Below are 144,179 nucleotides of genomic sequence, written 5' to 3'. Positions count from 1 at the left end.
CTTGGACTTGAAACTTGAGGTGCAGGTTAAAAGAGAAAGATGGAATGGTTGATGGAAGACGGAGAAAATTGAGAGTTGACTAATAATGTAGAACGGGTGAGATGCTGATCATCCGAACATGGAGTTTAGACAGATAGACATACTTATACATACAGACAAAACGAGAGAAGGGAGACAAACAAGAGATGTAGAAAGAGGGGGATGAAAGCACTCTTGATAAAGGTCACGATCACGTGACAGGGCAATGTAGAGGGTTTGCTAGGGGGGCTCGACAGTACACAAACCATGAGCACGAAACACTACTCATGTCAAGCACAAGTACATGCGCCTAAGTTCATTCCATTCAACGCCCGGTGGACCTAGTTAGCATCCTCCTCCACATTTGATCTGCAGAATACCGATGGAAAATCGCTTCCCCACCGATCAATAACTCATCTCGAGTTAATGTACTTCAAGGTGAAAAAATACATCAGGTTAGAGACTTGGTACATGGTAGATGAAATGAAGGCATACCATAAAAGCGCAATCATCCCTCAGGTGTAAAATGCATGATGACAGTTTGAGCGACGCACACGCGCGTAATTTGCCTCTCATCGAGATACCAATATAAACGCGATGGGAATTGATTAAACACATGGATACTTGATAATATGCATTGGGACTTTGTCTGGTAGATTAATAGATGTTTGTTCCTCGTCATGCTTCCTGATGAAATGATCCATCCATTGATTAAAACAGGCATCCCCCAAAGAAAGTTTAGTACCAACATATTTGTTTATAAAGTTCATGCACTGTTATTCCACTTGCCGTTTTGTTTTTGTGTTGGTATTATGAACTTCACCGTGAGTCTATTCTAGCGGGAACAAAATGACAGGGGCAATCGATCATCACCTCTTCCTCTTTATTCAATGATTCGACGAACAATTACAAGTCATGATCATGGTGATGTTATTACCTTTCCAATAACTACACCCCACACAATGTACCTCGCTCCACACGGTTAATGATCCTTCCCAATTTCCGGGCTACTTTAACTTATTGTCCCCGGGTAATTAATTGTCCCGACTATAATCATTGTCAACTAAAACTGCACCATATAGGAATACGATTCTTTTTTTAGAGAGAGAGCTCATGTCACGCTGTCTGCTACCACGTTTTAAGGTTACTCTGTTCATATTCCCGCCAAATCTCTTTTTATGTGTTCGCCCATGCACATGAAGTAAACAAAGTCATCCACCATGTATTACTCTGGTTGCCATGGCCGTTGATTGTTTAACAGCGTCGTCATGGAGGCCTTGTCAACCGGGAATTCCGAGGGGGTCAAAGGGCAGGCACACACGAAGAGCAAGAGCGCCAAGTTTGAGAACTTACAAAAAGCGACCATAAACACGTGAACGTGTTTTGGTGGTAGCTTGTCGTCTGCTCTTGAATTCACAGCTTAGTTCACGTACACAAAATGTACAATATAAGTACTGGCCCGACTATTGTTTTTAGCTAACACTTCTGCTACCACCTAGACATAAATTATGAAACAATCATCTCCGGGAGAAAATATCACCGTCAGAATTGATTTGCTTTATTAGCGTCATAAGGAGCAAGTTCACATGATATAGTAATCGCATTTCTGCCCTAAGGTTAGAAACTTTATTTTGCAAGACTCGGCAAACGTCAAGACCGAAACAATTTTTGGTCGAATTCAATTAATTGAATAGCTCTTTATGCTTCTTAATAGTGTAAACGCTTCAGGTCAATAACTGGATGAGTGGGTTGAATATGATTGAGTTGAGGACAGAGGCTCAAAGGCATAACACCGGGAAGTTTTAATCTTTTGTCTGCAGGGGATTACTTTACTTATCCTGAATATAAATTAAGTTCCATAGGTTTTCTATTTCCTCTTCATCAAAAGACATTCTGCCTACGGTAACAATGTATCAGCAGTTCAATGCAAAAGCGAGATAATGATGAAATGGAGAAGAAAAAATATGGATGTCTATTAATATACACAATGTACAAGGACATGCAAATGTCTACATTTTCAACTTCCAAAATCTATAAAGTTTTATCCTATTTGATAAATGTGAATCCAATGCCAGGTGATCACTCATCACCGAGAGAATTTGTTGTGGTTGTTGAAATGTCGTAGTTAAGTGTAGACGCGTCGTGGTCGACACTTGCATAGGGTTGCGAATGTCGTGGGTTCGAACCTCGTTAAGTTACGGCCAGGAACGTGCTGTGGCATTCATGTACAAGAATGTGCCACTTTCGACCCAGGTGTGGCGAGTGGGTATCCGGAGGGATTTTTTCCTTGAATGCACTGTGCTGGATAATGGTTGCCGGTGCTTAAAGCCGGGAAAATGATTCCCAGAGCCTTGTATTATTAAGTATATGCATTACACAAGTTATTATGTTCTTTGGAACACATTGTACTTGATTTTTTTAAAGTAACTTCTCTATAGTTCAAAATAATAGTCCTTAAAATAATAAAGAAATAATTATTTCGTCTTCTTCAACAGTTTGAATGTTTTCTGTACGACTGAACGTACAGAAAACGTGTCATTATATTAATTTGACTACATATATATATATATATATATATATATATATATATATAGCATAATGATTATGATGAAGGAAGATATTATCTCCTCCTAAATATGTATGGGATGTGTAAAAGATATCAATGTGGATTCAATATCAAACATTTCGATTTCGACTCGATCATCCTATTACACGTGTAATTCTAACCCATTTTGTCCTTTCAGTGTTGGATAAAATCACAATTTGAAGACAAAATTGAGATGAAATAATCAAAGTTGATGAGTGTTTAATCTTTTTTCCCAACAATATTGCGTATGTTCTCACTTTTACTCATGAATACCACATGAGAGGTGGAATATAGTTCGTTTAATGTGACGTGACTCGTGAGCCAACGCGATCAATTTATTGTCGACTGAGGAGTATCATGAAAGTCACATTATTATCGCACTGTGTTATTAAATTTTAATTGCGTCGGTATACCAAGATTAGCTGAAAGCCTCGTTACGCCAGCAGATCGGTTCTTTTCAAGTGAAAGGTTATCAGTAATGGGCTCATCAAAGTTGCAGTTCATTTTTTATTGGACGGTATTGCATCAATACAAAATTGTCACTACAGCCAAATGCAAACTGAAGATAATTATGTTTATTTGAAGAATAATTGAAACTTCCGTACTTCAAATTTAGAAGGGAAATTCAGCAGATCCCACGAATTTGTGAAAATAAATGAATTAATGAAATTCTGTTACAGTAATTGTGGCTCATTGTCAGCGCATGGCGATACAAAACAAGAGTTTTTTGTGTGTGTCTGTTGCAACATTGCAAGTAATAATAATAATAATCAATTATAGGCATTTATCTAAAAAGTTCTATTCCGAGGCGCATTAATTATTACTCCGGCTTCACCCTAGCTGCCATTACAGCGCTCTAGCATTTCAAGGAATTAATTCCTGCCAGGTACCCATCGAGTAATCATTTAACGGTTTAGTGGAGAATGTTAATATAATTGAAAAATTAAATATCGATCCAGCCAGTCTCATGATGTTGTGCCGTTATTTGTTGCAGCATTTTGAAGTTCAGAGCAGACGGTGATAATTAATAAGAACCAAGGCTTACCTAATGAAGTTGTGCTTGTGTTTGTTGTAGCTTCCCAGAGCGATGAGAACTCCCTGGCCCAGCGAATAGGAGAAGAAGATCTGCGTAGCGGCATCCATCCATACCTAACAAAAATACAAGGTGCATTCAAATTAGAATTAATTATTGTATACTGATGAATACATTTGAAAAATTATTCATGAAATTGTATCATGGAACATAAAATGATCATGAAGTTGATCGCAAAGACATTCGAGAAATCAACTCGAGGGCAATTCCGAAGGTATATGCCATAAGCCTCGGTCACAAATGCCATTACGAATTGCTACGAACGCCGTACGAACGATTTTCAGACAATGGAAATTCGGGAAGACAATGGAAAAACAGGGAGATTCGTACGGAATTATCGTTCGTACGAATTTTTGTGACCGTAGCATTAGGTTGATTTTTCGAAATTCTTTCTGATCGTGTTCATGTATCTAATATAAGTGAAGCATTCATAAAATCTAGAAAATGAATACAGTGACTCAGTAACTAAATAATGTTTATGCCAATAGTTACATTTTCCTCACACACCTCTAATAAATTCTTTAAACAAAATAATTAATTCCAACGGAGCGGATGTACTTATTATTTTCGCTAAACAGGGTTATTTTTTAAATCTAGGAAAGAGGAAGGATGATTGCACAAAGACTCTTTGCTTTCGTTTGTGTGACTCTCATCGTAATACACTGCCATATCTATTATCTAGACCCATGAAATAGTTTGCTTTGCCCAAGATTGTTTATTTGTCTGAAACTCGGATCGCGAGACCAAAACTGATGCGCGCCGGTAAAACCATTCAATTCCAATCAAATACGTCACATAAATATACGGGGCTAATTCAGATGCACGACCTTAATATTACGTTGAAAGAAAAGGAATGCGATGAAAAGGGCCAAGTTTAATATCATCATTCGGAAGTGAAAAGATGGAGGGGAGAGCTAGGCGCCACCGCTTGGTGACCCCTTGGTTTATATGCACATCTAGGTAATTCCATCAATCCGTACTTTATTTCAGAATGACAAAAACATAACAGCAATGGGATTTAAAGCGACCTTTCATCGGTATGCAGTTTGCAGGTTTCAGGTTTTGTTACAATTCAAATATTCTATTAGCATGATTATGGTTTGGAAGGCAGAAACATAGCTGTTCTGCAAAACACGGGAAACACGGTGTAGAGCTAGCTAGAGCTTATCTTTTCATATTTCATCTTTTTAACAACTCGTTCTTTTCCCGCTCTTATTGAGACAATAGGGGGATGATCTTCGACATCAGATGCGTGAAGATGATCAAGTAATAGGGACATATTCTTCATTTATCGTCGAGAATAGGGAATTATAAACAACTTAATTACTGGTGCAATAGTGCAAAGATGGCGACTTATCATCGTGTCATCTCCTTGCAACGTCCTTTTCACCTTCTCACGTACCGTCCTCCACACCCTTTTATCTCTTTCTCACTCTAAACTCTCAAGTTTTACACTCATATTAAAAAAGACCGACGAGTGACAAAATGTTCAAGATGATAGATTTTCTATGAGAGTGGGGGGGGGGGGGGAGCTGATCCATGCCCAGAGGCGCTACACCTTATATGCTTTGAATAACTCTTAAACATGACAACACCACCTATAGGAATCAATAAATGTATTGTCCACAGAAAAGCTATGTAATCCTCGATCCCACTTCCAGAGCATACAGCTTCTCTGTAGTGAAGCGATACAAGTTTGATAATACAGATGCTCATTATTATATTCATCTTTTTTTCTTCTTCAGTATATGACCTTTATATTATTGGCGGGGTATACATGTTGAATGAGCATACAGATTGACCTCTCTAACAATTTAGGCCAAGATACTCAAAACGGCCTCTGCATGTATTCGGAAGTTCGATATGATCCCAAAAGGGGTCCCAAGAAATTTCTCATGTACTACTCAAGACATATCATTCGTCAGCCATCATGCCATTAAAATGAAAGATAAAAAATAAATACTAAATAATAAACACAAAATTAATATCATCATCATTAAGTCAACCTAAATTTCATTAAAATGTTGTATATTTTCACTGCCGGAGACTCATATAACGTCAACAACAAAAATCTACCAGCGATTCGACTTGGTTTAACAGATTTGTGTAGGGTTTCCTAGTTATATTCTCTTTTAGCTTAGAAATAGTTAAGGGCGTCAATCTGAGGATGTGGGGGCGCCCCTGGAATTGCTACACTAGTATCCAAGTCTTGGCACAGACTTGCTACATTATAACGCATTGGTACCAAACGTATTTCATAATAGATGGAAGGAAAACTAGATGATTCGTCATCCTGGGAAAAGTAGATTGGTATGCATGAACATGGACAGGTTGGAGTGTGCTTCAACGCGAACGGTGAATGCTCGAAAAACGTTTGATGTTGACTCTGAATATTGAATACCAATTATCTACGACGTGTGACGCATGAAACGTCATGTAACGTTTCCATAATATCCGACCGACATCACCAATGTGAAAAAGAATGCATGCGCATCGTTTGAAACACATATTTTTGCTGCAGCATCAGTAATTGCTTCATGGAATATAGAACAAGAGTAAAATCGTACATCTATTTGCACTGAAAAGCTACAATTTGCAACTGAAATAAACGAGCAATGATAACGCATTGCCCCATAATATATCATACTTATAAAATATAAAAAATGAAAAAATAATAGAATTCAGAGATTTACTGTAGCCATGTCCTTTTCTTATCATTCACATTTGTAGCAAGTTCAAGTTCATTATGATCTCGAAGTGGTTTTCGAAATATAGGCCTATGTCGCGATTATTATGCGTGGAAATTGTATATGACCTTTGACTTTGACACCAAAAATCGCAGAAAAAAACTGAAATAATCCAATCAATAAAATCTTTAGATATTTACAGAGGTGAGTGGTACTACCACATAGAAAATATCAATGAATAAAGACATACTAGACTTAAAGCTTCCACTCTTGCACTCATCATAGTAAATCGCACGAATGGACAGAAAACCGAAATCGGAAAATATAAACGGAAACTAAAGAAATAGACCGCGAAAATTCGGGCAATGGATAGGGTAAATTTTAGAGAAGGTTCGATGAACTTCAATACTAAAAATAAACGCCAGAATCAGGAAAAGACTGGGAGAAATCATGAAGAAGCTGGGTCGGTCGTAGTAGCTTTTAGCCGACCTCTCGCTGGGTCGAGCAAGATGGTCGACCGCTGTGCAGAGTGGCACGAATGGGACGGGTTCTTGTCAAAATGCTATTAAAATCCACTCCATCATCACTCAATGGGATGCGGTACACGTCATCAATTTGCAATCGGACAAAACAACAAAGAAGAAGTAGAAGAAGAAAAAAACATCCTCGAATGAGGAGAGAATAGCTTGAGGGATAAGGATGGAGAGATCTCATTTGGAGGTTGACATGACAAACTGCGGGTGGCTAGCTTGCCTCACATGTCTTGAAACAATATTGCGTTCATTTTCATGTGGATTTGAGGCGTCGATGCGAGGACTATGTCTTGAGTAGAGAACACAAACTTGCTTCACGATATCATGCTCGAGTTATTTCTATGGGAGAAGACTATTGAGCTTCCATCGACATCCTCCTTCCCCTTCCCTTTTTATGTATATACCCTGTATGATACTGTTGAAACGATTTCGTTAAAATTATTATCACAATATGTTCATCAACTCTAGACCATGACGCACATATCGTTACAGAATCACGATGCATGAAAGCATGATGGGAATTGTAGGTGCAACATCATTTTCAACTCATTTCAATATCGAATGTCCATCAAAATTCGAACATTGGCCATCCTACTACCGTGTCGAAGCCACCGGTGTCATCATTTTCGAACACGCAGACAAATACTTATCTAAATTCCACACATTAATGTAGATCTAGAATCGGTAGACACGAGATGCTGAATGGATGTGACAAAGCAGGCATTATGGATCATAATTTGAAACGGTTCATCAGCGGAGGGAAGAGGTTTTGGTCGAGCTCTCTCCCCGGCTCAGTTACAGTTCGTCGAACGGACGGTTTTAGATAGAGACATCTGCCTCGAAATAACATTATACTGGAGCAATTGCACAGCACTTAACCTTCAGAATGGAGATTATGTCTTCTTCTTAATCAATAACAAAGAGATTCGCGCCGTACTTTACCACTGAATAAGCAAACACGGTTTGCCTGCCTCTCACCACATGTTTTCCATTCTTGCAGGAAATTGAAATGTACTATTTTTGTTATGCTGCCCTGAAAGCCTTTCCTTTTCATTCTAAAGTAGGAACCAGAGGTCTTTCTCTCTCTCTACTCTCTCTATCCACCCATCCCTTACTCGCTCTTATACCTTCCATATCTGCAAATCTCTGCACTTCTCCCTCTCTCTCCCGTCTCCATCTTCATCTCCCAACTGGTAAAAGATGGAATAACGTTTGATTATGAGATAAAATTGACATGTTGTACTTAAAGGTAAAGACCAGTTATGGTCATGCGATTGCATTGTGAAAGAAACGTTGTGGAATCGATCAGAAAAGGTTGATCATCTAGCATCTAGCATCTGCAAGGTTCTGGAATCATCAAAATGATAAGAAATTTGGCCCATTCTTCGTAAAGTTACAAGCACTATACCCAGAAAGATGTATATGGGACTACCCTATATCTCTCACAGACGGTGAGAGAAATAAATTTACCAAATATATGAATTAGTAGGCGGTTTCCCGGCAAATTTTTTATCATCAAAAAAATATTCTTTCACATGATTGGTAATGAGAGCTTCCATTTCATTTTTTGAAATTGGGGCGTTTCCAATACTGGTCTTTACCTTTAAATCATTCAATAGGCCTCTATAAAGAAAGAGAGAATGTGAGAGAGAGAGGGGTGTGTGTGTGTGAGAGAGATATAAATAGATAGATAGAGAGAGAGAGAGAGAGAGAGAGAGAGAGGGAGAAAGCGTGAATGTGATGTGTTCATTTGGAGTACTTGTCATGTAAGTTTGGCACGTTGTCGGAAAACGATGTCAAATTAGCTTCCGAAAACCTGCCAATATTTCCTGCCACCATACGCTAATAATCACTGTGGAACATATAACATAATAAAATAGAGATGAGCTTGCAACAGAGCATCATGAAACAACAATCATATTTGATATCAACTACACCAGTCAGTAGACCTTGCATGTTAGCGAGTAAGCGAGTAGGAAATGAAAGGGCAGCCCCATGCCTCACATTTTAAGCGGACTGGAACCCTATTAAAAATTGTCATAACTATTATTGGTGAAAAATCCATGTGCTCTTCTTTCATTAAATTTGAAGGACATTTACCCTACCAGCTCGTTTTCACGACAAAGTCCAAATTGATGCCATATATTCGACACAAGCCTATATGTTTAATGTAACTTACACCTTGTGTTATACCCTTTTTTTCTTCTGATGGAAAAAGTAGGAGAAAATAATTGTTACTTTCAAAAGAACCCTTTGCTTGAATTAATGTCATTTGTAATGATTCCCTAACTCAGTTCACTTTGTCTGTCATCACATTAAAAATTTAAGTTTGTTAGTCTTACTACAAAATTGCTACAGTCCATGCTTTGAGCCCATGCTTTGTCTCCGAGATTAGGGTGTTTCACAGTCCAATATTACCTCGTGCATATTCTATGAATAGCGCTTCAGTTTGTGTGATTATAATCTTCCTATTCAACATGTATATATTCTGAACAATTTTCCGCATCGCCACCAATGGAAATTAAATTAGTATACATAGAATAGCGATCTATCTATCCAGGTATCTTCTGTCAGTTCGGAGGTTGATTGCAACATTAATTTTGTTCACACATTTTTGTACTCTGCCATTCTAGTACACTCTTTCAGACGTTGCAGTGTCATTCCATTCCACGTTTTAATGTTCCCCTCCCAGTTCGTTCTTAGTTTTCATCTTGGTTTGCTACCATACATCGTTGAATCGGTAGCCCTTTTTGATAAACTTATTTGTTTCCGTAAAAATTGAAGCACTCCTTCGTCAACCGCCCCGATAAAATATTATGGCGGAGCATATTAGAGCACAAACTTGGCTGCAATTACAAGCCGTTTTAAAACTAAGGGATTGGGATTCCGGCGGAAATGAATTCGAAATAATAATGATGATAATAATAACAGAGATAAAACGGTCAATTCAAGGTTAAGGATGATTTGAAAGGGATGCTCTTTGAAATACAGGAGTAACAAAAGGAGTCAGTTTGGGAAACCAATTACAACAACAAACTCGTGAGAAAGGATTACATTTTCCAATGTTCAAGCCACTTGTGTGCAGCAAATATTGTTGAGCCTGTTTACACGTGCAATTACGTCTGCAAAAAGATGGGAGAGCTAGAGACGATGTGCAGACACTCGCCCCCTGACAATGTCACTTCTTGTCAGATATATTCTTTACATGTGTAAAAACCCTCTATTTGACGAAAAAAAAATAGGATGCTGAAGCTTTGCTCATCCTCTTCCTAGCGGCGTAATGTAAGGGTAATCAAAAGAAGCAGGTCCCAAGTGGTACTTATACACTGATCGCAGTAGGCGGCACTTCGACATGACAATAAGCCCAGAAAAAAATCATATCTTGGGGGATGGAGTAGGATACCGGAGCGCTCTATCTGTAGAGGAATATAGCGAAGACACAACACGATGGGGGAATGGGCTATTTATTCTAGAGCGTGTGTACACACCATTGCAACTCTCCCGTTACCGCGAGGGGCAAATTGAAGCATATGGAAATAGGAGAAAGGGGCAAAGAGCTCCGATGACGGGTTAAAGACGTGGAAGACTCGGGTGATGTATATCGAGGCTTGTTTGGCATCATTTGGGATGAGTTTAGGTCTAGATAAAGTCATAGTATCAGTGTCATCTCTCTATATCTCTCTCTCTGCCTTGGACGCCATTGAGTGCTGCATATTAACACAAGTACATGTAGTATAGCCAGGGAGGTGGGAGGTGGGGGAAACAAGCCTCCCTGATTCATACTGATTCTACTTTTTCTACAGCGACAGACACCGTTATGAAAAAAGAGTAACATTTACCTTTTGATAATATAGTCATAGAATAACTGCAGTGCAATATCCATGATAAATAATAAAATGAAAATAAAAAGCTGCTCTGTATTGAATTACACACCACATAAAGAAATAAAAACGCCTCAATACTCTCTATCAAGAACTGAACAAAATGGACTTATTCAATCGGGTGACAAATTTGCAGCCGCTGCGGCTCTGATAATAGAATATACTGGATTACTGCAAAATTTACCTTATAAAGGCATATTCATAACGAAAGAGGCAGGGGGTAAAAAATGAGTCCCCCTTCGCACACGCATTATGTACTTCAGGATAATTCAATTTAAACATTATTTCCCAAATTTACCGAGATAGTAGCGTAATGAAATCATCGCTCCGATGAAGCGGGATGAGGTTTAGCAGCACTGTCGGAACCCCCCCCCCCCCCCGACCCAAGACCATCGCAACCGTATGGTATGGCTACCACACACCACCACCATCGCGGTGATATTCCATTTTCCATTTTGTATGTATTGCATATCATTAACATTTCTCATATAGCCGGGAACCTGGGACTCACATTACTCATAAGCATCACTCTCCTGGACTCTGGAAGAGAAGTGGTAGAGGAAGCCTAATGAGTCTGCGGTTGTCGTTATGCTGTAAGAGCGATGTCGACCAGGGGTCACAACAAGATCTAGGTTGCCCCCTATAATTGGCTAATATAGGAAAGACCGATCGTGGGATGATAGGGCTTTGGTAGAAAAAATCCTTTAAGTCATTTGCAGATAGACTGCACGAGCACAGGACTGCAGATCACTAAATAATTAGGTCCGATATGACAGCTAAAGAAATGTATTAACAAGGGTACGCCTGGCGGTCTATTACTAACATGACTTGACATACCCTTTAATCAAATATCTAAAAGTTATATGACGATTACTAGGTTAGTTTGTGTCCACGTTTGAACGTATTATTTTTTATCTATACAACTTGCATGAAATCAATAACCGGCTGTTATAATTGCGCGTGTAAATCATTAAAAAAAAAAATCGTAAAATATTGCCCGTATGCAAATCCCTATCATGATACTAAAACTAAACAGGTACGACATGTATCACGTATACTGTTTCTGATAAAATAAAAACCGCCATGCTTTCATCTGCTACACGTTGTAACATGTATAATTATGATCTAACCAGAAGTCTGGGGGTCACGTGACTGAAAGTACAGGCATGCGTGTCAACATGCTACTCGTCATCACGTCCACTAATTGTTTTAACATCTTACTCTGATAGGAACGCTTGGCACGTAACTATTATCACAATTTTCTTTATTTTATTTGTCCTTTCTTTAATATTTCTACTTTGTAAACTCTAAATGAAAGTGAGGTGCAAGGCTAAGCCTTTCAACTATGGGGACTTTTGTATATGAGTTAATGGCGCCGTACCGGGTACGCCATTAGTTACCATTAGTTGTGTGGTGGGGATCGGGAAACGGGGAAGTGCGATATATTCACCATTATTTTCCTCAGTTATGTATATAAAAGACATATAATGGCACCATAATGGTGAACTTATAATCGGCTATTTGCATGTGCAAGGGGCTTATGCTTTCAAAAATGGAGAACCATCGACCTCCCCCCCCCCCCCCCCCCCCCCCTCAAAACAAAAAATGATATTTAAGAAGATGCGTTCAGACAAATGCATTTAGGTGATATTCAGATATTTTCGTCTCGATCGATAGACCGACAGTGAAATCACTTTTCGCGATATCAGTATTGAAATCAAGGATGCCAGGGGGCGAAATGAATGGCCATGTTCAATCCCATATGACAAGGCCGGGGTCGCATCAAAATGGCGGCATCAAGCATCTCTTGCATGCCTCGGGCGGACCTTAGCCTTACCAGCTCAAAGGAGCTATGAAAAATGCATTAAACATAATACCTGGACACCCCTAGGCGATGGGGATAATTGTCTGACATTCATCCCCAATTGCTCTACGTCTTACGTTACACGGTGTCCATCTCCGGAGAAGTGGTAGTGACCGACCCTTTCACAGCAGTACAATGAAACAAGAAGGTCCTTGCAAAGGATCCTCATAGTACATGCCAATGGGTTCAACTCAATGACACACAAGTGCAGTTCAATCATCCTTTCATTTCGTCTCTTGTAAAATGATACATGATCGGACTCTTTGTGTGCTCCGATAACACACATATCCTACTATCTGAATGATGACGGGTCTTCCTTCTGCGCGTGGAGAATGGGGATGCTGAACGAGAAACAAAACTACTCGGACCAAACGTGGAATGAGAGTAAGAAATGACTCGAAGTTGTTATCTCGATTTAGCATGTATTTCTAAAACCCCAATCAACATTTTTCTTCCTTTATCTACCGTTAACTTCTCAATAGTCCGGTTCTTGTCTGTCTGATTATCTCTTGTCTCTCCCTTTCTCATTTTCTTTCTCTCTTTATCTCTCCCTCAATATCTCTCTCAGCCCTTTCTCCACTCATCCTCATTTCGATGTCAAGCACTTTTAGCTTGCTTCCTATCGGTCATTTCTTGTATTTGTCAAAACATTTACACAAGGGAGCCCTTCAATTAGAGATTTCACTTTCAAGACTTCCCATTAGTCATTATCTCTGATAATCAGTCAAAACATCATTAAAATCGACCGATGAGCTCTTATCCGAGGACTAAATTTGGCATCTCAGTGACCACGGCAGGAAAACAAATATATAGGCCATATCAATATCCGGCAACGCCATCAAACCTTATGATTTTAAAATATTAAAAAACATCTGGTTTAAAAAGCCCGTGCCCTGACACTGGTAAAATCAAGAACACGTGGATAACAAATTAGCAAACATATCACATGATATTGTGAAATGTATCTAAATGTAATGGGAATGCACAAACATAGTGGGGGATGCCTATATACAATGGACGGTTACGGTAAATGATCAAAGAGACATGTTTTGTATGGAATTCTATCTCTTTAGAAAGTTGAAATGAAAAGAAATTAAAACAATTAACATCAAGTTATTTTTTGTAATACGACATTCACTCACTTATTATGAAACACACAGACGAAAACGAACCTCCCCTACCATTTCAATTTCATGACGTAACGAATACAATTAAAAAAAAATTGGGTGTGTCTTCTTAAGGCCCGGTCACACAGGAAGGACGCATGGGGAACGCACGGCCAGCGCATTGGAAATTTGCAATTTGGGCCAGTGCGTTGTCGTTCGCTAGGCGTGCGTCATCATTCGTTCCTCGTTCGTCGAGCGCGCTGGACCAACGCTGGACCAGCGCTATGCATGCGTCGTCATTCGCTGTGTGCGTCGGGATTTTTTGAGCATGCTCAAAAACGTGCGCCGAGCTCGACGCATGAATATACACGCCAAAGGCACGCCAGACATGCGCCGGAGCGCGCTAGACCAGCGCCAGACATGCGTGGAGCGCGCTAGACCAGCGCCAGACAAACGCGGAGCACACGCCCTGTATACGCACAGCGCGCTAGCTACACGCCGTGCATTTTGTGTCAGCTCGCTAGCTTTTCCAAAATTATGACAAAAGTTAGGCACACGTTCTTTTCCAATTTCCAATGCGCTGGCCGTGCGTCGTAGAACGCGGTGCATGCGTGGACCATTCGTCCAGCGCGCTAGCAACACGCTGTGCATTCGTGGAAGTTGTTTTCATGTGCGCTCTGTGTGCGCCCTGTGTGCGCCCTGTGTGCGCCCTGTGTGCGCCCTGTATACGCCCTGTATGCGTCCAGCGCGCTATGCATTTGGTGTCAGCTAGCTGTATAGCTTCGACAAAAGTTGGGCGCACGACAACGCACTGGCCAAAATTGCAAATTTTCCATGCGCCGGCCGTGCGTCCCCCATGCGTCCCCTCTGTGTGACCGGGCCTTTACCTGGCTGTCATTCAATCTTGAGATGTCCGGCTTGAGATAGTAGACGATTCCATCCATGGCGCCCTCCAGAGTGACCGCTCGGATCAAGAGGATGGTCATCAGGATGTACGGGAAAGGGGCCGTGAAGTACACCACCTGGTCAAATGAGAGGAACAAAACGTACAACCCCACCCCAAAAAGTTAGAATTCTGCCCGAACTAACATAGCCTACGCTAAAGAACACACTTTATTGAATACTTCTAAGGCATCCATATGTTTTTATAGATTTACTTTTTAGAGGATGCAATCTAAACTGACTTGCCGACCTAGCAAACACCGACATTAGAAAGATAAGTTTACTCACCCAAGCATTGTTATGCCATCTACATTTTGTGAAAGAAAAGAAACGTACACGTAGAAAGCAATTTTGGAAAATACAAAGTAATTAAGAACTATCACGTGTAATTATCAAATATAGATAAGTTTTAAGACAGAACATAATTATGCTTACAAATTGTCTGTTTTAAAGGCACAATTGAAATGTCAAGAGATAGTATCTCAATACCTGAAGCCAAAATTTGATAATTTGAATTTGTATTTTAAATGTCAAAGTAATGAGCACGTGGTTTAGAAGCTTGCTCATATGGAAAGCTGAAAGTGAGGTTATTTATGAGACCTATACGTGGAGCTATAAATTTACTTCACCTAGTTTTTAAGATGATTACAATTTTCCGAAACACAAAAGCAGGTTATTCTCGGATTAAATAGGTATGATAACAATGGATCCATCTAGCTGATATGATATATGAATGATCCATACGGCCTATTTAGACTTAGATAAGCGCACTTAATGGATGGGTTGTTTGTGAGTTTCCTGAATTTTTACAGGTGAATACAACATTCTGACCCATAGAAATACCTCTTATTCATGAATAAAATATGTTGATGATCGATCTACCTTGGTCTACACAAATGTACAAAAACATATGTTATATAAAATATGGACTTCAAACGTACATTAATATGTTACAAAATTATCATCGAAATAATCTGTATTTGAAATGTCATTTCAAATTTACAAAACAGAATTCTAAATTAACAAAGTTTTACAAACGATCGATAAACAATTCTGAAGTTCATATTTTATATAACATATTTCCATATCTTCTGCACGTGCAATCAAAGATTTGCTGGGTAGGATGATCTGCTAAACAAATCAACGATTTACATGGCTTTCGCTTTATTGCAACACAATATTTGGCAAATTTGGTAAAATGTACTAAAGGAATGTTACATGATAACAGCAGATGGCTGGTAAAAATTGTAACTACCCCGACACTTTTAGCATTCATAATACGAACAGGATTCTCAAGCTCATTTTCCAAGGAAGCCAAAAACCTTTCTCAGACCAGTATGGAAGATCGTTCATCACAAAGGTTTAAACAAGCGAATACATTTCATTCTAACAACATTCTTTGACGTAATTTCAGATACAAATGACATGTTGTGACATTGAATATGAGCAGGTTGAAATCACATTACTGCTCAAAACTTTCCATAATGTATGTATACCTTCGAACATACACACACACGCGCACACACACACACCCACACATCGCACGTGCATACGCACACACACCCAAACACTATACGGAACGCGTTCCAGCACCCACACGCTTTCATCCAATCAATCGTTCAGAGACAAAATGGCGTTGACATCGGGTGGTTACAGATGCCAAGTTGAATGGGTAGGAGTAGGGTGAGAAGGGCTACTTTGACGGAAGAAGAGTCAAAGCTATGATGAATTAACTGACACTCAAAGAGATGGAATGAATAAAATAAAAAAAGCAACAACATGTGACTGATGCTGAAAGAGAGAGGATATAATGGGTAGATAATAGGTTCTAAACGCTATACACATTTTCATTATTAATTTGTTTTGAGATCTATTTAGAGATATTTATATAAGCTTCACAAAGCGTCACTGCAATGCAGATGTTAATTGTGATGTTCTTCCGGTTCGTCTTCTGTAGCTTTCTTAAATCGTAGTCTGTAATTGTTGGATCGACTCGACGTGGTATGTGCATCAGAACAAAATAGCGTTTTTCTTCTCGGTTGAGGTTGGTTCAGCATCTCAGTCGTATTAGTGAAGTTGAATCTTAGAGTCAATGATCAGATCTTTCGCGACAATGTCCAGTTTACAAAAGTTGTTTTAAATCCCCAACACTACCCTTGATCCGCTGTTGCCTCAAACCATCAGATCCCTTATTACGTGTGGTGATAGAATGATTCATTTCGGGATAAGACGGCTTAAGGCAAAACAGACCCCTTTCGTGTTAGTTTGAGTAAAAACCACAAACGGAAGAAATGCTATTGTAACCATTGCAAGTTCTAGTTTTTGGTTAATTGGAGAAAAGATTCGATTAAAAAAAAATCGTCCAGGAATGATTATTTCCAGACCAGAGACAAGCTTAACCCAGACAATCCCTGAAAAGGTTGAGGTAATAGAATACGTGATTGCTTGGGTCAAGCAACTCTGTCATGGAGTGAATTTTTTGGTTCTTTTCTCCTTCTACATGCAACAAAAATCAATTAGCCTTGCATTGGTTGCTTTAGGATATAGAGGAGGGGGAAGTTGATTACACACAAGCTTAGTGTCAATTTTGAAATGATCTTGAGCCGTAAAGAAAAAACAAGACCAATAAACTTCTTATAAATATATGTACGACAAAACAGCCACAGTGCTTAACCCAAACAATCCCTGAGTCGGTAAAACCATATTTCATACGTGATTGTTCGGGTTAAGGCACCACACCTCACACAATTCTCTACTCGACCACCGCCCATGCAAGCAAGCCTCAACTGTCAAGCAAAAATAAACCCCGTCATGAAAGTTTTTATTACAAAATCCCTCCCCTTTTCGCCCCGTCCATCTTTGCAACAGTTCTTAATTCTCCTTCCCGTACCCCCTTACCTCCCTCCCCTGGACCCCAAATCTGTATAAAAAGAGAAAATGAATGGCAAATCCGTTGAATACAGATTTGCTTTTGTTTTGGCTTCGTATCCATCTTCGAACGTCCTTGTTTCGGCTTGCATTTTCCTCATCCACCAAGCTTGCACATCGCCACTTTTACCTTTCCTGACGTCTTGACACCTTTACAAATGCAGAGATAGCAGAGAAACCAGGCGAAGAACATGCAGAGCAAAAGCTGCCAGTTGATGCCGCCGAGTTGTTCAATACCATCCGATAAATGAATCTGGAGGATCTTGCGGCTAGATATGGGGTTAATTTCAATCGAGATGGTTGTTTTCTAAAGTATTTAATCAATTGTTCACTTATAGCTACTCTTTTGTTGGGGGGGTATTTCACTCACACACTCAGATACACACCTAAGTCCACAATCTTATCATTACTACTACACCGGTGCCTTGTCTACCTTGGGGGAATAGTGAGACGAACGTTTATGGTTCAGTTATTATCAGGTCGAATTTATTCACTAGAAAGTCACCTTCTAATTTGCAGAGTTGTTTACTTTCTGCATAAGATAGGCGATAGGACTTACCAACCTACCACCTATGGCTGAGCGGGAGAGGGTCTGAAAGGTATTCCTTTAAAACGACCCTACTCGTTTCATGTTTGTTAAAACTATGAGAGATTGATTGTGGCTAGCGAGTAATTCTAACCACCGGGACAAAACAAACATAATCAAAGAAAGTAAATAAAGTAATAAATAAATAAATAAGAGAAGCATAAATAACCCTACATCAACATTAACACGATTCTCTGTCTCCCACAACCTCACATCCTTCTGGTGGAGAAAGTAATGGGGCTAGCACAGGAACTTGGTAACTTACTCCCAGAATTCAACGGTCGATGAGATTGTCGTTCCATTACAAGGGTCGGTGAGGTTCCAAGACGGCGTCCCGGTGGGGTCATACGACATCTCAGTCGAAGTCATTGCCGTGGTTGTTTCGTTCACGTCCAGACTACTTGCGCCGGTGGCGAGGCAGCACGGGGTGTTCCACTCGTTGTCGCAATGTGAGTAGGGAAGCTTGGATGTAAAGGACATGAACATGTAGTAGAGAGCCCACGCCATGATCACGATGTAGTAGGTGTCCAAGAAGAACTGGATGAACATCCCAGCACCACCCAAACCTGAAGGACATATTATTACAGCGGGTTTAGACGTGTTAACCAGCTTAGGACAATGGTGCTTAAACAATTTTAAAAATAAAATTATTAAAATTAACTCTACAATTCAACTGCAGAATGAAGAGGGAAAAAAGCCTTAAAAGGAAGAAAAGCTATATAACAAATAAATTTGCACCCAGAAAAAGAAGACCGAGTTTATTAATGGCATGTTTATCGCCCCCCCCCCCCCTAAAAAAAGGATAATCTCAATTTAGGAATCACTGATTGAGAAAATAAAATTATAATTGTGATAGGTTTCGTGACCCTTTTAGGCTATCAAACGAGATATTAGGTGATTTATTGCACCCAGGCAACAGATAATTCGAACCCAGATCATTCCTAACAACTTACAGATTTTTTGACTTTTCTTAATGACATACATACTTCGATTCAAAATGAGATAAACCCCTGTTAAGTCTCCTACGACATCTGGTTATCTCTGTCATTCGATCAGGCCGAATCAACATCATACTCTCTATACGCAATTAATGTCCAGTGCTGAACAATAAGAGGTAACATAGTGTTGACTAACCCTTGAAGATTGGGCAGATATCCCATGCTGTCACTGCAGCCTGGTTGGTCCACTGGCCCAGGCCGATCTCAAGGATCAGTTGCGGAATCCCACCAAGAATCAGACAGATGAAGTAGGGGATCAGGAACGCACCTGCATGGTCAAAAGTGATAATAGTGACACTCTCTTAGAGTTTGGTTCGATTGCTTTTGTTTGATTAATCACATGTCTGCAGAGAGACACTTTTGAGGATTCAGTTAATAATAGGGTGCATAATGATGGAAGCTATGAAGTTAATACATAATTAGATAGACCTGAACTTTGGAACAGACTACCTTTAAATGTAAAAAAAATGTCAAACTGTTAAACAATTCAAAACTTGTCTTAAGACACATATATTCAAAATTGCTTTTGAGGATTAACTTACTCTGTTCACATTGATGTGTATTTCATATGTATTGTAATTTGCAGGTTTATTTGCACTTTTTTGTTATGTTTAATATGTAACTGTGTATCAGTCAATTTTGCTTTATAAGCAACGTTTTTATTATTATTATGATCAATTAATAAATTACTCAGTATTAATCTATTTCAGAAACATGCCCATACTACAATGGATTATACTACTTATCGTAGTAATAACTCGAAAATTTAACTAAGGTTTTAATTGAGCAATGTTAAATTTAGCTTGTCCGTAATGTAATCTCCTACACGTTCACAGTGCAAACATAAAAGAGAATATCTATATTCATAGAGGTACGATTTGTACAATAAAAGTTCATAAATCCACAAGAGTACACACTGCTTGAACTATGAGTGACATCATATACTTTTTTTACTGTCTTTTTATCAGTTTCCTTCCACTACTTGTGAGAATACGGCTATTAAAAGTTCGTTTAATGACAATAATATCCCCTGTAGAAATATATTTATATGGTTGTATGTCCCATTATTTAGTTATGACTTTTAAAATTTAATATAGATCCTCACGCCTGCCCTTAAAACATAATGTGTGCTGAGCTAACTAATTGATCATAAAGCAGTAAGCTTTGAAAGGCAAGAGTGGAACGGCATATGGAACGGCATATACTTCTTATTAACTTTAGACAAAACTTTTGCAAACTTTGAAACTTAAAGGTTTACCATTTAGAAAAGAAATTGAATGCAGTTGTCGTCAACATCAACATCGTATAGTAAAGTGAGTTACAATTAGATGAATATTGAGGTTGTCAATCATTATGTGGCATGATGTTTAGTACTTGGTTTAGTTTCTTATGATTGCTATACCAATTCAAAATGTTATTTTAAATGGAGCCTTAACGTTACATTAAAAAAAAGCGCGAAACACACTGCTCCACATGTTTTGACCAAATAAAAACCCCAGTAATATCTCGCCAAAAGACCAATCGAGCCAACACAATCCTCTATCTAGATGTACAGTACGACCCAGAAAAAACGAAACTGAGAATTATCGATGTTTTATCATAACTTAATCAAAATTATAATTAATAAATGACTCGGACACATATTTGTAAAGCTTAGATCCTCCTCTTTCATTTGATGCGACTCATATGATGCATATTTCACGCATGAGTGATTAAAAGCAATTTGAATGAAAGAAACTAAAAAGAAATTTGGCGGGCGGGCGGTATCTGAATTTCGAAGAAAAATTCACTTTTCTAAAAAGTTCAGTTTCTTACCTTTCATATGACACCTCAATCAGGCAAGATGAGCAAGGAATAACAAAGTTCAGTTTGTTAAAATCATGCTTGCATTTCCATAAGTGGATTTTAAAAGTTCGTTTTCACTGGCTGCCTGCCGTAGCAACAAGCAGAATTGAAAAAAAGACTTAACTCCGTTTCATTGACAATCAGCCATACATGAAGTCTTTCGTCTATGTCTGATCGTCAACGAAACGGAGTTAAGTTTTTTGTCAATTCCGTTTGTTGCTACGACAGGCACCCAGTGAAAACGAATTCGTTTAATCAAATTAAGGAAATGCAAGCATCACTTTAAACAAACAGAACTTTCTTATTCCTGGCTCATTTTTCCTCATATGAGTTGCATCACATGAAATGGATCTAAGCTTTACAAATATGTGTCATTTAATAATTATAATTGTGATTAAGTTATGATAAAACATCGATAATTCTCGGTTTCGTTTTTTCTGGGTCGCACTGTATAATGGGACTTCATCATTGAACTGGGCCACCGGTATCAAGGGTCACCTAACTCCTGTATGGACTTACTATTCAGGTTTGCATTACCCTGGTCGGTATCGTCCATTTATAAGGTTATACTATGAGTATATACTATAAAGCGGTGAGTTTGTACAATTTATTTTCCTGTCATGTGAATATATTTTCGGAAACGGAAATGCCTCATGGAAACAAGAAATCGATCACCGGTGGGTAAATGGTAATTGCATTTCAACAGTTAAGATAATTCCTGATAAGTAATCCATTTTATATCATTCACATAAAGGTAGATGCACTTTTTTTTACCCTGTCTTTGATATTTCCCCCTCTTCTTTCTCATTATTAGCATCACCTCATCATTTGTCTTATATTGACTTTTAATTGTATAATTTTTTTAAATATTATTGGGGGTAGTCCTCGGCCTTTTACATTAAATTGCTGATTTTCTTTTCTTTTTAAATCATACATTGCTCCATAATGAAGTCGTTTTTATATATGCTGTACACGTCTATTATTGTATTGTATATATGTATTATATTTTATGTATTTTCCTATGTCTGGCATTTGTGGAGAAATAAATTGAATTGAGAGGCTTGTCAAACTTGGTCACCCGCAACCATCTCCCTCAAAGATGAAAATGTAGTTTATAGGACAAGTCATAGCTATTCGCCAATTAGGTCCGAAATATGGAGACCTACTGTGATCGAAGAAAAAACTTAAATCTCTGGATATAAGAAGGAAAGACTTTTACTGATTTCCTGATTTATTGCATTGTACGAACACGACAAGAGTTCTACGGTGAACGATCCATCTTATACCCCGGTCATTTCGCCAAGCCGACTCCGCACCCACTCCAAACCGATCCATTTACGCCATTCATTCAAGATTAATTTATTGTCATGTAAAATAAATACATAATATTTGGCTTCGGACATTTTGCAGGTGCATATACATGTACATAAATTCATGGTAAAGTTATTGTTCGTTCGGTCCGGTGTGATTTAAGTATTATCAAGGTTAAAAGTGAAATAATGAACAGGCCTGTAACGAGGTAATTCAGGTCAATCACAGATCACTCGGCATTAGCCAATTAACGTGTTAGGTAATTTTACAGTTTAGTTTAATCCCAAAAATTGATTGCAGTGTGACAAAACTTTGAAAATATCACAAAACTTATCTTCCTTTCCCACCTTTGGAAACTTAGATTTTTCTGCCAACGAATCTGCTGCTTGACCGGTACGTTGGAAAACAAATTTGTCTTCAGGTATACGTTTGTATTGACACAGTATAAGTAAGTATACATTAGTAAATATGTCATAACTTCAAGGATTGTGATATACGGAGTTTAAACGAGGGACGTTATATAGCCCATGACACCCATATCGATGTGTTTTGTTTGATCGGTAGATAATGTAAGAGGTATAAGATAAGACTTGTATTTGCTTGGTAACTCCCGTTTAATTGTTCATACAACAGAAGTATCTTACTATCTGTTATATGTATATTATATTGTGTATTTATTTCCGTCAATCTGAAAACAATAAAATTAATATACATTTACAATCATAAAGACAAACTAAAAACAGAAAGACGGTGGGATGACCCTACTCAGCGTTGGTAGCATTAAAACGCTGTTTTACAGAGGGGTCCCTATAATGCTAATATCTGTAACATAATTTCATACACGATCATACAAAAGCTCAAGGCTCAGATGCCGCTGCATTTCAGTCACTTTGAAGATAGGTACAAATAAGTTTGTAATGGATCATTTATGATTGAGAATTAAGCAATTAGTGTCACAATAAAAATCATTTGGTATATTCCCCATTGATGATAACTTACATTACAGTGTAAAGACACAAAATACGTAAAGAATACCTCGCTTCATGACACGCAACTAACATTTGAAGGAATTTGTTTAATTGGTGTTGTCATTGGTGCTGGTATAACGCCACATAAATATTAAAAAGGGAACTTTCAATGGCTTACGATGCCATATTACGAAATAAATGAGAGTAAATGTGCGGTTTTTTTAAAGAGGGGAATTTCAGAATTATGTTATAACATACGTGGATTATAAAGCAAGTAATAGATATTTGAGCATGTCTTGTAATTTGTTTTGAATCCTATGAATTTGATCAACTGTGTGTTGTTACGATCTTTAAATTAGTAAAATGATTAAATTGCACTAAATAAATAAAACGTTACCACTGTTCTACCAAGAAGAAAAAAAAGACAATTAAATAATTGTTTTATTGCAAATGATGGAAATGCTTCTGCGATTATTTAAAACAAAAGAAGCAAAGTCGAAGAGAACATTAACAAAGGACAGGAGACAATGACCTTACACCCGACATTATAGATGATAAAAATAATGCATCATTGAGGCAAGGACTGAAAATGTAACCTCAGCTTCACCGCCTTTGAGTCATGTTACAATTACCTCAAATGAAGAGGTGTTGAATGTTCTTTGATTGCTGTAAAATGTTCATAGCCCACTTATAACATGATAATCATTCATGTAAACGATTCCATGGTCTTCGATGAAACGAGGGCACTTGGAATCTTCTTTATTGCACAATTACTTGGTCTACTTTCAGTCCAATCAGAAATGGCTAGTTTTGCACACTTACACTTTCCATTTGCGAAAGTAGCTTATCATGTTCACGATTTTGGACAAAGGAAAGTACAGTACTAAATCATAAACTGTGACATCCGATATTATGGAGCACTTATTCTTTGATTAAAGATGAAATGATGTTGTTATTGTTGTTGTTGTTATTATTAATATAAATTATTGATACATTTAAACTGAGAAAAGACAGAATGAGAAATATATATGGTATATCTTTACAAGCTACTTCATGGTTCCTACCTCCTCCATTCTTGTAGCAAAGATAAGGGAAACGCCAAACGTTCCCGAGTCCAACAGATGCTCCAATCAAAGCAAGCAGAAAGTCAAGTTGACTGGTCCAGGTCCCGCGGCTCTTCTGTTTACTCTTGTTTTCGCTCTCCTTTTCCAGCTTCTTGTTCAGTAGTTCCTTCTCGTCCAGTCCATTGGCCACTGGAGCCGTTGCCGCTGAGTCGTGGTTCCTGTCTGCCATTCCAGAAGCTGCAAAAGTAACATCAAGAAGTGGTTTAGAAAATACGCAATGCCAACTCTAAAAATACAGATTGGCGAATCCATAAATTTGAAATTAGTCAGGCCTTCTATGCAGTCTTATTGAGTGGTATAAATGGATTCGAGCCTCGGCACGGCACTAATGTCCCCTGGCAGAATATTGTCTACATTTGCCACTCTCCATCCAAATGTTAAATGGGTAAGTGGCACCAAGGAATTCTTCGAATGATGTAGGCACCTAAAATTGGTAGTCTATATAGCAAGAGCCTGGAATAGGCCTAATATTGAAGCGCCACGGGCACATTGCGTGGTGAAAATGAGCGCGTAGCATGAATCATACACTTTTTTTTTTAAAACATGAATGTTGGATCTAATTAACAAAACCTGTCAGTAATTTTGATCCGCCCGTCCCCTGGTTCACAATGTCCTACCACCTCCCCTCCTAGATAGTAAATCCCACTGCTGACACCAATTTACCTGTGATCGATATAAATATTATCTCAAGTTTAGAGCGCTTGTCGACTATCGGATTGCGAAGTCTACTTCGTACTTTTCACGACGTGGACTCAACGAAGACCTAAACATAATGCGATGCAAGGTCCATGTTTAAAGCTTATTGACTTGCGACGAGGAGATGGAGAATGAAACTTAATTTGTTTTATTCGAAATATGATTTCCGTGAAAAAATAGCATTTGTTGGGACAAACAGGTGATATTTTGATTTTGTAAGGGGACAACTATTTTGATGGACCGTGACATGAGAAAAGAAATAGAGGATTTGAGATTGGCAGTATTCGAACAGAAATCAAATATTCAGAATAAAATGGGGAGAAACGCTCCTTTGGACATGTACATGCAATATAAAAGTTCGGCGTCATGAAAGACCTGGTGAGGAAAATTCATAGCAAACAAAACGCCCCCTTCCCGTGCTTAATCAGCAATGCACGAGCTGGTTTTATGGAAGATGTTTATTTTCTTCCTCTAAAATCAATTAGGTTTTGTTATTTATTCTAAGCAGAGAATGTTTTATGAGAAAGAAATCACGTTTTTTGGTACAAATGTAGGAATGTGAGATATTTTAAATCCAAGGTTTACAAATACATTGTTGACTTTGGCCCAGCGTGTTTCCAATCTAAAAGGTCACGTCCATGTAACATGAATGTGAAAATGTCATCACATAATTTCTCATAATCATGAAAACAAGCCTCGCATTGCTTGGTGCTCGGAGGCAGTCGCGGGTGACCGTCATAATCATAACCAATCATAACACCATTAAGCACAAGCAGCCAGCTTCTCACATTGAAAAAATCTGGTTACCTAAAATATACTCAATGCTTTTTGCTTGACAAGTCTTGGGTGTGAAATAAATTGCCATCCCGTCCAAAGACACATACAGTACAACTTCCCCGAAACAGCTCAAAATTATGTTTGTTCTTTTCACTATGTATTGTGTCTAATTGTGTCACACTATTCGTCATTCAGGTCACATTTCTTGTTTTTCAATTATCTAAAATAGGCGCAAGTACTGATACAATTCCAAACTGTCAACCCAAATCTCACACAAGAGAGCAATATCTAGCAAAAGAATGCACATATCAGATTAGGTAAAGGGGTATAGAGGACCTGTGATCTCTATGAAATTTCTGGTAATAAATGAAGCCCAATGAATGCAAAGGACAAAAAGACAAAAATAAACAAAACAAAAAACACGCCCCTCCCCCCAAACAAAAATCTTTATCGTACTGCAATGCATTGTGTCGAGGAAACGTCGCACTAGTTAAGAAATAAAACATAATTTCTCAAACGAATCTATTACACATATTCCTCATAATACCCAACAAAAACTCGTTTGGAAGGTAGACTAGTTCCACAGCCACCTGCATTGATTGCTATTGTATGAGTTCTAAACGACCTTCAAAGGCCTATTAAATGATCTCTAGATACAAAGCGAACATCCCTCTGTTCTTCTGAAGTACATTGATCATAATAAATGCGAGGCTCGATGGATTGCTTCACCCCCACCGAAGGAAATGCTGTGGTGATGAATGGCCTACATTTTAAAGAGAAGGTCGGGTTCTGGTAACGATGAAAATGAGTTTTCTCATTCTATTTAGGTCAGTTTGGAAGGGTTTCATACTAGAAATGTCACCTGAAAATGATTTCTCTTCAGATGCCCTCATATTCGAAATACGACGAGAAACAAGAATTGAGAAATTAAGACCATACAGTCATGCCACATGTGTTTTTATAGTCCCATATACTTATTTCTGTGTGTAGTGTATGTGATTTTCAGCAAGGTTGAGTAAATTTTGGTTCATTCTGATCATTCCAAAAACGTCACAGTTATACATCAGATATTGCGTATTCAATATGCATTACAATTAAAGTCAACATTTCCCAATTGCTTCCAGACGATTTTTCTCACAATTATTTTTTTAGATTTTAGATTTAAACCTCCATCTCAGTCGAGACGGCAAACAAATTAAAGCTAGCAATATTTTTGTATCGCTATGCTATCGCTTTATCATACATTGTCGTGTAGTATGCAGGTCTATTGGAATAGTGTGGATAGTCTTCAACTATAATTAAATATGTATGGATATTTATCACTGCAAAATCTAGAGGTGAAAATAAATTTGGCCATCGAATCTACTGTCGTGACTTGGATTTTCAAAACTTCCTTTTAGTTAAAGATCCAAATAAACTCTTTAAAAAAAAAGAAGATTTTATATCCAGATTCCTTATTCAAAATTCAAGAAAACCTTGATAACGTACAGAAAACAAATAAGGATGAGGTCGTAGAAGATGAAATTTATGTCTCCCAAAATTATACGAAATAATAGAGGCAAACGTTTTATGTAATGGAATATGTTCGTAGAACTGGAAGGGAAGGAGAAAAAAAATCACCTTTTTTCTTCTTCACTTTTTAAATATATCCATGAAGGAAGACCACAACCGTCAGCATTTTTTCATTGTTTTAACACCTACATCGGCCAAGAAATGTACTATAATCATATGTATTAATTATATAATTATATATTCTGTGTTATGAGACATAAGAGCGTGATTTTACTTCAAGAAAGTGCTCAAGTTCTTCTGGTTCTAAACTATACACACGATATAGATATTTTATCGTACATAATTATGTGTGTGTATGACTGTGTGCGTTCGAGATTCATGCAGATATTATCCAGCTGTTTATTACTCAAGTACACACATTTCCAGGTGAAGAATTATGATAGAAATTTGACAAATGCAAACCACTTTGGCGACTCTCTGGAAATAAACACACAATTATTATTGTGAGAAATGAAAATGAGAATATATATATATTTACATACATAATAATACGATATTGTGCGTGTATGTTTGTGACTGTTTTATTGTCATTTGGGAAAGAGAAAGGGAGATCCGGGGATATATTTGATTTTCAATGAATACTCAATAAGCAATAACGATACAAGGGCGTTCAATTTCCTCTCAACGGGACACGAAACATCAGAAGAAAGACCCAGGTCCCAGTGTATATTTCTCCTTCAGTACATCCCACCCTTTGTCCGCGGTATCTAAAGCCAGTGACAACGTATTGATTTTTAAGGCACCCACAACGTTGCTCCAGGGACATTCGGGTATTTTTGGCGGGGAAAGTTTCCGAATAGAGCGTCGAAACCATCTGCGTGAATCATTGGATGGTAAATTCATTAGAAATGCCCTCCAGTTAGTGTTAGGAACGGAGAACATTCATACATAATTCCTTGCCATACCAAAGCTGCATTAGCATACCTTAACGCGTACCCTCGTCTACGTCTCTCCTTGAACTTGTTCACAGGGCTAAGGGGGACACACGGTGCATGGGGGTCACAATTGATGACCTCTTTAGTTTGTGAGTTGCTTTTCATTCATAAACTCCAGCATAAGCTCTCTCACTTTACCTCCCTCTCTCTCTCTTTCTCTCTCTCTCTTTCTCTCTATTTCGGTTTCTCTCTCTCTCTCTCTCTCTACAGAAACGATTTTCCATCGTCTCATCAATTACATACGACGGGGGTACCAAACTAGCAAACGTCGCATAATGTCCCCTCGTGACCTCATTCATTCATGAAAATTTGGCAGTGAACTCTCGGACTTGACCGATTTGCTCCTGACAAAGATCTTTAACTATTCTCCACCAAGCCAGGCCATGGGAGCGCGCCATAGTAATTCAATCACGATTTGCCCCCGCCATGTGCCCTAGTAGTGCTTTCACATACACGTGGCTCTGTGGCTCTGTCAGTGGTCGCATGGCGAAATGTTGTATTGTGAATATGCATAATGATTGCAGAGTCTGTCAAAAAAGTATTTCCTTTTCCTTTTCAATGCTGACAGGCTGACACCGTGGCGATAAAACGACTAGTGAAGTTTATGCTTACACGTTATAAATCGTCATAAGCATGGGGCACTAAACCAATCATAACACTATAACCCCATTAAAAAGCAGGGCAAAGCGATGTATATGTGAATCCTTCTGATTGTAGATGAGAAATGAGATGAGAAATGGTGAGACTATTCCAATGAGAGGTGAAATTATAAGAAACTAGGCAGATATCATAACTGACCCCCCCCCCCCCCACACTCCTAGTTTTACAGTATTCCCTGCTAGTGCTACACAATTCATTTAAGTACAAAGTTGTATTAGTTTTTGCAATCTTTCTTTATCGAAATTATGAGCATCATCAAACTGCGTTTCCTCAACTTATTAGGACCCCTAATTTTACTATAAGCCTAAATAATTATGCCCTGATGTAAACGATCAACATTACGATTGCTCGTATAATGGAGCTCCCTGTACGTACTATATTAAGTTAGCTTGTCATGGCCCGATATGGTGACAATTCCACCAACAGTGTTTAACACGTGCTTTGAATAGGCATAACATAGCTATATAATACTCAACCAATCTTTGAGATTAATAAAATCAAGAAGCGTATGCATGCGTGGCAATTACAAAAACCGAAAGTCATAATAAAAGGATGAAAAAGCATGATTATGATAATAGAACTCTCGCACGGAGTTTGTAGGGAAAAAGCAATTATAATAATTATCTAACCAAACAAACGACATTCATTTATTTCACAATACAAACAAGGAAGAAGAGCTTCAAGAACGTTATATTTTTGTTGGGGGTCCTTCGTTGAACAATATATATTTGAATGTAAAGCACGAAGTATGCGCCGCAGCTTTCAAGCACATACAGTGTTGTTATTTCCTTTTCCTTGTCGCTATAACAATATTATAATGCATCATGTGTTTTTCAAATGTGAGTTTAAATGATGGTGTTTAAATGATGGTGAAATAAATAACTTGTATTGAAATTGAACTTTAAATTCAAAAAGAGAAAAATGTGCATTCATTCTTTAACAGACACCGCCAACACGACTTTAAACCCAATGATTTTTTGCCATTCAGGGTATTTCAATTTTGAATGCAGTCTGTTGTCGGTCTAGTGTTGCATGATCTCCTCGTGACTGGGGTATTGAGTCTAAAAGCAGGGGGAGGGGCAAGTAATCAGTACCTTCATAATTATTTTCCAAAATGAGCCAAAATGTCTACTTCTCGTATTAGAAGTATGCATTAGAAGTATGCATTTTAGTCGATGGAAAGATCAATGCCGAGGTGAAAACTTGCACCAATCGATATCTTGTATTTCATGTACCCTTCACATCTCCATATCTTCTTAAAAACTAAATGCCCCCATTTAAATTATAAAAGGGGCAATGTCATGAGTCCATTTCTGGATTAATAGTAAACGTGGTAAACGTGGTATGCTTATAACGATGTGTATCAGTTGTATTTGTGAATGTTGTATTTGCAATGTATGTTTTCTGATGTAGGAACCCTTATGGAACATTGCCAAAATGTCTTTTTTTATAGCTCACTGATCCGCTAAAATCAATTGAATCACAGTTTGGAATTGTTTGTGACCCCTGACCACGCATTATGAGTAATGATAATACGTCATGCTATTGATATGATAACACATAATTATACCGCGTCAAGTACGACGCTCCTAGAAGCCATGCGTGACAATAATGCTAATCAAATTAACAAAAAAAAATTTGTCTACATGATTGTGGTCTACATTGGATTTACCGATGGATAAACCGAAGACCCGGGGATATATCAAAGAGAAATTTGTAAAGGCAAATGAAGGGCATTTTTAATCAGGACAACCATGTAGTGCCTGCCCACCTGCCAAATAGAACAGGGGAGTACATAACCAAACGTTTGACTAGTATTCGATTGCAAGATTATTCATTACATGCTGTCTTAAATTACAGGAAAAATATTCACTTCACAAAGGCAAAAAAGAAAAGTATAAATCAGAATTACTACCCCGACTTATTTCCTTTGAGGAACGGGTTTATTTGCAATGATTTTCCAGCAGAAGATTGAGATATTAACTAACTTTTTGTGCATATCAATGTACCCATTGGACGAGAAGTCACGAGATGCACTTATTATATATCGTTGTTAACTGAATTATATTACCTAATACTTCTAATGCTGACCCCTATCCATACGTGGTGAGAGGTCCATCCAACAAATACTTTAGTATTATACGCCGACAATTAAATAACATGTAATATTAATACTCACATCATTGCAGACAGGATATCAAAGATCCAAATGGAAAGCCAAATCTTTAAAATACTACCTTCGTGGCTATACGTTCCACTGGCTTCTATTTCTCCTACTACCATGACTATACGAGCTAGGCTAGCTATCGCTATTTTTGCTGACAGTATTTTTAACTTTAAAAATTGGGTCTATATTCTCTTTCTGTATTTTCCCTCCCCTCAAAATCCTTTTTTTCTACTTTATTCCACCGATCAACGTACAGGGTTCTATGTTTGGTGTTCAATCACATGGGATGCTCAAAAACACACAAAATGCAGTCTTTCACCCAATGTGTGATACCGAGTATCCTCTATACAGACGTCATACAAACGGTTTTGAATGGAAATTGTACGACTTAACCAGTTTTCATAAGAATTGAAATGACCCATATCATGTGAAAGTTCAAAGTGGACCATACTTATGTCCTTACCGTTGCTGTACTTGACCTTCCAAGGCTGTTCCGAGATAATCAAGTCGGGTATGGACAGTCGGCTGTATGCAAGGAGGCCGTTACTGCCAATAGTTCTTACCGCCTTCTTGCAATGCGGGCAGCAGCTGACGGATCATTCGTGACACAAAACGAGTCCGAGGTCATGGCGGGTCATGGTTTAAACTACCGGTAGTAACTTGACATTGATAATTAGCAACACAGGAGAGGTGAAGGAAACCTTAGTACTGGTTGATGGTGAAGTATAATTCATAATTAACTTTCCAGATTTTAATCGTGGCTAGGTCAAAAATCGTTAATGTCCGGTCTCTTCTCTTTGTGAGAGGTCGTTAAAAAAAAAAAGTTTGTTCTGCAGTGTACCTGAACAACAATCGAAAATATTGGTTTAATTAAGAGGATAGGCAAGAACAAGTTATTTCACATACGTTATCAATGTTTGATTGTCATATAAAATTGTGAAAATAAATCGACATTAAGATATCATCGTATTTCATGTTTGTCTTATTCAAGCTCAAGTATGGCTATCACAGTATCCGTGCAGTCAAGTCATCATATAAACTGAGACGTGGTCGCCTGGTCGGTAACGATTGGATAAAAGAGCTTGGTTATAGTCACTCATAATAATGTACTTTATTGATTACGACGATATAGGTGTATTGGGCATTATTCTCTTCTTATTTCTGCAGGTAATCTTCCACACGTATTTATTGTGGAGTATTGATTTCTTCATTTGCTTAGTCTGAATAGGGTCGCTGCATAAACACCATCAAAAGCATCATACATACTATAATCGATTTTTTTTTTCTAGACAAAAGTAGATAAAAATAAAAGGAACATTCAGTTATAATCTAGATCAATAATATAACGAAAGTATCTATTATTTTAGATTCAACGAACCCCTGTATAAGATTTGCAAAATGTACACTCGAAATAACAAACGAAACCCACGCTTTGCAATGGCACGTGGAGTAGTGATAGTATTAGTAGTAGTAGTAGTAGTAGTAGTAGTAGTAGAAGTAGTAGAAGTAGTAGTAGAAGTAGTATTAGTAGTAGAAGTAGTAGTAGTAGTAGTAGTAGTAGTAGTAGCGGTAGTGGTAGTGGTAGTGGTAGTGGTAGTGGTGGTAGTAGTATTAATAGTAATAGTAGTAGTAGTAGTAGTAGTAGTAGTAGTAGTAGTAGTAGTAGTAGTAGTAGTAGTGGTAGTAGTAGTAGTACAAGGATGAGGAAGACGACGAGGGGAGGAAGAGAAGGAGGACCAGGAGTACATGGTATGATAATTGTGCTAGTAATATATCCATTTTATATGTTGAAATATAGTAGGAATAGGACTTAATGCATAATTAAATCGTCTTTAGGTACACTTTTAACACATTATATATACTACACAAATAAAATGGTGAAACTCACAATCTTGTCATGAGATCAGGGCGATTTGTTTTAATTGTTATTAAATTAACCAGAATGTACTTTTCATTTTGGTTCCTATCATTTTCTCATTTATCACAACATTCCCAAACATGATAACACTTGTCACCATCCTACATCAAGCGTGTCGCCCCCTCACACGACTCTATAGCTCCGAAATTGACTGATGGAAAAACATCAGACAATGTGTAAACTACCCTGAAATAATAGAAGTCTAATCATCCTGCGAGTTTTTAAACGCCTATCGCATCCTCGCCTCCCACCATCCCTCCTCCATACTAACCAACCATCGACGCCTTCCAATCGTAATTCGTCCTCGCTTTCGTCTGAAACTAATGATTTCTCTCCAGGCATAACAACAACACAGAGCACCTTTAGGGAGGAGGTGTCTTTATTGGAATGACCGGCTGACACCTAGGGTAGTCTAATCTAGAAAAACTTAATAAGTTGAATAGAATTGGATTAACATGATTCGATTAGGTCGGCACGGTGGAGGGGAAAGAGAACGAAAGAGCTAGGGTGAGTTCACTGACAGATACATGGGACAAATTTGTCTCGGGCACTCGCCCAAAAAGTTGTATCTATAGCGAATTTCCATTCATACTCCCTTCAATCATAGGCCTACAAGAAAGGACAAAGACAATGAAGGCTCGACTTGGTCATACTTTATGGCAGAACTAGTATAATAGTATGGTATAACGCAGTATTTTGTATCTACACTTGTCCAATATAAAGATTATGCAGTCATGGTATCATTATCTATGATTATCATTGATTATCGTTTTTATTTTGTTTCACTTTCTAGTGTTTACTGTGTTGGGTTTTTTGTTTTTTGTTGGTTACTGCTGTTCAAAACAATCTTTAGCTCATTAATTTTATTCTATAAAGCATGTTTGACTAAATAATGAAATAAACAGATAAATTTCAAATTTCCCTTCCTATTTTACTGAAACCCTACTAAATAAACAAGGACATGCTTAAGTTTGTGGAAGAACTAGAAATTAATTTCTGTCTAACGAATGGAGAATTTCCAGAAGGAAAACAATTCCAAACTTCAAGGGAAAGTCCACCCTGATCCGATGCCGGTTTAAACAGAAGCAGAACTTTGTGAAACATATCTGTGAACGTGTGAGCAAAAATCCGAAAAAAAATAAGGAAGTTGTAAATGTTTGAAGTTTTAATCAATCAAACACAATTTGACAACACTGTGACGTATCTTGCGATCTTACGAACCATACCGCAATATAAATGATAACGAGAATATTCTGTTTTTCAAATTTTGACATACATGACCCTTTGCATATTTCATGAATAATATTGCAAATTCATCAATATACAATACACCTATAGACATAAGTGGGTTATAAACAGATGCAGCTATTCATCATGAATTATACAATAGAGATCCATCATTTTGCATGAAGGTCGGAACAATAGACATTGAAAAAGGACACAATTCTAAAATTTATTCATGCCGTCCTTGAGCATATGGCGTGTACATTTTCTCATAACACGCATCGTCCTTGACACTTTAAATTATTATGATATCATGAGAAATCTAAAAATATATAATTTTGTATGAAGATAAAAAAATCCTTCGTCAGCAAATAAGAAAATGGACGTTTATGAACTTTTTGTAAAGAGAAAATTGGAGAAGACCTCGCAAGATAGAAATTATAACGATAATATTCTGTTTTTCAAATTCTGACATTTACATGACCCTTTGCATATTTCATGAATAATATTGCAAATTCATCAATATACAATACACCTATAGACATAAGTGGGTTATAAACAGATGCAGCTATTCATCATGACCTATACAATAGAGATCCATCATTTTGCATGAAGGTCGGGACAATAGACATTGAAAAAGAACATAATTCTGAAATTAATTCATGCCGTCCTTGAGCATATGGCGTGTACATTTTCTCATAACACGCATCGTCCTTGAGACTTTACATTGTTATGATACCATGAGAAATCTAAAAATATATAATTCATCATTGGTATAAATGTCAAAACTAATTCCTAAGCTTACGTTAGGCCTTTGATCAAACGAAATGAATCAACACCAGACGGAATACAGTTAAACTGATGACGAGGCAGTCCGTGATCCCATGAATTGCATCTGTCTCATTGCGAATGATTACAAAAATACCCGTCCTGCATGCTGTCAGATCAGAGTTGAGTGTTAGGTAATGTGTGAATGGTTCACACCATCCACCAATTGCCCGTCATCTATCGACTAAACCATCCTGGTATTTTGAGATATCAGACAACATCCCATCACCACACCTCCAAACTCTCTCTCAAACCTCTCTCTCCCTATTCTCTCTATAGTAAAGTAATATGAATGGGGCTCACATCATTGCATTTTTTAATGTGATACTGCTATTTTACACTCTCTCATGTCAAGATTTGTGGTGTATTGTATGTTTTTCACCCCTTCCCCTCCCCCCCCCCCCTCTCTCTCTCTCTCTCTCTCTCCATCTTTCTTATCCAACACCACGCTGCTGTATACAGGCGGTAAAACTTTAGATAATCCAATTAAATGGAAAGTTCAGTCAGTCACAGAATGTCTTTGTACGTTTATACACAATGTTTAGGGTTTATCTATGTGATCTAAGGTAGACGTAAAATGCGTGGAAAGTATGTCAAGTGCCGTCCCGAGAAAGCTAGGACTTACCACGTGACTCACCCGTGCATTCATCTCTCTCTCCCTCTCTCACTCTATTCTCTCTCTCTCTCTCTCTCTCTCTCTCTCTCTCTCACTCTCCCCTCTCTCTCTCTAATATTACCACCGTTTTGGGGTCTCTCTCTCTCTCTCTCTCTCTCTCTTTATCTCCCCTCCTTCCCCAACTCATCTCTCTCTCTCTCTCTCTCTCTCTCTTTCTTTCTTTCTCTCCTTTTCCCTTCTCCCCATCTCTCTCTCCCCCCCCCTCTCTCTCTCTCTCTCTCTCTGAGCAGGGTCACATGCCCTCAGCTCCTGCATCCTCTAAACAGAACCATATCTCAAAACGTTAACGATAAAATTATCATCTTTATCACAAGTGTACAACATCAGGTATACATAGTTACGTACATTCGTTAACGCATATGAATTGAACACTGACGGGACACTATTAACAAATACTGTTCTATTACTCTGAATTACTGTTCTCTCCTGTTGTTTTAATTATCTAAATCTAGGCCTACATTACCTAAAAATTGGATGAATGGATGTCATTCAATAATATTCATTGAACTGTTTGTTGTTCTCTTCACTCAGATAAATTATTTATACGCTTCATTGGGAATATAAAGAAGCAATGGAATCGTGAATGCAAAGGAGATGCCGTGTATTGCATGATTTGAACACATGCTTACATTATTCATTATTCCATTCGAAAGGGGCGGGAAAGCGACTGCCGTGGCTGTCTTCATAAACGGGACAAATGCTAATCCCAAAATATATTGATTAGCTGATCCATTAACCTCATTCTAATCCACCGAAATGGTCCAGACCCCAAATCAATAACAATTGTTCTCAGGCAAAGTGACCCTCGGTTCTTTGCACGAAGGTTGGATACATACACAAGTCAATAATTTATTGGCATAAGACCTCACAAGACAATAACAACACATGACAACAATGCTTCAAGTATTCTCTCGGCGTGAGAGAACAAAAGAGACAATAATTACCCAGAAATCCTTCATCCGCAAATGTTTTGGTTTTTTAAACTGATTTCTGAACGACGCAATGAACCAACCCCAAGTTTCACTGCACGTTTACTAATCTCGCGTAAATGGAAGTTCGACAGTGATGTTAACCTGTAATAGGCCTATTATTTCAAAATTCTCCGACAACTTTCCAACTATTTCTATACCTGGGCCCCGGCTTATAAATGGTTGATATTAATTGCAACTTATTTGCGATTTAAGGCAATCGCAGCTATGTACATAAGACATATGAGACAGCAAACATGCGATAAATTATTGGAGGATTTGCGATTGAAGACGGGGCCCTGATGTTTCAAAAACGCTATTAATTATGCCGGAACAAGTTGATGTTTGGATTTCAGTCTCGAACAGAATTATCCAACTTTCACGTCCAATAGCAAGTTTCTTTCTCTCTCTCTCTCCCCCCCCCCCCCCCTCTCTCTCTCTCTTTCTCTCTTGTTTTCTTCTTTGATCTGGTTACATTCTGGTAACGTCATTACCATGTCATTAATTCTTTCTACAATACTACTAGTACTTATATTATTGATTCGATGGCTTTTCTTAGGCCTCCTCCGTCGTTGAAGATGTCATGGTAATAGCATTTCTGGTGTTAACATGAGGGGAAAATTATTAGAAGTAATCCGTTCGATTTATGTTTTTTTTTAGTAGACTGTGATAATGGATGGGAACATTTTGTGCTTCGTTTATTTATTTGTTTTGGGTTGTTTCTTCATCTTCTGTTTTTTCTTCTTCAGAACACCTTTCTTCTTCACTGCAGGGTTTCCTTACAATATTTCATATTGAATTTGGGCTACAGGGTTCGAATTGACAACATTTCCACTTGAATGTGTTCCAAAGTACCTTGTTTCTTTTTTATCTAATACTCTTCATAGACATATCATCCATTAATTTCACATATCATTCACAGACAGCACACTCATTAAACAGATTTTTATATATAATACATAGCGTATAAACACTTAGTCACATAATAAACGAATTAAAATAATAATAAATATGATTGAACTTAATACAGGTCAGAGTTTACTCACAAAGAAAATCGTTGCCAGACTAATGTCTCAATGCGAAGTCGAAAGTAAAGGTGCACGTTATTATAATGTCATATAATTCTTTGTCAAATACCTATAGTTTTTATTAGTTTAAAGATCTTTTTTGTTTGTAATGAGCTTCGAGAACCCTTCCTGGGCTGAACAGTGCACTATATTAAATGGATATAAACAGCCTCGACAATAATTCATGAATGCTAAATAACCTCGTTATATCAGTCATATACATCAACATAAACTTGTTTCATTCGATAATATCATAATCTAATCAAGGTTTAATATTACAACATGGGCAGGCCTGTGTGGTGCCACTGCACTACAGAATAATGTTAACGCAAACTTCTAAAAAAATATTTTCTCTCACACACTTTCTCTCTTTCTCTCTCTTCTCCTGTTTAATGTCCATTGTTCCCGTTGAAACCCACCATATTATTATTATTATTATCATATCATACTATAGCCACTCGGTCGCCTTAGACTGCCTATCGTTTCAAACCACCACATTGTCTGCAATCTGAATTACAACAACCTTCAACGTACGATAGACAAACGAGCATATATTATCTCTGTGTACATACATACCTCAACAACGAGATGAACAAATCTTCCTCCGAGCAAGAAAAACGTCTTGTGAAACCTTATCCAATTCGATCACGAACAGCTCATTAATTTTAGGAAACAATCATCTATTTCTCGACGCCGAGGGTCCAAGGTATGAGATGGCGAACAAACACAGGTCAATGCGGATCGCTCACGAGATGAATGATAACCGTAGTGCGAAACTGGGAGGCAGACACCGACTTATAAAAGGCAAAATATCATTGTTCGCCAGCTCAGTTAGCGCGGTGCGCCGCTGCAAAATATTTGAGAGAGAAAACAAGAGCGAGTGGAGAGAGACTACTATGAAGCGCCATCACCGACGTTTGTTCTTATAGTTTCTTTTTTCTTGAAGTTTTTTCCTTCTTCTTTTTCTAATTCTGCTTTTTACGCACATTCCTCGTCCGCTGCCTTATTGAACGTCATCGATCTATTTCATTGCCCCTCGTCATTTTTGTTTTGTTTTGATCGGTGTACATTTTTCTTCGTTTCTTTATACTTTGCTTTCAACGAGATTCTAAAGAAAATAATTATTATAGGCTTTCTTGTAAATCATTTGTTATTGAAATTAATAATCTATTCCGCTTGCATACCCCTGTACAATCCAGTTTAATTACTTTTTGTTTGTATACATTTATTTGTATTGTGAAGTAAGATCAGCTATTTCACTTGCATACCCCTGTACGATCTTTTTAGTCAGAATATGGTGCGCTTTAGAGACACCAGTATTAAGCGCCTAATAAATATTGTGTATTATTATTAGTGTTATTATTTCAGAATCTATACAGATCACATGCCATTCGATTGAAAGTTTTTTTTTTTTAGAAATCACAACATCGGAAAGAAGAATAAATTTATCAGAACTGTGTATCGTCCCCCAAGCTGCCCCCATTTAAATTTTATTACATCAATACAATTTGTTTTATCCTCAAAAAATCTAAGAAATAAACCTTGCTTCATAATAGGGGACTTATCCTACAGGACAAGCACTGCAAAATCAATATCATCTTCCCTTGACGAGAACAGCATTTGCTAAAAAAAAATAAAAAAATATTGGAATTATATTAATCAAACCATTAAACTTTAGAACAAAGCTCACACCTTAAAAACACACCTAAAACTGTCTCTGCTAAATGAATACAAAACATTGTATGCATAATTGTCGTTCTATCCATACCCGGCCTCAAACTGCTTAAACCCCTCTTAATATTTCACCACCCAGAAGCTCTACTCCGAGATGTCGTAACTCTCAAATTCTTTTTTTCTTCTTCTTATAACTTAATTGTGAAATACATAATTTCACATTCAAATTAATTAAAATAAGTCAGAGTCATTTTGTATAAACCCCAACTTTATTCGATGAGTGATTTTACAATGCATGCATTTACCACTTCAAATGAGGATGAGTTCATTAATATCTTTCCTCCAAATAACGATCTTGAAAATTCCCTGACCAACAGAGAAGGTGCAGCCCAGTGGCGGATTCAGGGGGATTCCCCCGGGGAAAAAAACGTTTAAAAACACGTCAATTTGACCCCCCCCCCCTTGGCGCTCAAGGGGGGGGGTGCGTTTTTCAAATTTTCGAGGACCAACAACAAAAAAATGTGCTTACTACCCCCCTCCCCTCCCGAGCGAATTTTCGGCCTGCGCGATTTTCAAATTTTCGGGACAAAAAAAAAATTGGGCCCCCCCCCCTAAGAAATCCTGGATCCGCGCCTAGTGCAGCCCACTTTGTTGAATTTAATAGTATCAATCTTCGTAATCAAATGAAATTCCCGAGTTCCGGCTAGATTTTAATGCAAGAAACGTTCTTGTAGATAAAATGAAGTCAAAGTATGTATCATCCAAATCGAATATCTAAGATTGCTTCATCAAATGCCATAGATGCTCTATCTGTACTTCATCAGAATACATGTAGTCTCAATATAAACTTTAATCAATCTGATTGAGAATAAGAAGAACCTTATTATGTATGATGTTTTCTGTTGACTTAAGGCCCTTCTCATTTATTTCAACCAACTTAGTCGTTTATTAATGATTTAAATGTAATTTTTTTAGACCTAGTCCAATGACTCACTCTCTCTTTTTATCTTTCGGAGGATATTCATTAATAACAAATAATGGCAAAGATAAAACTAAAGGTGGGGTCGCTTTCAAAGTTTCAGATATTAAAATAGTTTTTGATACAAGACCCGAACTACCTCATTTAACCAAAGATATCGAATGATCATTCATTTCATTATAACACACGATTACAAGAGTATCATAATGAAATATGATAATAGCTACATTTATGTTGCGCATGTATCCATCCCAGGGGATGCTCAAGGCGTCTACACAGTAGTATTATAGGAATTTATTCATTGAATGCTTTTAGCCCAGCTACTGCCCTAAGGCAGTATAGGTATTCAAGGAATAAATTCCTACCAGGTACCCTTTTGCAAGACATATAGCTGAGGTTAACAGGCCTCCCAATTCCAATTATCTTGAGTTTATTCTGTGATTCAGTCTTTCCTCTACCCCCCTTCAAAAAAAAAAAAAAAACAGTTCTTGTTTTATCATGGGATACTTTACATTCAGATTTAGATCTTTTCTTCAGGGATGCAAAGACGATCCATCCATAAGTACCTAAATGATTTTAAAGAATAACAAGTATTCTATTTCCTCGTAGGGATACTTTAACTAAGATTGGTTTACAAGAAATTACCCTGCCTCAAGGGTATAAAATACATTAGTAAGAACAACAAACAAACATTAGCGATAATTCTGTATAACATTGGCTAAAATCATTGCATACAAACATAGATTGCTTTCCACGGTGAATGTAATTGTATTTTACGAATTTGAGGACTTGTATTTATATGTTTGTCTTATGATGCATTTGATTGGACATGCACACAAATTTTTGTTACAGTATTTTTCTTTTTTACTGGAAACGACGCACTCCGATTTTGTAAAAGCCAGGGTGGTGTTTGATATTGTATGACGTGCTCTTCTAAAGATGGGGGCACGTATGCCCTTACCACCCCTCCCCACCCTATGATCAGCACCCACGGCTGTATCAGTATACCCCTTTCCTTTATGACAGTTTAGATGATACATTAAGGATTGAAACACAGACCTTCAAATATTATACTGTCCTATATAAAAAAGCAGCAATTTGTTCAAGCTTAGACAATTTTCCTTTACTGCGGGCCCATCACATCCCGTGATCTACCAAGGGAATCACGGACTCTAACAGAGCGTGAGTGATCACAGACAAATTGATTTTTTTGTCAGAGAATCCTTGCTTATGGGAAGGGTAGGAGATGATTTAATCATATAAATCCCTGCCGTATAAACCATGTATCTTGTTTACTGGGTTCCATGTATTAATTGGAACTCTCTTTCATTTAGTCTTCATAACAACACGTTTTGAGTCGACAATGTTTAAAGCACGAGATATTTTAATTTTTAATTTCTTTATTTTATATTTATATATTCATTCATTTATTTATTTTATTTACTTATATATTCTATTATACATTAATTATCTATTTATCTGTGTTAATTTATATTATGGGCGTTCCCAACTCAAGCTATGCTTTCCGGGTTTTCGCCTCCTTCCGTATCTGAATTATTTACTGTATACTCTATGTTGAAATAATTGTTACATATATCATGTATATATACATTGTGTTTTATATTGTGCTGTCGAGAAGGAAATAAATGTTAATAAATACAAAATACAAATTTGATAAAGTGTTTCGAAGAGATAAAATGTGACATACCCTCATGATGAAGTATCTAAGCATCAATATGAGTTAACCTAATGTAGTCAACATGTATTATTATTAGCAGTATCAGAGTATCAGCGGCAGTAGCGTACGCAGGATTTTCAGGGGGGGGGGGGTTAACATTTGAAAATCGCACCGAAAATTTCGCAACGACTCAGCTAGCAGCTGAATAAGCGGGGGGGGGGGGGGGGAGGGGGTAAGAGCACACACATATATATATATATATATTTTGTCCCGGAAATTGGAAAATTATGCCAACCGATATTTCGTTCAGTTAGGAACGGGGGGGGGGGGGGTAATGTCGCTTTTTTCACCCTTTAGCAAAAAAACAAAACACACATTTTTTTTAAAAATTGTTTTAATTTAAAAAAAATTAACCCCTAAAACCACACCTGCGTACGCGCCTGGTCAGCGGAGTACCTATTTATTAAACAATGTAGGTTCTGGATGGATGGGGAAGTGGCGAAGGCATTCATGTTTATCTTTCGCTTGGAGATGATGCAATTCATCATCTGCGAGAATGATGTGTCATTCTACGCTGTGGGGGAGGGAGAGAGCATGAATGGAAATATCTTTTTCTTTTTTTAAAGTATCTAAGAATTAAAATTCCTCAATTATTAGGAACAACAGACCGCCCTCTCCTGGAATCCCCACTGTTAAAAATAAAAAAGATACTTTTTCTCCTCTATTCTAGTGGCGATTTGGGGAAACATAATTTGTCATTTGCATTTGTCATTTGTTTTTGCATTTGTCAACGTTCTTCATTCTTACATTAATATTTTTAAAAAATAGTACAACATAATATTTGAACCTATATAGTGTCCAAACTTAAGTTGCGATTCCACAATACATTTTTGTTTGCATTGTATATTTATCCCGTTTAGTGATTTTTTGCTGTAAATATATTATTTTTATCATTTTCCGCTGCCTAGATTTGAATTTTTCTTGTTATAATAATTATGTAACAATGGAAAATATACACAATCTATGCAGTTGTGCAGGTCTTCATGAAACAATCAGTGCTGCATTTCAAATAGTAATGATCGGTCTTATTGGATCTACTATTGAGACCTGGCGATGGGATTGCAATTGCATCAATTTGAGACGGAGAACATGAGGTTTGTCTATCAAAAAGGCCTCAATCTAACAAGTGAATATACATATTATGTATCCTTAACAGCCAATATAATATTGAAAGCTGACTTCAAAATGGGCAATCTTACCGTTTACAATCGACGTATGTTGTAATTCCTTGCTTCATAACGTTAAATGGAAAAAGACAATTTCATTTTTTTCTTCTTCACCAGGGCGCTGTCATTGCTACGCATGAAGACTCTCCTTCAATGGTCCTGCCACTTAAATCTGAAAAATGTGTTTTTCTCACATCGTTATGAAACTTCTATACATAATTTTATTTGCCTCTGTGCAATTTTTCAACAGACACATTTTGGCGATGTTCATGTTTGTTTGATCTTGTTTATAAAATATGTTGTGACAAGTCTTCGGACTGTCACGTCGGGATTTGTAACTGCTAACAGACCGGATCTAAACTAGGATTATCAGAAACAAGCTGCGAAATGATTGCATGATGTTGTTTTCAGTCATAATCATGTTCGACCAAGAAAACAGTGCAGTAAAATAGACAAGTTTACAAATAATTAAAATGCAAAACATGCTTCTGCTACATTTGTTTTTTTACTTGTGACATCCATAAAGCATTCTAGAAGCTTGTCCGACATAGCAACAATGAACAAATGTTACCTTAATTATAACAATGCTTTGTGATATCGTAGAGATTAAGAGTACATTAATTTAAACACATCTGTAAACTCATCTATTGGCGCTATGATATATAAACCAAAGCCATATTTCTTTATCTTTCTCTACCATTATACTTTTAATCATGCATTTAATTTTTGGAAATGCCAGGAGCAATAATGTGATCGAAGCAATAGTCGGAACACCGAACGAAGACTGTCTTATCCGTGAATCTTCTGTCCGTGATTCACTCCTCCACGCCGTCTCCTGCGACGATTGCTCTGGGTCGTATTTCTTCAAAGACCTATAGGCTCAGGTTTAAAAATGCAGTTTGGTTTTATGAACAGTTTATGTTTAGGATTAGGGTTAGTTAGGTTTAGTCTTGAGTTAAAGTGTTAAAGTTAAGAATTTGGTTAGCGTAGGTCCATAGGATATTGACCGCGGAGCAATTAGTCGCCGGAGCATTTTTCGTACAACCGCTGACCATTCCTCCAACCACCCCAGATGAACTGGACTGCTTGACCGGCCGTTAGCATGGTTCGGTGTAAGTAGGCCATACATCTAGTAGCAACCTAACCCAACATAATACCAGATGTGATTACTGTCTTCGGGAGATGATACAAGAGACGGTTCTCCCCCGGGCATGTTGGTGTGGGTCCCCATAGGAGCGCATCACGGGGTATGAAAGTATTGTAGTGTCATAGGTAAGCAGATTATAGGGCTTCTATTTCTACATGTCTCTTGTTAATATTGGGTTTTTATTTCGATGCGCCAACAATGCTATCCTACATTAATCAGATAAATTCGTAACTCTGGAAATGAGTATAATATATGTATACGTTCTCTCCTCACCTAATTCGTTTGAGCAATGGACATTGATGGACGATGGGTACACCTGTCTCAATATTAGGGACTTTTAGATTCGCACGAAGACAATGGGGATTGCTACGGTCGACGTCCTTTTAATGCACTGCCTTGAATGGACGTCACACGTATCAGTCCACGCAAATTTAAAAGTCCCTTTATGTTACTCTGAAACACTCATCATATACAACGGAATAATACTTCAAGTTTCCTGTGTATTAGCTTGGCTTATATTATGTTAATATGATTTCTTTGATTTGATTGGAGAAGGGGTTTATTCAACGATACTCAAAGTTTCAGCTAAAATTTAATGTTGGTGATTTTAGATACATGTTTACCGCTCCAAAATCATGAAGATTATAGTTAATACCGTTGATGGAGTAAATTTACAATTTTCAGAGAATAAGTACGACGGTATTGCTCTAACGCTATAGACAATATTATGATATTTTGTTAAAGTTAATAATTGGGATATATTTTCATATATAATCAAATGTGTATTATCATGATTATATAAGTTTAATGATACTATTATAATTTCATGAGATGGAGTTAATTTCATAATCCAAAAATATCAAATAAAAAATGACATTCTAGCAAGAAACTTAACGTGCGACTACATTGCACTATAAATATAGAACGAAATGAACATAATTGTATTTGTTTGCTGACTGTATTAAACACAAGCTGCCATGCCATCTGGCACGTATGATCAATAATGTACTGCGTTAACCTTGAAACATTTTTTCATTGCGGGAAAATGAGCTGTATCAATTTTTGCATGACTTGTTGTGAATTCCGTGATCCACTGACGAGCACGTGCAGCGATATGAAGGCTGAGTATGTTATGCTTATCGTACTAATGTACTGGGAATGTCATTTAGTACTTATGCGCTATTTTTGGAAAGCAGATAATCGCGGGGGGGGGGGGGTACTCACATATTAAGACATATATGGGGGTGTGCCGCTGTAATGGGTAACATTTTCACCCAAAAAATCCCAAAACATTGGTCCCACTTTTAACAAAAATACCATTAAAATTGGGTCCTTTTTTTCAAAATTTGCAAACACCTGAAAAACACCCGAAAATTTTGGGAAATGGGTCTTTTTTCGAGAAAAATGACCCAAATGACCCCTAATAATGGGTATGGGCACACCCCGTCCGAACCAAATCTGAGTATCCCCCTGGGAGAGAATTCATTTCAGGTTTGCTTTGGGTTTAGAGATACTTTAGAGATTTATAATTCAGCCATTTTCACTCTGCTGCATTAATACAAAATATTGCCACAATGCTCATCGACTCATCAACTTGCATTGATTGATTTTATTTCTCAAAAGCTCCTATTCTTTTTCAATAATAATGTAGAATCAAATCTTCCAGACACTTGACTTGTCCGTATATGCCAACTGCATTGTCTCTAATCGATTACTTTAAATGATACTTCTTCTTACTCTGCTGTTAGTTGTGTTTTGCTTTATACAGTGGTCTATTAAATTTTTTTCTTTGCATGCCGTCGCTATAGCATAAGATATCAGATTATAAAACCACTCGGCGAATTGAAATCCCAAATTCATTACGGCTCTCAAATTACAGCCTTCGTTTGCACCGCTATTCGTCATCGTCGAACCTCCAGACTTGGCTGTTCTTCTGCTACAATCCCTTTTCCCCGTGGCTCTCACACCGCAAGTCAAGTGCAATAGTCCCTGATAATCAATTACGCGTCCTGTTTTCTACTCGACTCGCCCGATAGGTAAGCCGTGGTAAGATCGTCCAATGCTTGGTTGATTACTCGGGTGCATTAGCGAGCAGGAGCTTAGGGTTCCTCAGCTAAACAGCAGGTCCGAACTCACATCACCTCAGTGTTACATTTATCATGGAACCGAATGAAGTCGAATCTCCAGAGGTGTTTGGTCCACTGCTCCGGCCGTGGGGTCGAGAAACAATAACCACCGGTCATTCAAAGAAGAGAAAGTGAGAGGATTTGTGCGGATGCGCGCCTAAAAAGTTTTGCTAAGGAATTTAATAGGCCTGATAGGAAATGAGGTCATGATGATGCGGCATAGATCTTTGTCATGGCAGGATTTAGGAACAAGATGATCTAATATTAAAAGAAAAGTATAACGATTACAGTCTCTCTTTTTTCCCTCGTATACTTGCAAAGTGTTAAGAACACCAAAAGTGAGATCCGTCTGAATATTCATTGCCTTAAAATGTTTTCATTTGTTTCTTCCTTCCTTCAAGCCCTTTCACCTTTCATCTTTCATCTCCATTCCTCCCTCTTTCCCTTCGCTCTCTCTATGCCTCTCCCTATCTACCCCTCTCACTCTCTTATCGTCCTTTTTCATTAACGATTTTTGAATAATTCAATTTTTAGTGTAATGTCTGCTTTGGGTTATTTCCGCTCCACATCGAGTGAAAGATTAAGCATCTATCAGGGGAAATACGACGGTATACATCTTGCCCGCCCCCCTCTCTCTCTCTCTCTCTCTCTCTCTCTCTCCCTCTCTCTCTCTCTCTCTCTCTATTTATCCCTCTCACCGATTCGTTTTCTCCATGTATGAATACAATTTAGAAATGGCATTCCGGTTCATATTATTTCTTCGAAACGAAAAGAAATTTGCATAGCGTATACATGGCAGCAACCCATGCGTCTCAGTCGTTCTTCGATGATATTAAACCATAAATATACATTGATGCAGTCCCTATACTTTTCTCTCGGTCTGAGGAATATTGGACTGACGAAGAGAATATGCTCGTCTAGTGATATTGCTTTTCCATGTTACATTGATGGAGCATAATTGGAAAATGCACTAGAATCCGTTGTGGAATGAGATTAAATAAAATCTTTAGAGACGGTTCTTGAAAATAAGATTCCAGCGGTCTTATTAGCTTGACGTATAATATCGTGCATTTCATTTGTATCCATCGTAGTGGAGTGTGTTTGAGTATGGGCGTATGTTTTCCAAAGTAATATTTAGCCTGCTAGTTTGTATAGATCTCCATATCCTAAATCCAGACGTTTCTAAACTTAGATTCCAAATATGCGAGCAATTAAGTCAGTTCGACTGAGTTTAAGATGGGAATAGATTTAATAACAATAATCACAATTTCTGAACTCATCTGATTTTATGGAGCCCCCCCCCCCTCTCTCTCTCTCTCTGTCAGTCTCTCCTGAAGTTGAGCATGAGAAGTTCACAATCATTTAGAGCTGATCTTGATTACGGTCTGTCGTATACGCAACTGATTTCAATAAAGTACAATTTGGAATTTTCCTGTACCCAAAAGACGAACGACAGCACATATCATTTCCCTTGCCATAACTGCATAAGAAAAATAGTGTGTCTAAGTTCATCTTATTTATACAAAGTACCACATTGTTATCATAAGAGGAAGAATCTATGTTCGTGAGAATTTGTATCCTTGCGATTCAAGTTCTAGAACTTCCCCTTTCTCCTTTCCTAATAAAATCATAATGCAACCATTTTCTTGCAGAGAAATATCTATGAAACAGCCATTATTTTTGTTTATGAATATGGTTCTATCAGAAGTATAGCCCACTGCCAAACAAGCTAGATGCTAGCTAGAGGCATGCTCTTGTTACAACATAATTTGTCTTTTTCTGTATGGATATGGATTTCACAGACATAGAAATAGATGGATTTCATAGATATAGATCAAAGTACAATAAGTTGCCCTTTCGCTGTAAAGTATTAATACTGATATGAAATAGAGGTATTGGGAATGCATCCGGACGATATGATGCGCATCGTCTAATGGGCATTGACGGAAAGGTTCAATTAGAGTTCGCATGTGCATAAAATGTTGTTTTTAGTCTTTAATAAAGTCAATCTTGTTTAATACCATCAACATTGAGGATAGAAATGGAGTTGGGGTGGTAACGGTTGCAATGGAAACTATTAGATTTCCTATCTTCTTTTTACCCTATTCATCTTTTCCATTATTACCATTACCACCCTGACTGTAATAGATATAATCAAATACATTAGAGTGTCCTATGCAGAAAGTGAACGTAAATATTTTGTTAAAGATAAGACAAATCAGATTAGAATCTAAAACATGGGCAATAGTATACAGTGTAGCAGCTACACTGTATACTATTGCCCAGCTGCTGCAAAAAGAGCCCGCTTTCGTAAAATAGAAAGCACAAAACACCATGCCGTATTTGATCCTCACAGAGATGACGAAAATGTTACACATGCAAATAATAGTACTTGACGGGTTTCCTGTTTGGGATGCAGGGACAATAGTACACGTGTTATCCGCTGATTTTATCTCGGCAGCTTACTGTCTGGAGTAGATGTGAAGACAGTAGTGTAGAAAAGGGGGGTATGGGGCACGTGCCCCCCCCCCATCAAATGGTAAAACAATGAAAAGGAGAAGAAGAAGAAGAAGAAGAAGAAGAAGAAGAAGAAGAGGAAGAGTGAGAAAAGGGGAAAAGGAGAAAGGAGAAGGGGGAAAGGATGAGAAATGAAGACGCATGGACCACACCCCTAACCACCTTCCCATTCAGTAGCCTTATAAATTCGTATTCCACATTCCGAGTAAGACTGGTTAACTCCCCTCTCTACCCCCCCCCCCTCGATTGATGAATTCACTTTCATGTGAAGCTGTCTGTTAATAACACTCTAAAGCAAACGCAGACGATCAAACTTCATTGCTGGTCTGGATTGTCATTGTATTTCGACTGGAAGTTCATAATCGCGTGATAATCGTACTTGCGATCGAAAGAAAATAAAGGAAATGCATATGGCCATGCATGCACGAGTGTTAATAGCCGCCTGCTGCGTGATAGTGATGGAAGCCGTGATGGAGATTGATTTCAAAGAAATATAGTACTTTTTATTTCATTACCAGCAGTTTACGATTTGCTTCACTTAACAGCATAACTTTCAGGTTTGGTGTTAAATTAGATAAAAGTGAAGTGATCATATTTGTTTTAGATAAATGATTTCTAAACGGAATATAATTTGATTTATTAAATGTTTAACTCAAGTACAATTTAACCACCATCATTTTTTCTACATTTGATGTTATACATGACAGTATTGGTGGTAATTGCGAAGAATCTGGAAATATGTATTATCGAAGGTCTTGATGAAGCGACAAAAAAATAATAAATAATAAATGATGCACAGTTGCAATAAACAGGACAAAAATGAGAAGAAGGCGAAAGAGGAAAGTGGACGATGAGAAGAAGATGAAAAACATGAAGGACGGTGAGGAGAAAATAGAAGTAAGGCGACACTCTCAAGTATTCAAAGTGTAACAGAAGATGTAAGATAATCCAAGCGTGGCCGAAAAGTGGTGAGGACGAGATGGGACCACGAAAGGTATGAAAGGCACCAATCATGATCAAAACTACTAAATCGGGGGGGGGGGAATCATCTTTTATATGGGCATGATAAGTACCCGTCTGTTGAGAGCCAGAGGGGAGTTAACTCGTGTACTTTTATAGTGTTAACGCCCTTTTAACTCACGACAGACGATCGAAGGCCTGTTCAGCACGCGGATAACATGGAGTTTATTATCGTACCCCGCCGAGGGTTTTCGTCACGGTGTTGACGTCTACGGAGTACGCCTATTGATTCGGGTTTGAGTAGAGAGAGAGAGAGGTAACAAGGAATGCTTTCAAAATTCCCTCGTCTTTTAATTGACGACATTAACTTGGAAGAGTTGAAAGGGGCTCCCAAAAATCTATAGGGTAGCAATCAGTCTGATTGGTATCGCTTGGGGCGGGCTATCTGCTAAAGTTTAATGACATTACACGTCACGTGTTTAAGAAGACAATCCATGTACTCTGCCAACCTATTTTCTCCATCTCTTTTTTTTTTATCTCTTTCTCTCTCACTCTCTCTATCTCTCTTTACCTGACTGTATAATTTTTGTTGCATACATATATATTTTTCTCTTCCCTTCTCCCTCTTACATCTCTCATGACTTATATCATTAAAAAAGCTATCCTCATCACCATATCCCCTCTCTCTCTCTCTCTCTCTCTCTCTCTCTCTCTCGCTCTCTTTCTCTCTCTCTTTACCTGACTTTATAATTTTTGTTGCATACATAATATTTTTCTCTTCATATCTTGCTAATGTCTCTCTTGTCCTTCATATTAAATATACTTGTCTATATCTTACTCTCTTTCACCCATTCTTCATCTCTTTCTTCTGTCTGTTTGTCTGTCTGTCCCACCCCTTCTCTCTCTCTCCCTCTTCCCTCTCTCTACCCCTCTTCCCTCTCTCTACCTCTCCCCTTCTCTCTCTCTCTCTCTCTCTCTCTCTATCCCTCTTCCCCTTCTCTCTCTCTCTCTCTCTCTCTCTCTCTTTTCATCTTTCTCTCTCTACCTCTCTCCTTAATTCCTCAAATTTCGCCTGCATCTTGATTCTTCTCCAGTTTTCGCCTCCGGTCACACAGGCTCGTATAAGCTAGCTTAATGCCACTCCTGTCCAGCAGTCTAAGAGCAGAGAAGAAAGCGCGAGTTCCTTGTGATTGATGTGAATATTTGATTACATTTCCATCTCGTCTGCAAGGTGAATAATGCAAAGACATTAATATATTTATAGGAATTTTATTATCATTGTCTGGTAAGAAAATCTGTTATCAGACGAGTCAATTCAATTATCATACGGGGTGTCTCGAGAACGAAATGCAACGAGATGTTGATTGGCATTATTTTAAATGTGTTTACTTATCCTCCATGATCGAAGGTAGCATATTAATAGTTTCCCCTAAAGACGGTGTCGGTTTTACGAGGATTTATGTAAAAATACAAAGACACATAAGTTCTTTTGTATAACGTAGAAGTTTTTAAATGTTACAAAGGGAGCTCGTTGAAAAGCATCGGTGCACAGCAAGTGTGTGCCTGTCATCTGAATATTTTATGACAAGCTCTCAAATCAACTTCATTTCCTCTTAAAATAAGGATGTTAAGAATTTAGAATAATATGTACATGTACATTTAAGATAATTCAATGTCTTTAGTATCCTTTTTTTGAGGTATAGTGGCCATTGCAAATAAAATCAAAATATTTGGAGAAACCAAAAGGACATGCTGATCATTGTTAATACATTTTGTGAGAATGGACGTGATAACATAAATATAAATATATGGTGTGTGTTGCTTCACTTGAAATCGATTTTTGAAGAGGTAGATAGATAATGTAATTCTCATCTATTTTTATGAAAATTTGCTTCTTTGTTTTCTATATTAAACTCATGTTTAAAATGATTGGAATATAAATGAGTTAAAGAAGTAAATCAATTGGAATATTTTCTTTTACTTTTCTTACTTAAAAGAGAATGTGAATACATACTCATACATACAAACATTTTATTTTACAACCGAAATATGAATCTGAAATACGTAAGCGTGGATTTCGTCAAGAAAACACGAGGTAGAATGACTTCAACGAAAGTTTTTTTTATATAAAATGCAGAAACGACGTATATACAGTTATACGCTTTTTGTACACCGATTCTTTAACATTTGAAATGTGCTTGTCTTACCAAAAATAAAATAACTGTGTAGTTTTAGATAAAATCCACACAAGCCTTAAGAGATACTACACTTTACTACAATATTCAAACTGTGAATTGAGGCTGATCGAGTACTTTTTAAGTTATAGCCAATCACACTCTCGTTATTGAGACACTAAAATTCTAAAATAGTCATTTCAAATTGTTGTTATCTTTCATACTGCATTTTATTATATCATTCAATTTTACAGCCGAGTATTCGACTGATCTTTTTATTTAAGTAATTTGTATAATGAATGTTCTTATTAACAATTGATGTTGTTTTAGTTTTATCAAACTGTTTCATTAATTGTATTACTGTATGGAAGTTGTTTACAAAATAGTAAGTTCATTTCATTTGCATTCTGACGCAAACCTTATCAGTCTATTAAAATATATATTTTTGTTGTAGATTTAAAGAAAACCATTATTACTAGTATAATATTCATTGTACGTTGTACATATTGTAAACATTGCACAATTAGTCTTGTATTGGGTACTTGCTTCATTGATAAACCAAAAATGAATTGAAATTGATTGAAGTTCATAAAGTGCATTTACCGATGACTTTCATTAAAAACGAATTGTAACATAAATGTTGATGTTTATATGTTATATTTGTATCTATTCCATCTATAAATATGTTCAGCATTGAGTCTTTCTGTCTTGTGTTTTCACAAGTATTCGTATTATTTAAATGTAATATATGTTCAGGGGCTTATATGTATTTCCCCAATTCATTATACCCAAAACTGACAATATCAACTGGATTATTTACATCCCATTTTATTAGAAAGTAAACGACTTAATAGCAATACAACATAGCAATTCTAGCTTTCTATTGGGTCTTGCCAGATGGGACAAACGAAAACACAATTAAAGACTTGCACCAAACTGCAAACAAACTAATACAAAAACCAAAGAGAATCGATTAATTCGAATTTATCAAAAGTTTACTTTAGATTACTTTATCAAAGTGATTCTTTAGTTTTTTAAAAATCTATTTCTATCAGTTTTGTTTCGCAAACAGATATTTTGCATTAGGCGTATGAGGCGGGGGCTAGGGATTACAGCCCCCCCCCCCCATTCACGATCTAAAAACTACCAGTATACAAGAAGGATGCGAAGGGACAACGTCATCTACCGATCGAGTCTGGATGGTCTGGCGCAACTTTTTTAATTCATTTTATAATTATGTAGGCATTGCGCTTCACTTAAAGAATAATTAAACCCGCCCTCCCACTTTCTAGCTAAAGGTAATATCAAGGAGGACTATCAGTAGTAATACTTTACAAATTTGACCATTTCTAGTATTTTCTTTTCCTTTTCCATACGATCTTTTGCAGTGGCGTATCCAGCATGGGATAGAGTCACACCTTTTTTGAAGCTATATAACGGTGTAATATGTTTACGTCATGCGGGGCTACGTAAGAGTATTCCGCCCGCCCCCACCTCCTCCCTCAGAAGGTTTTATCAATTTCTGGTACGCCACTGATATTGTCTTACAAGTCTCAGAATGTGCACCTGTTTATTATCACTTACTTAGACATCCAAAGGATTGTCCCCCCTTGACCCTCCACATATTCCAGCATCTTTGCAGGGGTACCTTGTTGCACTGTAGGTACTTCTCTTTTACCCTGCTCCTCTTCCAGGATATTGGCAGGGGTACCTTAATGATTTAACTTCGGCACTTTGCATTTACTCCTGCCTCTCTTCTATGAACTTTCTAGGTACTCTCGGCCTTCCAATCTGAAGGGTTTTCCGCCCCCGTGTTGATTACACTCTGGATACGCCAATGGTATTGTTTTACCAAAACGCCACCCAACGTGCACCTTTCATTACCCCCTGCACCTCCGTTAGATCTTTGCAGGAGTACCTTAATGGACCTCAGAGCTATCCCCCTACATCCATACTAGTCCTCCATTCTCTCATCGCGTTATGATAATGGCATCTAGGCTATTTCTTGACGCGTTTGTTGATGTAAGGACATCTAAGCCCGATCATCTCAGCACCATCTCATCAAGGGAATGCATCCGGAGACACCGGGGTTGGTTTGTGTTTGGTGTTCGGTGGTAGGCCAGGATGAAAGGCGATGTGACATTAGACAAATCCTCGGTTAAAGGTCGTTTTCGTCTACAAAGCCAAATTTGTCATGAAGTTGAGTCGAGTATCTATTGTCCATATGCTAGAAATCTTATTCCTCACTGGTATACTTTACAAGTAATACACTACCCCCCCCCCCCCCCCAAAGGGTAACATTTTAGCATTTGGGTTATATTTTACCCAATAATTATGTGAGATTTACCATACAAACTTAAATGTTCATTTTTTTTTTACCAAACATGGATAAAACACCCTACTCGTTTTTGTTGTCATAGATTGTGTAGATAGGCCTGTATTATAATGATGTGTTACATAAACTATTTCACCCGGTTAGAAAGGTTATGATGCTGACATTTTTAAGTTTCAATCCATACATTGGTAACTAATTTTACTGACACAAATCTGGAATTTTTTCCAGTTGTCTAATGGTCTTATACTCTTGTTTTAAAAATAATTTTAAAGAGATTATAGCTGTCAAATATGCAATTAGTTAAAAAAGGAAAAAACAATTTTTTTTTAAATTTCATTTTTCTTTTTCCCCATTCCAGTTTAAAAAGAACAGACATATTGTTTTACTAAATCTTTTTTGTTTTACCACGATTCGATTATGACAGCACTTGGTTTCCATTCTTTCTTTACTATGTCGGTAATAGGGTGACGAGGAGACATATCACTCTTGTATTTATCCCCTCCTTTGTGTGCTGTACTATTATATGATTTCACTTATCAAGTTATGTTACATTAGTATCAGTTGACATCATATGAGTGGACTGATGGAGGGAATTATCTTTTTTGTCAACAATGGGCTTTTAATCGACTGCATTTACGTCACCTAGAAATAGTGCAATTGTACAAAAAGCAAAGGAAAAAGAAAGAAGAAGAAAGAAGAAGAAAGATAAAAACAGACCGAGGGCTTTTACACCTTTCCAGTGTATTGCTCAGTCTGCAAACATCTCTCGTTCCAAAGCTGCAACATTTGCTTCATCTGAGAGCCTTGAGTGTCCATTATAAGAATTAAAGGGTTTTACCCTACGACAGACAAGCCCCTCTTAACAGACTCTTTAGCTTCCTCAAAATTCGTACTTTTTCCTAGGAAGGCAAACAAGAAGGGGATGTTGTAAAGCACTCCACTTCGCATGTATAAGTGAGGCTGTCTGGTTTGACACTATAAGACGTGACTGAAAAGAAGGCTGTTTATTGCAAAGCCAAAGATTTTAACAGCACTTTAACAAATCGCCTTTCTATGTACTAATTTTGTTTGACAGAGCTTAAAAATTGTAAATTTGAGGTGATAAACTTTTTCTTTATGTTTAAAATAATCCTTTTTTTTTTAAAAATAATAATAATAATAATGTTAGTATTAGTAGTTATAGCTGACATATCTATCCCAACAATTTCTCAAAGCGCCTAACAAAATACGAATATATAACAAAAAAGTTAAGAAAATTACAAAAATCAAACTTAATGCATATTATGAAAACAATAAACTTAGAGTAAACAGACACCTTAAAAATCTGATGACCCCCCCCCCTTTTTTGTTGTTGTTGATGCTTTGCATGATATTTAAAAAGATAATGCCCTCCCTTTTGTAAAAGTCTGGGTCCGCCCTATATACCACCACCCGCCCAACTTAAAAAAAACTTGGTGCTGCCACTGTATGACGGGAAGGAGTAGATATGAACAAGTATATCTTCAGGCTACCCGTTAACTATTATTTTTTTAAGGTATTATAAGTATGAAGATGTACACGGATTTATTTTATTTCTTCATTTATTGGGAGGAGGTTGTTACAGAAGGAAAAGTTCGTGTTGGCTGGTCACGATTACGAAATCAAGCATGTACAGGGTACTGGTCATCACGCACTCATCAGCAGGCATCAAATCTCACACCTCATTTCTGACATAGAATAGAAAAACGCAAGTGGCATCACGATTCTTGTCCCCGTCTTAGAGATCGATAAACAATTTCCTTTCACTGGTTCAGCCGCCTCAGGTCCGACGGGCTTTGCACCTGTCGTTCTGTCTTCTGACACTGTCTCGACAACCCGCCAAAAAGAAAACTGATTAAATGCGCCCCGGTCCTACGACCAGGTGAGAGTCGTAATCACGTCCAAGTGTGGTGTTTTGAATACAAAAGAATGCCAGTGTATTCTCCTGTTATGATATGTATCGGGTATTGGAAGATAGACAGGTCCGTACAAAGGGGGAGGGGGTCGGATGGTCCAAGGCCCAATATTCTCCACATCTTCCTTCTATTTTTTCTATTTCTTTTTCCTTTGGGGCGTGTATTCTAGACATACGTTATCATTGGAAGACGTGACTTGTGTCCAGACAAACAACTTTTATGATTGATGTAATTTTATCAATGTTTTGCGTTTTGCTTTTCGCATTTATGTAGGGAGAATGGCTCAATGATTATGCGAGTTTTTGTGTCTAGATCTATCTTCTTTTTGCTTCGGATTCCGTGATATGTTGTCATTTTATTTGCTTTAGTCGGTTGTTGATGAAAGACCAAAGCCCAGTGGTATTAAAGGTTTCTGAATTCGGTGAAAATGTGATTTTCTGGGAGCGTCTAAAGTCAGATGGACAAGACAATACGAGAGTCCAGACGACTAGGCGTACCTTTCGACAGTCATCCTATACAGCATAGGGAAACGACCCGTATAGGACACCTGTCCCAAAACAATTACTCGTGATAATTACCGCTTTGATATTCAAAGGGCGATTCGACTCTTTAAATAACTTAAATGTGTATGAGTAAAGAGAAATTAGATAAATCGAATGGAGACAGTTTGAAATAAATCTGATCAATAAGAAAGTCATGAATGTTTGAAATACGAGATCACCAAGTTTACGCGGAGCTCAAATTTGTCAGTTTGACCCCGTTTGTCGTGTTAAAAAAAAAAAAAAAAAAAAAAAAAAAAAAAAAAAAAAAAAAATATATATATATATATATATTTATCTTACGCACCTTTTCCCTCGGGGCACTACTCAAAATATATTATGGATAGTGTTACTACCATTACAGCTTTTTTAGGGGGGGGGAAATAATATTTTAATCATTTTGTGTGTCGGAACAAAAGGGAAAGTTGCCCACAACTACATCACATACAAAATTATAGACATTAGCGATTTAGCTAACTTGAAGAGTCGATACTTATAGTGATTACAACTTTCAATAATTTCATAACTTTCTTATTTTTTTTCGAGTTCATTCAAACTTTCACCAGTCTGCTTCTCTAATTTGTTCTGCTTTCCTCTAGAGTAGTTTTGCTATTAGGGTAGGACGATTATCCACCGGACAACTACCCCCTGACAGATACCCCCAGTCAACAGTAGCTGTACAGGTAAATTATGGGGATAAAAAAAAAGAACTTGTAGAATTGTTATCATTATACTATCCAAACACAGTATCAATAGTTGTTTGAATCAATTATTCTTTAGGGGTAAAGAAATGGGTTCTCTCTCTACCACTGGAATTAACTGAGCAGTTAGGGCGCCATCATGCTGCGAGTTTTAGGTATGTGGTTACAAGAGGTTGTATTCACACGAAGCCGAACAACTGAGTGTACGTAACAATATAATTTCCCGAATACCCGAATGACAGATTGATGGCGTAGCGTGGGTTCTATGATGGAGAGGGGGGGGGGGGGGGGGGTGCATTAAGTTGTTGACCAAGGACAACAATTATTAAATCAGATATGCAGAGAGCAAATTATTTGACATTGTCTTTTCCTTAAATATTTGTTTTTATTCCTCTCTCTTGAACACTTTTATTTCTTCAATGTGATAGAGGTTATTAGCCCCCTCCCTCTGTATAGGTGCCACGCCACTTCCACGGATGACATTTGAACGCTGAATGATTAAACATGTGATTCTTTAACTCAATATCATATTTCTTTGAAACAATGATAACAAAATCGCTATCGTTCCCCTAAATAGCTCTCTCATTATGTTTAGTATCTCTTCCCTTAAAAGACAATGCGTAGGAATTTGCATAAAGATGATAGCTCCAAGATGATTGTTAATGGGAGACTGATGACCATATGCAACAATAGATCAGTCGGTATAATAATTACATAATGTGTTTGTATCTGATGCTTGCCAATTATTGGGTTACTTTGTCTCTTTACTCGGATTTCAGTGCCCTTTAGAAATGGACTATCCAACATTACATTTCAAATCATCCAGCAAGTTTTTTTCATATCGTGGTGTATTTCATAAATGAACTTTTCTACCTCGCCCACTACCATCTTTTTAATTAAATAGAGAATGTTTTGTTCGCGACAGTATCTCATGATTTGATTTCACCTTTATGAGATTTGGTAGTTATATGTGTCTCCATGGCAACCAGGAAGATTTACTTCAGATACATTCCATGACGTCATGGTCATGAAAGATTTTGAATGTCATGATATATGCGTGATGAAACACTGAGTAACAAAAGACAGGGGATATTTTGTTTTCACGGATAACATAATACTGTCTGTAAATTGTGGCTGGTGGCATAGAATGGCACATAACATTCGGTATTATTTACAATATTTTGATTTGACTGCAAAAAGCAACAGCAACAACAAAAACAACGGTAAGAATAACAGAAAGAAATAATCATGATAATAATTACTATGATAATAATGGTGATGACAACAACAACGTCAATAACAACAACAATAATAACAATGATAACAATAATAATAATATTAAAGATAACAATTATAATAATAATCATGATCATGTAGTATCATACATAATTAATTGGGAAATAAGACATATCAGAGAAGGATTTGAGGGTACTATAAGACTACATAATATGTTACTGCCTCTGATAAACATGGACTAGGGACTAACACACGAAATGTGGTGTGGTATACCTTGAGCGGTTTGGAATAGTAACATAGGCCTAGATAATAATTAAACTTAAGAATAGCCAAAAAATAGATACATTTCTTGATTGTGTCGTCATTTATGTTCATTGAAGCTATAGAATACACAAGTGTATATTAATGGGTTTTTTTAATCAATGATTATTTGATCAATGATTTGTTATACGTATGCTTCGTAAATGTTGATTTTCATAAGCCAACGATCATGGAGAAAAACACAGATACATCAAATTGGAGCTATGAAATATAGATATGAGTATAAATAAACTTATCATTGATCAGTTAATTAATCACACACGACTGATGCTCGTAACAGCATCACAAAACCAACAGGACCACCACCAACACCACCACTTTCTAAAATGTCCAAACTTAAACTGTTTGAATAGTAAAGCTGCAATCGGTGACCCACATTTTCTTTTCTTCATCATTTTAACTCTGGACATCTTTATTATAGAAAGGAATGCACTTCTCCCCATTTGAAATAGTAACGATTGGCTTTTTATAATATTGATTTTCAACACAAAGTTCGGAAACCATATAGAAATACATCAATCATGCAAATGCATTGATCTTTTATTAATATTAACCATGCAACCAGAGAAATCTACATACATTTACATGTACAAATGAAAACATGAAATTCACAAATGGATGGTTGATGATTGCTGTTGATGACACGGCAGAAAGTCGGATGTATCATGTACACTAAACAGGGATTACTCAGAATTATATTCGCTGTCGATTTTCTATTATAAAAACTAGATACATGGATAATTGATACGTGAGGAAGTGAAAAGGCACAGCCCCAATGTAACAATGTGGCTACAAACAGAACAAAACATTATCAGCTCCAATATAATACATTTCTGTTTACGATGCATCTTTCGTGTTTATTACCTACTACAGTATTTTGCTCTGTCAGCACTTGGCAGATGAAATATGTGACAACCAAACGATAATTTTATTTGTTTTAAAATAGATATCTCAACTTATTTACATTCAGATGGTAATCATAATTACGATATTGATGAAAGAGTACTCTCTGAAATCGGTTTGGTATTAGCTTTGATCTTGACCTCTGACTCCAAGATCGAATATCAATATTCACTTCAGATTCAATTTGCTGTTTAACATCACCTCAAAAATGGAAGATGATTGAGACTGAGCAAAATGGTACATAGCTCCATCAAAACGACTTTAGTCAATGTTACGCTGCTTTAATCAATCACCTAATGCTATTTTTTAAATCGATATCATAGGTTCATGATATGATGTAATAGACTCATTTGTATTCACAATCCAATTGATATGTTCACAGATCACTCTAATTATATGAGAAAATCATCTTTGATCTTGAGATTTTGTCCTAATTTCACTAGTTTAGTTAACCCCGACCCTGGGTTAAGATCATGTTCAAAAAAGTAAAAATCAGACTAAATTCCTTAGTAAAACGTGATTTTGCACCACGTATTTCAATTTGTAGTAGAATACAGGCGTTTTGACAATAAGGCATAAGTATGTCATAGTCGGTGCACACGTTTAGCTCTTTTCCTAAATGAGGTGTAAGGTTTATTTACTTACAGCACGTGACAATAATCTGGCTGTCATCCAATATCCAATAATCTTGGGGTCAACGTCCTTTTAATATCCAAACCATTCTACATCAATCTATCTCAACTTGAATAAAGATTATTGTACAGCATCACTCATTTTCTTTCCTTTTGGTTATTAAAATGTGTGATGATAATGCTTCTTCTTCGCACGAAAAACCAAACTACAACTTATTAAACAAACAAACCCAAAACACATGGCTGAATTACAAACGCAACAATTGTATCAACCGTCTAAATACATAGTCGTGTTTTCTTTTAATCCTTTATATCAACACTATCGTGGCGAATGTTAAACGATAATTTGCAGGCATCGAGGTAGATACAAACACATTATGTAATTATTATACCGACTAATCTACGGTTGCATGTGGTCATCATCTCCCATTAACAATGATATTCGAGCTATTATCTTTATACAAATTCCGACGCATTGTCTTTTAAGGGAAGAGATACTAGACATGTTTCGTACCACACAATGTGCATGAACATTATAACTATGCTAAGGTTTGTAAGTTACAATATATGAAATGGTGATTTGATGTTAGATCACCATGCATTTGAAAAAAATGTACCGGTAATGTTCTAAATCGTATTGCATTAAATGAAGAAAAAAGGGAATGGGACACAATAAATTAAACTTTGAACCCATTACAGATTAGATTACAGCCGTGGTAAGGTATTTGAAGAGCTAATGTAACACCCCCCCCCCCTCCTTATCTCATTAATCTCAGCAAACCTCTTCTCATTTATGACGAAAATGGTTATTATCAAAGATGTGTTTGTTTGTGTTCATGTATCCTATTACATTAGAAAATAAGAGCAATAGTTTATCATGAAACCACAAGATTGAGAGATGGAGAAAAACTAATATTGACATCATTCATAAACGTATAGTGTATATACTCAGGATTCAGCACGTCTGCTTAAACTTAAAGGTGGCAAAATATACTTTTGATAAGATACTGAGAACGATACCAGTAGACCCCGCCCCCACCCATCCCCCAATAATAATATATGATAATAATATATGATAACAATATTTCATATCGATTTAGATTTGGATATAGCAGCGGATGCGTTGAATTAACGGTATACTTATGATCTTGGTTGTCAGTGTTCCCGTGCGTTTTTAATCACGCAGCAACAAAAGTGCAAAAGTTAATGAGTTATGTATAGTTTAGATAATCTTACGCTCATTAAAGGTTAAAGGTTAATCCGTGAGGTTATGCTATATACATGTGCGTGCGTGCATGCGTGTCGCTGTTCAGTCTTTTCACATTGCTTTACACGACGGGCATTTCACAAGCTATTGCTGATTCAGCATACCACGATGACAGGAGCCTAAATTCATACACGGTAAGATACATTTGTTTTTGTGTTAATGTACTCATCAACGATATATAGTATTGTGGTTTTCCTGAACTGTTAGTTTTACGCGGACCCTCTCCTTTTTTCTTAACTTTATGTATTTACTTGCTCTGGAAAAGACTGCGTCTGACCTTGTAGATCATTACGACGAAAATACACAAGTCGTGTTCTAATTAAGGTGTTTATCTACTATGTTCGAGAATATTAAGTATATTCCCTTTAATGAAATCAATCGTTGTTCCTCGTCAAGTAGCGTTTAAAATAGGTTTGGAACTACTGGAAACCATCTCGAAGTGTCATGCAATGCCATATTATGTTATACTTATGAAGCTGCGCCTCGTTAATAAAATCTCAATTAACTGACCTTAACATTTAATGCGGAAATTGTTTTTTATCCACACACTGCACGGCTACTGCATGCAAATTGCACGATTTCCGTACAATCTCCGAGCAGCCTCTGTACGGATCGGCCTGCCCCCGAGGGCCAATACAATAAATGGCACGATGCTCGTAGATAATGTAAACACAAACATCGTAGCCCGTAACCTCCTACGATGTCTACGAAAAATCGTAGACTAATTTATCGTACGGCGCCCGGGGCAAATGTAATCCAGGCATAAATCGTTCATGATATATGGTATCATGAGTGTGCTAGAGTTTTGCGGCATAAGCAAGAGCTATTATTGTGTTTGCTTTTTCATTGACCACCTGTAAAGCTTAGAAAGCAACTGTCTATTATTCAATATAGATTAAAAAATTGAGCAATTGCGTCTGGAATGAAATAACACAAATACGATGGCTTTTGATCCACATTTATTGCTTCTTTGTACAGGATCCTTTGACAATACTTTTTTTTGAAATACCTGCTGCTTAATCGTTCATGGCATGCAGCACATTGTGAATATGGTATCCAATGTGTGCTAGGAGGCCTAAATGGTTTTGCGGCATAAGCAAGTTTAGAGCAATTATTTTGTTTGCTCATTCATTGATTATCTGTGAAGCTTAGAAAGCAACGCCCATTATTCAATATAGATAAATGAGCAATTACGTCTGGAATAAAATACATAAAATGAGCTGTAAAGGGTACATGAGCATTTGTCTACATCAATAACCTACAAAGTAGTTGTATTTTGTGTAACAGGCAACATAATTTAACATGCAGAAATTGTTTTTTATGTAAACTAGATAATAAATCTGATTCAAGACTTGATAATAATACTGGTGACCTTATTGAAAATCAATATTACACTCCTTTAGAATTTTGTAATATTTTAAAAAGTTATAAACAAAGTACACTCTCTCTTGCACAATTTAATTGTCGCAGCTTGAAACAAAATTTTGATACATTTTTAAACTGTCATTAATTGGAGTTTGTGAAACATGGTTGAAACAAGGTGAAGAACGAGAAATATGTATTCCCAACTATAAGTTTGTTGGAAATTGTCGACCGAATAAAAGAGGGGGTGGTGTAGGTTTATATGTTAGTGATAGCTTAAGATTTATTAGAAGATTGGACTTAGATATATTTAGTGAGGATATTGAAAGTGTATTTATTGAGGTACGTAATAAAGTGAAAAATATTATTGTTGCTGTAGTATACCGGCCTCCAAGCCATAACCCATCTAACTTTATGTCACAATTACAAGAATCTTTGATTAAAATAGTACAGGAAAAAAAAGAATGTATAGTTATGGGCGATGGTAATGTTGATTTCATGAAAAAGATGAAAATACGAAAGTAATGGATTTTTTTGATAGTTTTGTTGCTTTGTCTTTTTTACCATATATTTATAAACCAACAAGAATTAGAAATGATACTGCATCAACTTTAGATCATATTTGTTATAATAATCCTGGAAAAGTTTTGAAATCTGGTATAGTGATAACAGATATCAGTGATCATTTAACACCGTTTATTATTTTGAGGTCAAACAATTTTGATTCTGAACCTGATATTGAAGTGCGAAAAATTGATTTTAGTGAAGAAAATATGAAGCATTTTTGTAGTGAGTTGAACAAAGTTAAATGGGAACGACTTAATTATATTTGTGATGCGAATGATAGATACAATTATTTCTTTAAATTATATAAGGATATTTACGATGAATGTTTCCTTGTTAAATTAGTTAAAACTAAAAATAAAGTTGATAAGCCTAATTGGGTAACAAAAGAGGTAATCAAGCTGAGTAAACGTAAGCATATATTATATCGTAAATACCTAAGAAACCCAACCCCTTTACGTGAAATGGCATATAAAGAATGCAGGAATGTCTTAAATAATTTAATACGGGAAAATAAACGTGCATACTATGACTCTAAGTTTGATAATGTTCGAAATAATGTGAAAGCAACATGGAAACTTATTAATGCAATTTTAAACAAGAAAACATTAAAGCATGGGATCAATGATATTGAAGTTGATGGTGAAAAGATTACTGATAAACAAAGAATTGTAAATATATTTAATTCTTATTTTTAGTACAATCGGGCAAAAATTACAGCAAAGTATTGATAATTTGATTACTTGCAATATTGAATCAACAAAATACGACGAGTACTTGAAGGGTAACTTTTTGAATTCATTGTTTTTACAGCCTGTTACTAACGCAGATATTATTAATGTGGTTTTGAATTTTGATGAAAATAAAAGTCCAGGATACGATGAAATTCACCCTAAGGTATTGAAAAACTCGATTTATATGATTGTTACACCTTTGTGCAATATCTTAAACTTTTCCTTTGAACAAGGTATTTTCCCCGATGCTCTAAAAATTGCAAAGGTGATTCCTGTTTTTTAAAAAGGCAATAAGTCACTTTTAAATAATTATAGGCCGATATCTGTGTTATCTGTTTTTAGCAAAATATTTGAAAAGATTTTATGTGATCAATTGACTCGTTTTATTAGTAAAAATAATATTCTGTATGAAAATCAATTTTCTCTTAGAAAAGGATATAGTACTTGCCATGCTCTTCTTGATTTTATTGATAAAGTTGCAAATGCTTTTGAACTTAATGAATTTTTAATTGGTGTATTTCTAGACTTATCCAAAGCTTTTGATTGTATTGATCATAATATTTTAATAAATAAGTTATGTTTTTATGGTATAACAGGAATTCCTCTTCTTTTAATTAAAAATTATTTATCAAACCGAAAGCAATATGTTAGCTTTGGTAATTATTACTCTGATCACAGCACTATTTTAACTGGTGTGCCGCAAGGTTCTAATCTTGGCCCGCTCCTGTTTTTACTGTATATCAATGACTTGCCATCTGTAAGCAATATTTTATCTTCTATTTTATTTGCTGATGACACCACTCTGTTTTTATCTGGTAAAGATCCCGTAGAAATAAATATTCCATTGAATTCTGAAATTGTTAAAATACACAAGTGGTTCCTTGCCAATAAATTGTTGATTAATTTTGAAAAAACAAACTATGTAATTTTTAAAACAAGAAATAAATATGTAAATGAAGCTGCTATCAAGATTTGTATAAATAGTAAAGAAATTAAGCAAGTACACCAAGTTACTTTCTTAGGCGTCATTATTGATGAAAACTTAACGTGGAAGGACCACATTTATTATATTTCTAACAAGCTGTCAAAGGTCATTGGTGTTTTAAATAGACTCAAAGATATTTTACCATTACGCATACTTGTACAATTGTATAACTCTATGATTTTGCCTTATTTTAATTATTGTATTATTGTATGGGGCAACTGCGCTTCGTATCTGCTTCAAAAGCTATTTTTATTACAAAAAAGAGCCGTCAGGGTTATAACAAACTCATATTATAGAGCACATACAGGTACATTGTTTTTTAAGCTGAAGTTTTTAAAACTTTATGATCTATATGATATAAGTATTGGAGCTTTTATGTTCTCTTACATGTACAATATAACTACTTTACCTGATTGTTTTAATAATTATTTTATTTTTAATAGAGATATAAATCAATATAGTACTAGAAATTCACACAAACTTTATGTTACTTCATTTCGCTATAATTTGTCAAGAACAGTAATAAAATATAAAGGATCCATTATTTGGAATAACTTACCAGATTCTCTCAAAGCATGCCCAACATTGTCTAGTTTTAAGCGTAATTTTAAACACAAACAAATATCAAGTTACAATATACGTTTTTAGCTTTTATTAATTCTGCCTGTCCTTGTATGTGTGTTTATATGTCTTAGTTAATGTAATGTCTATATTGTCAATATTTTGCTTTTAATTACTGAAGATTTTACTTTTGGGGTTGTAGAAAAAGGGGACCAGCCTAGATAGGTCAATGGCCTTTTCTGGTCCCTCACATCCCTACTCCACCCATTAATCAATTTTAGTGTTACTGTTGTTGTTTTATTTGTGCTTATTATATTTTATATATATTGCATTTTGTATAATTGTATTTTGAATGTTATAATGATGTTTTTAATTGGATGTGAAATAAAATGAACTTGAACTAACATCAAACTGATTGAATCTTTGCGCAGCATAAAACGTACGACCATTCGGTACAATGGTCTAAAAATCGGACTTTTACTTACTGGCTTTATAGCTCCTAAGTCGATTCGACAACTAATAGTCGTTATTTTCTAATTTAAAGACATTTTCAAGCCCCCCCCCCTTTTTTTTAAGGAAGTTCTAAATTAGTATTATCTTTCAAATGCCGTTGGAATTTAGCTTTTTCATATTTTTGGCCTGCAAGTTGTCAAACAAATTTGATGATATGTAACTTTGTAGTCTGATTAATTTGTCAATACTATTTTGTTATCTTATTGTATCTGCATGTGAAAAGTGAAACCAATAAACTCAAACTCAAACTCAACAAAATTGATTAGGGTTGATTTTTTTTTAAAGTCTTTGCAACTATGTACCTTATTTTCCACAACATGAGAGATTAGAGCTTATAATATGAGTGGATGCTATGGAACAAGTATGCATGGGAAGTCTGGAAAGGGGTGGAGAAAGAAGCTATGTAAAAGCCGGTTGCAATATACAACCCTAATCATATTTGGCTAAAATCTAATAACCTTCTTGGCAAGGCGATTTAATCAATTTGAATATCATCAACAAATACTGTAAACATTTTCAACTCTACATTTCTGGATCTGTTAGGTTGGTGCTTAACACAGCTCTGCAACCTCTGCACTCAACATATAGCAATCTGGTGAAAAGCGTACGAGCACAGGTGGAAGAAAGGCCTAAAATCCGTTCTGGATATACAGGTGAGTCACAAAGCTTTCTGTCGCCCTGTATCAATATCGATGACATTACATTTGTGTTAACATTGCTTTAAAGCAGTCTGAAGCATATAGACTATACCAAGTCCAAGGCTAGGGTCACACCTTTAGATACACTGGTACACTCCTGCTCCTACAAGAGTAAATGGTACATGACCCTATCCATGCTCCAGTAAGTTACTAACACAATCAATTCTGGCCATTGCCACAATCATCTGAGCGGTGTATTTAATTTTGGGGAAGTGATATAAAAGGTTATACGCATCGTCTGGATTTTCCCATTGATTTATTTGTTAATGACCAGTCTGCTGCAACTTATACCGAGGCTTCTTCAGAATATATTTGTGTGCCCCAGGTAAATATGATTAAAATATCGCGAAAATTTTAAAATCAAGATTATTGTTTGATTGTTTTTGTAGGTAAATTGTTGTTTGATTGGTGGACTGATTACATGCAGAGGTGATTGAAACAAGCACACGATACGGCAACAAGAAGTCCTACCGCTTTAGAAATATATGTTTACGTACTAGGGAGATGTAAGTATCAAACTGATGAGCTGACGTGGGTTCGATACCATGACCTCTTGAATTAAGGTCCTTAACTCTAATCAATGAGTTTATGTGCCTCCTTTCGTTAATGAAATAGACTCTTTCCTTTTTGGAGGACAATGTTTGTAAAATCCATGATTAATCTAGAATTGTTTATAGGCTAGGCCAGCGTTTTTTTAACGGTGGTGCCGCAACACATCGCTAGGTGTGCCGCAAGAGAAATTTAGTTGTATAAAAAACAAACATGTTGGAATAACAACGATTCCGCGAAAAGCAAATAGTAGAAACTCGGTAGAAACTGAGTGTGTAATTTCGTGATGAATGGGCAATTTAAAAGATAATAATAAGTCTTTCTTTCTCGCTCGCTGGCAACATTAGGAGCAGGTTAGATTTCAGGGGCTGCGAAGCGCCTAGTTCGTAAATGTTATTGTTATTCGTTCAACTGTTGGTTTTGAGGTTCTTAAAATCATTAGCATGACCTGCCATGTGCGTGTTCGAACAGAGCTTCAACTTTGACATATTTCTTTGGGACGAGTATATTACTCTGTGTGTTGTTGATAAATCGTCACGTAATATTATTGTATAGCGCCATATTTTCACGTTTTTTGGTACGGCTTCAGCTTCTAATTCTGTTTTTGTTCTCTTTTGTTTCTGCTGCTCATGTTTTTGTATATGTTCTGTTTTGTGTGGGTGTGTGTGTGGGTTTGAAATTAACTGGTTTAATGGGAAATTTACAATACGAAAAGTTTGTGTAAACTTGGTCATTTTATACGTAGGCTCAATCAGGTGTTTTATTACATGAGAGTACATTATCAATACTTGTGGTAATAAAACGTTTACAAAAAGCGTCATGTTCTGCGAACTTGAGCTCTTGAGAGATGAAAGGTCATGAAAACACTTGCAAACATTATTGCAACAACAGGTGTTTGCCAGCCTAATAAAAGCAATGGTTATAACTTGGCTAGCGTAAATGTTTTATGATCAGCACGTTTTGAAAGTTTGGAAATATTATGATGGTGGAGGTCAGCTGATACTTCATACAAAATTTGGTAGTCACTTAAAGGTATAGACCAGTCTGGTCATGCGATTGCATTGTGAAAGAAACGTTGTGGAATCGATCAGAAAAGGTTGATCATCTAGCATATAAGTATTGGTGTGGACTGCAAGATTCTGGAATCATCAAAATGATAGAAAATTTGGCCCAGTCTTGGTAAAGTTACAAACACTGTACACAGAAAGATGTATATGGGATAGATATAATAACATATGGAAACGTTGTATCATCCCCTCAATCTGACTTGCGTGCATAGCATTTTTCCATGAAAAAGTGAAGTTTTCTAAAATGTGCGTTTCCTTCCAGCATGATTGGGGCGCCCGGAAGTCACTCGTATAACATTTCATAAAGTATAATATAAAAAGACCATATGCAAATTTTCTGTACTTTTGTCGGAAAAAATACATTTATCCAGCACAATGTCGTCCCTTTTTGCGTTGGAGAAGAGCAATAGCGAGTTTCAATCACACTTTGGCCGCTCTCGCAAGCTCTCACTCGTTTCACTGTGGTTAAGCGACTTTGGGGCAAGCGGTTAATGAAAATACTAATGATCGTTAGCTTTCTTCTGGTATTAAACTTGTTTTGATTGATTGTATAATTTTTTCGGAATAAAGGAAACAAAAAGGCTTGACCAATAACTTATCAGCGTCTGATTTGATCTTTTGACCTTCAATTCCCTGATGCAAGCGCACTTAACGACGTCATCTTCGCTAAATCGGTGTCTTTTATCGTAAAATGCTACACTTTCACAATGTTTATACAATCATCTTTTTTTAATTATTAGTAAGATATAACATATTTTGTCTGATATCACTGAAGTTTTGGGTTTTATTTAATGAGTAATTTTAAAGTAAGAGCCGTTTTACTGTTTTAATTTACTGGATCGTACCATTAAAGTCGCAGGGTAGAAAGATGCATTTTCCAACCGCGCCAAATTTAATTTACGTTCCGACATTCGGTTAAATGGGTTCGTGTTGTTAAGAATCCACTGCTTTCTGCTCCACCAAACGTCCACATGCGGAGTCGTTTTTTAACTAAATTATTCAAATTTATGGATTCTTCCTTCCCAGGTGTTTCTGTTGTTGAAGCATTTCATTCACCTGCTATCATTCTTTGTACTTCAATTGCCAGAACGCAAATTACATTTTGGTTTTATAGTTTCATCGATCGGAGTCGTTTATCAACTTAATTATTCAAATTTATGAATGCTTCCTCCCTAGGTTTTTGTGGTGTTTATGCATTTCATTCACCTGTTATTATTCTTTGTACTCCAATTGTTAGAATACAAAATGCATTTTGGTTTTATAGTTTCATGCAATAAGTAAGTCAATAAAAGAGTATGTTCTGCACAATAAAAACAATGTGTGTCCCTATTGTAAAATGTAATTTGTCCCCTTATTTTGTAATAGTTAATTTACCCATTCCCATAATGGAACTACCTGCCCGGTGAAGCCAGTGGCCCATGACCCCTGAGCACTCAACACCGTGTGGGAGTCAGTTTTTGGTTAACTTCTTTTATGAGACAAATACAAGCAAACGTTTCCATATGCTACCAAATATATCAATTAGTAGACGGTTTCTCGGCAAAATTTGTATCTTCACGTATTAGTCAAACAATATTCTTTCACATGATTGGTAATAAGAGCTTCCATTTCATTTTTTGAGAGGGGGGCGTTTCCAAAAGCTGGTCTATACCTTTAACACTAGTCACACTAACGAGACCCACTTCAGATCGACAGCAGACCAAACGATAAATTACATTACCCCATGCATAATAGTCAAGAATCGACCGGTTGGAGTCGATGTGGAGTCGGTTTGGCGGTGTGGCTGAGGTATTAGTCTTCTTTTTATTTAAACGGTAGGCTACAGGGTGTCCCTGAAAAAAGGGAACCCCAAGTTAACGGGTAAATTATTCGATAATTTCAAATAATTCCTAGGTTAATGTATATTCAATTGGGAAGCTTTATATACCTTTTTGCATATGACATCACAGTCATGATCAAGAAGTCACGCATGACTTATACCAGACAGCCCGAAGTGGAGGTGTTAGAAACATAATAGCTGTAACGCTTTGGTTGTTATGGTTTTGAAATGATGACGTATACTTATTCATTGTTAAGCAAACAAGCTCACATTCTCTTCTTTTATATGAGATCATAATCGTGATGGATGGATTAGCCATGAATAAACAGGTTGCATAATTTGCAATTGGTTAGGAATGTGCCATTTTTATTTGAGGATACAACATGAGGTAGGTGAACCATTGCCATAGGTCCCGTAGTAATTCTTCCACCATGATGGTGCAATGCGGAAGGTGGTATTATGAGCTTTTTACATGATGTTTATTTATTAACTATATATTAAACTTTACTTTCCTTTTTTAAGGACATTCTGTTTTTCAGAAAAAATAATACAACGAATACTTAGAACCGACCATCATAATCCCATCTCTCTCTCCCTCCTTAAGCTCCGCTTGCTCTAGTCTTCGTCCCTCTACACTTTCTTCTTCTTTTTGCTGTAAGGATAGCCGCTAAATTATTCTCCATGTAAAATAAAATAGATACTTAAAGCGAGGTCCCCGGATATATATTTTGTTACATCTTACCTAGAGAATTTGACATGATATCATTATTATCATAACAAAGTGCATGCTATGCTCGCTCACTCACTTCGCTCACTCGCAAAATTATTAAACTTGAAGTAGATATTTGGGCAAGAGGCAACAACCCCCTTGCAAGAATGTTCGAATACATTTAGGAACAAATATGATTGTAATTGTTAATTAGAGTATAGCGTGTCTTTCCTTTCCTCCCAATTTCCCCCCCAAGAATATCCTCCCGTCCTTTTCCTTTTTCTTTATTTCTTGCTCCCTTTGGTTCTAGCTCCCCCTTTCTCTCAGACACCCACACGCCAAGACACCCTCCCCACACACTTTCTCTCTTTCTCTTTCTGTTCCCCCCTTCTCTCTCTCTCTCTCTCTCAGTACTATTCTTCATCGGATTCTTATTCAAACCCATCTCTCCTTTCTACTCGCAATGCCGCATAAGAAACATGAATTGAACAGCCCACTTACCATAATCGACTGATACTGAAACGTGCACGGGCATAAAGACACACTTTGCTAACACCTAGAATTGTTATGCTATCTTTAGATTACCATAGCAACAACCTTCGTCATCCTTCTTTTCTCCTCTTTCTCTCTTCGTATGTACGATGACGTCATGCATGTGCACACGTTGTGCTCATGTGCAAAGTCCTGAATTGTTTTATTAGCCATTCTGGCTCCTCCGTGTTCACCATGTCCAATGCCATTCTCATAATTGGAAAGGAAGGGAAAACATAGAGAGTGAAAAAGTCAAATGGAAATGAATTGAAATGGTAAAAGGTACAGACTGAAATATACGTTCATTTGTATTCGTCACTTACAATGAACAAATACAACATCAGTGACAAAAAGGGTAATCTACATTTCATTTTATTCTATTTCATTTCCAAATAATAAGAGCATGAGGATCACAAAATATACAGGTACAAAATCCAAAATAAACCATGAGCTAATGCCCGGGATCACCAAAATAAAACACGTCAAACAAAAAAACAAAAATGAAGGGAGAATGAATGCACGCATGGCTTAAATTTATTTTTCTTTTGATTTCGATTCTGGTTGGTTGATATATCAATCGAAATTCCATGTTTATGTCAGGAAAGCAACGTGTGCATTCAGAAAATATAATGCAGCGAAACCATCAGTGCATACCGACATCATCCTTCCATTGTAGATGCCTTGGTTCAGCAACCTCTACTCTATTGTGGCTGGGAACTGTTACTATCAGTGAACCCCGTGATATCAAGTAGGCCTATTGGCCATATTCAGGAACAAACCCAAGATTCTGTTGAAGTTGGGGGTGGGGGTAATAATTCTTTCTTTTTGTTTGCATGTAGGCCTATCTAAATACATTGCTACGTCGAATTATTTTGTAGGGCATATTGATTGCGTCTACAAGATGATTAAGTAAGAAGTAATTATACTAATTTATTTTCTCTTTATCGCTACCTTTCATTTCGTCTTTGTGTTTTTTTAATACACACCCTGTAGTATATTGTAAGTTATTTTCTATTTTGTAGAAACTGAATTGGCAGTTTGAATACGGAGCGATACTGTGAATCTGCTACGTGAAAAAAAATCTTTGGACATATCCTTGGATGAGAGATGTGACTCCCAACAAACCCTATAGCTACACAGCGTGCGACCTGGAAAAGATGCTCCGAAGGCAAGTCAAATTTATAATCACTGCACGATCGCGACTCTGTAAGCAGCATTTTGACAAGGAAAAGTTACAAAACGATGGACATGCAGTGGGATTCCCTAAGTATTTCTTCTGAAACAATACGAGGAAGTCAGTAGCAGCCGAGGGATCTAGAATAGCTTTCATATATTGCGCATGCACCGTACCTCGGAAGTATCTATGTAAATTATACCTAAAGCGGGTTTCATACCGGGCCATTGGGTATCGTCTACGCCGAGCGTACGCGGCCCTACGCTAGCCTACGTAACTACACGCCGAGGGACGCGAGGGGTACGGGAGATGGTGGCAACAAATTAAACATGTTTATTTTTTTTTTCGCGTACTTTCACCGTAGACACTAGACGCAGAAAGAACGCATTTTTTTATGCAAGTCTACGGAACACTAAGCAACACTACGCTACCCTACGCCAGTCCGACGAAGCAGTAAAGTCCTACGATCGTCTATTGCATTTTTGCTTTGCGAGCTTGAGCACACAGTAAACAGCCGTACGCAACCGAAAGCAAACATACGTTCCCTTTACGCCAGTCCTAGGTAACCATACGCAGGGACTACGCCGAAGCATTTTTTTCATGAATACGTAGCCTACTTTCGGCGTACTCGGTACGCCGCACTACGCAACTCTTTGCAGATCTGGTGTGAAAGGGGCTTAAGAGTAGAACATTCGGGCATTTAGGGGGGGGGGGGGTCAAAGATAGTGAGAATTGGTACCTCGGAGTTACGCTTTCCACATCGGCGCCTGAACGCTCGCAAAAAACACCAATTGACAAATAATGATAATGATAGTGATAAATAATTTCCAAACGGGAGTAGCTAATCAGTCGATTTTAGTCAATAAACATTGTTTTATAGCTTAATTAATATCTTGACCTTGAGAGGGAGCTATACAACATAAAGAGTTTATTATTCATAATTTCATAACTTAAGACTCGATTTCAACCGCGATAACGATCACTGAATATTGTAGGATCGCATACGTTTCCAATTTGTTCATTTAAATCAAATTCATGACCCCTTACCAAAACTTTGTATTACCTTTAACAGCGTGTCAAAAGTGAAGTATTTGGCGTGCCATTTAAAAAAAAATGTCGAACCGCCTTGTGAAAAAGGATTTCAATATTATACTTGTTGAACGATATGGAAACATATGAATTTTTTATAGTTTTTTCTACATTTTTCCATGACAACTAAAGATTATCTTATATACCCGAATTGACCCTCACTTTTAGTCTCTGTAAATCTGGTTCCACGAGAATCAAATTTTGACCATTTACTCTGGTCAAATATGAACGATTGCACCTGTGTTTGTTGCTGCAATACTGAGACTGCTTGTGGTATAACAAGAATAAATCTTGCATTTTAAAACTGGGTTCAACCAATACTTGAGCATGTATATTTGTGGTTTCCCTGGTCAACCCTTCTTGATGTGTTTTACAAATATTGGTGCTATGTCGGTAAATAGCAAGGATACAGCTTCAAATAGTTTCATGACCTCGGTCATTCAGCGAGTGGCATTTCAGTACATAAGGCCGGCCGGGATGGATATATCCTGCCTTAACACCTTCCCAAACATGATGGTACACCCCTGTCACACCAACGAGAACGATACCAAACCGGGACCATAATTATCAAACATGATATTACAATGGCTACGAACCGGTCGGTCTGGAGTAGGTTTGGCGGTGTGATAGAGGTGTTATTGAGAGTTAATCAGAGTCTACACCTTGCCATGTAGAGTTGATTTCCGTTGGGACGTGTAGTTAATCTCACACGTACATCGTAATACCTCATTCTACCAATACTGACAGACGAGATCCAGATACCGACCCACTCTCGTTCCGTTGATCAAAATTCCTTTTTTTGTGCCCTCTCTCTCTCTTTTGTTGTTGCTGATACCCTCCCCAGTGATTCCCATGTGCTTCGTCCTGGAGTCTGAAAGCATGCACTTCTATTCAATCTTTCCCCTATATTCCAATCCAAGCCTCTCCATTTTGCTCACATTTCTGTTATATTTCATTATCTGTCGTCTCTTGATGCGAAAATAAGTATCCATAATAATGTTGTCATCCCTACTCCATTATATATTCAGGACATTTTACGATTGTTTCCTCCTTTTTACCCTCCCTCCTTATCCATTGAAAACAAAATACTTTTTTTGTTTCGTTACAGAATATTAAGTATCCCCTCTTTTATAGGGGTTTATAATTATATAAAGCATGTCAGTTCAATTCTTATCCCTAAATAATCAATTCCCATATGAAAGCGCAAGATATAGATCCTACATCAAGGTATTTATAATAAGTATTCTTCCCCCATTGACACACAGTACTCCTAATAAATATGAAACATAAACGCTCTCTTGACATGTATTATGTCAGTGTATCCAAAGGTTCAGACATTAATTTGTATCCCGGGAAGGTACCCCTGTAGCCCCCTGGATCCATCACCAGAATGGGGAGGGCAAGCAAGCAAGCAAGTCTACATCTTGTTTAGCTGTCGACGACATGGAAGTATTTAATTTACTTTCACAACCAGACTGATTTATCTACCATGGAGCTATTACGCCACTACTCATAACGTTTGACGTCATCCGAGCTGCGCAGAAACAATGAGCTCCCACGTACCCTAAGCCTTGTATTTTACATGCAATCGCTGGCGTACTGGTGGGGGGCTTGGGGGGGGGGGCGCCAAATATATTTACTATCAAAAGAGCAATACAGATAGCTTTGTGGAGTGGACCCCAATGTAATTTCGGAGTGGAATCAACACAAAAACAAAATGGTCCCTAGTATGACTGTCTTATATAAGAGTGAATGCTCATACCTTTGCACTAAGAGACTACTTTGTAATAACAAACATATTTCGTCATCAAAGCTCATTTCATTAAAAAAAATAGATTGATAGGTTTTCAAGTTGTTTTATTTTTTCATATAAATATTTAAAGAGTGAAATTCTACGATGTCTTTTTCAGATGAACATGATTCGTAAGTAGAGCTATACCTTAACAATTTGTCCACGTAACTTCGCTTGTGCTTTCTAAGATATTTTGGAGGAACTGGGCTCTAATTCAAATCAAATCAAACTTCATATAAAAAATGTCTGCAATATGCAATACTCCCGGAATATCGAGGATTTATGAAAAATTGAAAATGTATTTAGAACATCGTCAGCCTACCTAACACCGCTTCTCTCTTTCTAATATCTGTAAAGCGCCTAGAGACGGTATTCCCTATTAAGCGCATTATACATCCAGATTTTTAAAAAACTGTACAGATAATGATTTACCACAATAAATGTTTACGAATTTTCTCAGTCAATTATTAAATCTGGTTCAATGGTATATGATCACTATCGTTAGAACATAATAGGTACGGTTTTTCGGCAAATAAATCAACATATACAACAAAAGGCACACAAGAATAGACGCACAGCGCAGCAGTTTACGAATCAAATTTGTTTATTTGTTAAGTTGATTGAAAAGCATAGGGGTTTCAACTGACCATGCGAATTCTACTATAACCTACATTGGTAACCTTTCTCTCATTTTATATAGTGATACACAATAGTGATATCTTTATATTCATATCAATTTTCACAATAACACGCATGCCTACACTTTACATAAAAGGCGCAGAATATGCATTGTGAAATCAGGTTCACTCACGTATACTAAATGAACTTGAATTAAAGTTAAAGATCAGTTCTGGTCATGAGGATGCATTGTGAAAGAAACGTTGTGGAATCGATCAGACCTAGCATATATTGGTGTGTACTGCAATTCAATTCAATTCAATTCAAATGAGGTTTTATTCAAGACTTGTCAAAAAGTCCAAAGACTAAAAATGCAAGTTTACATCAAACATACAATCATATAATTATATTGCTGAAATACATGACATAATAGCATAGGCCTAGGCCTACTGATAATTACCTAAGCCTCTATTTATTGTTATTAAAGGATCGAGTGAAAGATGGGATTGGAGAATTTCGGTACCTCGTAGTTCTCATCTTAGGCAAAGACAAATCAATTGCATTTCGAAGGGTACGGCTACAGTCAAGGTTCTGGAATCATCAAAATGATACGAAATTTGGCCCAGTCTTGGTAAAGTTACAAGCACTGTGCACAGAAAGATGTATATGGGACTACGCGATATCTATCAAGTCCGGATAGATAATAATTTACCAAAATATATCAATTAGTAGGCGGTTTCCCGGCAACAGTATGATCACGTATTAGTAAAAACATATTATTTCACATGATTGGTAATAAGGGCTTCCATTTCATTTTTTGAGAGGGGGAGGCGTTTTCAAAACTGGTCTATACCTTTAAATGTACTTAGTAATATTGTGATGGTTAATTTCACAAATCTGTTGAATCAACGTCTGGAATGGAATGTAGAGCCATTTTATTGCTTTGTGAGATTTCCATTCACCTAAAATGTCATTAAATTGTAATAATATAGTAATGGGAGAATTAAGGAATCGATCGGATCAGTTTTTCCCAATTTTTACCATGAATAATGGTCCGTTTTCGCTCAAATTTTTAGATTATCTTTAATTGTACATCTAGCATTGAAGTCAATGCCTTAGCATAACTATCTCTCATCTGAACAATGTTACAAAGTCCCTTTAACAAGAAATGGTGGCAATTTTCATTTTGTAGATCGTCAACATTCCCGTTTCATCCACCAGACCTTCAATCGAACCGGTAAGTGGGTGGAACTCGCAGATTATTTTCGTTTAAGGAACAGGAGTCAAACGCTTTCATGGTATCCCAGCTTTATGCGCTATATACACATCTTTTATATCTTTAATCTTTCTCTTTTACGAATAAAGGTTGGTGGGTAAGACAGGCTTAATCTTATTTGTAAGAGGAATCTGGGGGGGGGGGGGGGGGGGGGTTCACTGAACCGAGTTTAATGGGATCAGAAACAGCTTACTTTAAACAAACTGCAAAGTAGATAGACTAGCATTCCTTTTCGCCTTGCCAAATTATGCAATATTGATGGATGGATTTGTAGAAAGGGTATAAAGTAATTGGTAAAATCTTTGCAGCTAAGCAAAATGTTCAGATCTACACACTGAATGGTATCATAGCAGTACTCTTGAAAGCACAAAATTTGCTGATATATAATTGTATCGTTTCGGTAAAAATAACATGACATCGCACACAGGCACGTACACAGGGGGGGGGGGGGGGGGTTGGGGGTTAAACCCCCCCTTTGATAATTTTTTGTGTGTAAACCCCCCCTAAATTTCTCTAAACCCCCCCTTTTGGATTTTTTTTTTCCATGGTTGACCTAAAAAAGCTGACCTTACTCCCCCCCCCCAACGGAGCAAAATGTCAAATTTTCAAATTTAGAGATCAAAAAAAAAAAAATGTGTCCTCTTACCCCCCCCCCCCCCCCCGCTTATTCAGCGGTCGGCTGAATGCGATTTTTTTGGGACCAAAAAAAAAAAAAAAAGTGACCTCTTACTCCCCCCCCCCCCCCCCCCCCCCCCCGCTTATTCAGCGGCTGGCTGAGTCGTTGCGAAATTTTCGGCCCGATTTATAAATGTTAACCCCCCCCCCCCCCCCCTTGAAAAAATCCTGCGTACGCGCCTGATTGCACATTGAAATTAAATTGTTGTTCACACTTTTTTTTTATACAAAAACAAAAAGGATGGCTAGTTTTTTTAAACGAAGAACGGGATTTAAAACAGAATAATGAGATTACTTTCATTAAAATCGGATTTATTTGGTTTGTGTCAAAAAAAAGATGTAATTGTACTGTTTGCTTTTAATGACCTCTTGTGACCCTGCAAATTTTATTAGTGTACTGCATGCATTTTGCTGTTAACAATGAGAGAGAGAGAGAGAAAGAGAGAAGAAAAAAATCTGCATCACTATAATCACCACTTCTCGTAACTGGTTTCCATTCTCTCGTCAACATTATATTTCTTCAATCATCACTAATTTGTATTGTTTCTCATGAATTATTGGATAATTAATTTGTTGGAATGTATATTAATTTCATAAAAGATTCCCTTGACAACATCTATGGCAATATTGGTTAATCAGTTGAATAATTATGATCATGACCACATGGTCTAAATACTATTCTTTCAGATCTTGTAGATTTACAGTATTTATCAATTAATTGGGACGAGACGACAGCCAAAATCTGTCCTGCAGTTCGCAATCGAGCCGATATTTTGTTTGCACGTGAACCCCAGTGTGAGGTGACAACTCTGGTCGCAATGGAGATGACAGAAAGACGAAATAGACACACCTTTCCAATGATTTTACCTTGATTTTTCTCTTTAAAAAAACCCAAATTGCCCACTAAATTTCAAAATAGATCACACTGGTATATAGGCTTATTATCATTATATTAATTGAGGGACAACAAGTTTTGTATCGAGTTACAGATTCCCGTCTTTTTCTACTTTATTGTCAGTCATGTCAGTGAGGCGGAGTGTTGATATTGCCACAATTCCAGTTTTTCTTAATTACACCAAAAGTAGAATAAAATCGTGGAAACTCCTAAATACGAATACGAATTAGAAGCAGCCCCCCCCCCCCCACGTCCCCCGCCTAAAAAACAAATTTCTTTAAAAAAGAATGGTATGCACATTCTTGGGGAAGAATGAAGGACATATCGTTATTTTCATTGAATTTTACGAAATCATGTAGAGATGCTGAGTTATCAGACTGAAATATATTATGGCCCTCTATTAATATAAAAAGATTATACAGTTTTTACGCACATGTCGTAAAAATGCGCGCACGTTGATCTTATTTCAAGTGCACATCGTGGTGCGTCTCTCAGACTAAACCTGATACTTAAGGATGACCCTGAAAGCAAAAATCGGTCACTAATTCTCGTAACTATTAAGATCAGACACTCCAATAAATATTACCATCTCAGTGGCGTATCCATAATAGGACATACTCAATGCACGCTCTCCTATTTTCTAGACCGTCAAAAATATGATAAATCATTATAGGTTTTAGTAGTTTGGCCCATTTTGTCCCTTAAAAATATCATTCTCTGAATATTGGAATCTACTTATATTTTACATATTATATAATTATATATAATTAAAGATTTAGGTAGACCTCCCTAAAAATGAAGTTAGTATACACGCTTTTTCTTGATTGATAAAGGTTCCCCCGTCTTCCTATAAGGGCCAGCAGTGTTCACAAACTAGAAAACAGCGTTCTCTGCAGGTACTTAGTAACATTGTGATGGTTGATTTCACAAATCTGTTGAATCAGGATGCAAAACACGTAAAATTATGTTTGAATGTATGGAGGATTATCTAACTACGAATTAAATTAATTCACGCAAAATGAAGATTTTTAACAAAGTTCAACGGGTTTTTAAACGGGCGTCGATGTGCGGCGCTTCTGAATTTAAATTCTCCCAACCATTTTTTGAATTTTCCCAACCGTTTTTCCATGAAAAAAAGACATAAAAACAGGCTATAAAAAAACGTCTGGAATGGAATGTAGAGCCATTTTATTTGTGAGATTTCCATTCACCTAAAATGTCATTAAATTGTAATAATATAGTAATGGGAGAATAATTTTAAGGAATCGATCGGATCAGTTTTTCCCCATTTGTACCATGAATAATGGTCCGTTTTCGCTCAAATTTTCAGATTATCTTTTATTATTGTACATCTAGCATTGAAGTCAATGCCTTAGCACAACTATCTCTCATCTGAACAATGTTACAAAGTCCCTTTAACTGGGATCAGGGACTTGATAGACGAGGACTGGAATCTTTATTTTACGACCTTCCAGGGGTAACATTGTTGAAAGCTGATGAAAAAAAATTGATTAATTTTTGTATAAAATGTTACTTACTATATTCCTTCTACTATACTAACCCTCTGACATGCAAAATATCCTGAACAAATTTTCAAACCACAAAGATATCTATGGTTTTCTTTGAAGGCGTTGATGTGAGGCACCCTCTAACAGTGATTAACAGTAAATTCTCCCAACCATTTTTGAATTTTCCCGACCGTTTTTCCATGAGAAAAATACATAAAACAGGCTATAAAAATCTGTCAACACTTACTGTCTGGAATGGAATGTAGAGCCATTTTATTGCTTTGTGACGATTTACATTCACCTAAAATGTAATTAAATTGTCCTTGTCTTGATGCTGAACAGGCTTTGACAAGTAGCAGAATAGAAGTAGAATAATATAGTTTGGAGAATTAAGGAACCGATCAGATCAGTTTTTCCCAATTTGTACCATGAATAATGGTCCGTTTTTCTCTCAAATTTCCAGATTATCTTTAATTGTACATCTAGCATTGAAGTCACTACCTTAACACCACTATCTCTCATCTGAACAATGTTACAAAGTCCCTTTAATAGAGGAAAATCAAGTATTCATGAGAAATACTGTGATGAGACATGTAGATCTAAACTGATATGAATGGCGTTTAGATAAGAAAGTAATCATGAAAGACAATCCTCACAGATGATCTTCCTTCTTTCTCGAGTTCTTTCTTCCTCTTTCGTTTATGTATTATAGACAGTAGGCCTATACGAAAATAATTAAAGACAGTAAGTGATATTAATCGTATTTCGATGGTCAATCTGTTATACATTATGATAAACGTGCCAAACACTCGTTCTAAACATCACCCCATCTCTGTCGTTCGCTCTCTTTCTCTCTCTCTCTCTCTCCCCCTCTCTCTCTCTCTCTCTCTTTCTCCCTCCCCAATTCTATCCCTCTCTTTCTTTATACCGAGGCGCGAGCTCAGTCGGTAGAGCAGTGGTCTCGTATAATCCGGTGACCCGGGTTCAAAACCAAGACGATGCGCTAGTGCCCTTTTAGGCATTAATATTCATTACCAGGTACCTCGGCCGTCTAGTTGCTTATTTACAAGCATTTATGCTTTCTTAGCAGTCAGGTAAAATAACCACCATCACCCTTCCAATTACTATCTCCCCCTTTATCTCTATTTCTCTCCCTCTTCTATCCCCCTCTTTCATTGTTCCACTTATTAAGTTATTACAAAATCTCCCCCTTTCTCTTTCCATCACACCCCAAGATACCACCCCTTCCTCTCCGGGCTCTCTCTCTCTCTCTCTCTCTCTCTCTCTCTCTCTCTCTCTCTCTCATCTTTCAAGTTCAACTCCAACCTCATCCACTGAACCGTCATCCATGTACACACACGCATGCGCGCTACACTAATGAAATACACCGTGCAAGCCTGCAAGAGAGCAACGGCGGGTGTAAAGCCTGCCGTGCATATCACATGCAGAGTGAGCAGCAAAGTCTCTGCATCCAGCATTTTCACCTGTTAAGTACATGGATAGCGGGGGAGCCAACTCTTGCATTATATTGCGCTCAAAATGCATTTGAACATCTCGCGATAACATATTAGCCCATTTCCTTCTCATCAATTTCACGGTGAACCACATCATTCGTACAACGGATTCCATTCGCCTCGCTGGCTGCAACAACTATTACCACACAACTCCGACAACATCGCAAATTGATATTTTCGCATTCCAGATCGAATTGATAGAAACAGACGGAGGGACACATGGACACATTTTGCATTTCAGTGAAAACGACCTCCGTTTTTCTCCGGCATCCTCACCCTTGTCTCAAAAGCGGATTGCACGCTTATTTCTGTTCATCGTCGCCTTCCTTCAACTTGTCCGTCTTTCTTTGTGGCCTTGATCCTTTCAGTATTGGCTTTGTTCGTTGAAATCAGCTGCACGTCTCCGCCACTGAGAAGTAAGTAAGTAAGTATTCACCACTTCCCTGTTTTCTGTTCTCCCGGCTCCTTTTTTACAAGAAAGAATCCACTAGGTTAGCGCAATCGTCGGAAACGAACGTGCTCAAGCTGTATTTTTGTCAAAAGCCAATGGGTCGCCGGAAAACTCTTTTAGTAATTATTTTGTATGTGTTAGGAAGGAATGGTGGTTAACTTGATTCAATATAATGATATATTCAAAACATTGAAGCTCATAATATCAATTTCTCAAATTTTAAGTAGGATTATGATGTGATTCTGATTGTAGGTTTACGAGGCATTATTATCTTTATTTATATAACTTGTGTACATTTTCGTAAGGAATATTGTACATCAAAGGGCATGAAAACACATAATTTTTTTCAAAATTCCTACATTATTGTATTCTTTGGGTGAGGTTTCCTTTAATTACACCGTCATAGAAACTTGACTCCAGAGAGATCGAAACCTATATTTAGAGGTAGTGAAACACAATGAATCGTCCGTTCTCTATGTACACGACTATAACCATGATCTTCCGACTTGTCCAACACTTCCTTGATGGATATATACATATTTATAGCGCTGCAAAAATGACACTACGAACCGATATAGAAATATAGACCCAAAATAATTAGAAGTTAGACTTTCCATCAAGTCGTTTTACAGACTATACCATCATAATTATTATTATCTACGGTTTGTGTGTCCTGTACATTGTACTTTATGAACGGCCACTAAGCATGACTGTCACCAAAACAAAAGTCTGCTCCAGTTGTTTTTGAGTAGAGATACAAAAGCCCTTTCAAAATAAAAAACTGTATTGTGTTTATCTAACGGTGCATACCGGACAGAAATATTATATCCATCGATGATAGTTATTATTGTATAGTACGCATGGCATGCCTATAGCCTTCGTCCATCGGGGAAGTGTGAGCCTGCATAAACTACGTGAGGTGAGCCTTTACTCAAGACAGCAATGTCTTTAGTCTTTACCATCGGTTTCTCATCAATAACGACCGTTCACTCTCCGACATTGTCTTGTATGGCATGACTCTAAATCAATATAAGTGCTAGCATTTAAAATTTGCAGATAGATCAATAATTTCACTGAGAATGACATAAGTCATTATAAACCTTTTAAAAATACTATTAAATGATTAATTTCCTTATACATTGAACGTCTCTTGTGTATGTAGTATGTATTATGCAAAGCGCTTATACTATAGAGACATCATCGATGTAGTAATTGCTATATAAACCTTGATTATTATTAGTAGAAGTAGTATGCAGTGGTCCTTTCCCCCTTTTTTGTTCATGTTTACGTATTTATGTTACGTATTTATGTTTCAGTTTTGTTACATACTTTCATACTTTGAAAAAAGATACCGCTGTGTGATAAGTTTGTTTTGGTTATGCATGTATGGTTGCAATCAACATATATGTACGTATAGATCCTTTCACTCATGTATCTCATCTGACTTTGAGATAAGAAATTGAGCACTCTGCAGTAACCAGGTGATGATGAATAAAGTGTTTTATTTTCATGACACCATGATGCCAGTATATCGCTTACAAGACTGTCCGAAGCGAGAGTCCAGACGTTGACGGAGCACTGCCATGGGGGAGGGGAGGGGGGGGGTGGGGACGGGGTACTCAGTGGATGAAATAAGAATTATCTACATAATCATGCAGGGCCATTCAGGATGGTATGAGGGAAAAGTCGCATTTTCTTTTTCCTTCTCTGTTTTTTCCCCTTCTTTCTTTCGTTCCTTCGTAATGCGAAAAAGGGGAGTGGCTCTTGCGCCGCCCCCCCCCCATCTTTTAGCTTCACTAGTGTCCTTTTTATCATATGGAAGGATGAAAGAAGGGTTGTAGAAAGAGTTTGTGTCTTTCATGTGAATAGTCCCTATAAAAACAAAAGCATGCAAGCCATTATCGAATTCTTTGGATGTGTCACGATTGTGATAAAGCTGTACTTGTCTTTTGAGTAAAAGTATTTATGGATGTCATCAATAAACTGAAATGGATTTTTACCTCGACATTAATTGCAAAGTAATATGTACTATTATTCAGTGGCAGAAACTGAAACGGAAAATCGCTTCAGGGGACACTCGACCACAAGCTTGGACCACAATTTAGTTAGATTAATTAAGTATGCGAAATTGTATTTCAATTAATGCCGGGAATTATTTCGTTATTATTTGTATTATTATTATAATTATTATTACAAGTATCATCATTGGTATTATTACTATTATTATTATTATCATAATTATCATTATTATTATTTTTTGTTAACATTATTTTGTGCGTGTGTTGATTTTGTTCCGAGGGTGTGTGTGTGTGTGTGGGTGGGTGGTCATTGATCAAGGGTTTTGTTGCTTTACCGTAGATTCAAGCACGAAGTATATACTCGATATTATTCATTTAAATGATCTTAATGATGTCTCTTACAAAAATATCCTTGATTTTTTTAATAATTTAAGTTCAATTATTAAGCACAGTGACGTGTGTCGTATTTCCACAATGGAGACAAATTGAGACAATTTAAGGAGCATTGTTTTCAATGGAGAACCTATTGAAAAAGACTGAGACCAATTTTGATTAATGCTAATGATTCAAGCACAAAGTATGTGCATAAAATCATTGTTTGAAATGACCTTAATAGTGCTTCTGTCTCTTAGAAAAAAAATTCGTAATAGAAAAAAATATATATTCAAGCATAGTGATGTCTGTTTTTAGAATGTGTATTACAGAGTTCAAAGAATGAGACAATATTCTAGGCGTATCGTTTTCATTGGAGAGCCTATTAAAGAAGACTGAGAGTAAATTTGATTAATGTTAATAACTGCTCAATATGAATAGATAGCGCCTTTCCACTACACGTAACCGTGTATGGTGTCGCTAGTATAATAATACATGAATTAATTGATCAAAGCACTTATACAGTGTTATATTACCTCGGTGAGTCGATTCAGCTACTGTTTCTTACAATGCACTCTCCTCACTCCACGGCGGAGCATTCCAGGCAGTCCTCCGCCAATTGAAGTACCTGTATTTGAATTACTTTGTCCCAGTGCTATGAGTCATTCTTCTCACTTCTCTGAGACAGAGTTATTATGGAAAACATTGTAAATGTGGCATATCTTTTACTTTAGATTGGCGTAGGATAAGCAGATGAAAAAACGTATTTTTCTTATATACTCAAAACCTGTTTCGCAATGCAGTGCATACACTGACTTTGTTTTTATTAATTAAAATAGTGGAGAGATACATGTGCATTATATCAACAGCTCTTACCGTGAACGAGTGATAATAAAACATTCTTGTAGAATAGAGGATCAAATGGGCCCTCTTTTAAACCAATCTCACATTCAAGCGCAACCCCGGCGAAATAGCAATTAGGATGAGGTCAAATAAAATCATTCCTTGTTTCTCGTCCATTTCTTCATCCCTTTTTCGGTTGCCTTCTTTGTCGAGATACCTATATTCGTTCTGAAATGAAATAAATAAGCATCTGAGGGCATCTAGACATTGGGATAACAAAAATGATTAATACAATGTAATTTTTGAATGTTTTGAGCCTCTAGTGCATGTACAAATAATGGGAAAGAGATGTAGTTCATGTTGAAATTTGCCTGATTAATAACATTTGTATGTAAAGAAATTAGACCAAATATAAAATAACCTCCTCCTGGTCATTTTCGAAAATGCAGGATGATAAACTAGGAATCAGTTTGATTTGGCCTTATAGTTGTGAAGGAATGTGATATATAATCTTCCTTGCATCTGATAGATACTATGGATATATACCGTCGTGGTCGGGCTTCGATGGGTGACGAATCGTGTACGGTGTCGGGCCGATTGTCCCAACTCGCACGACTGTAGGATCACTTTACGATTTACGTATTAACACGATTGTGAGGAGTAAGGAGCGCAGCTGCAGTATGTCACATATAGAATTGTGATGATGTTCTGATACGAAAGTCCAACATAAAATTACAATATCAATAGAATAATAAATAGAGAAATATTGTTAACATTTATCATTTTAGATATTTTTCCCCTAATTTCCCAACCCTTTTAGGCATGCACTTACTTAGTTTCTTTTACAGTGACCCTTAGTTTCCCCAAAACACTGTGCAAATTGTGTTCTGTGTTCACAAATTTCACGTAAAGAAAAAAATATAGTTATTTTATCCCTTTTAATATCTTTTTTTTTAGTTTCCCAAACCTTTGACATTAATTTCTTTTACATTGACCCTATAGTTCCCAAGCACTCTGTAAATTGCACTCTGTGATCACAGTTTTCACGTCAAGAAAAATACTGCCAACTCTTCACCGCAAACGAAATTTACAAGAGAAACATGTGTTCACTCAGGAAGAACAGCACTGCTGCTGATGAGGCCTCCATGGGTAAACACAATTGTATTATTATTATTATTATTATTATTATTACCATTTTATAAGTAGGCCTATGACACCGTTTTATCAGACGCGGCTATTTATCACCTCGAGTTCACATGAACTGGGCTAATGCACTTTGGATACACAGCAGATCGAATTCGAACGAATTACTTGATGACCGTGGCGGATTCATGATTCGTCTTTTTTATAATTTCATTCATGTATCGAATATTGTGTAATTTTGGCTCTGAAGTACACATTTTATGACACGGAAGCAAACCATGTTATAAAGTGTTTGATGGGCAGTATGCCAATCAATAAGTATACATGTGTTTTCGTGTAATGTCAAGCCATTAATCATCACCATGAATATGGTAAACTGTTGGATTCTGTTGTAAGATATACTTCTAGCTTTGACCTCTGTTCTGACTTCTGTGAATATTTGTCTTCTTGTAACAAGAATATCCGCATCAAATGTTGCTATGTATCGTTTTCTTCACCTAATACGCTTCACGTATTTTATGTATCTAATTGCACAGAGCTCAGTGACATTGACAACATGGCAATGACAATGACAATTTATTCCCTTGTCACCCACATTGGGGTATTGGAGAAGTTTACAATCAGTTTGAATTTGTCGATGTAACTGTAAAATATACAATTCAATTCGACTTAATGTTAATCAATGAAAAATAAAAATATCGACAATAGTGAGAAAAATTATGATGATAATGATAATAATAATAATTATAATAACAATATTAATGATAATTATAATAATTTATACAAAAACGATGATGATAATTGTAACGATAAGTAATGACAAAATTAATTGAAGCAATTGTGCTCGAGTCCTTTGTTGCGCGCAGTTGCTATTAATTTACACGTTAACAACATGGGACCACCTACTACTGAGTAGTAAAAGCACTATGCCATGCCAATATGATTAATTTACCCATGTTTAATACATGCACCTGCGATTTACTGTATTAATTAGCTTATCATTTGAACCTTTGTCGTTCACCATTCATATAGCTTGTCATCGCTTTGTATCCATTAGACGGTTCTTTTATTGTCTATTCAAAAATAATTCAGTAATGTCCAACGTTCATTTGAAATTGTCAAAATGATCATTTTAAGATCAAGAGAAATTTTAAAAATCTGTTAAGTTCTAAAGTGAGGTGAATAGAGAGGAGCCATCCTGCGACACTTCTTGTATTTTAGTGCACAATGTTACAGAGAGGATTGATTATTGGGGTTTACATTTTGTCTTAATGCAAACCATACAACACGTAAAAGGTAAATGGTTAACTCGCACTCGTGATGGATATCGTGTGTATTGAAATGTTGACATCAAACCTATAATGTGTCACATTGCTACTGGTACCATTATGATTAATTAGTATGTATGCATATACGGTGTAGCATGCGTATACTTTCCACAGAATACTTGAGGGGGGGGGGGAGGGGGCTAATACGTAAGCGATATCAGAGATAATAAGCCATGACAATGACTTTAACGATAGTTATGACAATAACATAACATGACAATAGCATGACAAAAAATGACAATGAAAACAAAAATCATTTATTCCAATGAAAAGTGGCGACGTGGCTCAATCGGATCGGCGACTGGCTCTCATGCTTGACTTTCCCACGTCGGGTAAGCTGAATGTGCATGGGTAATCCACCGTATCTCATACATCGCATTATTTTTTTATACGGAAATAAATACTACTACTATACACCCTACGCACTTTAATAATTATACGCTGTACACATCTCGCAAAGAGTAGGGTGTAAACCCGGTGTTTAGTGCGCCTGCATATACAAAACTGGCTACAGATCTTTGTGATAGGCTGCATAGCCCTTTTGAAGATGAACAAAAGAAGAAGAAGAATCCTTTACAAGGAGCATGAGCAAGGTTTTGATTGTAAAAGGGAACAGGCGCGGATCCACGGGGGGGGGGCCGACGGGCCCGGGCCCCCTGGCTTTAAAAAAAAAATTAAAAAAAAAAAAAAAAAAAAAAAAAAAAGTTTTCGGGGTCAAATACAAAAAATAAATGATGCATACTCCCCCCCCCCCCAACTGAGCGAGATATTGGTAGGCTCGATTTTCACATTTTCGGGGTCATATACCCCCCCCCCAAAATGATGCTCACTACCCCCCCCCCCCCCCCCCCCCCCCCCCCCCCCCTGAGCGAGATATTGGTCGGCACGATTTTCACATTTTCGAGGTCAAATACGAGAAAAAAAATTATGATCACTACCCCCCCCCCCCCCCCACTGAGCGAGATATTGGTCGGCGCGATTTTCACATTTTAGGCCCCCCCCCCCCCCCCCATCGGCAAATCCTGGATCCGCCCCTGAAAGGGAACACAAATTTCAAAATAGTGCATGTTACATGTTATTACATGTTGTAGCTGTTTCAATGTCAATAACATTTATCAATTTATGTCAAATTGTTTTCATTCTCTGAGTCCAAAATGACTTTGTAATTTATGTATAAGGTTACTAAAAGTTACTATCATAAACATTAATTAAACACACATATTTGTTCTTCTTCAATATTTATCGTTGCAGATTGAAAAGAATTCAAATTTTCCCGAGAACAATCGCCGTGAATACGTTTCAAGACAGAGGAGATGACCGTATTCTCACAGGATTCCGGCTGGTCTGCGGTCCCTGTAAGTAAAGTTAATTAAATAATAGATGTATATATACAAAAAACAAGCACAGAAGGGGGAACTCGTTATTTATTCCGGCGACAATTACTCCGTTAAAAAAAAAAAATCGTTAAGAATATTAGGTTAGGTTTGGAGTTTGGAGTAATAATACCTTAGTCACCGTGACAAACCGATTCAACATTGACCCAAAACCGACCGATAATTTGATTAATGTATTTTTTTCGTCTTTCAGGGTCAGTTTATTTGATATGACTGGGGTGCTATTAATACTATAGGGATAAACATGTTACATGCAGGCCCTGCGGAACGTTTTTCAAAGTGGGGAGGGCGGAGGTGCTAAAGTAAAGTGGAGTGTAAATTGGCGTGGGGTTCAGGGACCGATCCCCATGAAGCTCAGGGGTTTTAGGCATTTAATTACGGTCATATGCGCATTAAGGGTCCTGATGGGGTCCAGGGGGCGGAACCCCCGGAAGCTCAGGGATTTTAGGCATTTAATTACGGTCAGACGAGCATATTTTGATACTTCATTTGTGTCAGTACGCCGGTGAATTGGTCGCAGGAACATAAAAATAGTTTATGAAATTTGTTTGGTTTAGTCTGGTTTAGTTTAGTTTAGTTTTTTGTTTGTTTTTGTTTTTGTTTTTGTTTTTTTTGGGGACGGGGTTGTTCATAATGAAAAGTAATATATTGATTGCCACAATATTCAATGCGCACATAGAGCGTCTCATCCTTTCTTGATGAATTCTGCAAACACGATGCCAACTACTTTCAAAAAATCAATTTCAATAGCCTTGTGCCTCAACAATTGAAAAGTGCAGACATGATAATGAAGTTTTACGTAATCCGACCATGTTGTCTATGGAATGTGCAATATGCTATTGTAATTGACCTTGAGTTGATTTTTTTTTCTCGAAAATAGTTACGATTGTGTTTGCGATAAATGACAAATTTCTCAATATTTCATTTCAAGTTGAATAATCAGATGGTTTTTACCCCCTAAATGTAAAGAGTCATCGAGTTCATCTATATAGACAGCTGCTTTATTTCATTTGTGATGATCCCATAATATTTTCATGATTATTGTCTTTGAAGTATGAATGTCGTAATTCATTTTAAAAGAAATATTTGGATTTCTCCCTCAAAATCATGGCGACGTTCGGTGACTGTCTTATTGACTGTCAAAGTTCAGTTTGCTTCAGATTAGCTTGGCATTGCAACAAATAGGAAAAACTCACACTTTGGTGCGATACCAGTAATGTTATTTTGGAGCTCCTTAATCCTGAGATGAAATGTAGCAGATTTTTACAGGTGCCCCTACTTTGGGTTGATAGATGGCGCTGTAACATAAAACCCGCTTTGCTCGAAACAGAAGTTGTGAGCTTTATGAGCGCATGGCTTCTCAGTCGGTGGAAATGATTGTCGACGAATTTGATTCGAATGATTAATCAAACCTTTATCAGTTCAGTATCCGTAATAGGCAAATAAAAGTCTTGAAATTTAGTTTGTACACGATTGTGTATTGCTAATGAGGGTGCAGATGTGTACTTTGTAATTAGCTTCATGCAGGTGCGTATAGCTGAAGGAGGCAGGGGGCACGTGTCACACCTCACCATTTAAACGGCAGGGAGGGGAATAGAAAAATAAGAAGAGACAAAGTAGAAAGGGAGGGTAAAATGAACATGATAAGAGAATGATAGGATCCTCCCGCACCGTGCTCCTAATCAATGGCCTTGTTTATGCGTTTTCCCTGACTTTCCAAGACCTGTACTCCCCCTCACGGTAACACAAGGGTCAATCCCCCCACAACGCTATGCCATTATTTAGTTTCTAGCATTCCAAGGAGACATGTACATTACGGTATGTCAATTAAAAAGGGTTTACTTACTTAAAAACCCTTGTAATATTATATTCTTCCATTTCCATTAATATCATTTTTATTGTTTTTTAAATATTTTTTTCTTCTTCATTTCGTATGCCAGCTAGCCATTAAACATAATTAATAATACATAGAAATTACATCTATAATAAAAGATACATGCCCAACATGAGCAAAACTGTATTGTGCTCTGTCTCATAAACATACTGATGCCTTCGAGCTAGTACAATTTTTTTCTTCGTCTAAAAATATCCAACAATATTAGTGTTCCACCTGCAGTGGGATATTTCTGTTGAGTCGGACTGAATAGACGTCACTTGTCATTGTTAAGCGCACAATGAAAATGAGAATGAATTCTGTACTCGAATCCTGACTTCAATGGGACAGAATATTAACTGAAAAGACTCAGCAAGAATTCACACAGTGAACAACAGTTCTTCAATGTCGTCTGGATCAATATTATTATTCTGTGTACAAAAACGTAGATCCGAGGCTCTGCGTTTTTCGGAGGCCTTGAAATCGTTGCATTTGAAGAGAGTTGTCCATATTCTCTTTCCGAAATATAATTATGTACTTCTCAGTCAGTCACATATGCGAACAATATTGTTGAGAGGAGTGTCAGTTTCATCTCGAATGTCTTTCTTGGAAAATACTTGAACTGGCAAATGCAAATGCAGGACTGTCCTTTGCATAATACCGTCTGCCCATCAACAACGAACGAAGAGGGTAATGAAACGCCGAAAATGTCTCCATACATGATTTGATTTAATGTAAGAATCGGGTATGATGTATGAGGTGCGATCATGAGGTAACCCGACCTAGCTATATGTTCGTATTTAGTGCGCAAGCAGAATTTACCTTTGCCTGGCAATGCTTCGTCGATCTTGAAGAGAGAGTCGTGACTTCCATTGATTAAATATTATTGTATGAAATGCCTCCTCAGCTCGCTTGGCATCTGGTAGGTTTGCATGTACGTTCACCAAACACCTTAAGCAGGGCTCCCACTTAGCCGAGTTGGAGCCTTGAGTTGTGGCGAGCTGGCGCGATCTTGTGGCAAGCAGTTTTATCATTAAAACATATTTCTTGATATCAAGAATTCAATTCTTGATATCACGAAATCGAATTCCTGATATCACGAAATCGAATTCTTGATATCAAGAATTACCATTGCTTTACAACATAAAATTATTTCTTGATAACAAGAATTGATTTATTGATATTAATTAATAATAAAACGGCTTGCCATAAGATCGCGCCAGCTCGCCACAACTCGAGGTTCCAACTCGGCTAAGTTGGAGCCCTGCTTAAGTCCCTATGAAAACTGGCGCTAGATAGATAACTACGTCATAATATTGAAAGGAGAATGAATTGCCTTCATGATGAACTCATCTGAACTCTGATGAACTATGAATTTTCTGATATCGAGGAGATAATATCAATGATTGAGTGTGAACGTTCTTGGTTTTGAATCGTTCGTGTGAACATGAGTTGATTGCATATAGTCTTGAGAAGAAGGCAATATATTGGGGGAATGATTTATAAACCAAATGGAAGACGAAAGCTCGTTAAGCTTAACCCGCTATTGCTCTGCACTGGGTATCTTATCGTAAATGTTTAATCTGCATGTTTAGCATCCACATCCATGGCAGCAATTAATGCTCGATAAAAATGGTTGAATTCTGTGCCCAGTCGACATTGTGAATTTTAAAAGGGGCAATCATTGATCATAAAATTTCCCATCCTCACTGCAAAATCTGGAACTTTAATTAATTTATGAGGATGTCCGAACTCAACATCGTACAGTGTCTCCGTGGTCGGTACCTCTACCCAACCCCGAGATTGCCTTCGAAGTCGTTGATAAGGCATGACAACCGAACTAGTTCGGTAGGGTCACATGACTTGTCACAAACGAACTTTACCATGGCTGGTAGTCCGAGTCAATCTCCCGTTCGTAAAAATCAATCTGATGTTCAGTTTCCGATGATGCCCGTCTACGACAGCAGAATGACGAAGAAACCATCTCTAAAAAGTCTAATGGACTTTACTAGCACTGTAAGACCGTAATGACAATGTAAGTTATAGCCCACTATATCAACAATGTCGGTTCTTTGAGGGCGCTCTGAACCGACAGCCAACGAGACCGAAATGTTCTGTTTCCTTTTATAATTATCTTTGTTTTGTCGGTCTCGTAGTCTGTCGGTCTATACTGTCCACTGTCGGTGGGCTGACTCCGACAATGTAAAATTGCAAAACTCGTATATTATACTAACAATTGATACATTCAGGAAAGTCATCACAATCTGTTCTTTATGTTCTTTAAGAAAAAAGGGATTTCCCCATCCGCTCGTGTGCAATTCCGATTCATGGTCCTCGCAGTTTCCAGGCATGTGGTATATTTTTGTCGCAAGTCGCAACCGCAACAAACAATTCTTAGTCTCTCACATCTCATCCGGTGAGTAGTTACAAAAATATAATAATCTGATATTTTGTGGTAAAGTTATCCGATGCACACACACACACACAAACAGATGTTATTTACGTCAAATCAACTTTTTACAAAAAAAATTCTTGCTGAATTTTCCCACGTGGAATGGCCCCAATGAGAAGTGATATACACTGGGGAAATACAAGATGGCATTCATACACGTATTCGCTGTTGGGATGCTGAGGCCAAGGGGAAGTTGTAACGACATCCATTGCGAGATATATTATGCTACGGCTATTTTAGGTAACAATCCATTATCAACTGTCAATAGTTTATGGCTGGATCGCTCCCCTGCCCCTATGTTGTCAGATCAAATTGATTTAAAACCACATCAATGTCGCCCTCTGGCGGTTTGCTTGCGTTAGTGCGTAAAAGAACTTTGGAACCAAAATCACCAGGAATAAAAATTACAAGCAATTTGTTTACTGCATGCGTGGAGCGTCATTCCGCGGTGGATATGTGTATTATGTAAAATCATAGTGCCGTGTTGACGAATGATTTTTTGCTGTCAGGTTGATTTTTTATTTTCAAAATGTCCATTACTTATGGGCATGAAGTATCATCTTTTTAATGGCTTCATGAATGCAGCATGAATATCTTGCATTTCCATCGTCCATCTTAAAACCACGACCACCGTTATCATCAACATCATCGTCGTCGTTATCGTCGTGACTACCCTCGTCATCACCATTGCCATCATAATTATCATCACCATCATCACCATCATTATCATAATCATCATCACCATCAACATCTTAATTACCATCATCTTTATCGTCGTCCACCTAAACCTATTCTTACTCTCCTCCTCCTCCTCCTCACCCTCTTCCTCCTTATCATCATTATCATCGTTAATGATAACGATCATCATGATCATGATCATCATCTTCATCATCTTCATCATCATCTTCATCATCCTCATCATCATCTTCATCATCCTCATCATCATCTTCATCATCATCATCATCATCATCATCATCGTCTTCATCATCACCATCTTCATCATCATCCTCCTCCTCATCATCATTATCATCATCTTCATCATTTTCATCATCATCATCATCATCTTTATCATCATCATCATCATCATCATCATCATCATCATCATCATCATCATCATCCAGTCATCCAGTCATCGATATGCACCGGATAAATATCATTGATGGACAATTTGTAACAGAAATTAGAGCGAAGGAGCATTACTCTACGAAATTTGAGTCGGGCTATTAATTTTTGTTTATTGTGTTATTTATTGTATAGCATATTTTTGTATTTCATCAGTGATAATAATAAAAACAAACTAGTCCCTATTTGATATATTATTATGTGCACTTTATTTCATTTTCTCCTGATTTTATGGGCGATCTGATCATTTTTATGATCTTACAGAGAACAACAGTATGTTCTTGTTCAGAAAACATATAACTGTCACGTCTGAATCTGTAATGTGGTTTCTACTACCCGCTAATCTCACTAGTGTGATAAAGAAGACATGGACGGCTTGGATAATCCATTAACCTACAATTTGTTTTAATAATTTTTTAAAGCCATTTCGAAGAGAGGTAATAGGAAACTTGTAGATGCCTTCGTCTACATGGGGAAAAACAAAATCACATTACCACAGATAAATGAATTTGTAGTTTATTGGGGTGGTTTAGATGTGCCTTCAGCCCTCCAATCGACTGCGTTAATTTTTTCTCTCGTCAATCCAAGAAAAAATAGATTCCTGCTATTGTCGAGAACATTTTGGCAAATATGAAAATGGCCTTGTCGTAAGGAAAAGAGGAATTGCCACATTTCCCCTGTAAAAGTATGTTTTAAGAAAAGAATGCAGAAAAGTAGAAACCTGTCCAAAGTTGATCGATGTATGGTATGTTTTCTTTTCTTCAATCATGGAGGGGCAACTTGTCACTTTAATCGTCCTTAATTTTAAGAGAGGGTACCTTTCCTGAGACTAAAAAAGTCGAGAAGGTGGCGCACTTCATGCTATAATCTTCTAGCTAGTATGGTTATTAATATCTTGTATTACGATTCAGTTAAAACTTCAGAAGTTGGATTTATAGGAGTATATACGACTCAATAATTGAAACGACACGCATGAGACAATATACGTGCCTGGTATTGTGGGCATCAAGTTAGCCAACAAAACAAACAAATATTTTTTGCTTTTTAAAGAAAAAAAAGTAGATCAATTGAGAAGGGAAGTCCGGTGGTTGGTGTACATGTTGTATATGGTCAGCTATATAGGCCATTACGTCCGCTGAACTTTCTTGGTTGAGTTTATATGCATGCAAAATCAAACCTCGAAATAACATAATGTATCTTTAACAAAGGATGGTTATGTATGAGCTTGCATTGCCTTTGGTTAGGCTAACCTGTTAGCATGCTTTGCACTGTATTTTATCATGGTCTTAAGAAGAGAGGTGTCTCGCAAACCCACATTGGTCTTATTCTTCAGTATGTTTGATATGCCTCTTGTTGGGTAAGCGATATCTTATGCAAGGTTGCATAGCAACCGGTCGGTTCAGGACTTAACTTACGTTTTGCCATTTTTTAAACGTAGTCTCCTGGTTACTGGACTCTCCCATCATGATAGGGGTAAATGCCTCTCGTGAGGTGAAAATGTACTAGTTCTGTTATTTCCTTATGTGCCTTTTGTATTATACCTCATGTTTTCAATGATTAACCATGAGGGATTGATAGAGGCCTTTGCCTTTTTTTAAACAGATCTTAGCAGGCCATGCGGAAGATGCTCTAGATATATATATATATATATATACATTTTTTTTTAATAAAGAAAGGCATTTAGCATCATGTATGTCCAAAAGCTGTATTTGGCTTGAACAAGAACTTAAGTGATAATAAAAAGCAAATAAAATCTGATGTAGGCCTGATAGCCTATAGTATACCCATGTTCTAAAGTATAAGGGCGCATGTTTTTGTCATGAATGGGTGCATGTATAACGTAAGGGCATGAAAATATGGCAATTTTCTTTCAAGAGGGGCACATCAGCCCTCGCTTGTTCTGCTGCTAATTAGTGACAACATTTACGAAATCATAAATTTTAATAACTTTTGTTTGAGGGTTGGTGGTCAGCTGTTAATTCAGATTTCATACATTTAAAAGGGAAAGTCCACCCTGATAACGTGGTATTAATAGAAACAGAAAAGCAAAGAAGCGGATCGGTGAAAGTAAACAATGGCAACTCTGTGACGTATAGTTTGCGAGGTTCTCTCCCATTTGCTCCTTTCTAAACAGTGAGAAACAAAATTGTATTTTCTGTATAGAAAATGTTCAACTATAATAATCAGGACTACACACCCCCAAGAAAGATTACCGAGTCAGAGTCCTTTTCAGGACTCCTCAATTCCCTCTCTCTCGCTCTCTCTCTCTCACATGGTGCACCCGCAAGCCTACTGTATTAAATAAAACATGCATCCTTGATATCATTACTGCATGCAGATGTACTTACTCCAACTCCTATGTGACTCAATTTCATTCCTTCATTTTTAAACTAAGAAAATGAAATTCTCTTTACAAAGCCCATGGAAGAGGACAGAGAAAGATGTATCACTGAGTTGTCAATTTGTGTTTCATTGATTACACATATTCATAACTTTCTTCTTATCTGATTTTTTTAACGAACAAAGCAACTGAACTATTAACTCCCAAACGTAAGGAAATTATTGATGCAAAGCCAAGGCATCCAAGACAAACGCCAAGGCCAAAGCGTGGGGAAAGGACAAGACTATTAATCATCAAGGCACCACAATACTATACAAGCATGGTCTAGAACTCTAGATATCTTGTTCCAATATTAGGCCTATACTTTGAATAAGGCATATTATTTGCATTAGCGGTTTGGTGGATAAGACGAATACAATTTGCAAATATACGCCCCTTTCGTATTGAATAATCAGGTAGACATAAAGGTACAATGCAAATTATTCTACTACAATAGCAGCATTCTCTGTCAAATACCGTCACTGGATGCACCCCAATAGGCCATTTTCGTAATGTAACCAAATTGAATGCATAAGTGTTTGTGAAGTGCCTCAATACAAGTTATTACATTCACCTGATAGGAATAATAGCATTTCAATAGTCACAATGCAACTGCATAATTAAGTGTTGCTCGACTCATAATCCTTAATGTTTAAACCAAGTCCCCCTTCTCCGCGCGTAGCGCGGAAGCTCTGACGTTACATTAGATTATTAAAGAAAGAAGACGATTCCGATGTGCCATTCTCGACTCTTAATCCTTGTCTGAATGCAGTTTCCCCGTCTCGCGCGAAGCGCGTAAGCTTTGACGTTTCATTAAATTATTAGAGAAAGAAGACGATTCGTTGTACCGTGTCCTTGTCTGAGTGCAATTCGTCCCCGCCCTCCCGCGCGAAGCGCGGAAGCTTTGACGTTTCAATGAATTATTACTCTTAATCCTTTTCTGTATTCATTTTCGCCCATCCAGCGCCAAGCGCGGAAGCTTTACCTTTTCATTAAATTATTAGAGAAGGAAGGCGATTTGTTGTATCGTTTTCTTGTCTGAATTCAGTTTTCCCCCTCCAGCGCGAAGCGCGAAAGCTTTGAAGTTTCATTTGATTATTACTCTTAATCTTCGTCCGAAATCATTTTCGCTCATCCCGCGCGTAGCGCGGAAGCTTTCACGTTTCACTAAATTATTAGAAAGAGAAGATGATACGTTGTATCGTGTACTTTGACGTTTCATTTAATTATAACTCTTAATCCTAGTCTGAATTCAGTTTCCCCCAACAACATAACAACTAGTGAACTATCTTATGAGTCATACTAATGTCCGAAAATCTTTCTCCTTGTCTCCGATCTCATCACGAATTCGTCGCAGAGTTCATCTATGTTTACATTGTCCAGGATGGTCTGATGTTGCAGATTGCTACTTTTGCGCTTCGCGCTTAACATTTAGCTCGTTGCTTTTTAACGCTGCGTCTTTGCATTTGGCGCACTGCATTTCTATGATGCTGTCGATTTAACAAATTGAATTAATTCATCAATTCCTGATGAAGCCGTATGATCGAGAATTCAATTTATTCTTGTCTCATATACGGATGTCTCATTTACTTCGTATATGTATGTATTATGAAAAGGAGATAGCAAAATGTGTATATTGATGGTCATCTTGCGAGTAATAACCATTAAATACTCTCATCAGGCTCTCATCATTGATTTTTCTCTTATTTTTTAATTTTTTTTTAGGGTGAATTATTGGGGGGGGGGGGATGATTGTACAGGACATCCCCCCACCTGAAATATTGGGGGGGGGGGGAATATATCCCCCCCCCCCCCCCGGGATCGACACCCATGGACTTATGCATTCAAATTTGGTTACGTATACGAAAATGGCCTATTACTCTATTAGAAAGATATGAATTTCGTCGCTCTGCATGCGCATATCGCATGAACATGGGCGTGGCCTGATCATGCAAAAGTTTGATATTGGCGCATGGAACGCCGATCTATTCGTAGTAGGGTCCATGATTGTACCGATAGGGCAGGTTTTAGTCGGTTGGGTATGTAAACCGAATTGCTTTCAGACAGAGCTAGCTAGACTAGAGCAGGGTTTAAAGTCTCACCTCCCTAGCCTGACTAGAGCTAGAGATCATCCTGCAGTCACGTAACTTGTAATTACGTGCAACTAGTTGCTGGCTCGTGTGTAGTCTAGTCGTCGATGTCTAGTCTTCGTCCAGTATACAGTAGGCGTCTATCCTGTTTAATTCGATTCGGCGTCTCATAATATTTCGGAGTTCACATAAGTTTTTATTTGGGAGCCATGAGCTAGAGACCCCGCCGGTGGTGATTCTGAAGTGGAACCGTCCAGCTTGAATGTTGAATGTTAACTTTCTGGATATCTTTTTGTATTACTTTTATTTGAAGCCAAATGATCGCAGGGTTCTCTTCGCTTCGCTTCATCAACTGACTTATTCCTTGTAAACTTAGTAATCACGTGTGTGGAAGTCGAAGATGAGTAGTAACCACGATAAAAGTGATGAATGCATTGTTTCTCCGCCGCAGAAACAAGACCCGGGAGCCAACGGGGATGCAGTCAAGACCAAAGGGGAAGACTCGGAGCAGCTGAAAAGCAGAGGCACTTGGACTGGGAAACTGGATTTTGTGCTCGCTCTTATTGGTTTCTCTGTCGGATTAGGAAACGTCTGGAGATTTCCATATCTCTGCTATAAAAATGGAGGAGGTAAGTTTATTTCTTTAGTCTAAGTCCTAATTATGCTAATAGTGATAGTAGTAGCTATATGACCCTATGTCTAGTGTTATCAACTGTCTTATCCCCTGGCCTGGCCTAAGTTCTATTTAACTTTAACTTTAGACAAGTCTTTAGAAACAGTTCTCATTTTGGGCCTTGTTAATAGAATCGAGAGTCGAGTTAACTTAAACCTAAGCCCTATGGCCAAGGGCCAATTTTTTATCTTGAAGAATTAAAAATTCATGGATGACATTTCTTTTCTGGATCACTTAGTCTACTATTGAATTTACATACATTTAGGCATATATGTTTCTATCATGACTGTAATCCCTAAAACCTTCCAATTGATTTTGTACATAAATATTTTAATTCACACACTTAAAGCCCCACTGTCCTACTTGTAGCTACTTGCTGCCTCTATATAGAAAACTTCCCCAATCGGTGCCTGTTGGTCCCCCATGATCCTCTTTTTCTTATGTTAGTTGAAAGCTGAGTTAATGAAATAGCCACCAGTCAGTGACCTCGCTGTGTGGTCTAATCCCTTCTGGCCCAGTAGTATTTTAAAGCTTCAATGCATCTGAGATCATGCACACTGCAACTCTAACATTTAACCTATAAACTTTATTTCCCCCTCACTCCAACCCCACTTCATGACCTCTAACACCATGTATAAACACTTTGTTCAATCCTCACCCAATAAGCCAAGTTTTTTTTAGTAACTAAAATTGTTGGTGACATTATGAATGCAGGTCTAACCATGAGTTATGACCTCCGTATACATGTCTGGGTTTAAAGGGTTTTAAAAAAAAATCATCTTGTTAAAAAAACTCCTCTTGGATTGTATTGCTGGGGGAATGTTGTGCAAGAGATCCATAAATGTCACATCATAGGTTACTGCTATAAAAATACTGCTGAACATTTGAAAGTGAAACTATAAAGATACATCACACATGAAATAAAATACAAATCCTGACTCCAATTTCATCTAGGCCTAACAGAAACAGAAGGGGGAAAATATTATTTATGATACCATGGCATTTGAATGTTTTATCTTCATAGAATGCTTACTTCTGGAAAACGAGTTAAGAGTAACCATTTATGATGTAGTTATAGAAATTTCCAAAAAGGCAATTGCAAAAGGAGAAAATACAACTTGCTAATTTAGATCACAGTCAGGATGAGGGAATGTACGAATGATCCATGCTCACCTCTTATCTGTGAATCAATGTACTCTACTTATGGAGAAAAAAATCTCACAAAAATTTTAAGGGTTTTAATATCAGACTTCACTGGCCCAACTATTGTGGGCAAAGGTTTATTTATCTTCCTCTAGCTAGTACCCAGCTGTAGGAAATGACTTGTCAAGTAAGGTGACAGATCGACAGAACTTTTGGAGTGGAAATAATTGTGACTTCCTTCGAATTCCCAACTATGTCAATCAGTCCATCTACTTCTTAAGTTGTCATTACCACAGTTGTTATTATCAACTTTTCCATTTATAAGCTGATACATTAGGAGGTTTAAACTTTGAGAGTACGATCATTTACTACAAACTTGTTGCAAATGCAATGTTATATGTTCGACTAATTAGATTTGACTTGTGTGCATCCTGTCAGCTGTATACTAGCTCAAGATATCTGGTTGCGATCACTTTGATCATTTCATAACAGATTTCCACGAGTCCTTGTAGAATTATCAACATATAGGGATGAATTAGACAAATTTAAGTCAAAATCTTTTCAGTGTTAAAGGGCACTGCAAATCTGTTTTTGTATTTAACTTTACAATTGTTTTTTGGAAAATAATGCAAACTTTCAAGGGAATTAGATCTTTTCAGTGTTAGAGGGCATTGCAAATTTGTTTTTGTATTTAGCATTACAATTGTTTTTGGAACATAATGCAAACTTTCAGGGAAATTAGTAACAGCATGTAAAAGAATATCAGAATAAGTAGTAATACATGTATGTGTCTGATATTACAGTGAAAGCACTGACATTTATTTTTTTCATAATGCAAACTTTGTGTCAGAGGCATTCGAAATGGGAAATTAATTGATGTTACTTTCAAATATTAAAAAAAAAATGACATCAAATTTATTGGAAGATAATTTAAAGGTAGACTTTTAAAGTTTTGTATACCTGTAGGTTTGATGGAGAGGGAGGGGTTACTTCTATCAATCAAATTTTCATTGTAGAATCAATCTGAAACAAATAGAAAGTCTTTGCTTATAAATACAGACACTGTGTAGTCATGAAACAGTTCTGAATGCAGAAAAGCAGAAAAGCCTTTTATCATACTCGACAATATTTGTTGAATGTCTTAACAAGAACACACAACTTTCAAAATTGTTTGTCTAGGGAGTTGGCAAAACTGCGTTTTATAACACACAGATGACAGTCAAGTCTGATTTGGTGGGACAGTTTCAACAGCTCTCTTTTTACTTAATCCTAAATATAAATTTGATTAGGTGTGAATAGGCAATAGAAGGAACAAAAAACTTGAATGGTGGCACTACATGTTGAATTTTAATTTGGCTCCAGTTGCTTTGATCATCCCCTTAGATTATTGGAGACAGCTAGCACAAAGAAAACACTAGGTTAATACTTAAAGACCCTATCCGAAGTGAGAAATGAAATAGATGAATTATCAACGAAAAGCTTATAAGCAATAGTATAGATATATCGACTGCTATGAGAGGCCTGGCTGTTTTTATAGGCTCAAGGGGATGTTGCATCCTGCCATGACCTCTTGTTGGAATATCACTTTCTTCCAGATTGTGAATTTAAACACTTTGGCCTATGCAAAGATCATCCTAAATAATTCAAATGATTTTATTTCTCATGCAAAACATAATGAATAATTGTACTACAAAAATATGCAATGAAACAACAAATATAATAGAAAAAGCACGAGAAAAGAGGAACTAACTAGAAGCAGAGCTTGTTGAAGTGTTAGCCCCTCAAATGCTGTTTTACAATATAACATGAAAAAGTATGCTTAGAAATCAATATAATACATACATATGAGCTAGTAATACAAATAAATACAAAGAACTGAAAGAAAACGGTGACCCGACAAAATCCTAAAGGGCTTGTTAGGAGGGGATCACTAGAGCAAAAAAAAAAAAAAAAAAAAAAAAAAAATTTATATATATATATATATATATATATATATATGTATATATATAACAAATAAAAGAATAGTTTCATATTCATATGAATCCTGCTTAAACGACACAGAGAGTACCGGAGCATGACACCACACCAAGCCATGCTGAAAGACCACTGATCCCAAACAGGTTGATTAGAGGCGTATTCAAAACCTATCAATCTGTAATTCAGCCATTGAAATCAATCTCAAGCTTATTTCTCATATTTCACCACGCTTGTGTCTGAATACTTTGATAATGAAATGAAATGTTATTGATCTGTTTCTTCTTTCTTTCTTTTGTCTCTCTCTCTCTCTTGTGCAGGTGCTTTCCTGATCCCGTATTTTATTTGTCTGTTTATTGGAGGGATACCTCTCCTGATCCTTGAGATTGGTCTTGGTCAGTACACCAACCAAGGCGGTATAACAGCATGGAATATCAGTCCTATATTCAAAGGTGAGATTCACAAACATTTAGGTTTCCCTCATGATTTTGTGTATCATTCATTATCCAACTGACCCATTCTACATCCATCTCAATGGAATACATGTAGTATATGCGTCTGTTTAGAGCCAGAAGGTGCTACTGCTAGCTAGCTCTCTGTTTAAGTATATGAGTTAAAGCCCTTCTTGCTCCTAACAGACATAAGAATAATAATAAGTTTAAAAGTTATTTTTCTTCCTTTTTTTCTTTTTCTCAATAACGGGCTTAGTCTGCCTTCTTCACCTTACTGTAAAAAAACAGGAACTTTGCAAATTTGCCATTTTTGCTGCAAGAAAGCTGCATTAAATGTTGTAAAGCTATCATTTTGCAGCATTTCATGAGGCTTTCCCAAATCCAGACTTCACAAAGATCATGAAAGTTTCTGGTTTTTCAGTATAAACTGTTTATATAACTTTCTGCAGGGCTCCACACTAACTTTTTTTAATGGGGGCTCCGGATTGAGGGTTTTAAGATTTGTATACATGTACATTAGCCCCGTGTTAAAATGTAACAAATTTGAAGGTCCTGAGGTTAAATTTGGACCCATGTGTCCTGGGCACCTATTAGTGTTGAGCACTGCCTTCTGTTAATACAAGTCTTTCTACAACATAAATGAAATACAGTCAAACCTGCTTTAGTGACCACCTGTCTACAACAAACACTTTTTTTGTTTCCCTTGAAAATGGTTTCTCATTGAAACATATACTAAAGGAACCTGTCTACAAAAACCACCTGTCTACAAGACCACTTTTTGTGTTTCCCTTGGGCAGTCGCTATAGACAGGTTTGACTGTATAATGATCATCTGTCTTTAACCTACTTGATATATACTAGGCAATAGATATTGCCTTGCTTCATCTTATAATCTCTTTCATGATTTTAGGCATTGGTCTGGCCAGTGTGGTCATCCTTCTGTTCCTGAACACCTACTACATCATCATCATGGCCTGGTCGTTCTACTACATGTTCATGTCCTTCACTTCCGTACTACCCTGGTCCCACTGCGACAACGTATGGAACACGCCCTGCTGCTTCGTTCCCGAAGCCGTCAACCAGACCAGTGACGTGACGACCCAACTCATGACCACTGCCGACGGTGGGATGTTGCAGAATGTGACAGAGTGCGCCAATGAAACGCTCAGGACAACTGCCACTGTGGAGTTCTGGGAGTAAGTATCCAGTCATTTGCGTTTTAATTCATCGTACAGTATCTGTATTCTGAAAAACACGCCCAAATCAGGAGGGATGCCGTGAATATGCGCAATGTGCAATAGATCAGGCCAGGCATACGCCACATGTCTTGGCCCCTCACTCTTGTAACGTGTACAAAATATATATCAAAGCTTTATGACAGTCTCCTGATATATGTAAATATTCACAATCAAACAACAACTGCATTTAAACTAACCAAGTTCTCAACATAACTGTGGGAGATAAAATAAATAATTTGTTTGCTAGAGAATATAATTTTCAGCATTTTTAGACATGTAATTCAAGTTCAAGTTCGTTTATTTACACTCATCATTAAAAATACAAGAACATATACAATTAAATACGGAATAATCACACATAAAATATCATACATTCAACAACAACAAAAAACAAAAAAACATAACATAATGGGAGTGAAGGGATGAGCTTAAAAGGAGTATGGTCCTTATGCTAGAGCCCATCCCTCATTATAATATAAATAAAAGGCAAATTAAATGTTGTACGATTGGAAGCATGAAAAAATGATGGAAAACAGGGGGGGGGGGGGGTAAAGAGCCTGGTGAGTTATAGCACGTAAGATTCAATTGAATACATTTTATATTTTCGTTTAAAAGTTTGAAGACTTTTGCAATTTTTTATATTTATTGGAATGGAATTCCAAATTTTTGGACCATCGAAAGATATCGACTTTTTTATTAAAGTTGTTTTAATATAATGTGGTAAGTTGAAATTAGATGCATTTCTAGATTCATAATCATGAAAAGTCGAATTCAAATTAAAATACTTTAGAAGTGCACATGGTAAAGATTCATTTTGACACAAGTACATAAGGACTGCAATATGATATTTGCAGATATCAAATACATTGAGAAGCTTTAATTTATAAAATATAGGTTTCGAATGAGCTCTGTAGTGTGAATTTGAAATTACCCGGATGGCTTTCTTTAACATTTTGAGTATCCTATTCAGATTGGTCCATATTTCAGAACAGTAATATAAATGAGGAAGAATTAAGGATTAAATAAAATTCTTAAAACACATTTTGGTAGAAATCTAAGTTTGTTTAGAATGCCAGTATTTTTTGAGAACTTGTCGCAGACAGCACCAGTGTGTTCATTCCATGTAAGTTTAGAATCAATTTCTATTCTGAGGAATTTGTTTACAGATACACGTTGGAATTCATGATTATTCACCTGAAGATCAACCTCATTAAAATCTATTTTTTGTTGTTTTGTAAATACCATGTAGTTAGTTTTATTAACATTCAAAATTAATTTATTCAAAGAAAGCCAATGTAATAGCTTGTTTATTTCGTTACCAAAGTCATGTTGTAAACTTTGAATATTTTTATGAGACATAAACTCTCTGGTGTCGTCTGCAAATAAGATATATTTTAGTTTGTTTGATATATTGCACATGTCATTAATAGAAAGAATAAATAAAAGCGGGCCTTAAATAGAGCCTTGTGGCACTCCACATACAACTGTTTGTATAGACGAAATATTACCTTTAATTTTGACAAATTGTTTTCTGTTTGATAAATAACTCTTAAACCAATTTAATAACACACCACATATTCAGTAATTGAATAATTTTGCAAGTATAATATTATGATCTAGAGTATCAAAGCCTTTACTGAGGTCTAAAAACAATCCCATCATGACTTCCGATTTATCAAAAACTTGAGAAACTTGGCATGTAAAATCAGCTAAAGCAGAGGATGTGGAGTGGCCTGTTTGAAAACCAAATTGTGAATTATTCAAAATATTATGCAGATTCAAAAAGGAATATAAGCGATTATACATAGCTCTTTTTAATATCTTAGACAATACTGGAAGTAGTGATATAGGACTATAATTGGACATATCAGTTTTAGTACCACTTTTAAATATAGGTATAATTTGAGCAATTTTCATCTGATCTGGTACGATCCCAGTTTCCAATGAAGAATTGAATATTGCACATAATGGATAACAGATCAAATGTATAACTCTTTTAACCATCTTAACATCAACACTGTCAAAAACACTACATTTATTACTTTTTAATTTATCTACAATGTTTATTATTTCTCTTGGAGTCATTGGAGTAATTGAATCTAAAATCCTGGCCAGGACCCCATTTTTCAGCCAGTTCTATTATTATCATGCGGTTCCGTCGTTAACAACTGATATCATGAAGATACTGTAATAAAAGATATCACATTTTATCTCAAAGAGATTAAGCACACAATCAACAGAGTGCTGTAACATGCGCTCAGATTGTGTCTTGTTCCTGTACAACATTAACATGTTTGTTCTGGAACTAAAATGTTTACGGTGCAATTTTTATGCAGTAGCCTTGTTATGTTACTTGAATTAGATTAAGTTAACCCTTTGTAAACTGCATGTATAGTTACCTGTAGTACTTATTATCTTATACTCAATGATGACTGTGAATCATTGCCTGCTATGGAGCCAAGAGTTTTCACAGAAATGAGAGAAGACAATTTATGGAAAATTTCATATTTACAGATTATAGAATGACTCGACCCTTTTAATTGGAACAGGTTTTCCTAGTTCTCTGGTAGACTACTGTTTTCAGAAAGTTTTTTGTGCATATTCTAGAAACTAAGAAGAGCAGGGTAGGCATTTTCTTTTACACAACAACAACAACAACAACAACAACAACCACAACCACAGCAATAATAATGATAACAGAACTTCTGATTAGTGATAATGTGATATAGTATAATGTCCTTTAAAAAAAATAAATCATAAATTGAAAAAGCGTGACGAAAATTTCTAAGAAGAGAATTTAAAATTTTACAAATGGTGCCAGGATTATAAAGCTGGTGGTCAAGATAATTTTAAATTAAATTTTTCCTTAACTTTAGGCTTCTGAAAGAAATGAAGAAAAAAGTTCTGTGTATGATAACATTACACTAACAAAATAACTATAAATAAAGTGTCTACCCTAAATTTCTGTGGAGATTATGGTCTCCAAAATAGGAATATAATGTACATTTGAAAAGTCATGCTTCTCTGACTTTGTACATTTAAAGGCTCACTGCACTACTGGTAGCTACTTGCGCCCTCTATATAACAAACAATGCCTAATCGGTGACCATTGGTCCCCCATGATCCTCTTGTTCTTATGTTAACTGAGAGCTGAGTTGATGAGATAACCACCTGTCCAGTGATTTTGCAGAGCGGTCTAATCCCTCCTGTAAACTACGCTTTAAACAATTCATAATCTGCAGATTCAGCACTTCTCAGCTAGTTGAAGATAGTTAACTAATTAATGTCTGCAGAGTCAACACTAGCTTCTCAGCTAGTTAAAGATAGTTAACTAATTAATGTATTTGCCATGATAAATGTCTGCCCTGACCTTTGGTCAAGCTGTTTTTTTTCTCCCTTCAATCTCTATGGGAGCCATGAAGTCTACAGGATATGATATGAGCATCTGATTCGCTCATTCACATTCAAGGCCAAACAAACTTGATGAACTTTTATTGATAGCCTAATAGTTTTATTAACAGTTAATTGTCACAACAGTGCAATGGAGGGATTTGGTTGTTTTTGTTATAGACGAGTATTGATTAAAGGTAGCATAGAAGTTCCTAGGTCTACACATTAATTGAACATTTATTTATTTATTTACCTTTTTGGGGGGGGGGGGATGGGGAGGGGATCTCTTTTACTAGTATCAAAGTTGAGAATTTTGATTAACGAAACGCATGATGCAATAGTTTTACTTGAATATTACATGAAATATTTTAAGCTATGGGATCATAGAAAACAAGGGTAAGGTACATGTGTACAGAAGTACTTTCTAACTTTTGTACAGATAACTTTAATTTTTCTTTAAAACTTTTTCTTCAATTGTTGCCGCCAACATCATTAACATGAGCCATGTATGTATGAAGCTAAAAATAAACAATAAATCTATATCTGGTAGACTTTCATATTAAAATCTCAGTAACATGAATTGTCAATTGAAAGAATAACAAAGTACTACTGGTACTTGAACAGACATTAAAATTCAAAGCTTTTACATCATAGGAAAGAAATGATAAGTAGTACTGCTGTTAAAAATTTGACCAATCCCCTATCATGTAAACCCTGCTAATATTCTGTATACCCGGTACTAAAGAGTAGAAATTGATCAATACAATGATGCAATGCTCCACCCATTAAAGTGTAAATGTCTCAGTTAAAATAGGTTTAAAGCTTCTGGGTCATAGAAACAACAGATACGATATATCTGGGCGTTTTATTTTTTAAATAAAGTAGTAATGTACATAATAACACTGCCTTTAATAGGCAATACTGTGTCCTGAAATAGATAGTAAACTGCATTAAACCTCGTATGATATGTGCATCGTGTACACAAGAGTCATGAGGCTGCCAAATGGCTAGTGACCTTTGAGCATTGTATTTGCAAGTGATCATCAAACAAATTTGAAGAATAATCTTTGGTAGATTTCCATCCCAAATGTTTGACCTTTATTCTGTTTGACTGTTACATGAGTATAATTTCAAGATGCAGTCTGTGACATGTATAATTTATTGTACCAATAGAAATATAACTATGTTTTTAATATTTTTATCACATTTTTATATCAAGTCGTTAATAAACATAAAAGTTGTCTTCTTTTTTTCTTCAGTTTTAACAATAATAAGACAAATGGCAAATGGCATTTCCTTAACATCAAGTTTACTAAACCCTGTCTCAGATTCAATATTTATTTGTCAAATTTCAATTAAAGTGTCTATTTTGGTGTTTATTTCATCCTGAATCAGACAGAGTTTGATGATTTCTGACTAGGGTTTTGAATTTCAAAAGGAAATGAAGACAAGCTTTTCTATTTAAAAAGAAGCAGATCCCACTATTAAAACTGCATCATGGCTCTGAAAGAAAAGTGACAGTTCAAATACAAATTTCTTTCTTTCATCGTAGAGCCTTTGACAATTTTGCTTTCTTTTCAGAAGATTCTTTCCATAATTATATATTCAGGATTAATCTGATAGTCTGAATATAAATCATAATTGGGGATTTGACATACTTGGCAAAAGTAGGTTTTGATATTTGAAGTGAGAAGGAAAAAATAATTGATCTGTTCCTAACTGATCATTCATGTGAACTATTTTGGAAGTAGTGAAGGCTGATTGACTCTTCCTGTCTCATACTAACCGACTCCAAATCAACCGATTATCAAGAAGACATTGACCATGTTCCGGACAATGTTATTTTTTTAGTTGATCTATTTTCTGTCTGGTGTCAGTTGATCTTGTTCGTGTGACTTGAGCTATCATGAGTTTATGTCTCAGGCCATGGTCATTGTAAACATACTTGTATTGCACAGTAGAACTCAACACATTAGTCATAAGTGGTCAATAAAAAAAAATTATATTTTGGTTTGTTATGTTTTTTTTAATGATAAATGAACTGGAAAGAGTGATAGTAACAAGTTTATGTGATTGGTATCAATTGCCATACAAACATAGTTTTGTTGATGGAAATGATTAATTACCCCCCAAAACACAAATTACATGTAGATTATATGGTTGGTTCACATTTGTTGCACTGTTTACATACATGGCACTCTTCAAAGAATTCTATTGACATCCACTTATCTTTCATTGCCAAAAGCTATCACTATGATGTCAGGTGGAAAACTTTGATAGTGGAAATTTTGTGGAATTGTTAGATTTCAAGTTCTCTTGCATTTTACCTTTTGTTTTTTCCTCATTTTAATATTTCATAATTAACATGTGAAAAGCAGCGTGCATTCACGTGAATGGTAATTGTCTAATTTTTAGAAAGCACATGTCAGCCAATTTGGGCAAAGATATGATTAACAATTAGACTTTGAAAACCTTATCTCAGCTGATTTCTTTTAATGATTGATGATTTTTCAATGATTCATTTATCTATGAAGTATCAACTACCGGATCTGTCTTGATATTCAATTCTGTGTGTACTGAATGCCCTTTCCTTTGTTCAGTTGATATCCAGTCTATACTTATTTGCAGTACATGATTGTTTTCATATCCTCATCCATGTACACCAAATGCCCTGTCAATTCTCTTGGTAAAATAATCTTTTTTAATTCTCAGAATTTGATTCCCCCCCTTTTTTTTTTGGGGGGGGGGGTTAAATCCCAAGTGTATGCTCTTTAACAAATTTGAAAAAGATGCATACAGTACGTTGGTAGTCAATGAGGAAGAAGAAAAAGTTGAAAAGCTGAAAATAGTGACAAAAGTGGTACCAGCATGAGTATCCTCTGTCGGGTGAGAAATGTCTGTAATTTCTTCTATAAGCACTATATCATAATCAATTGCATTCCAGTGCAGGTCTAAAATTTATATGGATCTTGTGCACTATCTGATCTTTTTTAAAACCCAATTATTGTTTAAAAGAAAGGAAACTAATACATTTTTACATACATGTATTTGAAAAAGATGAAATTATCCTTTTAAAAAAATGGGGCTCTCCTCCCCCCCCCCCCCCCCCTCCTTCACTGTGTTTTTATGAAAATCCTTGGGGTGTCATAGATTTTATTAGTGAACTAACACCTCATATGAAAACTCATTTTCTCAAGCTAAAATTCTTTTAGGATTCCCCTCCCCTCCCCTCCCCTAGTGGTTCATCAAGGATCTTATTAAACTGAGCTAATGTACCATGTTTTTTTTTCTTGACAGACGCAAGGTGCTTCAGATCCACTTATCCGATGGTGTCCATGATCTAGGTGGGATGAACTGGCAGCTCATGCTTTGTTTGATTCTCTCCTGGCTCCTCATCTACCTGTGCATCTGTAAAGGAGTCAAGAGTTCGGGAAAGGTAAATTTCACCATGTCTGTGGAATTGTTTTAATATCACTGAGTTGTGGATTTTTCTGTCAGTCATACTCATTTCCATTCATTTTCCTCTGCTCACATCTGTTAGAAACATTCATCCTTATATATTTGTTATTTATTTATTTATTTATTTGCTTTTCAATCACACTTTCTGCATGATTTCTTCTACATTTGTACAATGTACAGGTGCAATTGACTTCTTTATTCATTGATGTTGTTTTCATGTGCTCCTTTGTATACAAGGAGGTATATTTCCAACAAGCTCGGTCTACTACATTGCTTTTCAATAATGTATTGTTTATGTCCAGATGACAGAAAAATTATAGAGCAAGATGTCTTTGATGCTCTTTTTTATTTATTGTTTTCAAACTCATCTTTGCACTGCTTCAATTAATTGGAAAGTTCACTTTCCCAAATCATTCGGCACGTGTAAATTGAATGTGCACTGTAAAGGATTTTTTTAAAGAATATACATTTAGGGAATGTTCACCGAGAAAAATAGGTGGAACATGATTGCAACCTAAGGTAGTTTCAACAGCCTAGTGAATCACGCAGTTCACTTTGCTCTTTCACCTTGAAAGTGCAAACATTACCTGGATATAATCCAACCATGATTTTATTTTTAGGTATTGAATTACCATTGAATTTATGTCTTTGCATGCTTTTAAATAATGTACTCTTGCTTGGGTGAATTTGGATAAGCATTACAGATAAAGAGTTTTTAAAGTTTTTAAGATAATGAATAGCCCAGTCGGTTCCGGCCATAACGAGGATACATTTGGCTGATAGCATGGTTGAACAATCATTTTGGAAAAGTTCCAAAAAATGAGTTAATAGGTAGTTGGAGTCATGTAGGAATAAAAAGGTTTAGGATCATCATGATGCAAACCACAAGCCTTGAAATGTGTTGAAAATTATTATCTGTCTGAAAAGCCACAGATGTCATTGTTAAAGCGAACGGTCACATAAATTTACCCCAAAAATTCATGCAATGTTCAATGAGTGTGAAATTGAAAATTTGTGTGTGTGTGTGTGCAATTTGCAAGACGGTCTAATGTTGCGCGTAGAGCAAATTTGTATTTAAAAGGAAATCACAAAACATTTTTTTTTAAATTGGTAGACAAGTCGTGAAAAGGTTGTCTCGATGTCCCATACTTCACCAAGCATCAATTCGTCCTTGTTTTCACGAAGTGACGGTAGTGAGGAAAATCGTAACGCAAAGTGAATGCAATTTTTTTTCACTACCGTCACTTCGTGAAAACAGCGACGAATTGTGGAGTTTTTGGACATGAGTTGACATCCAACTTTGTCCTTTCACTTCACAAATGGTCTGAATTAAGTTAAGGTCTAGCAAGGCTATTAGCTTTATAGCTCTAATGTCCTGTGGCAAGACATTAATTGACATTTGCCACACTCAACCCAGGTGATGTAAATGGGTACCTAGCTGGCAGGAATTAATTCCTCGAAGTGCTAGAGTGCCATAAAGGCAGCCATGCTTGAGCTGGGGTAATAACTGTGGAGCACCAGGAGTGTTATGTCCGACAGACATGAGCACTATACAAGAACCAACTATTATTATTATTGTTGTTGTTGTTATCATCATTAATGTAATTATTAGTTCTATCATTATTGTTGTTGTTATCATAATTATTTAAATTCATATGTACTGAATAATTAATAAATCATCTGTTCCAAGCTAGAAGGGTGTCAGGTGTGTTGTTATTAATTTAATGATATTATGTATGGTTTCTCCCACCGAACAATGAGTCTAATAAAGATTTTTTCGGATGAAGTAAATTTGAAGAAGTTTCACAAGTAGAGGTTTACAAGCTCAGTAATTAACTTGGTTTTACACTGTTATAAAACATGTTTGTATTTATGGTTGAAAAATGAGAGTCATGCCAAGTCTGAAAACATACTCATATTGTAACACCATATAAATCACTATGTATTGAAAATCATTAAAAAGTTTATGACTAAACTTTCAGAAAACTTCTACAAACAAAGGTATCTTTAAATTCTTCAAACTTAGAATTAATTCCCACCAGGTAAACAATGTTTAGAGGCAATTTCTGTGATCAGCACTTTTATCTTTAATACAGTTTGATCATTACAGGTTATATTCATTTTGAAATTTGTTTTAAACATAATTTAAGATACTTTTATGATGGGTCTTGATGACATACTCATGTTTTTATCATTATCAATTTTTTTTCCACCCTTGAAGCTCACTTTATGTATATTTTATTTCACACTGATCCTGCTTTTAATGATCTAACAACATGTCTTAATAGCACAACTAAACCCCGTGTTCACACACAACATTTTCCGTGATTAGGCGTGATTAGTTATACCGTTTTGGGGTAGTTATATGATGAAATTGTGTGTGTGGACGCTTACTAATGATAAGTTGTATAACGAAACGCGGGTTTGGGCATCGTTTCGAACTAGAACTCAAAAACTAATCATGCCTAATCACGGAATGTGTTGTGTGTGGACGTAACTAGTCGAACTAGAGCGGTATAACTGGACGGGGCTTAACGTGACCTCGTGCGAAAGGAGACCTGGGCCCCGTCTTACAAAGAGTTGATATCAATCGTAAGTTATTTGCGATTGATATCAATCGTAACTATGTACATAAGAGATAGGAGACTGCAAACTTGCGATTGATTGGAGGACTTACGATTGATTTGGATCGATCGTAACTCTTTGTACGCCTAATCACGCCTAATCCCGGAATGTGTTGTGTGTGGACGTAACTAGTCGAACTAGAGCGGTATAACTGGACGGGGCTTAACGTGACCTTGTGCGAATTAAGGAGACCTGACCTCTCATTTTCGCTTCCATTCCATGACCGCAGTAACAAACTGCGCACCTATACAACTTTCGCTGTAGAGTTTTGTGATTACTTTCTTGTGTGTGTGGACACCCTGGAATTTATACGATGATTCTTTATACAACGTTTCTTGTATGTGGACACCCTGGAATTTATACGATGATTCTTTATACGATGTTTCATTATAGAGTTTTAGGATAATTTTTTTTGTGTGTGGACACGCTGTATTATTCCTCTAAGGAATTGGCTAATATCCATCTGCCTCCCATCTGGAAAAGTACTAGTATACCTTAGTTCATTTGCAGCACTTAAGATAAGAAGTATATATAACCCATATCAAACTCAAGTAGGAATATTTGAACAAAGTTATTACCTGATTGTAGATAAGATAGTTGCAAAAAGTATATTGCAGCAATACACATTTATGGTTGTAAATATTGAAATACGTAACTACATACTTGTAGTTATTTAAAGAAAATTGTATATGCCTGATAAATCATCATGTGATGATATTTCTTTCTTTTCTCCATATTTTGACATCTCTCTCACTCTCACTCTCTCTCTCTTTCTCCCTCTCTCTCTCTCTCTCTCTCTCTCTCTCTCCCTATCTACTTCTTTAAATTTCTTCCCCTTGCTTTCTTAACCCCTTTTCCCCACTTAAGCCCCCCCCCCCCCCTCCTCCCAAACGATATTAATACATGCAATTATTTATATAAGTTGTGTATGCCTGATCATTCTCCTCCTCTCTCTTTCCCTGTTTACATGTATCTACTTTTAACTTTTCCCCTTGCTTTCTTGACCCCCCCCCCTCCCTCCCAAATGATATTAATACATGTAGTTACACCACTCTCTCCTGTTGACTTTTCATATCCAAATACAGACATTGACATATTCCATTCAAACATTGCCAGAGCTTCAATGTCTAGACTTCTGACAGTCTTCCATGTACCACTGTTTCACATAACAAAATCCAATATATGTTGGGGGGTGTATCCTTTGGGGGTAAAAGTTTTTCTTTGAATCAATGTAGCACCCATATGATCTTTTAAAGATGGCCTTTCAGGTAGTTGATATACAAAGTCAAACCATGCTCCATAGTTGAACCTTGCATCAACAACATATCAGGTGTTGGTGGTGGCAAAGCCGTATGGGCTAGTTCCATGCAAGAAAGACGTGGACTGCCATATCAATAATGCTTGCTTCTTGAGATGACAGCTCTTGGGGAAAGACGTGGATTAAGGGTTACGTGCAGTGTTAGGAGGTCAGAGAGGTGTAAATTCCATAATATCAACCATTCATATCGGAAGACACCACAAGCACAGATACAGAACAGCATGGATGAGGCAGGCTGTCTGCGGCTTGGTTTCGCTACACGATTCTTTTACACCCGGTGGCATTTGGAAGTCTTCATGTTCCCTATAACCGATACAACATGTCAGCAAATTGATATCGGGATGCACATACATACGGATATCAAAACAACAGACCCACAAGTCAAGCCACACTGATGACTGTTCTGGGATTCATTAGGTTCCCAAGATGGTTCCTTGCTTTCCCCGAAATAGAATTATGCTCATCAGAGCTGAATTCCCTACAGTTTGCTTATCAGTTGTTACCATGTCAACAAAACCTTAGAGGCTATCTTTTACAGCTACCTGTTTCTTTGGAATATCTTTCGTTAATTAGGCTGATTAGTTGGAAATTTCTCGGGTAATCTCCTATTAAAGATGATGAAATTGAAGAGATTAAAGAAAAAAGACTAAAGAATGACTATTTGAACTAAAGATATGTCAACACTGATGAGAAATGAAATAAGGTATGGTTATTACATTTCTCATCAGTGTCAACACGCCTCATTGAATACACATTGAAAGTCTTTAGTTCAATTAACTTATATATTTGTGCTGTCTTTCTTCTTTATTCTCTTCAATTTCTGTATGGGTTTTGATATCTTTCAAAGTAGAAAAGAGAACGAGAAGAGAAGAGTACATGATGATGAAATAGAAAAATCATGGAAGAGGTTTATTAAGATATTTTGTTAAGAAGGTCTACATTTTTCTCCCAGAAATAGAAACGGTTACCATAGTAACCATGAAGTATTTATCCTTCATATCTATGCTCAATTTGTCTGTGATATAAAGCATTTTAAGTCTAATTCTTCTCAAATGTGGCAGAAGGATTTTGAGACTCTGGAGGTCCTCTGGACAAATAAATTGGTCTTATGAACCTTTCTTCTTTTGGAGCTTTAGTACATGTATCCTGAATCTTAAGTCAGGTATACATTTGGTCTATTGGAATATCTTTGAGTGATAGGGGAATTCAATGACATTAAACATTTGATAACAATGTCTAATCAAAACGGATTCACAAAATGCATCTTTGGAAATGTGATTTAGTTTTTGTTTTTAATTAATTTTGAATTTTGTTAAATACAGAGCACACATGGATGTACATGTACAGTATGTCAATTTAAACTTTAAGAATTGAGGAACTTTTTATGGCTTCCATTGACCAACTTACCTTTACTTTATTTCATGCCTTTTCTTTTATTGTTGTTCATGTCCATTTCTTCCTTCTTGAATTCATTTTTTTTCCTGAACTTTTTGGCTCTCACTCAACTGGATGTAGCCATGGCGCAGAAAATAAACTCATATTTATGGCATACTTATGCCATTATTCTTTACAAATATTTGATGAGTAATAAATACTTGATTTGCTTGTATTAAACAAATCCATAAAATGATAACTAATATCAAAGTACATTTGGAATAAGTACATGAGCTATAGTTGATATTCTTGTGTTCTATTAAATAAAAAAGGGTTTTCGGCTGCCAGATTTCCATACAATTCCCTTCTTTGGGAACCCTGAAGGCTTACTTTTCAAACTTTTGTGTAATCTTTTGACAATGGATTTGAAGAAAAAAAGCAAACTGTTTGAGTCTTATAGTATTGATGAGGAAATTAAGCTATTGCATACTGGAACTGCGTGGTCCCTGTATTTAGCATATGAGCATGAGAGAAATCGGTAGTCAACAGGTTAAGCCGTTGTATTGAATAGCCAGTGTAAATAATGGGAATAAATTCCCAAATAGGTATAATTCTTGCTTTGTCATCAGCATATCTCCTGGTTTTCAAAAGAAATCTGATCAGTAAAGGTCAATAAAAACATGTTTGCATCTCCAGCCAAATATTGTCTCTTTGTAAATTTTTAGAACTCTGTAAAAAGAAAAACATGCGAACAAAGACCTAAATATCCAGGGGTGCGGTCAACTGGTTTATAAATGGATAGAGAAAAGAGTAGAATAATACATGAATAGAATAAAAGATGAATAGATGAATAGATGAATAGTCTAATACAAGATAATACACCCTTCTAATTTCAATTGCCAGTGAAGAAAATAGCAAACTTATTGTGGTGAAGGATAAAGATGTGGTTGAGGGAATTTGATGTTGACGACCTTCTTGGTTATATCTGCATTAACTGCAGTACAGTTCTGGTCAGTTGAGTGCTGGTAACAAACATTCTATTCATCATTCTATCATCGTATTCTCTATTCATCAGCAAGTTGACCTCACCCCTGCCTATTTATAGGTCTTTGTTTGCATCTCACCCAGTCTCACCCAGGTTTAAAAGTTTTCAAGGAGACAATATTAATTTGCCTCGAGATGCAAACATATGTTATTGACCTTTTTACTGTTCTGATTTCTTTTAAAAACCAACAACAACAACCAAAACAGTATAAGAGAAAGCATTATTTGACTTCCCCTAAAGAGTAAAGGCCTAATAATGAGATATCTGATGAAGAACATCATGCTCTCTGGCTTTCTTTGATCACCTTCAAGTTCTGTCAACTGCAGTGTAAGTGAACACCCTCCTGTTTGTTGAATCTAACATTCATCAACACGTGCGTTATTGATAAATGCACTGTACTTGTGCCATGTTCAAAATGTGAATGGTCACGTACATGTATGCTGATGTGACTTGACTTGACTTGGTTACATCTCAATTCCCTGTTCAGATTATCCTTAAGAAATTTGAGTAGAAAGATTATCTCTGAAACTAAACTTTTCCAAGAAATTAATTAACAATTTGAATTTTAGGTGTAAACTTCAGCTGCCGATATCCTATGCACATGCAAACAATTTTGCATACATTATCGGTAGATATATCTGAGTTGATTAACAAAAATGTTTTTAAAAAATAGCCTTGTTTCAGTTTCAGTTGATATGAAACTCGTATTTTAATGGAAAAGAAAACAAAATGTATCCTATATCAAGTGAAGCCATACAATTAATTCAAAAGGAAGATGAACACGCACACAAAAACTCCAATTGACTTGAGACAAACAAATTTGAGAGGAAATGTGTGTGAGTGTAATAAGATGGTGGGCTTGTAAGATACCCAGTATGGGTAGAGTGTTTATATAGTAGCTGCGCTATATAAATTGATCTAATTTGTATTATTATTAATATTTAAGAATTTCAGTAGCCTTTGATATATATATATATATGAGAGAGAACATCTTGATAAAAGTAAAATGTAAGGAAGGTACAAAGTAGGGAGCTATGGGATGAATTGTATTCAAAAGACCCACATACATTTCATTTGCTATATTTCATGCATTGTATATTGAAAAGTCCCATACATTTTCACATTCCTGACTACAAAAGCAATATTTCAAGTATTGTAAGCTTCATTTCTGTTCGTGGGAACCTGAGCAGATAAAATTGTTTGGCTGAGCTCTGACCCTCAAAAATGGGTACCTGCTTTCTTTTTATCCTTCAATGGGGTCTCTATTCATTCAGGGAATTGATAGATGTATGTAGATTGATATAGATTTGCACTTTGAAATTAGTTGATGCGATATGAAGAAAAAAAATGGGGGAAAAAAATATTATTTAGTGAAGACCTTGCAGGGACTGCCTCGACAGAATCTAATGGTTTTATTTGCAGTTTTCCCAATTCATTTCTATTGCTGATTAACTTTGTATAATTCCAGTATATTTGTAGACCTGTTTCCATTTTGTGTGTGTTCTGTGTTTTCTATATTGTATAAAATCTGTATCTTATATATTTTTTATGGATATGAATTGAAATAAAACTTGAACTTTGAACTTGAACTGAATTATCAACAGCATGTCAGAGATTCTGATAAATAATAGCTGGAATGATATATGTTAGGATTTCTTTCTCTTTGTATCTCGTATGATAACGAGCACATGCTCAAATTTATTTTTGTGATATACGCTAACTAGAATGGTTCATTATTATTATTCTAATCAATCTTGGGGATAATGAATGAGCATAATATAGATATAGATATAGACATACAATAGATATTTGAACTTTTTCAATGATTAAATAAAAACTTAAATAACGTCACTCAACCTAACTGCTATCTCATTATAAGATTGCTTCAAAGATGCATATAAGACTTTAACAAATTTTCATCTCCTGATAGGTAACATGAATATATGCCATCACAAGTGATGCACCACTATAGAATGAAATATTTTTCTTTTCACTATATCCGTGATGTACCTGGGCACTAATTGGTGGTATTTCATATTTTTTCTTCTTAATTTAAATTTGTACACATTTTAACTATTTGCCTGGTAACGGCCGGAATAAATGAATGAATGAATAATGAACAAATAGATAAATTAATAAATGTTAGGATTGTGGAACGGTGTGTGCAGCGCTTTGTAACTGCAAGGAAAAGGCGCTATATCAAATATCTTTTGGATAGGATTGGATAAATGAATGAATGAATAATTATATATCAATGAATAAGTAAATAAATGAATTATCCATCTTTAATCTACTTTCATGCAGGTCGTGTACTTCACTGCCACCTTCCCTTACGTTCTGCTCACCATTCTGATGATTCGGGCGGTGACGTTACCGGATGCCATCAATGGTATTTACTTCTACTTGAACCCAAACATTTCAAGGCTTGCCGACAGTCAGGTATGTATGTGTGGATATCTATACCTCTATCTCGCTCTTGATCATTCTGTCCCTCGATGTGTACTTTAGAGTAGGTTTATGCTATTCTTTTTTTTTTCATGAATTAGAATGACAGCTGTTTAGCTCTTATCTTTTTGTGGCATGTAATGTATCGAAAAGGACATTTGACATATCGTTCAATAACCCTAAAATTTTCTGGTGCAATTACCCTGCAGATGTAGGAAACAAGCATGACATAAAGCAAAAGTGCTCGCAAATGTGAATAGGGAACTATATAAACATTTGACCTGAAGTTTGTGTTCTGAGCTGTCTGGGCTTGCTGCAGCTACTTATTTTAAAGGAAGTTCACTTGAAGAAAAACATTTGGAAGGAAGTTCATTTTAAGAACAACATTTTGTTATCTGAACTTTCACTTTTATGCAGCTACACATATTTCTCTCAATGAAAGGGCTGGTAAAGATACCATTCACTATCCAAATTTTGAGAGATGCGATGAAAATTAGCCTCTCATGATTTATACAAAATCCTACAAGATACAATCCCACCATCCACCCACTATATCAACCAGTTATAACCAAGATTTACAGTTAAATTCAAATTCCACATGTTTACTATTTTTGTTTAATGAGGGAAATAAACATATTTCAACCCAGTCGGTATGGGGTTGCAACACTTCTATGCATCTTAACTACTTCTAGGAGATAAGACATAAGATGTAGGCTGACACAAGGGGGATTATATAGGATATCCCCTAACAGAATTCCATTGTGCATCTCACATTGGGAGAGCTCGCTCACATAGATGTTGACCCGTTACAGGCTAGGGTCCCCATCTCCTGCATGTAAAATTGCTCTCTTTTGTTTGCTCGAAGGTAGTACGCAATAAATCTTCCACTGAAGAATGTGAATGACACTTAGAAAAATATGAATGATTAATGAAATTGTAGCTAGTGCTATTGGGCTGTGGGCTTATATCACCATGGTAATTGTCGAGTTACTTTTTTTCCAAAGAGTCCAAAACATTTATGACAAGGTTTAAATCTCATAAATATCAAGAAATATTAAATTATGAATTTACAAGTTTGAGTAGTTGTAAAAAAAAGTAATAAGTAAACTCATATTGGTATCATATAAGGTGAGCATTTTTTCAAGTACACATTTAAAACAGTTTTACAGTCCAGAACAAAATGATTCCCAGGTAGGAAAACAAGGCCATGCATGATAATGCATACTAGTATTGCATTGTGTATGGAACAGAATATATTTGAACAAATATGAAAAAGTTGTCAAATCCACATTTGCTTGTTGGTTAATGTACAAAAAAGAATCTTCTACACCTCCATATTGAACAAATAAGAGCATGAAAATAGCATTTTATTTTAAGAATAAAAGAGTCATGGCCCATGTCTTTGACCTTGAAGTACATGGAAAGATCGAAAGGAAGCTGCATGCACTCATTTTAAACAAAATACGTGAACCAGTGCTTCATGTCATTCATCATGCACTATGCAAATAATATACTGTACTTGTTTATGTGATATCCTGCTGATCTATGTTGACCTTGATGAATGAAAATCAAGATCATTATTTCAACATTTTCCTTCAAATATTTGTTTAAGAGATGTGATCTCCAATTGAAAACTATGCATGACAGATCACTGATAATTGTGTGGATGTCATAGCTTTAACTCTTAAGCTGCCCCTATGCAATTCATCCAGTGCCACAGTGCTAATCCCTATTGTGCCCGCTACTAATCTCCTGTGTGCTAAGTTAATTTAGGGTTGGTTCAAGTGCGTGTAGTTTAAATTGTTATTATGTTTGATCCACTATAACATCTCATCTGTATATTGTATAAAAAAGAATTGTACGTTAAAGTTGTAGGAAATTTAACCCTCTTTCTGTTGATACCAATATCATTTCATGAATCTGTAATTTTGGTAAAGTAAATAAGCACTATCAGTGAGTTGTCAAACCAATCCGTTGTCTCATTTCCCGCACACAATCTGAGGGGCCATGATCAAAACTGACAAATTTGATGATAAAATATCGCAATTTTCTCAGGAAAATCCAATGTAACGGTATACGTGAAGCACGCAAAATCAAAACAACAATAAACCCCCTCCACAAATACAGTAAGCATTCATGCGTGCACGCAATACGCATCGCACAATAGGCATAAACAATTAGCTTGTGTACTTATGCACGAAAATGTGTCCGTGGCACGCGAGCGGATGAGAGTTTATGTGTCCATGGCAAGTCAACAGAAACCCGATTATGTGTGCGTGGCACGCCAGCGCATGCACAGAACAGTGTTCTTGGCACGATAAGAGTTAAAGAAAACCTCACTCTTAGAAATAACTTACTGTATCTTATTCTGAGAAATGTATTACATGAATGAAAATCAAGATCATTATTTCAACATTTTCCTTCAAATATTTGTTTAAGAGATGTGATCTCCAATTGAAAACTATGCATGACAGATCACTGATAATTGTGTGGATGTCATAGCTTTAAAGAAAACCTCACTCTTAGAAATAACTTACCGTATCTTATTCTGAGAAATGTATTACATTCTTGTCAATGAATCTACAAGATTCCCCACCAAAGTGTATGAGAGAGGCATAAAGCAAGAATAGTGTACAGTTTGAATGTTTCTTAGCATGACATGGGCATCGCCATTTTCTTGATAACATTTATTTTACGATTTTTAAATGAATGAGTTACAATTGTTCCCCTGTTATATATTTTCTTCAACATGGCATACGTGTGTTTCTTTGACAACCAATTACCGTAATAGAACAAGAAAAAAAGAAACACAGATAGTTGTTCTTCACATTTGCTGTCTCTTGGACAAACTTAGCTTATCAACGGTGTTTAATAAAAACTACGGTATTTAAAGAATATATATTTACAAGGTCCTTGTATTATTATTCACTGTGCTTTTGTGGAGTTTTGATGGCATATTGCCCTAAGGCCCAACTTTTTAAACTTCATTTTTTTTGTATCACAATAATAGATTTTCTTCCCCCTTCCATTCTCTCTTCAGGTTTGGATGGATGCTGCAACCCAGATTTTCTTCTCCTACTCAATTGGTCTCGGCACAATGGCTGCTCTTGGCAGTTATAATAAATTTAATGTCAATTTCGTCAGGTAAATCACAAATAAAATCTTTGTTGGCTCAGTGGCTAGGTTAGGTTAGGTTATGAACAGTTAGGGCTTAAACATAAGGGACACAACATCATTTTCTACTTCTTCCAGTTTTTTCTTCTTAATTTTTTATTGTTTTTTCTTGATGGGGGCTTTCTTTCTCAAAATTCTTACATGAAGTGTTAGGGCCTTATGTATCGATTAGGATGTAACTAGTCTGTTATCACTATGGGAAGTTCACACACTCAAGACACAGATGTGAAGGAATATTCTGCTAAAAATATTTTATTTCTCTTGGGTTTTAACATCAAATTTTTCTAAAGCTAACTATAAAATAGCAGCAAAATTGATAAAAAAATAGAAGAAAGAAATCTAAAAAAATCCCAAACACTCCATTGTGGTTCTTGTTTATTACCTATTTCAAATAACTTGAGAATCATGTTGCAGAATGACCAGTCACAAGGGTTTGTGAACTTCCATCTCTTTACCATTTGAACTTCATCTGATGCTCTACTCCCAATCATCTTTGAATATAGGGATGCAGTCATTTTCGCCTGTACAAACAGTGGCACAAGTCTGTACTCTGGTTTTGTGATTTTCTCCGTTTTGGGCTTCATGGCTGGCAGGCAGGGGGTTGAAGTTGCAGACGTAGCAACGTCAGGTAATTCTTAAAGCAGAACCAAGCAAAATATATAAAGCAAAAACAGTGACTATCTCTCATTCATCGCCCGCCCTGGACCAGAGGACGAGGAGGAGGAGGAGGAGAGAGAGAGAGAGAGCTCACTGTCAGGTATTTTCGTAGAGACTTATAGGGACTAAGCAACCTCTTCTGCTCGGTTTTCTGCTTTTTAGCTAATGGGCGTGAACTTCTTGCATATTTTTATTTTTTGCATTTTTCATGAACATATATACATACATATACATACATTTATATAAATTAATGATTTTCGTCATACACTTGGCCACAACATTTCATTGAGAAAAAATGTGGTGTTGCAGCTGATCACAAATATAAACTCCTACAAAATTCCATCACACAACTCTCATTCATGTCAATGGTTTTTCACAAACGTACCGACATTTCTTTCACCAGTGAGGAAATGCTCATAGTATGGCAAGAAATTCTTCTTTCAACCGCTGCTAAGAATGAGTTACATATATTCATATCACATCAATATTCATAATCTCAATCAAATCACGAGCATTTAATATCCTCATTACAAAGAAATCAAACACTTGTATGCTTACACAACTATCCTTATGCTTTATTTTATGTCATATTTTCTTCTGCAAGTTTGACATAATAAAATTTGACCACATTTAATTTAAGATACATCATACTTTTAAATTATACAGTAATTGTAAGGCATTTCTTTCTTATCTCACATATAACTTTTATTTTTTTATAATTTCAAATATAAGTTTAGAATATCTTGCTAAATCTTGTTAAAAGATAATAATAATAATAATACTCAGTTTTTATATAGCGCTTATTACAATCACTAAGCGCTTCCATTATCTATTTCATAATATATTTATGATAACATGCTTATTGCATCTCTTGCTCTACTCAATCTAACAATTTAAACATGTTTGCAATGTATTTTTAATAACGGAATACACAAAATCTTGATTTTGAACCATTTCTCCTATATGTGCATTCTGTCCATAAGCATGCAATGAATACATATCTCAGTATCTCATATATATATATATATATATATATATATATATATATATATATATATATACACACACTTATTACATCTCAAAACGTACATCTCATATTCTCACAAATACCATATCAACACATCCTACTTACTTTTTGCCCAGTTTGGAGCCCCTTTTGGGGGGTTCATACATGATAATATATTTCTGACAGGATTATTCTGGTTTAAATCTTGCAAACGTTTGTTTGAGAGATTGCATTTTGGTGGTTGAAGTGATTTTTTTGATGAACACTTTTACAGTGCCTTGCTAGATGCTGCCCCACTTGAGAACTTTTGGTTGACAATTTTCACCCGGGATTGAATTTTGGTAAACTGAATGGGTTCATTTGGAACCTCAACATAGCAACAGAAGTTTTTGGTTTTGAAATAGTCAAGTTGAGAAATTGAACTTTTGGTTATTGAATGGGTTTACCCATTCACTTTTTTGACTAGGGCAAGAGGATGTTTGATTCCTGCCTTTTCGTCATTGCTGCCCAAACTAAAACCCCATGGATTTTTTTTTCTTTTTGTGTGTAAGATATCTTAATTTCCATGTTACACCCTGCGTAGAGAAAGATCATATATATATTTTTTTTAATTTTTCATAAAGTTAGACAAATTAAACCACATTCATCCATTATGAATACTTTTAATTCCATTTAAATATGGACTAGACTAGAATTAGATAATTTAGTATGACCATGATATCTTCTTTATACATTAATATGGAAAATATATTGTTTTGAAGGACAAAACTTGTACAAACATACATACACACCTCATACATTTAATTCACACAATTACAAATATTGTATACAACCTGTAGGGCACATGCAAGTATTTCATAATTAGTTGGTTTGTTATTAGAGAATGTTGATTTTCACAATTGTTTATTAATGGGAGGATAGATTAAGATATTTTTGAATGACTAGTTGGAAGTCTTACTCCATTCCCATACATTTTATTTAAGGGCTTTCATTGATAAGGAGTAATATAAATATTATATCATTTGGACGAAAGACTTTTTAATTCTCTTTTTAAAACAACTGTTATAAATAGATTCAAAATTACACCAGTTATGCTCATTTCACATTGCAAAGTTTTTTATGTGATTGCTGTGTTTTTTTCAAATTGTAAGCTGTAGATTAAAGTGATTTTGAGTTTAGAAGAAAATTTGTATTTGTGATGACTGAATTTTAATCAAAGTAGACATTTGACAACTTAATTGTTATACTGATACAATGAGACTTTGGTTTGATTAAAAAATAAAGGAAATAAATAAAAGTAAATGGCTTTAAGTTCACAAATATGATCGGAATTAAACAAAAAAATGGGTCTATTTGGTATATGACCTATACAAATGTCATTTTGTATGCATCAAAGACGTTAAAAATGAAATGTGATTTACTCGGAAGGAGCTCTCACGTTTTTGTTTTCCAAAATCACATTCACACAAGTCACTTATCTTATTAGACTGTTGCCTTTTCCTTTTCCTATCTAAATATATGTGCACACTTTGGGTGAAAAATTTGACTATTTTGTGTACATATAACTTATACCTTTAAATAAAATTGAGTCATCAGTTAATGCAGTCATTGGATCTTTCAGTTAGTGTCTCTATCCTCTTGAATCAATTATACTTACAGAAATTGAAAGGATATTACAAGAGGAACAAAAAGAATTAGCCATGTTTTCTGCTTTCATCACATTACTTTTTATCAGCAATTAGCATATACTTTCTAATATATGCTATTGCTGTTTTTGTGCTTCATGCCTCAAATTGGCCTCAATAAAAACTGGTTTGAAATCTTCAAATTTAGCAATTTCATATAAAACAAGACTAGCTTTCATCCGAAAATTAAAAGATAGGGAATCTGATTTATTGGAATGTTTTCCATTCCTAAAATTGTTATAGATCATTGCTGCATGCCCTTTGTGGCATATTTTTTATGCATTCATTCGTTTTGTGTGTATCATATAGTTAAAAGTACCTATTGCGGCTCTCAGCCCCTTCTCCGGTAAGTATGTGGTGAGTACGTAGCCACACTTTATGGAAGCTGAGACATCTCCGTCAAATTTAGAGGAAAAATACAAAAAGTTTCCCGAGAACTTCAACTTTCAACAGAGAATATATTATATGTATGATAATGGTACTAAGAATATGATTGAATGTATAATTTACAAAAGAAAAATGACGTTAGAAAAGAAGAACTGGTATGTCTAGTATGCTATTATAATAGTTTATCTCCATGGAACTTGTAATGATTATAAATTTATTTAATTGTATACGTCATCGTTGATGAGGAGAGTAAATTGCAGAACTGTATCTTCACTTTATTACATTATCGATTGTTAATTTTGTTTAGTTTGGAATGTTTCTTCAAAAGCTTTGATAACAATCATGATAAGTTGCATTTATCAGCAGCTTTTAAACCACTGTTTAGCACTAAGGAACAGTTACATTCATGGTTTGAAGCATCATTTGTTCTTCGATTCATCTCATTTAATTCTGTATAAAAATGTGTCTTTCGCATCACTCATTTTAATAATACTGGTAAGACTAGTGCTAAGATTGAATTACGGTGATGTTCTGTCAGGTTTTATGTGCTACATGAAGAGTTTCTCCTTATTATTACTCCACCAGGCAAACTCTTTCATCATTACCAAAGATATTAAATGCTTATCAAGTGTGATTCCTCATATTTGCTGTATAGTTTGTGACCCTCTAGGAAAAAGACAAAGACATTTGTTATTTCTCCCTAATTTGATAGATTGTAATAGCACTTTGTGCACCTTGTTTGAAGCTCTCACCATCTCTCTGTTTCCATGTGTTGGCAAGCATGTACCTGTGTGATACATTCAGCTTTATATTTGATCAACGTGCAATGCATTCTCAGATGGGGATCGATCTATGTATATACTAATTTTGGTATAGTTGGGTGGTGGATATATATTATTAAATGAATGGTTTGGAAACTGTGGAAGGTCTTTAAACAAATACGGGACTTGTCCCCATTTTGCTTGAATGGGGTGTGATGCAGGGATTAATCAAACAGATACTGATGTCATATCTGATGTCAAGCTGTCTTTTAGACATGGTGGGGTTTGGGTGGGATGGGTTTATAGGTCTTTCTACGGATTAGGGATTCATTCCCATTTAGGGGATTAAGTGGGATGTATAGTACGTACCAAACATTTGGGATACCCAGCAGAAAAAAATCACTCAGTCCAGTTGGAGTTTAATTTCAATCTTTCATTCTTATAATAACAAAAAAGCAATAATTATGTAGGTCAAAATGCTTACTTTCCATTAAAAAATTGTATTTTACATACAGAACAGGGCCTTTATTATGGAGTGATTGGTTGAAGCCTTCACATCCCTTACACAAAGAATGTTATATATATTTCCAGAGATAGCGCCTGAATTTGTTTTCTCTGTGGGTATAAACTGTCTCCAGAATTTTAGAGATTATACAGAACCTAGCTTGTACATTTACTTATTGAAAGGGGGTCTGTAGAAGAAATTGCATAGGAAAGATCAAACTATTCCTTCATTCCATTCCCAATGTGGAGCATGATTTTGAAACATCCAGGGTTACATATCCAATCATGCAACCTGGATAAATGTGAAAACAATGTTGACAATTATGAGAATAGTCTGTTTTGGTGTATGTTTGCTTCATTAGTAGTAACCTAGCTTGCATGAACCAACAGGCTCAGTGTGAAGATGGCAGAGATAGACATGGCAATGATCCTGTAACCCTTCCCCCACTCCCACTCTTCTGCTCCACCCCCTCCCCTTTTAATCTCTTCCGCTCCCCTTCTATCTCTTCTGCTCCACCCCCTCCCCTTTTAATCTTTTCCGCTCCCCACCCTTCCCCTCTAGAAAATGGCAATGATCCAGTAACCATTTCCCCTCAACCCAGTCCCCATCCCTTCTGTCTCATCCACCCCTCCCCCTACTCTTCTCCCCTCCTAGCTCTTCTCCCCTCATTATCCCTGTACTCTAATCCTGACCTAACTACATACATTGGATGATCCTTATCCATAATTTCAAACCAACTACACATCTCATTAACCATTTCATTTCATGGACCCAACGTCTCGATCCATTCCTGCCTAATTGGACTGAGCATGCTTCCATATTCTTCTAACCCTATAACTCAAGCTTCCCTCAAACGCTTTATATTCTGTTATTTGCCATATTTACCTCTGCCATTTGTACATCGTTACAAGAGGTATACCCTATCACAAATAAAGCGTGTGTTCGTAAATGTCAGCAATTAGAGAGTTTCTTCAATATCATGTACATCTAAATTGTTGCCCCACTCATCGATAGAACCTGCAGTACTTGTAAGCTTTAGTGTCATTATAATGCAGTAATCGCAACCTAGATTCTGACGGTATATCTTCTCTCTTTCTTTGTTCTCCCACAAATGTGCCTTGGTACGTCTAGGTCCAGGGTTGGTGTTCATCGCCTATCCAGAGGGTATATCCCAGATGCCCATCGCGCCACTTTGGGCTTTCCTCTTCTTCTTCATGCTCATCATCCTGGGCATTGATAGTCAGGTGAGTAATTGATAATTGAGTCACAAACCAAAAAAAGAGAAATAATTAAAATAATTCTTAAAGCGGGACTGCACTAATATTAGCTACTTGCGCCCTCTATATAGCAAACGATGCCTGTTGGTCCCCCATGATCCCTTTTTCTGATGCTAATTGAGAGCTGATTTGATGAGAGAACCACCTGTCAGTGACCTTGCAGGGAGGTCTAATCCCTCCTGGCCAAACTAGTGCAGAGTGCTCCTCTTGTTCAAACATGAGCATATAGCAGCTAGCATCATCTGGCTCCTGATAACTTTATTGAGCCATCCTTGAATCAAAGATGATGGTGTCAATTAGTACCGTGTTGACAGTATCAATGAAATGGACGAGATGCTAGATTATTCAGACTCTGCCATTCTTGTGCCCATTGATGGACAGCCCCAAAAATAAAGAATCAATCAAAGAAACAGATAACCAATCAATCAATTAATCAATTAGCCATTCAATCAGTAAATTGATCACTCAATCAATCAATCAATTGGCCATTCAATCAGTAAATTGATCAATTAATCAAGTAGCCATTCAATCATTAATTGATCAACCAATCAATCAATCAATCAAGTAGCCATTCAATCAGTCAATTCATCAATCAGTTCAGTAAATTGATCAATCAATTAGTAAATCTATCAATTAGTCAATCAGTGAATCAATCAATTTTTAAGAAACATTAAATGTTGGCATGACCTAGCTACCACCTGTGGATCAAACCCAATAGTGCTGAGTGGGGATAATTTTAGTTTTGCAATGCCCGTTGATAAAAGTTATACCCAATTTTTCTAACCTTTGTGACAATATAAAACTCTATTTGATATGAGCAAAGTCCATCTTTCGATTGTTACGACTCTTTATTCAATGAACAAATTGTATTTGGAATACACCCAAATGCACACATTGTTAACATTTATTTGGGAGATCTGAATAAGTATATTTATAGAGTAAATGGGTTATGGGTGCCCCACAGAGCTTCAATGTCAATGTCGGTGTCAATTTGTTTTGATTGATATTGTATACTGCATGATCTGTTCTGTGAAAATAATGAAACGTGTCAGTTTGTTGAATATAATAATACAATATTTATAAAGCGCATAATAAACAGTTTCCCATAGTCATAGTCATGGGATGAAAAGTTGGCAACAGATCAGTTTTTTTTATTTGCAAGTCATTACACTATGAATATGACGAACAAAGAAAGCGGACAAAATATACAGTTCCTCAGGTAGACAAAGGAACATCCCTTCACTGCTATTATGTAAAAAGGTGAATATGCATGTGACACCTGTTCTACACATTTTTATATAATAGCAGTGAAGGGATGTTCCTTTGTGTACCTGGGGAACTGTATATTTTGTCTGCTTTCATTGTCAGTCATGTTCATAGTGTTACTTTCTATCATGACAGATAGACCATTTTCATTTTTACTTTCGTTTGATGATCATTGTTATACTTGTGTGTAAATCAGTTTTTATTTTCAGTAGATTTAAGGAGAGAAATTTCATGTAATTATGATGTATTATAAGAAGGGTTGATTCACCTTAAAAAAATGAATTGGTTTGATTGGAGTAATCAAACCTGTTGCATGAATGATACACAATATGTAAAAGAATGTCAGCAAGATATCTGTAGAATCAGAGAGCTCTTAACGGAGCCTGCTAGCCCTTTTGAGGCTCTTCTTCCTGTAACAGAATTACATGGTGTAACCCTGAACACATTGCCGACAAATAAGATCTCAGTGTGTACATTTATCAAATCAAAAGCAGTCGATCCTGTCACATCTGCTGTCCTAATCTGATCTTTATCAGGAACATGATATTAAAAACTGATTAGGCCAATTTGGATACGCCCTTTTAACGGGCCCTACTGTTTGTCAATTAAAACTGGACGGAAACAGTCAAGGTAATCTGTCAAATAGAAAGTCCTCAAAGGGTACAGTTAGCTTACAAGCAAGCTACCAAAGCACTAGATTTCTGTGAATAATTCTTTTACCAATAAAAATGGTTGAGCCATTTATTACCAAAATTGTTTGTGCATTGGTTACATGTTCACAATTGAACAAGTCATCATTTACAAGAAGATTGACTTCTAAAGCATTAGATAATTGGTCATTTTTTCAGCTGCTTAATTTTCCTAACTCAAGATTGAACGAAGTCTGCATCTTGCGAAATGCCTAGTGGTTTATTAAAGCAGTTGTGCATTATTAATCTTCATTGATACACCTTTTGAGTGGGACACGTTGATTCTCTAGAAGTCACCCTTAATTTGTAAATGCTAAATAACTTTGGAGTATTTAAAGACAAATTAATGTTACTTACTAAATTTACTCTGTCCACAGAAACTATAAGTCTATAATTCCATTAAATTAGTTTGGGATATCAATAAGAGTGTTCTATAAATCACATTAGTTTGGGGGTATTGCGAAGTATAACTTTCTTACCAGTTTAGGACAAAATAAAGTTCCTGTTAGGGCTGAAAGAAATTAATGAACTTCATAATTGTATTCATAGTGATATTTTATAAACCAAGCAGAAAAACAAAGTGTTTCTAAATGCCCATGATATCAATTTAAAAATATTAATTTACTGAGAGTGCAAATTTTGAAATCTTAAGGCCTCTTGCTTAGACTTTGTTGTTTTGCCTAGGTTTGTTGTAACTATGATGGATTGCAGTATTAGATACTCCCTTAAATATCTTTACGGTTCTGCTAGCACACAAGTGTCCAAACTTGCCAGGTATTCATAATGTGCATGATTCTGGGATAACAGTATCAAATTAAAGAAATTAGTTAGAGTGAAATGCATAAGAATCAATATTAACCTAATGAAATCACTTATGTGTGTGTGCAATAATTAAGCCAGTTTTATTATATGCCTATCATCCCTGCAATGGTATCTTAGTTATATTGTTGGGATAAAAATATGTGACATCTGTTCAAAGTCCCTCAAGTTTTTTGTGTGACTCATTTGACATCTAGTTTGCTGGTGTTAAATACTTTGTGACTGCATCGATATCTTCCCTAACTTTTCAGAGGACCTCAAGTTCTATACTATTTTCTGTTTTCTTTGACATGTAGTTTGTTGGTGTTGAAGGCTTTGTGACTGCGTTCATCGATCTCTTCCCTAACTACTTGCTGAAAGGAAGCAGGAGAGAGTACTTTGCATTCTTCACATGCCTCGGCTTCTGTATAGCAGGTTTACCTATGGTTACATATGTAAGTATCACTATTTCTACCTTAATTATTTCATGTGAAACCCGGATTTCCCCTGTATTTAACCTTATAGGAATGAGAATGCCCCGCCCCCCCCCCCACTCAGTGTTATTTAGGGTACGCATATGCATGTTCCCTCCTTTTGAAAACACCCCCGAAGTCCGGTGTGTAAAGTCAATACGGGCCAGATTTTTGTGTACTACGAGCCGGATTTGTGAAAAGTATCCCTTTACCGGACATTTTGGGAACACGCATGGTTATCCCTCCATTCACGTAGTGGGGGGCCGGGGAGAATGTTCAGTAGTCAAAGGGTGAAGAGTATCAAGAACTTTAGAACAGAGACTGTAGAGAGTATGCGTGGTTTGTGGAGTAAGCTTAACAGGGTTTTGAACTTGTCATAAAATTTCAGGATTGTTCATGAATCCATAGTTGCAAAAGTTGGGATGCTTGTGATAGAGAGTGAGGCAAATCTTAAATTCACTTGGATTGAGGGTGGTACTTTCTGAAGACTCTTAAAAAAGCCACCACAGGGCGACCAATAGCCTCTGAATTTCCCTTCACGATTGCATATTGTTTTGTTGCAATTTCTTTTGATAGCCTCTGAAGGGTAAAAAGATCTTAGGGTGAGAGTGAAAATTGTTAAAGGAGTAACGTTCAGTTAAGGGGAACCTGGGCATATCAAATGTAAATAACCTGGTACAAAGTTCTTTCAACTTTGGGGTATGTGTTGAAAGAATCTGTTTTTAATTGTGCATTGACAGTGATACTTCCTGGACATATTGGAAACCATATATATCAGTTACTTTAATGGTTCAGTGATTTCCTATATACCCAGGGATATGTCAGTATAATCTTATAAGGAAGCATGGTTAGTCGATCACACAACAAAATGTTGAATTTTTCAACTTTAAGACCTTGAATGATGAATTGGTTGCCCCAATATAAATATGAACTCTGGTGACAATCACTCAGTGATTTATTTTGCTTAAAGATATAGGTTTATGGTTAGTGTGTAGAGTGTTTAATCTGGGGTTAATGTTAAGAATTAAATTAGTGTAGGGTTTGACCGTAGAGTTCTTGCCAGTGGAGCATGATCTTACATAGTGGTTTTGTCCCTCATGCAATATAGGTGTCATATTGATTGCATTGACTGTTGGTCACATCCCCTAATTTCTTGGAAAGAGTTCAGATATCTTGAGACAGAAATGAAAACATATGATTGGTTGTCTTTATAGAAAGGGCCTTTATTTGTGTAAAGTTGCTCTTTCTTAAAAATCACTATAGTATAGTCATCAACTGTCAACAAATTAAAACAATGTTGTAATTGCCCTTTTTGAACCTGAGATTTCCAAATTCATGAGATGAAACAATATGTCAAACTAGACATTACAATGTTTCACTTTTAACAGCGCATCCAAAACACTATTCTTGTTTTAACTCTGTTGTAAAAATCTGTTATCTGGACTGTTGTTCTTGTGGCATGATCCGTCATGCCTCTTTCCTGTTTAGTGGCCTGGTATAGCTATCTGGAAGCTAGCATGATTGATATGTGGACTAATGTTGATGTTTACCTTGGCTACCTGTCATTTCCTTTCTTTGCAGGGAGGAATGTATGTATTCCAGCTGTTTGACAACTATTCAGCCAGCGGCGCTGCGCTTCTCTTTGTATCCTTCTTTGAAAGCGTTGCTATAGGATGGGTTTATGGTGAGTAGATGAACTTTGCATCAGGAAAAATAGCCACATACCCCTGTGGACTACCACCCTTCCCAACTATAACACCTGTAGAACAACTTACCCCAATAATAATACTCAGTTTTTATATAGCGCTTATTAGAATCACTAAGCGCTTCCAAACTTGGAGATTATTACCCAGGCTTTAGCTGTACTGCCATTGCGGCACTCTAGCATTTCAAAGAATTAATTCCTGCCAGGTACCCATTTACATCACCTGGGTTGAGTGTGGCAAATGTAGATCAATGTCTTGCCAAAGGACATTAGTGCCGCGGCGGGTCTCGAACTGCGGACCTTGTGATCGACATTCCAGCGACTTAACCACTTGACCACGACACCTAAAACTCCCTCCCCCCCAAAAAAAACAAAAAAACAAACAACTACTTGCATGGCAATTCCTCCAAACAATCTACCTCTTTGTTAGTTTTGTACACCACACATTACAAGGAGGTACATGGGAGGTACTTTATCCAGGTTGGTAATCCAGGGGATAGTTGTCCTAGAACCCATAAACTAAACCCCCATGTGCAACTAAGTTTAGAAAGTTCATTATTACAAGTTATTACTAATGTCCTTTGGCAAGACATTAATCAACTTTTGTCACTCCCAAGTGAAGTAAATGGGTCTCCGTTAGGAAAATATTCCCTGAATGCTTTATCGCCCTTTCATGGCAGCTCAGCTACAGCTGGGGTAATTATGCGCTATTTAAAGATATTGCAAAGTTTTGGGAAATTGTATGGATACTAATTCTTTAAAATGTTGATATTTTGGATGCCCCTGTGGATGTATTAAAAGCACTAAAAAATTTAGCCCCTAAAACAATTATGCTTTTGAGCAAATTAAATAATCAAAATTTACCGGTGCTCCCGGTAAATATTGTACATCATTACAATTCTTTAGAAGCACTTGCCTCCCATGACAGAAGATTGGTTATGCGGGAATTTATGCATTGAAATCAAAGATATGTGGATTATTTTACATAAAGTTTTGTTCAAACAAGGCAACATTTATAATAGTGCATACAACGTTTGAAACGTGGGGTAAGTAGTTACAATAAAATGAACAAATCCTGAATATGTCGTGGTGGTAGCAGTCATTAAAAATGTCCAAATATCATTGACATTTTTTACAAATATGCCAGACCCCTGTATGTCCTCCATATTAATAACACAACCCATATATATATATATATATATATATATATATATATATATCCTCTTTTATTTTGTACTTGTATAGGTGCTGACAGGTTCATAGGGAACTTCAAAACAATGCATGACTTCAGAGCTTTATTTTGCTGTGGGCAATATCTGAGGCTAACCTGGATGATAACCACTCCATGCTTTGCTATGGTAAGTGTTGTTCAAACAGCAGTCGTGAAGTAGTCGCGAAAGTACTCTTGTATATTTATCTTTTCTTTGAAGGACAGTCTTTTTTTTTACCTGTTCAAAATATTTGATGTGTTTGATACTGTGTCTTTCTCCCCCCCCCCCCCCTCCCCCAAGTTTAAAATTAAATTTTCTTATACAGTAGGCTTGCGGGTGCACCATGTTAGAGAGTGGGAGGATTGAGGAGTCCTAAATTTTCTTATAGGATATTCCCCTCTTCCCACCTATTTTCATTAGAAAACAAGTTTATCTATGTGTAAACTGTAAATAAGCCATACCTTTCTAATTCCATTTCTTATTTGATATTCCCTTCCTTTCCAGGCTATTTTTATCTTCAGTCTGGTGGAATACAAACCTCTGAAGTACAATGATGTTTATGTGTACCCCTGGTGGGGATACATGATTGGCTGGATGATGTCACTTTCATCCATGATCTGCCCTCCGACTTACTTCTGCTATCAACTCATCTTCAACAGCAAGGGTTCTCTCAAAGAGGTGAGACAATATTTCTGTAGTATGTCAGAGATGTAAGGATAGGGTTGTAATGTAGGTTTAGATAATGTTAAGGGTTAGATAAGGTTTAGGGTTAGATAAGGTTTAAGGTTACGTTTAGGGTTAGGTATAAGGTTGACCCTCGATCTCATCCATTTATCGGTCTTTCGTGATGCTTCTGCTATCAGCTTATCTAATTGAACCAACAGCAAGGGATCTCTCAAAGCATCGAGGTCGATCTGATATTTGATCCGGGTAATTGGGTTTTAGATTAGATTTAGAGTTAGATAAAGGGTTGGCCCTCTGATACATGAATTACAATTTTGGCCAGTGTTTCTTCATATCAGTTATAAGTCTGAAAAGCAATCATTATAAATGTGCAGAGGTGTGATGTTTATCATGCTCGAATGAGAACGTCATATACCGGTACCATATCTCAGACCCAGTCACTCGATCAGACCCAGTCACTGTGCAACATACCTGATACATTCATGTCAGACTCTATCAACATACTGATATAGCTATGGCAGATATCCCTTACAAGTCATCAGTACTTGAAGGTAAGATAGGGAGCATGAGCTGATAAACATAGTATCAGTGATCTTGTATGTGCAGGCGCCACCCAACATACTTTGTAAGCCAGATATGATATCTCATAACTGACGTCACGTGTCTCTTATTTCCCAAGGCAAGAAAACATTTCTATGTATGTGACTCCTGGAAAGCAGGCCGGGGTTCTTATCGGTCACCATTTTGACCTTGTTTTGAACTATGGAACAGGACTAACTACGGATGGATGCTCAGAAAATGTCTAATAGAGTCTTAAAAATGATTTATGAAAGGTTTCAATACATCTTGTTTAAAGGCCCACTGTACTACTTGTAGCTTCTTGCTCCCTCATAGAGAAAACAATGCCTAATCGGTGACCATTGGTCCCCCATGATCCTCTTTTTCTTATGTTAATTGAGAACTGAGTTGATGAGATAACCACCTGTCAGTGACCTTCCTGGGTGGTCTAATCCCTTCTAGCCAAACTAGTGCAGATGGGCTTTAATACATCTTGTTTAATATATATCTCTCCCTCTCTCTTTTTCTCTTGTTATTATCTTCAGCGCTGGACGATGTTGACCACTCCCAGGCTGACCCACCTGAGGAGCAACGATGAGGTCGTTGAGGAGGTGCCAGACCTGGAGATGATCAAGGTGGATGCGCACGGTGAGAACGGAACCAGCTTTCCACCTTCCTATGACGAGGTCACAGAGAACAATGGCAATGCCAACATGCAAGATGTTAACCTCAATGTATAAGACACCTTGTAAAACCATTTCAATGTTTAAAGATGGTGGGGTGGGAGTAACTGGAGTAACTTTTAGAAATACACCTGATAGCAGGTTCTTCTGATAGTGCGTGCATTCAATCCTCTGCAAGTCCAGGTGGACAACAGATGGGTCTTACAAAATGCTCAAAGTCTGTAAAACTTCAACATTTAAAAACATGCCCCCCCCCCAACCTGGCACCACAGTTTACAATGTAAATGCATCCAATGACTTTAAAAATGCCCCTTATATGACTAAGGGCAGTTCTCAAAATGGTTTTAATCCAAAGCAAATCTGAACTTTCTTTGAATAATCAAATGGGATGATGGTTTGGAGGGGCTGCCATTGTTTCTATATCTCTATAAGCAGTATCATAGATGTAAATTCATGAATAGTCTGGTCTAAATGAACCACAAGATAATGCCCCCAGGAACTCCCCCTCGTCGGTTTAAGTTTGAAGAAGATATAGAGAAGTGTCATATAATTCAAGAATAAGAACAGGTTGTGCTTTGCTCAGGCAGGGATAAAGGTACCTATTGATTATTAATTATGCAAGCAGAGCTTCCGTAGTATGTAGTATATACTGTAAAGTATGTGATTGTTATAATAATGGCAGTACTTTTATTGAAGATTCTATAGAAAAACTGAAGTAGGATCCTGTTCAGTATTTAAATTTTATTGAAATGGGAGAAATTTTGGAGATACATTATAGACATCAATCACAATCAATTATTCCATACTTTTAGAAGGGAGGGATCTTTTATTAGTTTAGCAACCCTCCCCATTTAAAAATTTTGAAGTAATCAAAGCAATTAAATGGCAATGAAAAGTATGTGTACATTTTTTTCTCAATATTTGGTAATATTATCCCCTTGTACAGGGAAGTGAACTGTACTAGCAGACTTTTATGTACTGATCAATTTGCTACTTTTATTTGTTAAAGTACTACAGGGTACTCTCAGAATCTTCTTTGGGAAATGTTTAACCAGTTGACTGCCGAAATCTCTCTTTCCCATACGCCTCATAGAGGAATCTACCTGTTTCCCATAGGCAAAGGGTTTAATGGCAGGGATCATAATTTGTACAGGAACAGATTCCTGAATATCTATAGAATGAAGCAACTCTGGCAGATTCTGCCTGTAATTAAATGATTGATGAGGTTGATCTTTCTTGTCAAAATATATGGAAATCGATCGGAAATGCAGTTCTAAAAACGGGAATGTGGTAATATTAATACACGTAATGTGGAAATTATACATTGAATATGGATGAGGAGGTTACCCAGTAGGTCACAAGCACACTGCATCTGAAGAAAGGATGATATGCAGTGCAATTTTAAGACAACTCAATGAACTCATTGCTGTGTATAAATGAAATAAATCATGTAATATGATCGTTTCTGATGATTTCTGAAATGGCAAATAAGTTGTGTATTTTTTGTATATATTTGATGGTTGTATACTTTAGATTTATAATAAGAGACATGTCATTGTATTATGGTTTCTCGTGATGTCTTGTGAAACCGGCTTTTAGACATTCTGTTAATCTGATAGTCGTAAGTAAGGGTGTAAGAAGTATTTGTACAAACTTTTATCTTTAAATATCATCATGGAGTCAATTTTTTAGGTCTTTTAAAAGATACATGCATTTATAATATTGTAATTACTTTTAATGATTTTAAATGATTTACAATAATAATGTTCACTAACTAGGTTGTTGTCAGTAACCACATATATGACTAAAGCAAGCACAATTTATGTTGAGCATGTTCAGTAGTACAAAACATATCATGAATGTGTACCTTTTTGAATTGGTAAGGTTGCAACAGATTTGAATATAAGTGTATTTTCATAGAATTGTCATGTTTTGGAGGCTGTTAAGAATATTATGAAGACTTTACCTCATTCCAGATTACTTATAAGGAGGAATCCCCAAAACCATTGTGATACATGTCAATACTTTCACTTTTCTCTATTCTTTACGATCTAATTCTTCCTCGTTAAAGAAAGAACCAAAGAAATTAAAACACTCCACCTCTTATTTTTTCACTATAGGTGAAAGAGAAACAGAGATAATGTGTGAAATGATCTGTGGCTTGAGTGCTCTTTGTTCAGCACAAACACCTAGTACATATATACCTCCCCAGGATCGATTATTCGAAGCAATCTCACTGCCTTGAGATACTGTGTAGGTTGTCTTTACTTCTTTCAAACGCTAAGCCATCCAATTTTCTCACCAGTTCAAAACATGAGCCACAAAACTTTCCAATATCAAAGTACTTCTTTTACACCTTCACTTTTGCTTACAAGGCTCAACGCTATGGGGTGGGGTCACCAAATTTTCACTCTGGACACCAACATTTCAAAATGTGTTTTTTATTTGCATCTGCAAAAATTGAAAATTAACACGGGGCTCATACATACAGACCCTAAAATGGCAACCCTACCGTGTGAACAAAAATGTGTGTAGAGCCCTGCTATTATAACGGAACAAGAATTCACTCATGCAGCACTACATGTAGCCTTGAAGCTTTTAAGACTTCTTCACCAAGTCAATGGGTAACTCTTGCCATGGTTCCGGAAATAATCCATCTTTCATAAATCAGATCGATATTTGAAATGTTCTCTCATGTGCATAAATCTCTAAATAATCTGCATTGGATTTTTTGTTTAAAGGAGGGGATTGGAATTCAGATAGGCATGCGAATTTTAAGACAAGCTATTAGGAAGGAGGAGAGAAAAAAACAACATGTAACGCTGTTTCTCAAAGTCATTGTTCAAGTCTTTCTCCTGATGACGTGTGCAATGGTACATATAGGATTTGTGTGATTGTTTGTATATAAAAACTTATTCATGGAATGCAATAGCCTTTTACACCTCAAAAGGTTGATTCCTGTGGATTGTAGAAGGCTGTGAAGTTGATTCATTCAGCAAATAAACATCTTTAGCAGGGGATGTAAGCTCATTCCCAGTCATCGGAACAGTTAGCCAGTTCTACATAATATCAGACCTGCCAACCTCTGGAGTTCAAAAACTGTATTCTTTAGTGCCAAAAGTTGTATTTTACTGACAAAAGTTGTATTCTTGGAAATAAACACGGATTGTTACGCGGATCAATGCCTCTTACAGTTTCTACCTACAGGAAGAATTTTTTTTATTGATCATTGGTTGAATATGCATTATTTCGTCACGACTGGTGTGTTCGATGAACCAATAAACATCCCAAAATTGCTGATGTGAGATGCTTGTAGGATACTTTAAAGGACAGAATGGACATTTTGCCATTGAAAATGGCTGACGCACACACAAAATATTAATAATTTTTTTTGTTTTTTTCGAAAATCGTATTTTATTAAGGAAAATCGTACTGTCGTATTTGGTTCTAAAAATCGTACTAAATACGACTAAATCGTACTGGTTGGCAGGTCTGTAATATGTGCAACCAAGACTAGCAGTCGCATATAATTACTCCGAAGCTAGCTCCTGGCTCTGATGAGAGATATATTACACTTTGAAACAAAGGGATATATTTATACATTTGACACCCATGGTGTCGTGTTTGTTCTAGAATGTGCTTTCTGATTAGTGCTCATCGGATGTAAAGTGTATATAATGCAAACTGCATAGAGTTTGGTGTGAATATTAATGTCTTTATGTGATCAAAGAAATTTTGAAGTTACATGCAAGCAGTATACAAATGTCGCCCTCTCTGTGTTTGTGAGCCGTGTAGTTGTGAAGTCCGTACAATGTGTCTAGTATTGTGAACTGTGTAGACTAGTAAGCTAATGTCTGAGCAGTTCCGTCCAGATCAGATCAAGCAATAAAGACCTGTCGTTTCCCCTTGAAAGCATACCAAAGTCTTTTGAAGAAGTAGAGGTAGAATCTGTAGCTTTACAAAGAATATTATAAAGAGTATATGAAAATCCAAAAGTAATGAGCTACTGGGGCATCTTAGTCACTGTCTTTCATTTGCTCAAAGAACATGAAATTTAAGTTTATTAGGGGAGGGGGGATTCATTTTGGCACAAGAATCTTACATAGATAGAGATTCATTCATAAACTTCATGAACGAACATTAGCAAATTGCTTCTCATACAACCTACATCTCAATTATTATTACTGCCAAATTTGTTCTGCAGTATATGTCATTGTTGGATTAACTAGGTTTATATCAGCAAACCAAAGATAGTGGAGAGTGATCATCACTAAAGACAGATGTTAAAGAGCCATCTGTACAATGCTTGTTTGTAATTCTATTTGCTAAATAATAATGTAATAAGAGAAATATAAAAAATAACAGGTAGCAGGTGTTCTTGAAGAATGAAGAGATTGAAAATGGGCTTTCAAGCAATCCGTTTGATCCTTTATAATCTGAAATCAAATAATGGCAATTTGAAAAATGCAGTTTTTGATATTAGCATTGTCTATTATGCAGAGCTTTTTTTATTCATATTTAGTGCAGTGAGAATTTACTGACTATATATATGTGGATGACAGAGTTTTATATGATGTATGTATATGAATAAGCTTTATATTAGTCTATTTTTAAAAGTCCTTTCTTCTTTCATGTACCCTTAGTCTTATCATTTGCATTATAAATACCCCACAGCTTTCTATTACAAAGAATAATACTGTATAGTTGACTGTGCATGTGTATCTTATTAATATTTTTAGCAATCTGATGTCCTTATGCCAACCATTGCTTTTGTCAAAATTAAAATTGTTGTACGTCAACATTCATCTCAAAAGGACTGAAATGTCCAATTTCCATCAGACGTAGACAGTTATAACTTAAAGAGAGTATTAGGTATGCTGTTATTTACAACATCAAAACCATTGTCTTTAATTTTTGTTTATATGAAATGTAATCAACTCTGTTTTCATTTCAAATGAATTCTCTTGCTCGAATGAAAAATATATTATTTCTTCTCGCTACATTTAAGACCCATTGGAATTGTTTCTCATGAATAAATTCATTTGACCATATGCAAGTTAAAATGTGTTCTTTCATATTTTTATGTATAAAGTTTTTGCAAAGAATGTTTGCCTTTAT

General features: G+C 36.4%; 2 protein-coding genes across 8 annotated transcripts in view; one reads left to right on the top strand and one right to left on the bottom strand.

The window, feature by feature from the left end:
• Positions 1 to 38,744, bottom strand: part of LOC580339 (sodium- and chloride-dependent betaine transporter) — a 66,282-nt gene extending 27,538 nt beyond the window's left edge. The window contains exons 1-7 of the mRNA XM_780405.5: positions 38,536 to 38,744; positions 24,412 to 24,648; positions 19,360 to 19,491; positions 18,491 to 18,791; positions 17,770 to 17,908; positions 14,657 to 14,791; positions 3,651 to 3,754 (exon numbers count right to left, since the gene is read on the bottom strand). Coding sequence (XP_785498.4) covers positions 3,651 to 3,754; positions 14,657 to 14,791; positions 17,770 to 17,908; positions 18,491 to 18,791; positions 19,360 to 19,491; positions 24,412 to 24,640 — 1,040 coding nt within the window. The 5' untranslated portion in view covers positions 24,641 to 24,648; positions 38,536 to 38,744. The remainder of the gene's footprint in view (positions 1 to 3,650; positions 3,755 to 14,656; positions 14,792 to 17,769; positions 17,909 to 18,490; positions 18,792 to 19,359; positions 19,492 to 24,411; positions 24,649 to 38,535) is intronic.
• A 23,617-nt stretch (positions 38,745 to 62,361) lies between these two features.
• LOC105441745 (sodium- and chloride-dependent betaine transporter-like) lies at positions 62,362 to 139,133 on the top strand. 7 transcript variants are annotated; one of them, XM_030998658.1, is made up of 17 exons: positions 62,362 to 62,442; positions 67,571 to 67,680; positions 68,115 to 68,231; positions 90,348 to 90,451; positions 100,859 to 101,036; positions 104,518 to 104,649; positions 105,559 to 105,844; positions 112,574 to 112,712; positions 121,402 to 121,536; positions 124,583 to 124,686; positions 125,220 to 125,344; positions 130,849 to 130,961; positions 134,065 to 134,202; positions 135,802 to 135,904; positions 137,171 to 137,283; positions 137,641 to 137,814; positions 138,924 to 139,133. In XM_030998658.1, the coding sequence occupies exons 4-17, from the start codon at positions 90,410 to 90,412 to the stop codon at positions 139,116 to 139,118; spliced, it is 1,977 nt and encodes a 658-aa protein (XP_030854518.1). In that variant the 5' UTR covers positions 62,362 to 62,442; positions 67,571 to 67,680; positions 68,115 to 68,231; positions 90,348 to 90,409; the 3' UTR covers positions 139,119 to 139,133. The 7 variants fall into 7 exon arrangements, with proteins under 7 accessions (XP_030854518.1, XP_030854520.1, XP_030854519.1 ...); XM_030998660.1 differs by lacking the exon at positions 68,115 to 68,231; XM_030998659.1 differs by lacking the exon at positions 62,362 to 62,442 and having other exon boundaries at positions 67,396 to 67,680.
• The last annotated feature ends 5,046 nt before the right edge of the window (positions 139,134 to 144,179 follow it).

This window comes from Strongylocentrotus purpuratus, unplaced genomic scaffold (assembly GCF_000002235.5).
Source record: "Strongylocentrotus purpuratus isolate Spur 01 unplaced genomic scaffold, Spur_5.0 spur5_scaffold_5, whole genome shotgun sequence".
In the NCBI taxonomy this organism is placed as follows: domain Eukaryota; kingdom Metazoa; phylum Echinodermata; class Echinoidea; order Camarodonta; family Strongylocentrotidae; genus Strongylocentrotus; species Strongylocentrotus purpuratus.
This window is presented reverse-complemented; position numbering and strand designations above follow the sequence as displayed.

Excerpts from the sequence above, each read along its gene's own strand:
- LOC105441745 (XM_030998656.1), top strand. The coding sequence starts at position 100,808 with ATGAGTAGTAACCACGATAAAAGTGATGAATGCATTGTTTCTCCGCCG. Across the intron at positions 112,713-121,401 it reads GAGTCAAGAGTTCGGGAAAG|GTCGTGTACTTCACTGCCAC; the intron begins GTAAATTTCACC and ends ACTTTCATGCAG. Across the intron at positions 121,537-124,582 it reads CAAGGCTTGCCGACAGTCAG|GTTTGGATGGATGCTGCAAC; the intron begins GTATGTATGTGT and ends TTCTCTCTTCAG.